The 144,179-nt window shown below is 41.5% G+C and overlaps 2 protein-coding genes, 1 long non-coding RNA gene and 1 other non-coding gene across 6 annotated transcripts; 2 read left to right on the top strand and 2 right to left on the bottom strand.

The window, feature by feature from the left end:
- Positions 1–21,987: 21,987 nt before the first annotated feature.
- trnag-gcc lies at positions 21,988–22,058 on the bottom strand. Its single transcript has one exon. It is a non-coding gene; the product is annotated as a tRNA-Gly (tRNA).
- A 15,731-nt stretch (positions 22,059–37,789) lies between these two features.
- On the top strand, positions 37,790–45,052 carry LOC105022726 (adhesion G protein-coupled receptor G3). 2 transcript variants are annotated; one of them, XM_020053115.2, is made up of 14 exons: positions 37,790–37,852; positions 38,037–38,114; positions 38,834–39,007; positions 39,270–39,445; positions 39,724–39,847; positions 39,944–40,072; positions 40,439–40,558; positions 40,831–40,873; positions 40,959–41,059; positions 41,420–41,559; positions 41,801–42,069; positions 43,134–43,224; positions 43,339–43,616; positions 44,594–45,052. In XM_020053115.2, the coding sequence occupies exons 5-14, from the start codon at positions 39,824–39,826 to the stop codon at positions 44,713–44,715; spliced, it is 1,317 nt and encodes a 438-aa protein (XP_019908674.2). In that variant the 5' UTR covers positions 37,790–37,852; positions 38,037–38,114; positions 38,834–39,007; positions 39,270–39,445; positions 39,724–39,823; the 3' UTR covers positions 44,716–45,052. The 2 variants fall into 2 exon arrangements, with proteins under 2 accessions (XP_019908674.2, XP_010889697.3); XM_010891395.3 differs by lacking the exon at positions 39,270–39,445.
- Positions 45,053–55,837: 10,785 nt separating this feature from the next.
- LOC109616491 lies at positions 55,838–71,312 on the top strand. The gene is made up of 3 exons (XR_002197627.2): positions 55,838–56,016; positions 57,819–57,902; positions 71,238–71,312. It is a non-coding gene; the product is annotated as an uncharacterized LOC109616491 (long non-coding RNA).
- A 2,732-nt stretch (positions 71,313–74,044) lies between these two features.
- On the bottom strand, positions 74,045–142,478 carry dok4 (docking protein 4). Of its 2 annotated transcripts, XM_020051933.2 has the most exons (10): positions 142,182–142,478; positions 109,453–109,538; positions 102,997–103,286; positions 88,651–88,758; positions 85,177–85,291; positions 84,951–85,070; positions 78,895–79,084; positions 77,788–77,926; positions 77,567–77,684; positions 74,045–77,363 (listed from the first exon to the last, which is right to left on the bottom strand). In XM_020051933.2, exons 3-10 carry the CDS (start codon positions 103,060–103,062, stop codon positions 77,221–77,223), a joined length of 999 nt encoding a protein of 332 aa, XP_019907492.1. In that variant the 5' UTR covers positions 103,063–103,286; positions 109,453–109,538; positions 142,182–142,478; the 3' UTR covers positions 74,045–77,220. The 2 variants fall into 2 exon arrangements, with proteins under 2 accessions (XP_019907492.1, XP_010889696.1); XM_010891394.3 differs by lacking the exon at positions 109,453–109,538.
- Positions 142,479–144,179: the final 1,701 nt, after the last annotated feature.

Genomic DNA, 144,179 nt, shown 5'->3' with positions numbered 1-144,179 from the left:
CATAAAATAATTTCAGGCAACAAATTTCGGTTGACAAAGAAAATATATGAATTGGTGCTAAGTAGTGGAGACGAAAACACAACATCGCCCTCTACTGTTCAAGTGCTGAGGCAGGTATCATCCACCTAAAAAAAGTCCAAAACGTACAATACGTCGCTATGGCCATCGGTTTGATAAAATGCTTATCATCCTACAATGTAGGCAATCTATAGACGACAGGACGACCGTCTGCAAATGTGCACAAGACCATGACCAACGTAGAATTGTAATCTCACCATGAAAAAACTTGGAAATTTACAAGCTGCGGAAGGCTACATGCATCAACTATGATGAAAATAAGGCAAAACGACTAAAATAGGCTACACAAGGACGTACACGAAGCATGGTGTTATTAGGACTACAGTCCTAAAGACGGCTATACATTATGAATATTATAATTTGACAAGGTGTAATTTACTGTACTATAAAGCTAGCATAAGCTAACGTGAATGGCTTTGCTAGCTAGCAAGTTATGTTAGCTTAGCTAGCTAATATAACGCACAAAAAGTATGATAATGACTCCTCTTAGCATCAAAACATGTGAAATATATCGACAGCCAAAGAAACAACTAACAAATATTATGTCGGACAGTACTTACAAATCAAATGCATATGACCCAAAGAAGAGTTAACTTCACACGAGAAAACAAAACTACATTTTAACTTCACACGAAAATCCGGATAGACATGCTCGCTTTACCTTGCGTTGCTCGCTCGTGGGGGTGCCAGCCTGCCAGGGTGATTATGCAGCTTTTCTTGAAGTCTTAAACGTAGCACGGTTAGGCTATTAATAAAAATGATAATTTTTGCTATAAAAATATATGTTCATCCAATTTATTCAATACATTCATACACACGTAGAGAATAACTGAAGCTTATATTTTATTATAAAGAAAAATCTTTGCACATTGGGGAATGGGGACATTTTTATAATATTAAAGTTTCAAAGGTGCATTTGATGACTTGAATTTGACTTTATACATTGGTTCTTGTGATATTTATGATTACTAATTCCAAGGCTCAGCACAGATATGCATGTTTTGTGCTAGCTGGACAAGTCCAAATTGTGAGTATAGTGCTTGTGTGCATCATGAATAAAATGGCTCACAACAGGTAGAACTAATACTAGGTATTCTGTGTGTTTTTTGTATTAGTGACATAGACAGTAATAAACCTGAAACTTACAGATGAATAAAGTCTTCACCTCACCAAATCTTTGGGTGTTTTCCATTTAATGGTCAAACTAAATCTAGATCGATGCAAATGCTATTGGGGTGTGATTCGTTTGAGTATTTGAACTCGGGCGGACACATGGGTACAAATTCTCTGACATTATATACACCTGGGTGTTAATTGATACATGGGCTATTTCCACCCCTCTGAGACTGGGTCCTCTCTAGGTTTCTTCCTAAAATTCGGCCTTCATAGGGAGTTTTTCCTAGCCACTGAAATTCAACACTACTGTTGTTTGCTCCTTGGGATTTAAGGCCGAGTGTCTCTGTAAAAGCACTTTGTAACAACTGAATGGTGACAAATTGATTGATGAGACACTCGTTTTAGTGCCGATTTGTTCCTGGTGATAAGGCAGAGATTTCGGCGACGGGTCTCTACGCCGACTCGTACCCAGCGAACAGGGTTTTCAATGTTGTGATGCTTCATCCATACACTGTGTAAAACAATGGCCAAAGCTAACAAAGCAGTCACCGCACTGCGATCAAGTTGCAAAGTCAACAAACACCTCAAACTATTTCTCGTTTGTAACGTTAGGTATAAACACTTTAGAAACAAGTATGCCACACATCTGGGAATATCATAAGTTAATTCATCCACCAGTTAAACTGGGCTGTGGACAAATATAAGTTAAATTAAGCAAATAAAGGAGTATGACAAGGAGTGTACTAAGTTACTGGCAGACATTGTATGATTTCAAGTTTCTATGAATATATGTACAGGTATTTTACTCCTTAGAATAAATTAACCTGTCAATTTGCTTTTGAACCATTGTATTTAAAATGATTGAGAGATCTGGTAAGTCTTGTCTAGTTGTCAAAAGGATTAGTTGGATTGACACAGAGCCTACTTTGAAAAGGGTTATGAGGCTTAACCTTATTATTTATGCAAGGTGCACTTTGGAGATAATTGTCTTTTTTTCTTTGTTCTTCTTAGCAGATTGACAGCGACGTCATCGTGCTCATGGATGATGCAACGCAAATTACATTCCCTCCCATGGAGACTGAATCACCCTCTTCAATTACTGTTAAAGCCTCCCCTCAATAGGATTTGATCAGTATGCAACAATGCCTGCTATGTCAGATTTGGATGAATATATCAAAATCTACTTCAGACCTTCTTTCAGTAACAAAGAAATACTTGCAATTTTAGCACACAACAGTCAAATAATAATAAGTGTCCGGACTTTAAAGAGAATTTGTAGAAGACTTGGTCTGTTCAGAAGGAAGAATCAGTCTGACTTGGACGAAGTGCTGGCTTTTGTTCAACATGAGATCATGACCAATGGACAGATGCAGGGTTACCGTTGGCTACATCTTCGTGCAGTTCAACAGGGATTTGTTGTATCACAAGATACCATCAGACACATCATCAAATTGGTTGATCCACAAGGTGTGGAATTAAGACGAGCCAGACGCTTGAGAAGATGTCAATACAGCTGCAGAGGGCCAAATGCGCTTTGGCATATGGATGGCTAGGATTAGTTAAAGCCCTATGGCATTGCCATCAATGACTGTATACTGTAGATGGCTTTAATCGCTATGTGTTATGGATGGAGGCCTATACTACGAACAGTGATCCTAAAGTAGTTGCAAGTTACTTAATCAGTTTCAAGCATAGGGGGATGTCCATAGAGGAATCATGCATACAGGGGAACAGAAAATGGTTGTGTAGAAGAAATGCATATATTTCTGCGACGCAACCACCCAGACAGTTTTGCAGGGGAGAGAAGTTTCCTTTATGGAAGAAGCACAGCAAACCAGCGCATTGAGGGATGGTGGGGTACCCTCCGCAAACAAAGTGCACAGTTCTGGATGGACTTATTACAAACTTTTCAGGATGACAGCCACTTCACAGGAGACTTTTTGGACAAAAGTCTCATCCAATTCTGTTTCCTTAATCTTGTTCAGGTAATAATCTTTCGTCACCTTCTGAAATGAGTCAGTAATAAATGAAGTATAGTAATAATGATAACAGTTACATCGGTTATAACACTGATTGCATGCTTTGCTCGGTTTCACTTTTTGAACTCTCGCTTAAGGGGCTAAGCGAGAGTTTGAAAAGTGAAGCCGAGCAAAGCCTGTAAGCAGGAATCCATGTAGGCCCAAAAATAATGCCACAACCCTGCGCAATATATTCTGTCATCAAGCGCAGCCATGCAGCTACCAGTGATTTGCAGTGTCTCGGTTCAAAAAATTTTAGGTTATTTTACATTAAAACATCTTGCTTATTTTGCATTTAATGAAATACTGTAACATTATAACTATGATACAAATGTTCAATTAGTGCGACTTATCACAATATGACAGATGATTGATCATTGATCAGTTACAGCTTCATACAGATTTGTTTGATTTAAACAGTGATACTGTAGTAATGTAGCCCACAGTAAATTTTTCACTGCAACTTTTGCCAACCTGAGAGTTGTCTTAATGTCCACAGAGTCAGTGTTACCCTAATGCACACCTAAGGACATTTTAGTATTTTGCTTGTGCCTTTGTATATGGCAGTCATCTTTGGCCATATTTATCTCAGGATTTTATGCTGCAATTATCTTGGCATGAATTTATTTTTTTATTAGATTCCATTTACTTTGTTTTGAAAAGGTGGAAGCTGAAATGTAAAACTGGAGCTGACAACTCAATTGCATTAGCAGAAGAAGTTGACAGCTGAAACATGTTGCGGACACAGCTGAATAGCAAATAATACAAGTGCTGCATATAAGCCCTGCTATGTCCTGTGACACCCTGCAGTGCCCTGCTATGCCATGAACTACTACAACTACTATTTCTAGTCACTGATCCATTATATTTATTGTGACTATTATTGCCACTGTTCATCACACCCCCAACCGGCACCGCCAGACACCGCTGAGATAACTCTTGTTATGATTTGATACTATAAATAAAATTGAATTTAAATTGAATTGAATAAGGAGAAATAAAATGCCATAAAAATGCGAAGGAAGACATTTTTTTCATATCTGATGTAAAACTCACTATCCCCCTGTTAAGATACACTTACTGTCTGGCACTTTTATTTTGAGAAACTAGATCCATCTCTAGTTTTCTGTTCATGTACTGTGAACATTCAAGTCTTTCATTCAGAGCCTCCTGTTAGTATACAGTTACTGTATTAGTAAAGTATTACGGTGTCAGTGCAGCATTGTTCTGTGTGCCCATGCTGTTTGCCATTATCTTGCTGCTTAGTATTACAGTAATTAGAGTGGCATGCTGTATCTGTTCACTGTTGACTTCAGCTGATGAAATGCAGAAAACCTAGGGTTCAGTTTAGGCAGCAGTTGCATAGTTTAAGACCAACTATATCACATGTTTGTAGTCTGTATTTACTGTGTTAGTTTCTCTGCATGATGAACTTGATGAAGTTGTCGACACATGGAATTCACACAAATACAGACAACGATCAAGTGATGATGTAGCGTCGGGTCGGCCATTTGTAATGTACTCATTTCCAGAGTTGCACAGTGCTGAGGATAGACTGAAACCAGTTGTCATGGAGGAAGTCACTTAGTGTATGGAAGAGTGTACTCCTAAAGGCCAGTTTCTGTGTAACAAAACTGTTTTTGAACTGTGTTGTCTCCTAATGGAGGAGAAAGGATGGGATGCTCCAGCAGATCCACTTGATGCAGCTGATGTGTACATCATGTTAAAAGAGGAAATACAGAAAATTATTTGATGTGTGGATGTTGGATGCAAACAAAATGCCAACTGTTAAGAGATGAAATTAGAAAACTACAATTCAAGACCCTTAATAAGAATAGCAAAATTGTAGTTACATTTCTATTTCAAAAAGTAATTAGTCAGTTTAAGATTTTTTCTGCAAAAAATGGGGACAAATGAGTGTTAGGTACTATACTATATGCAGTGAGGACATATGAGGAATAAACTGGGTTCTAGAGCTTGTAAGCAGTGAAAGAACTTAAGATGGTTTAAAACAACCCACCATAGTGTTATATGTATATTAAGTTGTTTTATTTTGCCAAATATGTATAAAGAATATAGGCCTTGCTATTCCATGTGTTCCTAAGAAATGTTTGACCCCCAGCAACACCATTTTCATGTTGTATTTATCTGATCATCGTGCATCTACTATTAAAAATTTCAGCATAACTGTTTTAGGTTTTGTGTAAGCTCATTCTAGGTAAATTGCTAGCTCTGTTTAATTTTGACTAGTTGACACCTTGCACTGGGTGACTTGTTTTTAATCCCAGTTGGATTATTATTTTTTTTAACACTTAAAATATGAATGACTAATAAACACTTTGTAATATTCTTGAACTGTATTTTAAACCTAATTTACCCCATCACTTTTACCCATATGGAAAGCTTTATCAACATTCAATTGAATACCTGAATACAAATGTGAAAAAGTAACATTTTATTAACATTAAAACTTATTTACATATTACTTATAAACTTATTTACATACATATTAAACATTTTATTGGTAATACAATAATAAGATGGTTAAATCTGATAACCACATAGCCTGGTCTGTAAAGTGCATATAACCAGAATTACGTGACTTTTTAAACTAACATTTGACTATTAAAAGTAACAATTAACATGTTTACAGGAAAGAGGCTTTGAAAGAAATCTCAACTAAAGAGATGGTCACAAGCTAAAAGTGCATGAACACCACATGACCAGATCATTAATACCCCAGGTCAACATTGGCTATTCAACCAGGGTCAGTTACCTTAAAAGTTATATCATAAAATCAAAATCATACATGTAGTGTATAATTAAGGCAAGTGTTAATGCTTATGACAACCTGCAAAGCTATATGCCAGACATGCTTTTAGTAACAAAGAAATACCTTCTCGTATTGAATTAAAATGAGAACCTGAGAATTTGGAACATGGATTCCTAAACTACAGCCATTTGGCATTGCTAGTATCAAATGTGTTGATCCACAAGGTAATGTAAGAACGCACAATTATCAGACTGCATTGTATAGTGCATGTGCAATATTAAACAGTAAATGTATCCAAATTAAAAGCCATCAGTTTTGCTGCTCACAACAATTCTTGCAATGCTGGATTTAGATGACTTAATCAAAACTTTCTTTCAGTAACAAAGTAATATTTGCAATTTTAGCACATAATAATCAGATAGTAATAAGTAAACTTTAAAGACAATTTGTATCATGAACACTCCGTATTTATTTCAAATGCTAGAAGGGGTGTGGTAAGTTGTTGCCCATCTGTCTTGTGTAACATTTACCCAAAGGGCGGGCTGTCCCCCCCACCTTATCCTTCTCAACTCCTGAGGAGACACAATGTCTGGATAATCAACAGAGACACTAAAGGGTTTTACAGATTTACGAGTACCCCTCTAATCAACCGGTGGCGGTCAAGGATGTCTCCTAGTCAAACACCAGATCCCTCTCAGCATCTTTAACTAGTAACTCATTCATACATGTATAGGACCAAGTATACATCAGTTCAAGAATTTCCACAACAACATGAATTCAATTGAAGCCAGCAAAGACATATAATGCAACATTTTGCAAACATGGGTAAAATTGTATAGACTGGGAAATTAACAATAGTGTTGAAAAACTGCCAGCCTTTCTTTTAGATTATGTATGGTTGTAATTAGTTCAGACTTAAAAAGATTGGTCAGGGGTGCCCAAACTTTTTCCTATGAAGGGCCAAAAATCTAACTTGATTGAGGGCCGTGGGCCAAAAGTAAATTTTGCATCATAAATCAAAGTGTATTACATTAAAGTTGCTATGGGTTTATTTATTTCATAATATTTAAAATAAAAATAAAACAACTTTAATCTGATTAACTAATGCAGTTTTATTTGTAAAGTTTTGCATATTAATGAACTTATTACAATAAAACCAACAATCCCAAGTGTTCAATGTACAATACAGTTCAATGCCAAATACACAAGCAATAATAAAACCTTTCTTGTGCTGATGAAGGACGTAGCAGCGCGCTCTGTTCAGATCGAAGTCCAGCAAGCAGCTCGTTAGCCTTCTGTTTTCGCGCCTCGCCACTGTACTTTGAGAAAGCTGCAGAATGTTTTGTTTCATAATGACGACGGATATTGTACTCTTTTAAAACAGCAACAGACTGTTTGCAAACTAGACATACTGCCTTTGATTTTACTTCTGTGAATAAAAACTTCTTGCCAAGCTTTTTTAAAATGTCTCTTGTCTGTGTGCCACTGCCTTGATTTCTCCATTATTGCGTTTAATTTGTTGACGTTTATTGACGTCAGGTGTCGCAAAGCACGCGGTGCTGCACCTTGAATTGCGCATTTACAGGAAAAAATCGAATTAATTTACATTTAATCTAAACATTTAATTTCAGTTTACTCTGTTGTAGTTCAACAATAAAACAAACAAAAATGTTATGTCAAATTAGAAATGACAATCTGTGTCGAAGCTTGGGAACACTTTTGGCGGAAATGAAATAGTTGTTTACACACAACTTTCACATGGGTCATTATTTTGCAACTTACAAAAAATCCTATAGCTGACTGCATAAAGCAAAACAACAAAATTAAACAAACAAAACCTGTTTCTGTCCAGCAAGAAGGTTTGTGTTGTACAGCTGGATAACTTGATCTTGTAGAGATTAATCTGGCTTTGGTAATGGTCAGATATCCTTGAAATCCTGCATTAGTTCAAATGTGAAAAGTCTTAACAGTGGCTTGTGGTCGGACAGGTTTTGTCAATCTAAACAATGTCCATTACCCAGACATTGCTTTCAAGAACTGCATTAAATTCTGAGTGAAAGTCTGGGAAGTTCTCATAGCAGTCAGCTATATGCAGAATCTTCCCACATGTGCCCAACTGGTCTTCTTGTGAACTCTGTCATTTTGTCAAATTCCACATAGATGCTGTCTGTAACTATGAGATCAGATCCAGTGCAGAACCGCAGGAATTTCTGAAGTCTAACTCTTTCATCTAGCTCTCTGATTAATCTTTTCAGATGATATATGACTTCCTTCTGTTTTGTAGTCAAATCAACATCAAATTTGAGCAGCCTGCAGACCTTTTTTGTGGTTGGTTGCAGGTCAGAGAACAACTTGGTCACTGCTTCTGGACTGACAGAGAGATGATGATGATGATGGGTGATCTCCCTCCAGCAGTCAATAACAAACATGGGTTTTTGGACAAGTTCTTTATGCGATATTTCATCAACTATCAACTATCCGCTGTAATTCTCCTTCTACAGTCATAGCTGTCTAGAACTTCCACAAGATCATCAGAGTCAACTGCAGACAAATTACTCATTGCTTGCATCAGAACCTCAGGTTCTTGGCTGCTCACAAACTGCAGAAAATGTGCTTTAAGAACACTATACACATTGTTGAAAAACACCTGTTCAAGGAAGGGGAGTGCAAGTTTGTTTGGCAAATATTGACTATCTTGGTAACCTTTCACAAGGATTCTGCCAATTGCCTTCCATCGTGGCGAATGAAGGGCACTTTAAGTGTACATCAATCATAGATTTCCTGCCAGAAGCAGCTGACAACACTTCTTAATACCCCAGTTCCACTGCCTGCTTCTTTGTTGTCTGGAAGTATGCGTCTCACATTCAGTGCTTTGTTCAAAATCTCTTCATCCGAGAAAGCTGTATTCATGTCATTTAAAGTGTTAGCATGATGTATGGTGATCATTATCACATCCTCTGGATGAGCTGGACTGGTGGGCATAGGAAAACCCTCATAGATCAATGTGTCCTCTTTGTCTTCTTCAGTGCCATAAATTGGACCAAAAGTAATTTCAGAGTCCACAGACACTTTAAAGAAGACTGGACTCCATCAAAACCAAGCATGACCTCTCCCACTTGTAGTTCTGCTGTATTGATTTCATTGCCACTGTGTGCAGAGACAAGAATGACTTCAGATGTCTCGCTGGCATCATCTTCAAGATCTTTTGGCTTTGTTGCAATGTAAAAGTGCAACATTGTAAGCCTTGCAGTCTCATACATAGTGCCAATGGACAGGCAAGTGTCAACATTAAGGTGGTTCTGTTTGAAGTCCCACACCTAAAACTAAAAATCTGATTCTGGTCCTTTAGGAGAAAAAAGGTGTATTTCCTTCTTGAAGGATGTCTTTTAATCCAGCATTAACTGCCAATTGAATTTTTCTGGTGCCACCTCCCTGCTTTGCCCTCACCTGTTTGGCTATGTGACCGTCACTTTGAATCCATCCTCTCTCTACATTTTGTGTTGTTTTTAGCTTCTTTGTCTGTGTTGTTCTTGTGTCAGCATGTGATATGTTTTCCTTGGTGCCTTCCTTTCTGACATTCATTTTCTCACAAAGTTTTTCTAAAAGCCCTTGTTTTTCGCTTTGAAATGGGCTTTTTACTTTTGCAGTAATTGAAGAAGGCGTTTCGGTCTCCATAGGAGAGGATGTAATTTGCCCAGTTTAATTGGTGGAGGAATTAACTTGTGATAATCCCAGATGTGTGGCATACTTGTTTCTAAAGTGTTTATACCTAATGTTACAAACGAGAAATAGTTTGAGGTGTTTGTTGAATTTGCAACTCGATCGCAGTGTGGTGACCACTTTGTTAGCTTTGGCCATTGTTGTACACAGTGTATGGATGAAGCATTATAACATCGAAAACACTGTTCCCTGAGAATAAACCCAGAGAATAAAGTCAGAATTCTGAGAATAAAGTCAGAACAAAACTATTTTTTTTCACCAGTGGCCCTAATCCTCTTCCGTAAATTTCTCATTACAAAAGATAAGCTCTGTTTTTTTAGGGTGCGGAGTAACCATATGGAGAAAACAAAAGAATACTGAACTGCAATCAAAGATACATGCCAATATGGAGACTGTTTATTTATCCTTTTTAATACTTTTGCCCTGATCTACATATCAATGTCTTTGTTGAACTAGGTATTTTGACAGTTTCAGAGGAAATAAATCTACATCCTCCTTCTCTTTGGGATGTAGTGCTGGTGAAGTCTTCTTTTCCTCAAGTTGGCAACACTTGTGTTAGTGGATGTTGATGTTTGGCTGTACAGGTGTGTAGGTCCAACACTGCTTATTTATAGGAGAGAGGCACAGGGAGGTCAGGGATAGGCTGAGGTTCGGTACACAATCAATGAGCTTGAGGGGACAGATGAGCAGCAGGCAGGAACGTGGTCAAGGACAAGCAGACGTTTGGTACACGATCGATGAGCTTGAGGGACAGACGGGTGGCAGGCAGGAACATGGTCAGGGACAGGCAGAGGTTTGGAACACAGGAACTCTGGAGATAACACTAGGAGAAAGAGAGGAGATACGCCAGGAAAAACACAAGACGAACTGGCACAGGAACAAGGGAAGGGCACTAATTAAATACATAGGGGATAATGGGATGACGAGAGACACCTGGCAGGGGCGGGCCACAAGGACAGCACAGGAGGAAGGAATCAGGGCGTGACAATTGGTGTCTGGTTTGTGGTTGCCTGGATACGGGCTGTCTGGCTGGATGGCCAACATTTCACTTTGTTCTGATGGGAGAATGACCAACAAGTAGCAGCTTTTGATGGGCAGAGCCAGACTGTTGTCTTGGTTGTACATTCTGATTGGCTTGGCCAGACTGTGTTCTTGCTAGTTAATGTTGATTGATTGTTGTCCACAACCTCAATATTCATAGGTTGCTCATCCTGATGACAGGGGTATTAATTCTACCATAGACCAATGTTATTATTCTTCTGGGGGCCCTCTGTCCAGTCCATGAAGTCATCCTGATCTCCTCCATAGCTGGAGTTTGACTGTGTTGGGCTGGTACTGACATGCACAGGGAGGCATATTCCAAAGTAAATGTTGCCATTGTCCCTGTAAATAAAGAAATAAATTATAATCCCTTTCTAAATCAAATGTGTCCTGTTGTGCACTCTATAGCATCTAGGTTGCATTTCAGACTACACATTAACAGTTAGGCTAAACAAACCTGGTTCTGGGAGGGATCCACTCCAGACATGGGAGGTCCTCCAGTCATATGACTGGTCAACAATTAACACACAACATCATTAGGAATGCTGCTCAACACATTACAGGTGAACTGGTCTAGATGAGGTGGAGGGGTCCAAACGGTCTCAGATAATGGAGATGGTTCATTATTTTATGAAATGTGGTGCAGCTAATGAAGAGAAGTTATTTAAAGTAGTGTGAGATGTAAATTTTTTAAGTGTCTTTAAATTATTTAAGTTATAAAATACTGCTTCCCTATTTATGTAAACTATCTTTGACCAGGGCTCTTTGATGACATGACATCAGCATCATAATTGAAGAATGTGACATCTTGTAGTCATGGAACATCATGTGTTCCATAACTGCAAAATATTTCTTTGATAAAGGAGACCCAAGCGAAAATATAATTCAAGTGTTTAACATAGCGTGTTTAACATAGGCAATAATCAAGCTACAATCAGTTTTTTTGTATCTAAAAGCATAAACAATGCATGTATTCATCTAGAAATACATGTTCAAATACATTGAATGTCCCTTATTCTATCACATCTCAAATAAATTATAAATTGTTGTGTAATGTGTTATATAATTTTTTTTTCATATTCATACTTACAGCTAGATTATGTACAGTGAAGTTCATTTCTGTCCACTCAGCATCTTGAAAATGTTCTCCAACCTCATATTTACCTGCTCCAACTGTTCCATTAACTACTTTTACAGTGAGGTATTATGTATAAATACAACTGGTCAGGAAAATATTTAGACACTGACAATTTTCATACTTTTGGCTTTGCACGCCACCACAATGGATTTGAAATGAAAAAAACAAAGATGCAACTGAAGTGCAGACTTCCAGCTTTAATTCAAGTGCTTGAACAAAAATATTGTATGAAACGTTTAGGAATTGCAACCATTTTCATACACAGTCCCCTTATTTCCGGGACTCAAATGTAATTGAACAAATGTACACAATCATAAATAAAATATTCATTTTTTATACTTTGTCGAGAATCCTTCTGCAGGCAATGACTGAATGCATGGACATCATCAAATGCTGGGTTTCTTCCTTTGTGATGCTTTGCCAGGCCTTTACTGCAGCTGTCTTGAGTTGTTTGTTTGTGGGTCTTTCTGCCTTAAGTTTTGTCTTCAGCAAGTGAAATGCATGCTTGATCAGGTTGAAATCAAGATCTCTTTTGTTGTTTTTGCAGTATGTTTTGGGTCCATCTGTAAAGTGAAGTGCCGTCCAATCAACGTAGCTGAATTTGGCTGAATCTGAGCAGACAATATATTCCTATGCACTTCAGAATGCATCCGGCTGCATCTGTCTTCTGTCACATAGTCAATAAACACTACTGTGCCATTGGAAGCCATGTATGCCCATGACATCACACAGCCTCTACCATGTTTTACAGATGATGTGGTATGCTTTGGATCATGAGCCGTTCCAAACCTTCTCTATACTTTTTTCTTCCCATCATTCTGATACAGGGTGATCTTGGTTTCATCTGTCCAAAGAATGCTGTTCTAGAACTGGGCTGGCTTTTTTAGAAGTCTAATCTGACCTTTCAATTCTTGAGGCTTATGAATGGTTTGCACTTTGTGGTCAACCCTCTGTATTTGCTCTTGTGCAGTCTTCTCTTCCTGGTAGACTTGGATAATGAAATGCCTACCTCCTGGAGAATGTTCTTCACTTGGCTGGAAGTTGTGAAGTGATTTTTTTTCTTTACCATGGTAAGGATCCTACAATCATCCACCCCTGTTGCAGAGCCTGTACTGTACTGTACTTTTTTTTATGGTACTTAATGGGTATATTTAACATTTTTTTCCTGTATTTATTAATAATGGTAGAATACTATAAAATTACAGGGATAAACATATTTTTAACATTCGTCATGTTGAATAACAGGAAATGTCAGTAAATTAAAAAACATTAATATTCGTTTTTTTACAGACATGCCTCCTATTTTTTACAACAATAAGCAGTAGAAATACAGTATTTTACATTCTAAAAACCAAATTACATTTACCATTATATTCTGGATATTTGCATTACTTGTATATATGAATTACATTCTAAATACAGATTATTATAGCTAAAATAAAGTTCAAAAACTTAATTTAAGTCCTTTTATCTTAAATCTTTTAAAAAAGTTTTGGTGTTCTCATGCTATTAGCATTGATGTCATGTGGCTATGTTTCATGTATTTTCTAATGCTATGCTAAAAACTCAGTCCAATTAGTTCCAGTCCTGTTACTCAAATTAAGGGTAACATTACTGAGTAGGACTAACATAAGTGAAGTTTGAATGACAGTCATTCTGAATGTGTATCAGGATATTCTCATGATTATGTTTTTATGTGTAAGCTGTTATCAACTTTCTGTATTATACATTTTCTATTCTAATATTATGAGATACTGGATTTTTGATTTCCATGAGGTGTAAGTCATAATCATCAAGATTGAAACAAAAAGTATTTATATGTATCACTTTATGTGTAATGAATCTATAATATATGAAGGTGTCACTTTTTGATTTGAAATACGGGAAAAAAAGTTTTCCACGATATTAATTTTTTTAGCTGCAGTTGTATATTAGGACAGTTCAACAAAAACTGGAAAAAGTAAATGATGAACCGATGTAATGCAAACATATGGATCTGTGTAACGCTTAACAGTTTATTAATCTTACTAATATCCGTACCATCAGCTAAGTTACTCATGTCAATAATGTTACAAAACAGTTCATGTAACGCTTATCAGTTTATTAATCTAACTAATATCCGTAAATAAAAAATATTCCGTAAACCAAATTGAAGTGTTATAAATATTTCAACCCATTATAAAATGTCTTTTTACAGGTATTAATGAGATTGATACATTGATAAGCCTTACATGGACCCTATGGCTACTAGTGTCTGTTTTCCTCCCAAAAGGTTTCTGAATGTGAATTTGTCTAAAGTACCTGTATGTCCCGAAGTTGGCTACCGCTGAACGTTTAAGTCCATTTCGGAAAACTGGTGCACAGTGTTGCCAATTTAACAACTTTGTCGCTGGATTAACAAATTTTCAGGCCCCCTTAGCGACTTAAAAAAAAAAAAGCGACTAGCGACAAATCTAGCAACTTTTTGTGGTGTTATTGGAGACTTGTTCTTACTCTTCTCAACGAGCAGCGGGTGCCGCCATGGGCCCCTCCCCCATCTGAAAGCACTCACAGGCCTCGCACAACAGTTCCTCCGAGCTGCAATCCGAGCAGGAGATGTTAATTCCTCCGCGTCAAGACTGAAAATGAATCACGCATGCAGGAAGCCCCCGCTGGCTTTTCCCGCCCATAATGTAAAATGTAAATGTTCTTTGTCTAAAATAAATCACTGCACAAAAATAAATATACATATTTAGGGTGTTTTTACTCACTTTTTGTCTCTCCTATGACGTTATTCCTCACCTACAGGCAGCGCCCATCACGTGCAGTTGGTGCAGTTCTCTTAATCCATGACCATGATGAGATCTCCCCTTGTGTTTCGCTCTAAATGTAAAAATTCTAGCCTTTTGATTTTGACTTAAATAGCGCCCCCTTTTATGATTTGTTCTTAGTTTTTTTGCTCAGGTGATTATTTCTTGTACATGGACAACATTTGAAAATATGCATGTTTGTATTTTAAAAAATAAAATAAAAATCCATTCATGATGCTGATGGGAAATTATGCAAATTAGGCAATGACATCATTTAGCGACTTCTAGCGACTTTTAGGACAGCCAATAGCGACTTTCCTTACTGAGGAGTTGGCAGCACTGCTGGTACACAGAAAAGCGCGTCATTTTCAAAACTACACTGGAACGTTACAGTACAGCAACGCATTGTTTAATGGACTCTTTTAAAAACCATTTAAAATGGAATATTAAAAAAATCCAACCAAGGTAAGGTTACACTTGACTGAACATTTCAAATAGACTTTTTCCCCCAACTGAAATGGTACAACAGCATTATGTTAACTGGACTAGCTAGCTAACTAATTAGTAGTGTAAGCTTGTAGTGCTAACTTTGTTAGCTAGCTAAAGGTAGTTAGTTTAGTAATATGGTTTCCAAATATGCAGATAATTTTGTTTATGTATTGACGCTGTTAACATGACCAAATGTTTGAATTAACAAATTATTTATTGAAACGTAACGTGATTTATGACAATGCTTCACGTTAGCTAACATTACGGTGACGTTGATTAGACTGTGTTTCACTTTACAGATGGACCCAATACATACTGCAAAAGCAACCAAAGAGATTTAAGGCAAAGAAGAGGATTATTATGCAATGTCCGAGTCAATCACATAATCTCAACCCGATCGTGCATGCATTTCACTTGCAGAAGACAAAGCTTAAGGCAGAAAGACCCACGAACAAACAACTGAAGACAGTTGCAGTAAAGGCCTGGTAAAGCACCACAAAGGAGGAAACCCAGCGTTTGATGATGTCCATGCATTCCAGATTTCAAGCAGTCATTGCCCGCAAAGGATTCTTGACAAAGTATTACATTTTGATGGCATAGAGAGACAGAATTCTGAAAATTGTGTCAGTGTCCAAATATGTCCGGACCTAACAGTAAATGTAAAGCTATCAATACATTTTGCATACCCTAAAGCTTCAGAATAAAACCACTAACAGTCATAATGCACACATCCGTCTTAAGCTTTACTATTGACATCTGTGTTTAGTTACCTTAGATACTTCCTCTGTGGTTCTTACAGTCAGAGATATCTGAAATTATGAGATTGCATATTAAGGATTTGGCGTTTGTAAAAATATGACTACAAAATTGCGTAAAAATGATCTTGCGCTGGTGCCCAGCTCCCAGCCATCGTAGACCTCCAGCACAAGTAGTGTCTGCACAGGGCACATCCATGCCAAAAACCATTTGCCCTCCTACCATCAAGGAGGCAGTACAGGTCTCTTCATTCCTGCACCAGCAGGCTCAGGAACAGTTTCTTCCCAGCAACTGTAACCCTGCTGAATTCTGTGACCCAACACTAACCATACCCAGCCGCCCACCGCTTAGTACTGCCTCTCAGGGGCCTTGTTGCACTACTCTCTATGTACTACTGGACTCTGACACTGCTTTGAAAAGTGTGATAAGGACGTTTTCAGTTTTTACATGTACATTTGTGCTCAAAAGTTTGCATAACCCTTGGATAATTGGTAATATGTACCATTTGTAAAGAGAACATGAGTGAGCAGGCCAAACATGTCTTTAATTTATGGGATTCATATTCAACTGTAGGTTATAACAGAATGGCACAATCACAAAACAAAACATGGCAACAAAGAAAACCAGAAAAGGAATCAGGCAAGCCTAGTTCAGCCATCCCACAATTAAAAGTCATAAATGTGGTTGCCCTCACTGGATTCAAACTCAGGTCTCCCACATGAGTGGCTGTGTCTTTAACCACTACCCCATGCATCAACATCACGCCAAGTTTGAAAACTTTGCTACACACCATTAAGTATTGTTAAACTGATTAACGTTTCTTATTATGTTTGCCTCCACCACAAATAGAATCTATGAAATGTATGTCTTTTTGCCACTGGCCGTTTTAACAGCTTATTAGCCAGTAATAGGCTTACTAGTATCTAACTCACTACTTGGAATAGTCATATGAATTGAGCAATTGCCAAAGCAATTTCATGGCACAAAATCGTTCATGTTTCTTTCATTCAGGAATTACATTGATACAGTAATCGGTAGGTGACGATAACTTCGACTTTTTTGTCAAGTCAAAAGACGAGAGAATCGTGGAAACCCCTACTCTTTTACTGCCCAAGGGGTTTTTATCTAGCCTATATTACACCAAAAATCATGCACAGATGCATACTTCAACAATCCACCAGAAATAGTCATAATATAAACAGATTACTATATGTAGCTACTGAAGATTATAGCAAGTTTTTATCTATCCAGAACAAAACCTAATGCATGATTTGCTTTGGATGTGACAAGATTCAAACGCAGGATCTATTGGTTGCAGGTCCGCATCTCTAACCACTAAGCAATTAAACAAGGGTTGGTCAGTCAGTCGGTCAGTCAGAAACATTCGCTCTTCTTGGCCGGCTCCCGCTTACACGGTCCAGCAAAAATTGACTGACCCATGTTCAAAAGTCTGCATACCCATAGTTCTTAATATCATTGAGCCGCCCTGGGGAGATCTCAAATGTGTGGTTCATTCAAGACGACCAGAGACTTTGCATGACCAGGATTTTCTGATAACATGCTGCATTCATCTTGCCATCAATTTTCACAAGATTCCCCAAGGCTATAGAGCTCACACACCCCCAAAACATCAGTGAGTCACCACCATGCTTCACAGTGGGGATGGTATTCTTGTCACTAAAGGCCTTGTTGACCCCTCTCCAAACATAGCGCTTACGGTTGTGACCATAAAAATCTATTTTGGTCTCGTCACTCTAAATTACAGTGTGCCAGAAGCTGTGAGACGTGTCAAGGTGTTGTTGGGCGTATTGTAACCAGGCTTTTTTGTGGCATTAGAGCAGTAAAGGGTTCTTTCTGGCAACACGACCATGCAGCTCATACTTGTTTAAGTATCGTCGTATTGTGCTCTTTGAAACAACCACACTGTCTTTTTCCAGGGTAGCCCGTATTTCTCCTGAGGATACCTGTGGGTTTTTCTTTGTATGCCGAACAATTCTTCTGGCTGTTTTGGCTGAAATCTTTCTTGGTGTACCTGACCTTGGCTTGGTATCAAGAGATCCCCGAATGTTCCACTTCTTAATAAGTGATTGAACAGAACGGACTGGCATTTGCAAGGCTTTTGTTATCTTTTTCTATCCTTTTCCATCTTTATAAAGTTCCATTACCTTGTCACACATGTCTTTTGACAGTTCTTTTCTGATCCCCATGGCTCAGTATCTAGCCTGCTCAGTACATCCACATCTTTTTCCGCTTCATCCGGGGCCAGGTCGCGGGGGCAGCAGTCTAAGCAGAGATGCCCAGACTTCCCTCTCCCCAGACACTTCCTCCAGCTCTTCCGGGGGGACACCGAGGCGTTCCCAAGCCAGCCGGGAGACATAGTCCCTCCAGCGTGTCCTAGGTCTTCCCCGAGGTCTCCTCCCGGTGGGACAGGACCGGAAAACCTTCCCAGGAAGGCATTCCGGAGGCATCCGAAACAGATGCCCAAGCCACCTCAGCTGACCCCTCTCGATGTGGAGGAGCAGCGGCTCTACTCTGATCGCCCAGCCACCCTGCGGAGAAAGCTCATTTCGGCCGCCTGTATCCGGGATCTTGTCCTTTCGGTCATGACCCAAAGCTCATGACCATAGGTGAGAATAGGAACGTAGCTCTTTCTTCACCACGACAGACCAATACATTGACCGCATTACTGCAGAAGCTGCACCGATCCGTCTGTCAATCTCCTGTTCCATCCTTCCCTCACTCGTGAACAAGACCCCTAGATACTTAAACTCCTCCACCTGAGGCAAGAACTCTCCACCAACCTGATGTGGGCAAGCCACCCTTTTCCGACTGAGGACCATGGCCTCGGATTTGGAGGCACTGATTTTCATTCCAACCGCTTCACACTCGGCTGCAAACCGTCCCAGTGCATGCTGAAAGTCCTGGTTTGAAGGGGCCAACACGACAACATCATCCTCAAAGAGCAGAGACGAAATTGTGTGGTCCCCAAACCTGACACCCTCCGAACCCTGGCTGCGCCTAGAAATTCTGTCCATAAAAATTACGAACAGAACCGGCGACAAAGGGCAGCCCTGCATGCACTGGGAACAAGTCTGACTTATTGCCGGCAATGCGGACCAAGCTCCTGCTTCGGTCATACAGGGACCTGACAGCCCTTAGCAAAGGACCCGGGACCCCATACTCCCGAAGCACCCTCCACAGGATGCCTCGAGGGACACAGTCGAATGCCTTCTCCAAATCCACAAAAAACATGTGGACTGGTTGGGCAAACTCCCATGAACCCTCCAGCACCCTGTAGAGGGTATAGAGCTGGTCCAGTGTTCCATGGCCCGGACGAAAACCACACTGTTCCTCATGAATCCGAGGTTCTACTATCGGCCGTATTCTCCTCTCCAGTACCCTGGCATAGACTTTCCCGGGAAGGCTGAGAAGTGTGATCCCCCTGAAGTTGAAACACACCCTCAGGTCCCCCTTCTTAAAAAGAGGGACCACCACCCCGGTCTGCCATCCCAGAGGCACTGTCCCCGACCACCACGCGATGTTGGACAGGCGTGTCAACCAAGACAGCCCCACAACATCCAGAGACCTGAGGTACTCAGGGCGGATCTCATCCACCCCCGGTGCCTTGCCACCGAGGAGTATCTTGACTACCTCTGAGCCCTCATCCTCTGCTTCCTAAATGGAAGACGTGAGGGCGGAATAGAGGAGATCCTCAAAGTACTCCTTCCACCGCCCGACGACATCCCCAGTTGAGGTCAACAGCTGCCCACCTCTACTGTAAACAGCGTTGGTAGGGCACTGTTTCCCTCTCCTGAGGCGCCGGACGGTTTGCTAGAATCTCTTCAAGGCCAGCCGATAGTCCTTCTCCATGGCCTCACCGAACTCCTCCCAGGCCCGAGTTTTTGCCTCCACAACCACCCGGGCTGCAGTCCGCTTGGCCTGCCTGTACCCGTCAGCTACCTCAAGAGTTCCACAAGCCAACCAGGCCTGATAGGACTTCAAGACGGACTTACTTCCGGTGTCCACCACCGGGTTCGGGGGTTGCTGCATCGACAGGCACTGGAGACCTTAGGGCCACAGCTCAGAGCGGCCGCTTCGACAATGGAGGTGGAGAACATGGTCCACTCGGACTCAATATCTCCAGCCTCCCTCGAGATTCAGTCGAAGCTCTGCCGGAGGTGGGAGTTAAAGATCTCTCTGACAGGAGACTCGGCCAGACGTTCCCAGCAGACCCTTACAGTACGCTTGGGTCTGCCGAGTCTGTCCAGCTTCCTCCCCCGCCATTGGATCCAACTCACCACCAGGTGGTGATCAGTTGACAGCTCCGCCCCTCTCTTCACCCGAGTGTCCAAGACATATGGCCGCAGGTCAGATGAAACGACAACAAAGTCGATCATCGACCTACGGCCTAGGGTGTCCTGGTGCCACGTGCACTGATGGACACCCTTATGCTTGAACATGGTGTTCGTTATGGACAAACTGTGACTAGCACAGAAGTCCAATAACTGAACACCGCTCGGGTTCAGATCAGGGGGGCCGTTCCTCCCAATCACAGCCCTCCAGGTGTCACTGTCATTGCCCACGTGGGCGTTGAAGTCCCCCAGTAGAACGATAGAGTCCCCAGTCGGAGCACTTTCCAGCACCCCTCCCAGAGACTCCAAGAAGGTCGGGTACTCTGCACTGCCGTTCGGCCTGTAGGCACAAACAACAGTGAGAGACCTCTCCCCGACCCGTAGGCGCAGGGAATCGACCATCTCAGGCTCCTTCCCCGCCAGCGAGGTGACGTTCCACGTCCCTAGAGCAAGTTTCCGTGTCCAGGGATCGGGTTGTCGAGGCCCCCGCCTTCGACTGCTGCCCGATCCTCTCCGCACCGACCTCTTATGGTCCCCCCTGTAGGTGGTGAGCCCACAGGAAGGTGGCCCCAAGTGGCTCGTTCGGGATGAGCCCGGCCGGGCCCCATGGGGAAAGCATATTGCCCCAGACAACATAGCTCCTAGGGTCACTCAGGTACTTAAACCCCTCCACCACGTTAAGGTGGCAGTTCAAGGAAGGGCAGTGCATCCACGTGAGAGCTAACAAACTCATTGACTATTTATACACAGACTAATTACAATTGCAATTTAATAAGCAACAGGTGTGGGAAATGCACCTTTAATTGCCATTTTCACCAGTGTGTGTGTCACCTTGTGTGTCTGTAACAAGGCCAAACATTCAAGGGTATGTACATTTTTGAACAGGGCCATTTGGGTGATTTCGGTTCTCAGTCATATTTTTAAAATCAATGCCAAAACTTCACATTTTCTGCCAGGGTATTCAAACTTAAGAGCATAACTGTACATGTCTATCTCAGGAACCTCATTGCTGCTATCCCAGTTTCACTTGCACCTTCAATTTGCCTTCATTGCACATTTAGAATTTCTATTTGTACTTGCATTTGCCTTCATTGCACATCTAAACATCCCACTATTAACATACTTGTAACATTTCTGGTTAGATGCTAACTGCATTTTGTAGTATTGTACTTGTTCTGTTCAATGACAAAGCTGAATCTAATCTAAAGGTGTGTGTTAAGGTACAAAATAGACATGCTAAGAGGCTGTCCTGGGGTTAGGGAGCAGCATCCTCTAGTGGTGAGATAAAGCAGATACATTGGAAGTATCGGCAACAACACCACAATTATTTTTATCAAAACAAGTTTATAGAATGGATACCCCTGTAGAAATATTTTTTGTGACAATTGATATCCTTGATAGTCTTGATAAATGTTGGTCTTCTGTGTGGACTTGTGTGATGAACAAATGTGTCTCTGTACTAGAGAACTGATTTCCTACTTAGCACATGGTTGTGTTGTTAGAAATTACATAAATGCCTCCACTTCATTATTTAAAATGCTTCTAGGAAATATCACTTCCCCCAAGATACCTGCATAGACCTACATAATCAATATACATTTAAAGCACTGTATTTTTGCTCATCTTCACCATATGTTTGAGGAAAAAGATGTGAACATTGTCAATCTAACACCTTGGTTTCATTATAGAAAATATTAATTCAAGAAAAAAGGATTCCTGCATTGGCCGGGAATCGAACCCGGGCCTCCCGCGTGGCAGGCGAGAATTCTACCACTGAACCACCAATGCTCAGATGAAAGCAGGCTTCTACCCACAGCTTATAAAAGGCATGCGTCACCAGATCCTGCTGCTCCATTCAACAAATTAGGGGGAGGGGCAAGAGCAGTACAGAGGAAAAGAATGCTGGTGTGAGCGAAAACAAGGAAATAGCTTTGAGTTCTTCCCCTTATGTGCAATGTGTGTGTTCCGGGTTTGTCGTGCTCTTGCTACAGAGAAGCTGGTCTGTTTGCTTTGTCGCAATGATTTTTAAATTAAAGAACAAATATTATGCATGACAAAAATGTATCTTTTACTACAGCACTGTGGTGCTTGTTTGAATACTTGATGTTCTCCCTGATCTAAAATGTATTTAGGTATGTGTCTATGTAAGTGCTAATCTGCCTCAGTACTACAGTAGAGGTCAAGACTGTTAGGACATTTTAGTATACAGCGCTCTGAAATCAAAAAGAGTATATTTACATTAGCCAGCTTTGCAAACACTTAATTGTGAAAATAGTTTGCCACTAACCAAATTATAATAATGACATGCAATGATCAAAATCAAATGTAATGCAATGTGTCATGTTGAGAAATAATTGGATGTAGAGTGCTGCTATTCTGCACTACATGTACTTACAGTACAAAAAAAGCAGGTATGAATGAAAATTCATACCTTCACAAACAACCTAAAATGGATTGCCTGAAAATATTGTGATCTTTCTCACTTCCCCTCTCTGAAATAAGGGATGGCTCTCCTGCATGGGTTTTGAGAGTAAGCGAGAAATATATTATTTAGAGAATAATTTCAGGCAAAACATTTTTGGTTGAAAAAGAAAATATATAGCCTAGGCCAATATTTCTATTACCTATGCAGAAAGGCAGTAAATCTGAGCGCTGTACAGTGGTTTGGAAGGAGGCCAAACAACTTTATATAATCTGAATTGCTGCTGAGCTTTGGAGACAAAAAAATAACAATATTGCCCTCTACTGCTCAGGAGCTGAGGCAGGTCTCATCCACCTATGAATACCCAAAACGTATAATACGTCGCTATGTATGGAGTTAGATATTTGCCAAAAGGTTAAGCGTATTGTTAGGATCATAAGAAAATACATTCGTAAATCGGTATGATTGTAAAAAAAGGTCAGACGTAAAACATGAAATGTAAGCGTGAAATTAAATCTGTGAACATACAAACACCCTTTTACGACTTTCCACACATTACATTCTTACTTTAGGTTGCCATTTATTTGTTTACAAATCATTTTTTTACGATACTTTTGTCAGTAATCTGGCATCTTCAAAAATCCCAATGTAGCTCTTCAAAACTGTAAAGCTATCAACAATAAGTTGGACCGCTAGCCCAGTGTTCAACCATAGTAGCCATTCCGGATATCATGTTCAAAATAAAGGTCCAAAGCCGTTTTGTTTAAGGCTGCTTAAAAACATTACACCAGTAGGCGTTAGGTAAAAATACTTGAAATACATGAAAATGACAAAGACACAGTATACCATTGCAAAGAATATTCTTCTGAGATTCAAAATATAATGAAGTGATTAAGGTCAAGATATTCTTTAAATATTAGTCTGGCATGTGCTATTTAATCGCTGTGATCTCTCCATACTATTTATGATGGCTGTATGTGGCCTGGAACGTCTGTAGTAATTGCTTAACATTTCATTTAGTTATACAGAATTTTAACAAATTCTCATTTTACAGCAACAACCCAACAAAAAACTAAAAAACTAAGAACCATAAAGCAACGCTGTTTGATTATTTGGGACCACATCAAGTGTGTGGGCCTACACAATAATAAAATGTCTAAGTTTGAGTGATTTTTATTACACATGAAACCTATGCACAAAGAGCAGTTACGCACATGAAAATCAGCATTCACTATGCATGCATGAAGAAAGAAGAGACTTTTAAATTGAACTCTTGCAAGATACCAATTTCCAGTTTCCCCAATATCCTGTTGGTCACACTGCCTCTGCTATTAGCACTCATCCCGGAAGGCTTCGGTTACGTTTTTTGGGAGGATGAGATGAAACTGCCAAAACTCCAGATTATGATGCTGTATTTCAGAATTGTAAAGCTAGATTGGTACAGGCAAAAAATATTTGTCTGTCATTGTAACAGGGTGTTTGTACGTTCACAGATCTAATTTCACGCGCACGTTTCATGTTTTGCGTATTACCTTTTTAATGATCATACCAATTTACATATGGATTTTCTTACAATCCCAACAATACGTACGCTTAACCTTTTGGCAAATATCTACAGTGGGGAGAACAAGCATTTAATTCACTGCCTATTTTGCAGGTTTTCCCACTTACAAAGCATGTAGAAGTCTGTCATTTCTATCACAGGTACTCTTCAACTTTGAGTGACGGAATCTAAAACAAAAATCACAGAACATTGTATGATTTTTAAGTAATTAATTTGCATTTTATTGCATGACATAAGTATTTGATACATCAGAAAAGCAGAACTCAATATTTTGTACAGAAACATTTGTTAGCAATTACAGAGCATACGTTTCCTGTAGTTCTTGACCAGATTTGCACACACTGCAGCAGGGATTTAGGCCCACTACCGACCTTCTCCAGATCCTTTAGGTTTCGGGGCTGTCGCTGGGCAATACGGACTTTCAGCTCCCACCAAAGATTTTCTATTCAGTTCAGGTCTGGAGACTGGCTAGACCACTCCAGGACCTTGAGATGCTTCTTACGGAGCCACTCCTTAGTTGCCCTGGCTGTGTGTTTCGGGTCGTTGTCATGCTGGAAGACCCAGCCACGACCCATCTTCAATGCTCCTACTGAGGGAAGGAGGTTGTTGGCCAAGATCTCACGATACATGGCCCCATCCATCCTCCCCTCAATGTGGTGCAGTCGTCCTGTCCCCTTTGCAGAAAAGCATCCCCAAAGAATGGGATGGTGTTATTGGGGTTGTACTCATCCTTCTCCTTCCTCCAAACACAGCGAGTGGAGTTTAGACCAAAAAGCTCTATTTTTGTCTCATCAGACCACATGACCTCCCATTCCTCCTCTGGATCATACAGATGGTAAATGGCAAACTTCAGACGAGCCCGGACATGCGCTGTCTTGAGCGGGGGGACCTTGCGTGCGCTGCAGGATTTTAATCCATGACGGCGTAGTGTGTTACTAATGGTTTTCTTTGAGACTGTGGTCCCAGCTCTCTTCAGGTCATTGACCAGGTCCTGCCGTGTAGTTCTGAGCTGATCCCTCAGCTTCCTCATGATCATTGATGCCCCACAAGGTGAGATCTTGCATGGAGCCCCAGACAGAAGGAGATTGACCGTCATCTTGAACTTCTTCCATTTTCTAATAATTGGGCCAACAGTTGTTGCCTTCTCACCAAGCTGCTTGCCTATTGTCCTGTAGCCCATCCCAGCCTTGTGCAGGTCTACAATTTTATCCCTGATGTACTTACACAGCTTTCTGGTCTTGGCCATCATGGAGAGGTTGGAGTCTGTTTGATTGAGTGTGTGGACAGGTGTGTTTTATACAGGTAACAAGTTCAAACATGTGCAGTTAATACAGGTAATGAGTGTAGAAAAGGAGGGCTTCTTAAATAAAAACTAACAGGTCTGTGAGAGCCGGAATTCTTACTGGTTGGTAGGTGATCAAATACATGTCATCCAATAAAATGCTAATTTATTACTTAAAAATCATACAATGTGATTTTCTGGATTTTGACAGTTGAAGAGTACCTATGATAAAAATGACAGACTTGTACATGCTTTGTAAGTGGGATGAAGTAAAAAGTCCTCAACATAAGTGTTCTTGCAGCATGCTCTTTACTGTCTGCAGCATTGGAATGTTCTCTGCGACCACTTCTTATAGTCACATGCAAGATTAAACTGATTGTCTACTGCATGCATTTTGTGATCAATCAATTAAATTGATTTTATAAAGCCCTTTTTATATCAGCAGTTGTAACCAAGTGCTTGTACTAAACACCAAGCCTGAAACCCCAAAGAGCAAGCAACAACAGGGTTGATGCACAGTGGCTATGAAAAACTCTCTAAAGGGATGAAATTTAAGAAGAAACCTAGAGAGGGACCAGGCTCTGAGGGGTGACCAGCTCTCTTCTGGCTGTGCCAGGGGAAGATTTTAAGAGAACAAATTGTAATAATTAATAAATGCATGTGGGCTTTGTCCAGAGTCTAAGACATTATCCAAGTCTTCTGCATGACCAGTTGGACAAAGACCGGGACAATCAGGAATGGTCGGTGGAGGAGTAGCTTAAATGATCAGATACAATGATATAGACGTGTAAAAATGTACTCACCTCAACCAGTTAGATTTGGAGAAAAAAATTGCAGGGTTGGTGACCACTCTGAGATGATGAAAACTAAGAGAGAAAGAAATATATAAAATGTGATTAGACCTAGGCACAAAACTAATAGAAAACGTGTCAAGGAATGTGCAGCTGTTACTTTACACACCAGTTATATGGTGTGTGGATGCTACTGTGCACATTTGACTAAGACACATTAGACTGTTACACTGGCTAATTACGTTCCCTTTGCTGATCCTTTAGCAGAAAAACTGACCAACCAGAATATTGGTAAACCAGTTAATGTTTAACATTAATTACTAGTACTGCTACTGTAACGAACATGATACTAAATTTCACAGAATACCAACAAGAGCTACTGTAGCTAATAAACATAGCTTGCTAAGTTACCAAGCTATTGATACTATCCATTAGCCCTATAATAGACATCATCCCGGCATAGAAAACTAGCCACAGTAGCAAATATTGTATTTACCACACGTTGGCTACTGGATTGTAGGTCGCTAGAAAGTATAGCTAACGTTCTATGTTTAAGTTGACATTGGCTACATATGTCTGTATAACTTATTGATGTGATTATAGTGAGGATTTATAAAAAATATATATATATTCCTAGACCAAACCAATTCAATTTAGTCTAATACAACTAACAAAATGGTTACCTAGAAGTGCTCAATATTGTCGAACTGGGCTTGCTACATTTAGCCATAGCACGATTATTAAACATGAATTAAAATCGAAAGATAACCTTGTTAACTACAGGTGGCTATTTGTAACATCATGTAACATTATTTACGCACATATATTGTTGGCATTCAGCAAATATTAAACGAGCAAACTTTTACTCACCAGAATGCTGAATAACTCCTTGTTTTTACGGTTGATATGACCAACGTCCCAAATGCTTCAAATGGCAGCACGAGCGCTGCACGCGACCGTAGGCGCATTGTATCCGAATCTGGGCCAATTACTTCGAACTAGCTATCGCTAAAAACGTGCGTTTTAGATCTGGTGGGGAGGTGGTAAGTGAGTGTGACTGATATGAGGACTTGCCACAACAACGCAGGATCCGCATCTGAGTCAGCTGTTGGATCACAGACTCACGAACTATGAAGCGTGTTCACGCTAAGACTGTTAGGACGAGGGCTCTCTCGTAGACATTTTAAGCCCTTTATGCGCCCTTTTTGTAAGTCCGCATTTCTGCTGACTTTCCGTGAGGGAATTGCCCAGTGTTGTGACGTGAAACACGGGGGATACCAGGGGAAGCCCGACATAGAGAGAAAAATCTAAGAAGACCCCCCTTAGAAAAGAAAGAACCGAAAATAGTACATTGATTATTGACAAGTAAAGAGTATTATTGACAATTTATCTCTTCCACTCTGTAAGGCAAAAGCAAGAGTTTAAGTGCCTTGGCCGCGAAGAAAGTAAAAAACTTAAAATGAAAAGTCCCAAACCCAGAATAGTGGGCAACAAGTATCAGTGTCGTGTGATGAAGTCGCAAAGTGCTGTCCCATGACTATAGGATTTTGAGCCCTAGCAGCCTCTTGCACTCAATCACTTACCAGATGACTTCAGTTAAGTCTTTGAGGTTTCAGGGCTTAGGGTTTAGGGGGGACATTGGGATTTAGCCAATTTATTGTGGCGACCCTGGACTATGAACAATTCTAGATTGTTCTTAGGGCTGGACTAACATGGGTGGGGGATCAATTATGCAGGCGGGACGTCCTGCTGCGTGGTAGCACTCTGGGTGGTCAGTTGGCTGCAGGGGGTGGTACCTTGGGGTTTCCCGGGTAAGAGCATTTATTAAGGGGAGTTTTGGTGGGAGGTGAGGATGTTTTTGTGGTCCTTCATGTTGTGTTGAAGTACCTGTGACATGCGAAGTAGAGATAACGCGTTAGCATTATTCTGCATTATGTTCTGAGTGCTCCTCCATGAACTGCCAGCTTAACGTGGTGGAGGGGTTTGAGTACCCGAGTGACCCTAGGAGCTATGTTGTCTGGGGCTATATGCCCCTGGTAGGATCCCACCCTGGAGCCAGGCCCGGGCTTGGGGCTCGTATGCGACCCACAGGGTCCGGCCGGGCTCAGCCCGAATGAGCGTCGTGGGGCCGCCTTCCCGTGGGCTCACCACCTGCAGGAGGGACCATAAGGGGTCAATGCGTAGAGGATCGGGCGGCAGTCGAAGGCGGGGGCCTCGACAACCCAATCCCTGGACACGGAAACTAGTTCTACGGACGTGGAACGTCACCTCGCTGGCGGGGAAGGAGTCAGAGATTGTGCGTGAGGTTGAGAGGTTCCGACTAGAGATAGTCGGGATCACCTCTACGCACGGTTTGGGCTCTGGAACCACACTCCTTGAGCAAGGATGGACTCTTCACCACTCTGGAGTTGCCCATGGTGAGAGGTGGCGGGCTGGTGTGGGTTTGCTTATAGCCCCCCAGCTCTGCCGCCATGTGTTGGAGTTTACCCGGTGAACAAGAGGGTCGTTTCCCTGCGCCTACGGGTCGGGGAGAGGTCTCTCACTGTTGTTTGTGCCTAAGGGCCGAACGGCAGTGCAGAGTGCCTGACCTTCTTGGAGTCTCTGGGAGGGGTGCTGGAAAGTGCTCCGACTGGGGACTCTATCGTTCTACTGGGGGACTTCAACGCCCACGTGGGCAATGACAGTGACACCTGGAGGGCTGTGATTGGGAGGAACGGCCCCCCTGATCTGAACCCGAGCGGTGTTCAGTTATTGGACTTCTGTGCTAGTCACAGTTTGTCCATAACGAACACCATGTTCAAGCATAAGGGTGTCCATCAGTGCACGTGGCACCAGGACACCCTAGGCCGTAGGTCGATGATCGACTTTGTTGTCGTTTCATCTGACCTGCGGCCATATGTCTTGGACACTCGGGTGAAGAGAGGGGCGGAGCTGTCAACTGATCACCACCTGGTGGTGAGTTGGAACCGATGGCAGTGGAGGAAAATGGACAGACTCGGCAGACCCAAGCGTACTGTAAGGGTCTGCTTGGAACGTCTGGCCGAGTCTCCTGTCAAAGAGATCTTTAACTCCCACCTCCGGCAGAGCTTCGACTGGATCCCGAGGGAGGCTGGAGATATTGAGTCCGAGTGGACCATGTTCTCCACCTCCATTGTCGAAGCGGCCGCTCTGAGCTGTGGCCGTAAGGTCTCCAGTGCCTGTCGATGCGGCAACCCCCGAACCCGGTGGTGGACACCGGAAGTAAGTCCGTCTTGAAGTCCTATCAGGCCTGGTTGGCTTGTGGAACTCTTGAGGTAGCTGACGGGTACCGGCAGGCCAAGCGGACTGCAGCCCGGGTGGTTGTGGAGGCAAAAACTCGGGCCTGGGAGGAGTTCGGTGAGGCCATGGAGAAGGACTATCGGCTGGCCTTGAAGAGATTCTGGCAAACCGTCCGGCGCCTCAGGAGAGGGAAACAGTGCCCTACCAACGCTGTTTACAGTAGAGGTGGGCAGCTGTTGACCTCAACTGGGGATGTCGTCGGGCGGTGGAAGGAGTACTTTGAGGATCTCCTCTATCCCGCCCTCACGTCTTCCATTTAGGAAGCAGAGGATGAGGGCTCAGAGGTAGTCAAGATACTCCTCGGTGGCAAGGCACCGGGGGTGGATGAGATCCGCCCTGAGTACCTCAGGTCTCTGGATGTTGTGGGGCTGTCTTGGTTGACACGCCTGTCCAACATCGCGTGGTGGTCGGGGACAGTGCCTCTGGGATGGCAGACCGGGGTGGTGGTCCCTCTTTTTAAGAAGGGGGACCTGAGGGTGTGTTTCAACTTCAGGGGGATCACACTTCTCAGCCTTCCCGGGAAAGTCTATGCCAGGGTACTGGAGAGGAGAATACGGCCGATAGTAGAACCTCGGATTCATGAGGAACAGTGTGGTTTTCGTCCGGGCCGTGGAACACTGGACCAGCTCTATCCCCTCTACAGGGTGCTGGAGGGTTCATGGGAGTTTGCCCAACCAGTCCACATGTTTTTTGTGGATTTGGAGAAGGCATTCGACTGTGTCCCTCGAGGCATCCTGTGGAGGGTGCTTCGGGAGTATGGGGTCCTGGGTCCTTTGCTAAGGGCTGTCAGGTCCCTGTACGACCGAAGCAGGAGCTTGGTCCGCATTGCCGGCAATAAGTCAGTGCATGCAGGGCTGCCCTTTGTCGCCGGTTCTGTTCGTAATTTTTATGGACAGAATTTCTAGGCGCAGCCAGGGTTCGGAGGGTGTCAGGTTTGGGGACCACACGATTCTGTCTCTGCTCTTTGCGGATGATGTTGTCGTGTTGGCCCCTTCAAACCAGGACCTTCAGCATGCACTGGGACGGTTTGCAGCCGAGTGTGAAGCGGTTGGAATGAAAATCAGTGCCTCCAAATCCGAGGCCATGGTCCTCAGTCGGAAAAGGGTGGCTTGCCCACATCAGGTTGGTGGAGAGTTCTTGCCTCAGGTGGAGGAGTTTAAGTATCTAGGGGTCTTGTTCACGAGTGAGGGAAGGATGGAACAGGAGATTGACAGACGGATCGGTGCAGCTTCTGCAGTAATGCGGTCAATGTATTGGTCTGTCGTGGTGAAGAAAGAGCTGAGCCGCAAGGCGAAGCTCTCGATTTACCGGTCAATCTACGTTCCTACTCTTACCTATGGTCATGAACTTTGGGTCATGACCGAAAGGACAAGATCCCGGATACAGGCGGCCGAAATTAGCTTTCTCCGCAGGGTGGCTGGGCAATCCCTTAGAGATAGGGTGAGAAGCTCGGTCACCCGGGAGGAGCTCAGAGTAGAGCCGCTGCTCCTCCACATCGAGAGGGGTCAGCTGAGGTGGCTTGGGCATCTGTTCCGGATGCCTCCTGGACGCCTTCCCGGGAAGGTGTTCCGGGCCTGTCCCACCGGGAGGAGACCCCGGGGAAGACCTAGGACACGCTGGAGGGACAATGTCTCCCGGCTGGCCTGGGAACGCCTCGGTGTCCCCCCGGAAGAGCTAGAGGAAGTGTCTAGGGAGAGGGAAGTCTGGGCATCTCTGCTTAGACTGCTGCCCCCGCGACCCGGCCCCGGATAAACAGGAGAAGATGAATGAATGAATGAATGTTCGGAGTGTGTAGGCATTATTTGATTTGTTTGACCTGGGCAATAGCCGATAGCTGCTTAGTGTTAATCGGTAATTAAATTGATTGTGAATCGTTCCCGTGCCTCTGGTTCATTCTGTCCAGCTAGGATGCCTTCTATTGGCGTCAGAAGTGCTCATACCAAGCCTTAGCTTTGGTCACCGGCTACCAACACAGGGATGGCTGAATGCGACAAAGGGACACTGGGCGCTCACCCTAAAGTTAAGGAAGAACAGACGTTAGAATTGAACGTGGTGAAGTCAACCCTCTGATTTTAATGTGGCTCCCCGCGAGGGAGATGTCACAACCTTGAGGGGAGAGCGTGCTAGCTTCCAACCGTGGCCAACACGCGGAGGTGGCGCCATCGGCTGGTAGGGGTCGAGCAGGCAGTGTTGACAACTTTTTTAACATACAAAACTCTTGTTGGGGAAAATAATATACATGCATATTTACAAATGTTGTCCATGTACCAGAAATAAACACCTAAGCAAAAAAACAAAAAACTATTTAAGTCAAAATCCAAAGGCTAGAAAAAAATAAACGTTTAGAGCGACACACAAGGGGAGATATCATCATGGTCATGGATTAAGAGAACTGCAGTGATTTATTTTAGACAAAGAACATTTACATTTTACATTATGGGCGGGAAAAGCCAGTGGGGGCTTTGCGCATGCACGATTAATTTTCCTTCTGGACGTGGAGGAGTTAACATCTCCTGCTCTGACTGCAGCTCGGAGGAACTGCTGTGCGAGGACTGGACCGCCTGTGAGTGCTTTCAGATGGGGGAGGGGCCCCCCAGGGACATTTTCTTCATCTCTGACAAAGGTGGAAATCCATGCCTGGAAGAGTATTACCAAAAAAGTTAGAAACATTTAAGCAACCAGTGATGTTTACAGTTTCATCCTTTCTAAAACAAAAACTTGAATATGTTTTTCCCAGTTATGTACTCGAAGGTAGGTAGGGGACACCCCTTGAAAGTTATTTGGATTGTTTACAGGGAAACAAACATGTGAAAGTTAGTAGGGCCATCACTTCTGGCAGATCTTCTTGCTAGAGGTGATGTTTAACATCATGCACTGCATCTTGAAGGATAAGCTTGAAGATGGCCTGTATGTCACTCGTCATGTCTAAAACAATGAAAGGGGTAAAAGTCAACATGTCTTCCTATCCTTTTCCTCTGTTATAGTGTTTTCAACTGGATAATCACGCCTGAATGATTGAAGGATGCACCAGTGAACTGGAACACCCTGGATTATGTATATAACCTCCCCTGAGGGAGGGAACGATGTGTCAGAAAGGGGAACAAACATGTCAAGCAAATATAATAAATATAAATGGTAAGGTCCTGTAGTTGTTTAGTAGCTGGAAGACCCTCCTCGGGTGCCATAACTTACCCAGAGAAACCTGTATTCACTGCTTTTAGAAACACTCATCACTTGAAAGTGTGGGGCCATGATGTGCGGCATCTCCTTCACTCCCACAGGGAACAAACATTATATACATAACCCGAGGTTACCTTTATTTGGGTAACTTTTTTGCCACAGAGGGGACAATACACAGTGCCTATAAGCTGGAGAGAAGTAACACTGATGTCAGGGGCCAAGGCAACAAGCCCAAAAAGAAGGGGCCCATAAAAACAACCAGCCCCCACAAAGGCAAGGTTAACAGGCCATCCATCTCCCTTAAGCCTGAAGCACCAGACTAGGGGTGGTGACATTGAGGTGGTAGAACCTCACAAAGAGCTCTGGAACATTGAGATGGGTAAACACAGAGGCAAGTAGAAAAATAAATCCCACAAATTAACTTTTAAGAAAGCACAACTATTAATTTAAATACATTCCAGGTTGTAAGAACTCTCTCCTGCTCACTTCCTCGCCACCTATCCCGTGATAGGTCCTGCTCACTTCCTCGCCACCTATTCCTTTCTGAGGTATTGTTTGTTTTCAATGCAACTCCATTGAGCCTTTTTGAGTTACTATTGATGTTGGAATATTAGTGTACCAACCTGTTACTTCCTGTTACCTTTGTCTCTGATTCCTAGCCTTTCCTGAGCCTGTACATTTGCCTGCCCATTTAATTCCCATTTTATGACCTTCTGCCTGTTCCATGACCAAGCTTCCAGTGTCCTCTTTGGATTGTATTTACAATAAACATCTACTGCGCTCTACGCTTGAAACCAACATTCTATCATATTCATTACCCAGGTGACTACCTCATGAAGCTGTTTAAGGGAATGCCAAGAGTGTGCCAGGCTGTCATCAAGTGGGTGCTTTGAAGTAGCTAATATGTAAATATATTTTGATTCCATATGTGTTGTTTCATAGTTTTGTTGACTTCACTATTATTCTGTAATGAGGAAACTAGTAAAAATACCCTTGAATGAGTGGTGTAGGTGGGTCCAAATGTTTTACTGATACTGTAGCAGCGCTTGACAAAATGTTTTTGTCTCACCAGCCACTGTGGCTAGTGGTTTTCCAAAGTTACAAGCCACTCTGCATTTTCACTAGCCACCATATATATATATATATATACACAGGTGCTGGTCATAAAATTAGAATATCATCAAAAAGTTGATTTATTTCAGTAATTCCATTCAAAAAGTGAAACTTGTATAATGTATACATTCATTCCACACAGACTGATATATTTCAAGTGTTTATTTCTTTTAATTTTGATGATTATAACAGACAACTAATGAAAACCCCAAATTCAGTATCTCAGAAAATTTGAATATTGTGAAAAGGTTCAATATTGAAGACACCTGGTGCCACACTCTAATCAGCTTATTAACTCAAAACACCTGCAAAGGCCTTTAAATGGTCTCCCAGTCTAGTTCTGTAGGCGACACAATCATGGGGAAGACTGCTGACTTGACAGCTGTCCAAAAGACGACCATTGACACCTTGCACAAGGAGGGCAAGACACAAAAGGTCATTGCTGAAGAGGCTGGCTGTTCACAGAGCTGTGTGTCCAAGCACATTAATAGAGAGGCAAAGGCAAGGAAAAGATGTGGTAGAAAGAAGTGTACAAGCAATAGGGATAACCGCACCCTGGAGAGGATTGTGAAACAAAGAGTGGATTGCAGCTGGAGTCAGTTCTTCAAGAACCACCACGCACAGACGTATGCAAGACATGGGTTTCAGCTGTCGCATTCCTTGTGTCAAGCCACTCCTGAACAGGACACAGCGTCAGAAGCGTCTCACCTGGGCTAAAGACAAAAAGGACTGGACTGCTGCTGAGTTATGTTCTCTGATGAAAGAACATTTTGCATTTCCTTTGGAAATCAAGGTCCGAGTGTGGAGGAAGAGAGGAGAGGGACAGAATCCACGTTGCTTGAAGTCCGGTGTAAAGATTCCACAGTCAGTGATGGTTTGGGGTGCCATGTCATCTGCTGGTGTTGGTCCACTGTGTTTTCTGAGGTCCAAGGTCAATGGAGCCGTCTACCAGGAAGTTTTATAGCACTTCATGCTTCCTGCTGCTGACCAACTTTATGGAGATGCAGATATCATTTTCCAACAGGACTTGGCACCTGCACACAGTGCCAAAGCTACCAGTACCTGGTTTAAGGACCATGGTATCCCTGTTCTTAATTGGCCAGCAAACTTGCCTGACCTTAACCCTATAGAAATTCTATGGGGTATTGTGAAGAGGTAGATGCGATGTGCCAGACCCAACAATGCAGAAGAGCTGAAGGCCACTATCAGAGCAACCTGGGCTCTCATAACACCTGAGCAGTGCCACAGACTGATCGACTCCATGACACGCCACATTACTGCAGTAATTCAGGCAAAAGGAGCCCCAACTAAGTATTGAGTGCTGTACATGCTCATACTTTTCATGTTCATACTTTTCAGTTGGCCAACATTTCTAAAAATCTTTTTTTTCTATTGGTCTTAAGTAATATTCAAATTTTCCGAGATACTGAATTTGGGATTTTCATTAGTTGTCAGTTATAATCATCACAATTAAAAGAAATAAACATTTGAAATGTATATGTCTGTGTGTAATAAATGAATATAATATACAAGTTTCACTTTTTGAATGGAATTACTGAAATAAATCAACTTTTTGATAATATTCTAATTTTATGACCAGCACCTGTATAGTGAAAATTAGGCAAAGGTGGTACTCCAACCCTTGCACTCTACCGTACTCCCCTCTGTGAAATACTTTATACAAAATGTGGCTACACACTTATATAAGACAACTATTAAATCTGCCTTTTGTTAAATTTGCCCTGTTGTCCATGTCCACTTGAGCAGCTAATGCACGCTGCAATGTCCTCCCTAATATCAACCAAAATATATATGCAATATATTTATTCTTAACATAGTTCTATTAGCATTTTATTTTAAATGAAATATGAACTCACTCATCAGCTATATAATTAATAGCAGTCAGTATTATTGTTGTCTATTTTCGTTGTTATGCTATATTCTTGTTAATATAGACTTGCATAAAAACGAAACAGAGCTGTATATATTACAGCATTGTCACGTAATTTTTACCTCAATCCTTGCCTTGACGCCAGATCGGTTATCTCAGCCTCTCTCGACTTCCTTCAATTAGGCTCTGCTGCTGTCGCTGATCCGAAGTCTTCTCATTTATATAGTTATATAGTGACTTAAATATGTTAATCGTATATTTTTTCAATTTATAAGGAATATATAGCCCAATGTTTCTGGTGACAGTACATACCCTAATCTGATTATATTTTTACTAGCCATCTTCATTTGTCTGGCGATCTCTATATTTTTACTAGCCATCTTCATTTGTCTGGCGATCTCTCTTGAAATAAATCTAATTGTAGGCCACTAAGTCACCAGAAAAGTTTTTAAAATGTATGCGAATTGGATGTAGTATGAGGTTATACGTTTTATAAAAATATTTTGACATGCTTGGGTGTAAAAGAAAACTAGGATCCACTTGTATTTCCGACGTTACTCATCTCCGCGATGTCAGGACCGGTGTGGTCCTCTATGCAAGGTTGCCAGATTGAATTGACACTACGGCTATTCTCCCGAACCAAATCATGTTTTACCATGACAACACCCAGAGGCTGTGAGAAATTTTGGGAAGGCTGTCGACTTTGAGTTTTGAAAAATGTAAAAACCCTGTGTATAGATATGGAATGCAACCCGCCAAAAGTGGCAAGTAAGAGTGACTGCGTTACTCGCCACAGCCGAATTCCACCCGCAGTGGAGCTTTCGCAGTATCAACATATTTGGACTGATTATGATATGACGCATTAATAGTAAGTTTAACAGCTTCTGCAATATGATGTGTATGACAATATGGTTCACGTGACTATTTCCAAGTAGTTCCCCTTAACCAGCTATTTATTATCCAAGTTGTCTTTTGAAATCACCTAATGTTGTTGTTTTCTAGTTGACTCTTTTCATGTAGCTACTATGTTTGCAATTTCGCAATTTGGTTATGGCGTTGTTGAGCTGGTAGCTTATATTTCTTTTTTGTCTAAAGCATCCAGTTTTCAACCTTGTCCTGGTGAGTTCATACATCTGTCCATAAACATAATTCAAAACTAAGTAACTAAATAGCTAATGCATTGCAATTTACTGGATATTTTTTAAATGTTTTTTAGGTTTAGGCTACTTAAAGCAGTAGGATACACTAACACAAATAATTATGTTTGTAGCTCAGGATTTCTAAAACAGATGTAATATTAATGCTTAGATTTTCTGTAAGTAGCCTAATGTTATGCTAAATTGACAGAACACTTCAATAATATCAACATCTTGTTCATGGTATTGCAGAATCTGTTTTTATAGGTAAAGCATCTTTTCAGTGAATTTCCCAGATGTTTAGAAAATGTGATTATGAATTAAACCAAACCTTTTGTGGCATAAAAATATAAGAAGTTAGAGTAAATTGATCAACTCTGACAGCCTGACTGCTTCCTTTATTTTAGTCATTCAGATTGGCAGCAGTGAGAATGAGACATGCAAGTATCCTTTCCCATTAATTGATCTGTAAAATATGTCCTGTCTGTTCATGAAATCATGCTGCTAAAGCTTATTTATTAAACAAAACATCTGCAGTTTGTACACAGATGATTGTTTTACTCTGTTGTTTTCCAGCTGCTTTGAGATTAATGTCCGAATTCTGTTCATTTTGTAATGATCATAACTAAACAACAAATCTAACCCACAACAGTAAAGTGTTAACAATTGATGATTGCTGGTATTCACTTTCTACTTCACAGCAATTTGTGCTTAATTTACAGAATCTTCTTGGATATTATTATTGATAAATATAAAATTTAAAATACCTATGCAGACTAAATTCAACCTGTTTTTGATAATGTCTGAATGCTTTATTTGTATCTCATTTCTCAGGCATCAACAACACCTTTTCTGATGGTGGACTGCGTATCTTTTGTCGTGCAGGTATGATGTTCATGCAAAATGGTAGTAGTTATTACAAAATGATTGAATAATTACATTTTAGTCTTTTCAACAGAGTAATATATTAATTATCAATACATTGTTTTTGTATTGTCAGTAATTAGTAGACAATACATTTTAATCTGCAAAAAGTGAAAAAGTTAAGCAATTTTATCATCTGTTTCAGGTTTTCAGAATGTTGATGAGAAATCTGGAAAAAAAACGAATTGTAATGAGCCTTGTGTGTGTAAACCTAATTCTAACAGTAGGTTTTGCTATACTTTCTAACTGTATTTGAAGAGTTTCTATCCAAAACACACCAATATGATACTGTATTTGTATGTATGTTTTACCTAAATATCTCATATTACTGTATTGATTCAGAATTTTATCAATACGGTAATATGCAGGTGTGGAAAGAATTAAGAGCCCACTGCACCTTTTTCTTTCCCTTCCAAAAAAGTTGAAAAGGAAAGTTTTGTGTGAGGAACAGAAGCATTCAATTTGCATTAGTCTCTTAATTCTAACCCTTGCTCCCTGTTCCTCACTCAAAATGTTCCTTTTTAACTTTTTTGGAAAGGAAAGAAAAATGTGCAGTGGTCTCTTAATTTTTGGGCGCTGTATATACATACATATATATATATATATGTATATATATATATATGTCTGTATGTACTGTATGTACATATACAGTATATGTATGTACTGTATATATGTACATATGTATGTATATATCTGTCACAAATCATTTGGCCAGTTCTTTGATATACATTTTATTGGTTCATTTCTTTCAGTTTCTAGCAATACAAAATATATAGGGTCTGTCATTGAACAACCCCCTGCCAAGATTTTATTATTAAAAACCTATGAAGATTAGATGGATTAAAAATACACTGTTGATGAAAATAGTTTTTACCCAGTTTCATTCAGAAGTGACAATACTACCACTTGCATGTGAATTGAAATATCTTGCTATGCTTTCAGGACATACATGCATCTGCATCTTCCCCATGTTGATTCGTACAAGGAAGTATGTATTGCAGATGGAAATAGAAGATATCAATCAGTGCAATTATGACCAAACAGAAGTAACATTATCATTCACATGGAGAACTGACTGCAAACTTCCTCAAATGCTAAACATTTCTCCATCATCAGGTAATTCAGCATCTTGTGCATTTTCTTAACTTCATGTCTAACTGATGCAAACAGTTGCACATTGTAGTAAAACATATTTATTCATATATTAACCTTATTCAGGTTGTACAAAATATTTTATAACAATCCCCAGTTTATCAAGATTATGTCTTAGATGTAATTATTAACCAGAAGTATGCTATACATCTTTTAACTTAATGTTGGATGCTATACATCATTTAACTTAAGTTGACTAACCCCTAGAAAACTGTTCTCTACTTAGATTGTGCCATCAACATCATGCAGCCAAATGATGAAAACTGCCAAATAAGGCCTCTACAGAATTGTGTGGATAAATGGACTTTTATAATGAACATTGAAGGGACAGATAATCAGATCAGCACTGTTATTACTAAAAATAATATCACAACTGACCCCCCTGGACCATTTAGTTTCACGGTACATAACTCTGAAGGTGTTGAACAGAAAAACAAAGAAAAGGTCCCGATCTCTGTGCCTGAATTTAACAGAACATGTACAGGACAGGCAGGAACAAACTGCCATTTTACTTCTATCAAAAAGTTAGTCCACATTGTTCAAATGGACATATTTTAATATCATCTCAGTTATGTCAATGTTTGACAACTCATTTGACAATTCATTCTCATGGCTTGTATTTTTTGCTTCTGTTATTCTTTCATGTTATTACTGCTTCTGTTATTCTTTCATTTCAACAGCATATTAAACCGTTTTATCAAAGAGGGACCTCAGAAAGTTAAGCTTAACAACATCAAAGGCTCAGTCACATTCCTTCAGAACATTTCACGCACCTTCAGAATGGCACTGCCCTCCACCAATAATGTAAGCAACAAATGTGAGGGATGGACAGAGAGAGGTCTTAAAAACAACATGTTAAGATGATAACAGCATTGATAATTTTCTCTCCATCCCAACCAGGTCATGCTTGAGGAGAAAGATGACATTTGGTTAGAAATTCCTATGGAGGCTTTGCGTGTTTTCCCGGTAGACACGGCAGATCAAGTTAACCTGGGAGTATTTTGGTTTGAGGATGACACCCTGTTCCCGGTAAAATAATTAGTAACCAATAAAACAACTTGGAGATTACTAATGAAACAGATGTTCAATCATCATGACATATTTCAGGAAATCTATACTCATCCAAAGCACAGAAAAACACCTGTGGTACTTCCTTATTTTAAATAAAAAATGTGAATCATGTAGTAACATTAATTTGTACAACCATAGTGATGTTTTTAGTGCACATTTTAAATAAGCCCTTAAACAAAGTGCTTCATGTTAGCCTGGTATGGAAATGTATATCATTTACACAAATATTGCTTTTGAAAGGAACTGGCCCTTGCTAAAGTTTGTCATCATCCTGTTTCTTTAGAGAGATGGTACAGTATGTCATCCCTTCTGATTTTTGAATAGACGATGGAGAACAACACCAGGCTCCTCAACAACCGAGTGGTCGCCATCGAAGTGGGCGAGGACATTTCAAGCCTCAGCAATTGTATAAAGATCATCTTCCTCTTCCAGAATGCTTCACTGGTTAGTGAGTGCATATTGACCTCATATTAACCTTAATTTGAATTTTAATCATTTAGTAGACCCTGTTATCCAGAGCGACTTACAGTTATCCAGAGTTACCTTCAGACTCTCCTTCTTGTTATATAGTGTTTCATTCTATACTTTTCCATGTCTACAGTCAAAACATTCCTTTACAGCTTAAATAACTAATGTTTATGATATGGTATATCATACATGTAAAATATGGATTGGAATATAAGTGGGTACTAACCAGGTTCTATTCTCTCTGATAGGTGAACAGAACACTAACATGTGTGTTCTGGGATGTTGGAAATGGTAGTATATATTTATTCAAATTGAAAAATGGCACATTATATAAACTGATGAATTCAATGTTTTACTGTATATCTTTGTTTTACAGATAATGTTGCACATTGGAATTCCTCTGGATGTGTCACTAAGACAAAGAAAAATGGAACATTATGCTCTTGTAATCACCTTTCATTCTATGCTGTACTTTTGGTGAGAAATAATTTCTTAATCTAACTTTTGAAAATGTTTGCCACCAGTTCTTTTTCCTATGGTTTAATTAAATTGGAGCAATTAAAGTGCGATCTTACTCATGATTATGAAGTACATATTAAGAATTGCAAAAATTTCTCAGAGCTCTTCCCAGGAGAGGTGATGTTTGATTAGTAGGCTGATAATTGACTAGAGGCGTGGTAAGCGATGAAGATTTAGGGGTAGTACTTCACCAAGGGATGGCTGAGAACTGAAATGAAGGGGTTGATGCTTCACCATAGTAAGGATGAGCTCTGATAATGTGGCATGATGCAAATCCCATTCTGTATTCCGTTCACCCGTGTGTATTGTAAACTGCAGGCTCCGGGCAATGTGTCTGCTGTCAGTTTCCCAGTTGCCAGCCTGACCTCCTTCTCCGTGTGGTTACTGACATTGTTGTCCAGGGTGGGCTGTGGAATATCCTTCTGTTTCCTGTGTCTGGCTGTCCTCATCCACCTGAGGTCAAATTCTACCAACATATATCACTTACATTAATTGCACATGAAAACACCTAGCTACCAAAATGCTACTCAGACAGAACATCGTGATTGAAAACACATTGTGTTTTAAATATCATTTTGTCAGAAACCTAACCCCAAAGAGTTAGCAGAAGTGGAAGAAAGCAAGAGAGGAACTTCCAAAACAATGACATGTACAGGGATCTGGATTTTGACATGAGATTTCATTCTCTCCTTTCTCCAGAAGGGGTAAATCCATTGACTCCATAAACATCCACATCAACTTGTGTGTATCACTGTTGTGCCTCAATCTGACCTTCCTAATTAACGACAGCCTGGCCTCGTTGAGCATCCATTGGTTGTGTGTTGTCACGGCAGCAGCCACACACTACTCCCTTCTATGCACCCTCACCTGGTTCTCCCTGGAAGGCTTCCACCTCTACCTGCTTATCATCAGGGTCTTCAACATCCATTTCCACAGATACCTTCTTAAACTGGGCCTGGTAGGATGGGGTGAGTTCTGAATGTCAATGGCAAGGACAAGTATGAAAAGGCATACCCTGATTGGCAAAAAGTGAAATATACTGAACAAAAATATAAATACATGTAAAGTTTTCCATTTGCAGCAAAGCTTATTTCTCTAATATGAAATCCGTAGATTTGGGCCTAATGTTAACATTTATTAAAAGGGCCATTTGGAAAATGTGTGCTGAACTACTAGCATATATTCAAGCATAAATGACCAGAAGACATCTGCACTAAATGATTTAAGTTAAAAGGGTATTTCAGCATAGTACAGCTACCTAATGTATCAATTACTAAAGTAAGCATTAATATGTTTGTTTCATACAAACACAAGATCTCCTCAACACAATCTTGAAAGAACACATTTCTTTATTTCTGTAATCTGTATTTGTCTTCCTAAAATACCACATGTTCCAGAATTCAAAGGTGGATACGACTCCTTAATAAAACGGCGATCAGAGACATAATTCTTAGAAAGAAAACTTTTGAACAGTTGCAATATTTCAAACAACATGTTGATCATGCCAATGTGGGGTTCTGTGCCTATTGAAAAATGATGAAAAAAAATGCTCTTTCGTGTTTTGTTTGCTTGGTGGCACTGCCCGTAATGTAACTACAACAGATCTCATTGTTAAACACCACATTCTCGTTTACCTCTTAAATAACATACCAACAAACAATAAGATTAACAAATATTTACCAGTAGAGATTACTGTTCCAAATCATAATTTACGTTTCACAAGCTAATTCTATGACAACAATAACACACGTTTTCCGGGTAGAAATAAGAATTCAACTTTCCACTCAGTATATTTTATCCAACTACACCAGGAAAAAACACATAATTAATCAGTAGAAATACCTAGGAGTTCATGCTTTCTGAACAGTCATCTGAATCTGGTCATTCACTACCGTCTGTTGTACTAAATGTTCAGACATTTGGAGTGATTGGACTGTTTTGTTACTCTCCAGCTTTAAGCATATTAATTATTTTTGCTTGGTGTTTAACTTATTTCAGGTACCGGAATGAAAATGTCCTCTATGTCTTTCAGGTATACCTGGTTTTATAGTTATCATAATTGCTGCTTGTGGTAAATATGGAGAATATGTCATAGATCTAAATGATGGTGGAGTTGTTCAAATGTGAGTACTGTAATATCATGATGATGATAACTGTATGTCTACGCCCTTGTCTAAGTATATATCTAAACATCTCTGTGTCTGCGACTCCCCCTTCCTGACTCTGTTTGCCTGTAGGTGCTGGCTGACAGACTTTGTTCTGACCACAGTGTCCTATTCATACTTCGTACTGACATGTGTGGTGAACGTTCTGTGCTTTGGCTCTGTGACGGTGAAAGTGGTGAGAGCCCACCGCCAGACTCCGGTCCAGAGTGGGAGGAGTATGAGGGGGGCAGTGCTCAGTCTGCTGGGTTTGGCCTGGCTCCTGGGGATCTCCTGGGGTGTCCTCTTCTTCCAGTTTGGCCCCTTGACAGAGACAGCCTTCTACATTTTCTGCACCGTCAACTCTCTCCACGGTGAGGAAAGACACAGCCAATACTCTCAGTCATACATCAGGTACACACACTGAAAATTATTCAAAACCCTGACCAACCAAGGTGAACTTGGTATTAAAAAAACTAAAACTAAAAAAAAAAAAAAAGTATTCAACCCCTGTGTTGTGGAAGCACCCAGGCTACACAGATGAAAGAAATGCCCTTTACAAGGACACAGTTACCTTCCCACTGGCCTCCACCTGTGAACCATTACATTTCCTCTCCCATTGATGGATAAAACCAAAATACACTTAGATATTACAAGATGTACATGTCATGTGAACTAATAGTCACAGGCAATGCTTACTCAAGACGCAAAAACAAGGACGGCTTCTGGTTGTCACAAAACATCTGAGCATGGAGCAAACTTTCTTCATAATGAAACTTTAGACATCTTTTGACCATATCAAAGCATGCTACTTGCTAATTATATTCAAATGACCAGTGGGTTGCACAGATAACAAATTATACTAGCATTATATTTATGTCAGAATAGCTACAAAATACTGTATGTATGTATGTAAGTTTTTGGATATCCCAGTGATCATTAATTAGTAAGAGGAAGATGCATCTTACCAAACAGGCACTGCCAAGACAAGGCTGTCCCTCTAAAACCCAGCACTAAAACAAGGAGACTTGTGAAAAAAGTCAAAGAGAAGCCAACAAATCACAGTAAAGGAGCTGCAGATTTCAGTACAGTAATGGACCACTAATCAATTATCAGATACACTGCATAACACTGGACTGTATATGAAAGTGGCTTAAAAGAAGCTGTAACTGAACAATCAACATCTAAAAGCATAATAGTGACTTAGCTGCAATATGGGAAAAGGTTTTGTGGTTAAATCATGTCCTGGCAAGGTTTCACCACTCTGTGTTGTTTCTGGATACAAGAAAGATTGACCTTAACATCTTACTAGAGTAGCTATTGTAACCAACATGCTTTTCACAACCTACAGGCCTCTTTCTATTTCTACGTTACTGGGCCTTAACTCAACCAGACAAAACACCTTTCTCCATGGAAACCACTGCAGCTTCTTCTTCAAGGATACATCCAGCAACAGCCCTCAAACACTGTTAGAGGCCGTTCTAACCCACTGACACGGCTTAAAGCTTGAAATGGTGGTACTACTGTTTCCTTTGTTTTTTTTACAGATTTCTTTTTTTGTTCATTCACACAACTGTTGGCAGTACTGAGCAAAATTGTAAGCAACATGTGACAAATAATATTTATTTATATTTTTAATGGGGCATTTAACAATTGCACAACTACTTAATGTACTAATTTCTAATGTTAGCAATGACACATTTTTGTCATAAAACCACAAGATCTCCTCAACACAATCTAGAACATGTGAATTAGAATTTCACCATAGAATCTACAACCCTGTTTCCAAAAAAGTTGGAAATGCAGAAAAGTTGCGTAAAATGCAAATGAAAACAGTACACAATGATGCGCAAATCATTCATCCGTATATTTTATTGAAAATAGTACAAAGACAACATGAAATGTTGAAACTGAGAAATTTTATTTCTTGGAAAAATACAATTTGATGCCAGAAACACATTTTTAAAAAATTGGGACAGAGGCATGTTCACCACTGTGTTGCGTCACCTCTTCTTTTAACAATACTCTGTAAGCTTTAAGGATGAGGAGACCAATTACTGTAGTTCTGAAGGTGAAATATTTTCCCATGATATAGGATTTCAGCTGCTCAACAGTTCAGGGTCTCCTTTGTCGTATTTTCTGTTTCATAATTCGCCAAATGTTTTCGGTGGATGACTCGTCGGGAAACTGCTCGCAAACCAGTTACCATGTCTACAGATCTGGACATGTTGTACTGGTGGAACAGCAGACCTGACAACCCTGTCCAACTTTTTAGAGTACCGGCAAATTGTGGTTCAGATCTGCCATTTACACTTGCATTTGCCTTCATTGCACATCTACACATCTAATACTTGTTTTTAAAGTACATTTTCTGCCCTCTTCTATTTTCACTTCTGGTTAGATGCTAACTGCATTTCGTTGTCCTGTAATTGTACGTTCAATGACAATATAGTGGATTCTAATCTAATCTGAAGTTTTTCTTAGGATATGTTTAGTTCCTGCAGTAGAGGAACTTGTCAACTCTCAAACAGGGCCAATCACAGGTATTGACTTTTTAGACATGCTTATTAATCAACACTAAAAGCAAAATCATTTTGAAAATGGAGGGGTAGATGTAATTTCAAGGATTAAAACATGAAAGTTTTGTGGCAAAAACACAAGTTATAATTCTAAATATTATATAAAAAAAGTGAATAATGTATGTTTTTATGTCATTCATAGTTTTTTTTCCTTATTAGCAGTTCAAGTGGTTTATTTGTACACTCCAAATCCTCTTATTTCACTCTATGGCATTTGTGCCCTGGCATGTGACGTTTGTGCCTTAAACATTTTTGTGACACCGAAGGCAAAATGGCCTTGCCCCTAAAATAATGAAATTCCAAGCGGAGGATGGTATTTGAACTGTACATTGATAACATTCCGTATGGCCCGGAGGACGCAACATTCATGATTTCGAAATTTCCTCAATCTTAAATGAGCTTGGGCCCAGAGAGAGCGGCAGCATTTCTGGATCTTGTTTATATATGTTTGGTTCTTTGCATGGTAGAGTTTTAACTTGCATTTGTAGATGCAGTGACATACTGTCTTCAAAAACAGGGATTTTCGGATTGTTTTACTGAGCCCATGCAGTGATTTTTACTACAGAATCGTGTCTATTTTTAATGCAATGCATTTAATGCAGTGCCGCTTGAGGGCTTGAAGATCATGGCCATCCAATATTGGTTTTCGGCCTTGTCCCTTCCATACAGAGATTTCTCTGGATTCTCTGAATCTCTTAATGATACCATAGATGAAGAGATCCTCAAACGCTGCAATTTTACGTTTCAAAAACTTTATATCTGCTTGCACAGTCTTTCACAGAGTGGTGAACCGATCTCAATCAATCAATCAAATGTATTTATAAAGCCCTTTTTACAACAGCAGTTGTCACAAAGTGCTTTACAGAGCCTTAAACCCCAAGGAGCAAACAACAGTAGTGTTGGATTTCAGTGGCTAGGAAAAACTAGCCACTTTTAGGAAGAAACCTAGGGAGGATCCAGGCTCAGAGGGGTGACCAGTCCTCTTCTGGCTATGCCGGGTGAGATATTAAGAGTCCAATTAGAATAATAAATACATTTCTCTGGGCTAAATCCAGAGTCTATTTGATTCTAGACTAGGTCAAAAGTATTACCAGGTGGACAAGGACAGGGACAGCAACGGGCCCCCCAAACCAGGTACTCCGTAGGTGTGGACCAGGACCTCATCTCCTCCTAAAATTTTAAACTGGAGGAGACTGAGAAAAGTTAGAAAGTGCATTCCTCATATCCCCCAGCACAATAATATAGCAGTGTAACACCTTGGAACTGAGACGGGGGGGTCCGGGGACACTGTGGCTCTACCCGGGGGAGGCCCGTGACATGGCCCGACAGGCAGGAAATCAATCCACCCACATTGCCAGGCATCAACCAAAGGGACACCCACCAACCGCAACCCCCCTGAAAGAGGGCAGAGTATTGCCAGCATTGTACAGCCCAATTGCACAAGTGTGCAACAGAGAGACAACAACAAGCCAGTGACTCTTCCCCCGAAAGGCATGGAAGGGAGGGCATCCCAGTGGCGACGAGAGCCCACCTGGCAAGACAGCAAGGGTGGACAGTATCAAGCCTACTGGTCACCTTCACGCCCCCGGGCCAGTCTACACCTAATTATAAACCGTGCTGTAGAGATGAGTTTTTAGTAGACACTTGAAAGTTTGCACTGAGTTTGCATTTCTAACCTTAATTGGCAGATCATTCCACAGTAGTGGAACTCTATGAGAAAAAGCCCTGCCGCCAGCTGTTTGTTTAGAAATTCTAGGTACAATTAAAAGGCCGGCATCTTGAGATCGTAGGTTACGTGTAGGTATGTATGGCTGGATCATTTCAGCAAGGTAATTAGGAGCAAGTCTATGTATTGATTTATAGGTTAAGAGTAAAACCTTAAAATCAGCCCTAACCCTAACAGGCAGCCATTGTAAGGACGCTAGTACAGGAGTGATGTTGTTCAAAATGTTTTGTTCTAGTTAGGATTCTAGCAGCCGCGTGCAGCACTAATTGAAGTTTATTTGTACGTTTGTCTGGATAACCAGAGAGAAGAGCATTGCAGTAATCTAGTCTAGAAGTAACAAAAGCATGGATTAATTTTTCTGCATCAGTTTTTGATAGAAAGTTTCTAATTTTTGCAATGTTTCGAAGATGAAAATAAGCAACTCTTGAGACATACTTTATATGTTCTTCAAAGGAGAGGTCAGGGTCAAGGGTAACGCAGAGGTTTCTTACAGTTTTTTGGGATACGACCATGCAGCCGTCGAGGTTCACAGTGAGATCTGCTAACAACATTCTTTGTTTCTTGGGTCCTAAAACGAGCATTTCTGCTTTCTTTGAGTTTAAGAGCAAGAAATTCTCTGTTATCCTAATATCTGAAACGCATGCTTCCAAAGTAGCTAATTTAGGGGCTTTTCCATGCTTCATTGAAATATATAACTGTGTGTCATCAGCATAACAGTGAAAGTTAATATTGTGATTTCGGATTACATCGCCCAGAGGGAGCATATATAGTGAGAACAATAATGGGCTCAGAAGGCTGTTATCATCCATTCTCATGGTAAATTTAGCATTTAGATCATTTAGTATTGACAAAATTATCACAGTTTAAAGGCTCTCATTTTAATGGTCTTATCTGTAGACTTCTGGTTAGCGGCGTCCTGGATTCGTCTGGGATTGGATCTGGAGTCTTCTCGTGTATTTATCCGTGATTAACCATGCAAATGGATGATAACAGCCTTCTGAGCCTACCAGTAGGCGTAGCAGGCCCCTTCTGACCCATATCTATGAGGCTGATAACCACTGATAACGCCCATTCAATCCAATGATAACATTCAAAGTGGGTGAACAAGTACATCGAAATGCAGTTAGCATCTAACAAGAAGGGCAGAAAATGTATTAAGTATTATGTATGTTACAGATGTGGCATACAGATGTGCAATGTATAGTTGAATGAATGGCCTATTATTGTGGCCAGCCTCAGGCACACCTGTGGAATAATCATGCTGTCTAATCAGCATCTTGATATGCCACACCTGTGAGGTGGATGAGGTTGGGTTGCAAACGATTATCTCGCAAAGGAGAAGTGCTCACTAACACAGATTTAGACAGATTTGTGAACAATATTTGAGAGAAATAGGCCTTTTGTGTGCATAGAGAAAGTCTTCGATCTGTAGTTCAGCTCATGATAAATGGGGGCAAAAACGAAAATTTTGCGTTTATAATTTTGTTCAGTGTAGTTTTAATTATTACATTATTATTGTAATGGCTGCACAAGAACAATATGTATGTAATGGAAGAATATCCAATCAGCCGTTTTGAGCTAGAAACCAGAGTTGTTATTGGCATTATTATTAATCGGTATAAAAGCGTAAATTGGGATAATTATGGCCAGAATAATCGTGGCATGAAATTCTCATGTCGTCCCACTCCTACTATGTACAATTTTCTATTGAATATAGGGGTTTAAATGAATTGCACATCATTGAATTCTGGTTTCTCTTTACTTTTTGCGCAGTTTCCCAACTTTTGGAAACAGGGTTGACTTCCTCTATATTAATCTGTTCACAATATACAGTTCCAGAATCATAGCAAATGTAGATACCGCCTCCCTAACAAAATGGCAGTTGGGGAATATGATTATCCTTTTTATAAGACGATAAAGACACTTTAACAATAGTTATTTTTGAAACACCAACGTTGATTGCAAGGCCCTCCAGAGGGTGGTGAAGTCTGCGGAGGGTGTCATCGGCTGGCATCTCCCCTTGGTGCGAGGCATCTACCATACATGATGCCTTAGGAATGCACAGAACATCATCATCCAAGACTACAGCCACCCAGACTATGGTCTGTTCACACTGCTGCCGCCTGGCAAACGCTTCCAGACTCAAATGTTTTTTCCATAAGTTTTCTCAGCCAGCAACACTGATCTATGATCATATTGATCACATGAAAATTCCAAATGCTCTGATGTCTTTCTATGTACATTCAATATACATTAGAACATGTACAGTATCTCACAAAAGTGAGTACACCCCTCACATTTTTGTAAATATTTGATTATACCTTTTAATGTGACAAAACTGAAGAAATAACACTTTGCTACAATGTAAAGTAGTGAGTGTACAGCTTGTATAACATTGTAAATTTGCTGTCCCCTCAAAATAACACAACACACAGCCATTAATGTCTAAACCGCTGGCAACAAATGTAAGTACACCTCTAAGTGAAAATGTCGAAATCTGGTCATAATATGAAGTATGTCACTTGATTTCATTTGTTGACAGAATAACAGGAAGTAACACTGTTTAAAAAGAGTAGCATTTTAGAATAGATTTCTGGTTAAATCTCAATAATTAATTCCCACAGGCAAAGTTTCTAATTAGTGAGACTCAAATCAGTTTACTTGCTACATCTAAAAAGTGTTTTAACTAGCTAAAAAGACTTGGCTATACCTTTGTGGTATGTCCTGTTACAGTTGGCCAAAAGTCATTAACATACATTAACCATTAGAATTTGCAAAGTATTCATACTTTTCCACTAAATATGGATGTTCTATGAAGGGCAGCAAAGGCACTACTTGAATAACTGAGCAGTAACTGTATACACGTTTGTTCGTAAATTACATAGTATATTGATCAAAACTTACAGATCTCACATGTTAATGCCCACAGGTATGGTTTTCAATAAGCAAGGTTCAAATCAATTGCTGTTATAATTCCAGTAACTAGCCGTAGGTAAAAGTAAGCTATACATTTTAGAGTATATACTGGCCATAAACCACAATAATTAATTCCAACAAGCATAGTTTAAATAAGCCATGCTCAAATCAGTTGCCATTTTAAAAATAGTATCTGGTTATCCATATCAAAATGGAGTAGGCTTTATATTTTACCGTAGAATACCAGCCAAAGTTCTCCAGCAACAATGTAAATTCCCACAACCTGTTTGTTAAGCAAGAAGCAAGGCACAAATCAATAGAATTAACTTACTTACTTGCCGCTTTTGTCCTATTAAATTGTTTTGGTCCAAATCTGATAAGGAAAATCCCAATGTACCCAGCTACCACTGTCTTTTAAATGTGTCGTACAGTAGCCTATTCCAGTTCAAACCCGTATGTTGTGGAATTTGTGTAATAATGTAGTATTCTAAATGTATTATGAAGGTATGTTTCATTGAGAGTTAAAGGCTGACCATCTGGCTTGGGGTTTGAGATGCAATCTGTGATAGGTAGACACACCCTTCAATGTACATAACCGCTAGCAACCATCTCATACAGTGAGATCGAGTCTGTAAGATCAAGTCTGTAACATCATGAACAATAGACTGTTGAAAGCTGCAATAAATAATTGAATTACTCTCTCACTTGACAACCGGGTGCACAATCATTATTTCAACGGTATACAAATGGCTGAATTTCTTACAATGGTGTAAAAATGGAGGGGAGGGAGAGGGACTATGGCAGTGCAGGAAGTTATGTCCATTAGAGCTGTAGTCTTATAGAAAGAGGAAACATTTTGACCCATACAATCATCAAAATATCTGCTGTTAGAGACTTGAGATGTCTTTCAGTGACATTCTTATCAATCAAGGATAATAACAACTACACAAAGTTGACTTGCAGTGCGATCACTATAACATGGAGGCTTTGTGAATTGAAACAAAACATGACTACATACATTTTTCTGATCATGCTTGCCCTTCAATACACATGGTGACATAATTCTGTGGGGGTTTAGGTGAGCAAAAAAAATTCAGATCTCCTTCTGGCCTATTATAGTTGAAACAACTCTCAATGCACTAGAAATCTCTCAGACAAGATATGCACCACCTAAGGTCCCCCCAGGTTGTATTGCCCCTTAAAATTAAGTTGTGTGGCCATAATCTCTGGAATTCTACTGGAAATAATGTCTGAGTATGGATGTTTTCTGGGATCTTTCATTTCAGAGCATGAAACATGGGACCAGGGCTTTAAACTTTCAGGTTAGCACAAACTACCTACATGTACATTCAGGCTCTAGTGACTGGTGGATCCTTTTGCTGAGGTAGATGGAGAGCTGCTACACCTCAAACAACTGGTCAAGCTGGCTAATCCAATGGTTTCCTGGTAGAAATGTGGAAAACAGGGAGATGGTTGCTGCACACTGGTTTTCTTGCTATAATGTATTTTTTGCAATTTTTCCATTGCAGTCTATAATTGCAATACCTTTCTGCCTGGGATTTTGGGAAAGCTGAATTAAGATACATTGCTCTAGGGCCTAGCGTGTAGGCTCTATGCCAAATGTGACAATGCCGGTAAGATAGATATCAACCGAATTCACGGCATGATGCATGGAAATAGTTTTAATTGGGAGAACTGAATAGGTAAAGCATTGTAATTTGTGAGGAAAAAATTAAGTATGATCATAGGTACATGTTTTTAGGGAACAGAATGTGGGCAAGTCTGAAATTGTGTTCAACGGAGTATGAACCCTTCTTCAGCATCTTAGTTCACTAAATAAAGTTTGCCAGCATGCTTAACATTGATTATGGTAAGACAACTATATTATCTGTATAGACATGATTGTGACTTTTCAAAAAAGGTATACCTTGTTAATGGTGAAACGTAACAAATTTTCTCTGACTTTTCCACTTGTTAATCCAACTCAGAGGGTTAATCACTGAATTTACATTCCCCACTGGGAACTTGGAGTTTATGATAGTTTCAAATACACCTAAAGCAGAATGACAGTCCCTATTTATTGCCTTGCTATTATATTTTGTGCTTTCTGTTATCTTTTTCAATTATTTTGTCATATTTTGTGACAGACCTTGTGACAGACCATCCATAATCCATCTTGATGATGTACTGTATATTTGTGTAAATAAATCGTTCCTTATTCATTTAAAGGGGATGTGCCTTACAAGCCATAATAGGTTTCTGCCTCTCCCCTAGAATGTTTCAGCAATACTCCAAATATACTATTTTCTATTAAGTTCCGTGGAAAGGCCCAGAGGACAAGTAAAAGAGAGATTTCCCGCTTCCCCCCGGAACAATCAGAACTGCCATTACAATTTCCAGTGCTACGTTAGGGCAAATTATTTCTGGCCCACTGATTGCAATCACCAGATGTAGAAGGACTCATGTGTGGCACGTCCTGTCAGGAACCTCTCGTACTGTCACCCGCACACTGCCTCTGTATCAGTTTTTGGAATCGTATCAGGAAGACGCGCGTCCTCTCCTCCCCTATGGAGCGCGACCTATTCCCCGCGTCCGTCCTTAAATGTGCATATGTTCAGATGCCCGCTTATATGGTGCATCTGCAGATGATGAGGCAGTTTTGTTACGCAGGCATAGCCCACCAAAAAACAAAGCTGTCAAAATGCTTACTGCCTGGGTATGGTCAGGGTCTTTGTGTCCAACTGAGTGAAGGATGAAGTTATCTACATAAAGCATCTCACGTAACTAATCCCAAAGTTGGAGTAACGTATGCATAGCTCATATTACGGACAAAACGTGACTACAACCTGCATGAACATGATATAGTGAAGGTGAAACACCCCCATTCAATTACACTTTGTGACCTACTAGATGATTCCGGAGATGAAACTGTTTCATTAATACTCCTTGAAAAAGATGCCAGAATAGTGGGATTAAAAACATGGTATGTAGAGCATAGAGATCTCTCCGTTGACCAGAAACAAAGGAACATATTCTTGTGACCCTGTGTGACCGGATGTATCCGTAGCCTTGTGAACCTGTCCCAGCGCCCTGCTAAACCCACCACAAGGAATCTGCATCACATTCAACCAACACATCTCTCCATACTACCGATTTGTTGATACAAAGGAGAGATTTAACGTTGAAAGGGAACATACAAATAAAAAAAGGTTAAATGGTTTCAAAACAGATGTAGCCCATGAAAGTCCATGTATGAAAGCCTCTGGAGAGTTCAGACCTTTTCTTTTGGATGGGGTGAGTCCTGAATGTCTGTTGTGAGGATGGTGAAGTGATCTATGAACCTCATTTCTCATTTTATTTTTATTTATGAGTGTTTATGCGCAGTTAATGTTTATGAGCAGTGTTTATGGGCAACAAGAGATTGTTTTACCTAACTGAGAAACTTCCTGCAGCCCCCAGACACCAAGAATTAAAGGCCAATCTGTGACTAACATTTGTAAAGCTTTTTAATGATGTTACTACTTTTTTTCCCAGACCAGAATTGTAAAACTAATTTCTGTGTAGTTTTGTTTTCACCTAAACCACAATAGGCTGTATACAAAAACAAGCCTAAACACAACAACTTCAGATATGACTTTATGCCTTCAGGATGGCTTCACATATCTGTTGATAATAGAATGTGGTAATTTGGAAGCGGTAAATCCAATATTTAGACTTAATAAGGCTGAAGTATTCCTAAAAAATATTTTAGGGACCTGTATATACAGTGGGGTGAACAAGTATTTGATACACTGCCGATTTTGCAGATTTTCCCACTTACAAAGCATGTAGAAGTCTGTAATTTTTATCACAGGTACTCTTCAACTGTGAGTGACAGAATCTAAAACAAAAATCACAGAACATAGTATGATTTTTAAGTAATTAATTTGCATTTTATTGCATGACATAAGTATTTGATACATCAGAAAAGCAGAACTCAATATTTTGTACAGAAACATTTGTTAGCAATTACAGAGCATACGTTTCCTGTAGTTCTTCACCAGATTTGCACACACTGCAGCAGGGATTTAGGCCCACTACAGACCTTCTCCAGATCCTTTAGGTTTCGGGGCTGTCGCTGGGCAATACGGACTTTCAGCTCCCACCAAAGATTTTCTATTCAGTTCAGGTCTGGAGACTGGCTAGACCACTCCAGGACCTTGAGATGCTTCTTACGGAGCCACTCCTTAGTTGCCCTGGCTGTGTGTTTCGGGTCGTTGTCATGCTGGAAGACCCAGCCACGACCCATCTTCAATGCTCTTACTGAGGGAAGGTTGTTGGCCAAGATCTCACGATACATGGCCCCATCCATCCTCCCCTCAATACGGTGCAGTCGTCCTGTCCCCTTTGCAGAAAAACATCCCCATAGAAGGATGTTTCCACCTCCGTGCATCCCAGTTGGGATGGTGTTCTTGGGGTTGTACTCATCCATCTTCTTCCTCCAAACATGGCGAGTTAATGAAAAACTAACAGGTCTGTGAGAGCCGGAAATCTTACTGGTTGGTAGGTGATCAAATACTTATGTCATGCAATAAAATGTAAATTAATTATTTAAAAATCATTCAATGTGATTTTCTGGATTTTTGTTTTAGATTCCGTCCCTCACAGTTGAAGAGTACCTATGATAAATATTACAGACATCTACATGCTTTGTAAGTAGGATAACCTGCAAAATTGTTCTCCCCACTGTATATTTCATGTTGTGAAAACCTAAATCTGCCATCTTGCTTGATATTGACTGTGATTTTTTAGAATAGCTAAGTTATCTATATTGATTGTGTTGCAATTAATGCCATCTGGTTAAGTTAGTGTTGGAATGTAAGAATTTGTAACACAGGTTAATATTTCCTCATTTGTAATTCAGACCTGGAGAGTAACTCCTGACTTTTCTGACTGGGAAATCAGTTTCTGATATACGCAAATATTTCACGGAGAGTTGGAGGCAAATGCAGGATCAAAGAAGGAGCTTTAATAGAGACAAAAGGAAAACAGAACCGAGTGCTGTGCACTATTAATACACAAGACTGTACACTGAAACACAGGACGGGAGTACAGAAACAGGTGAGGGCCAAACACAGGTGAAAGGAATAACAGATTAACTGAACTAGTAACAGGAATGACCAAACAAGGACATGACAAACCAAGAACACACAGAAAATACGGACCAGAACAGTCCTGCCTGGCCGGGACCGTTACAGTACCCCACCCTGAGGCGTAGCTCTAGCCGCAAGACAAAAGGAAAAAAGGGCGGGTGGGCAGGGCACAAAAGAGGAGGCTCCGCCTCAGGACAGGGACCCGGGACAGGCACGGGCGGAAGCCCCGCCTCAGTGTGAGGGTCAGGCGATGGCGGAGGGTCCAGACCAGGGAGAGCCGGAGCTGGCGGAGGAGCAAGTGCTGGCGGAGGAGCAGGAGTGGGAGCCGGAGTAAGCGGAGAGTCAGGAGCCAGAACAAGGAGAGGACCAGGATCCGGAACAGGGAGAGGAGGCGGTTGCCCCACCTCAGGAGCAGGAAGAGGTAGCAGCCCCACTGGAGGAACACGCGTTTGACTCTTTTTCTATAGGGTATTTTAAACTTGCACTGGGGGTCAGAAAATTAAACTGAGGGGGCTAAGCCCCCTTGTGGCGCGAAGCCTGGGAAGGTGCCTAGCAAGCTTCTCCAGGTTTTAATTCCTCTCCTGCATATTCTCTTTTCATTTTCATTTAAAATATATCATATTGTTATGCATTCTCTTGTGTAATGTAGAAACCAGTTAGGTAATGTATTATGTTCACTAACTAAATTGGACCATTTTGCCATCTTCCTCCAAGCTGGAAAAGTAGCCCTCACACACATGATGAGGTGTGAAGGAGTGAAGGCTAAAAAAAATACTAAATATTTGTCACCACCTTCTACATGTGTACATAAAAAGGTACAAAACATAGATATTGTCTGTTGTTCCATTGACACTGAGGAGATTTGAACCAGATAACTTTTCAATCATTTGAAAAAAATGTATGATTGTTTGGATGCATACTGCCACCTTGTGTGAAGAGATAAGCATTGCTACAAAATCTCAAAAGGCTACAACTACACCCTATCATTACAATTTCACAAGAAAATAATGGTGGGACAGTTATTTTAAAAAGCATAGGTTGTTTCTGAAGGTACCAAAACATGTTACTGCATCGATTCTACCTCTCTCAAAGTGAAGAAATTAGAAGACATCTGTGGAAAGAGTCAATCAAAACATGCATGAATATTCATTAACAGTATGTCCTGCAACTGCACATAGGAAAACTCAATTGAAGTAATGTCTTGAATTCTCAAGAAAATTTGTTTTACCACAGATCATTTAGGAATGTCAAAGTAAAGGTGCAATCAATTTATTTTTTGTTTTCAAATAATTTTAAACTATTTCTAGATTATATTTTTCCCTTTGACATTATGATGTTGATCAGTGTTTTAAACTGGTAATTAAGTACATTTTGATTTCATTTCAAATACAGAAATATCCAAGGGGGATTATTTTTTTTTTACTTCTTTCAAGTGCAATGCAGATGGAAATGTACTGCATGTTTAGAAATGTGCCCATGTTGATAACATTCTCCACAGCACTGATGGCTCTGTAGGGAAATTGTAGTGGGTAGTGGGATTATACAGATTCACAACACCAAACAAATGGGACAGATTCACCATAACAAGCAAAACATTCAACACGGCAGTAGATAACTTAGACCTCAGTTTATCGCAGCGTCTGTAGAAGAGTTAACAAACACGGTATGTTGAAAGGTGCTTATACATCGGTTTTTCTTCACCAAAAATGCATAGCCTATATGTAGAGAACCTGATTCACCTATTTAAAGGCTTGATGATTAGTTGTCAACTTGAGTCACGTGTGCTAACCTTTATACAGATCAATTACATGGAACATTTAGAAGTTCCAGAGAAGAGTTTTGAAAATCACTAGGCACTGAACTCTTGACCTATGGAAGCGGAAAGCTACTGGTTTTCTGTTCTAACCTGATCATTATATGCATACTCCGGGTGTTCCTGTTATAACTCACTGCCACTTTAGAGGGGAACAAGGAAAAAAAGCATGTAGGACTTTCTTTGAACTGAGTTTTAAGAGTCTATGAAATGTAGCCTTGTGAAATATTAAGACTGTAATTTATAGGCGTGCTGCCACTTATCATTCCATAAAATGTTTTCAACTGCTATCTTTTGCAGGGTATCTTTTCCAAAAGACCACCTGTTTTTTTGTGTTTTTCTTCTTCTAGCTCCACTATGTCAATGTATGGCTATAAATATTTGGGGTTTATTTCTCTCGCAACCCCCAGGTTAAGAACCCCTGGCTTAAAGGATTGGCATGTTATGTGCTCGGAGATGCCCTTCTGCACAACACTGTTATAAAGAGCGGTTATGTGAGTATATATATTCTCCTCTGACCTCTCTCATTAAGAAGGTATTTTTGTCCACAGAACTGCCACTCACTGGATGTTTTTTGTTTATAGCAATATTCTTTGAACAATTGTGAAAGGTGTTTGTAAATCCCAGGAGGTCATTTGTTTCTGAGATGCTGGAACCACCATGTCTGGCACCAACTATCATACCACAATCAAAGTAGCTTAGATCAGTGGTTTTGAAACCTCTCCTGACTACCAGCCATTAAATGTATTAGATCCCAGAGCTAGTACACCTGAATCAACTTGTCGACAAATAATCAAGCCCTTAACTGATGGACTCACATGAAGTAGTTCAGGGCTAATATTAAATTGTTAGACGGCTGAGGTTTCCCATGAAAGGTTTGAGGAGCACTGGCTTAGATAATGTGTCTTATTCTAATAATTGGTCAGACAATAAACATCTTGATAATGTTTGTGTTGAAACTCAACAAATTCCTCTCTGTAATACAATTTACAGTCTTCAAAACGTAGAAAGCAGTTGGTTATGTCATTTTATTCAGTTGCACGGGAGCAAGTCAACAGCACGTCAGAATCAGAAGATACACTAACTCCAGGATGGGTTGCTCTAAGTCTTATTATTACAGGGGGCTTTATATAGTCTTGACCAAAAGGTAGAGTCTTTGTTACGAAAGGTGTGAAAACTCAGGAGAACTGGTGCCAAATTCTAATGCCATCTTCCTTTGTTTTCTCCAACAATGAAACAAAGAAACTGGCACATTTATTCAGTAAGTTTCACCCAAGACTAAACTCTTGGTCTACTTCTCAACTATCTCTTCATATACAGGAGAACATTTACTGGTAACAGAATATCAATTACAGTATACTCAAGATTACACCCTTGATCATTTCATTCATTGTAGCACAATTCAATTATTTCAGTTGATTATGATAATTCATTACCAGGATAGGAAATAACTTTGATCAGGATACAGAAATTGGGCAATACATGATGATAACAATACAATGTGAAATGACATACCCCTTGATTTTGTAAGAATGAGGCGTTATGAGCCACCCCAAAATCATGTTCTCAACATTTGTATACATTTTATATTAAATTGAAGCCACATGATTTGCTCTCTGCTATTTGTGTTAACGAGAAGGTTTAGGTAATAAAGTGGCCAGTGAGGGTACTTGCAAATGGCCCCAATTAATAAGTACTGATTTATCTAGTTCATCCCTAATTTGTGTTTCTAAATAGCAAACTGGCCCTTTATGTTTATGTTATATTTCTTAATTGTAAAATGTTTGAAAGGGCATTTCCACCACATTTGAGCGTAAACATCAAAGGAAAATATATTTACAAGCTTAGTTGTGATTCAGTGTTGGATCAAATTCCTGCACTTCCTACTGCTCTACATATAGGAGGGGCTGATAAGTGTTTTATACAGTAGACTAATGTAGCAGTTACTGTAATTGGTGCTTTGATCGAGAGCACAAAGGTTGGAGATGATAAAACTATAGGAACAGAGACCAGCAGCATGGGTTGCAAACGCTGCCATTTATTGTGGTATGTTGGGGGCTGTGACACCCTGGGGTAATTGACTTAAAGACAGCTCCTGCACTTATTTAATGAAAGTTAAGCACTGTCCATAGTTTACAATAAAACATAGTGTGTATTTATACAATAAAGTGTGTATTTAGGGCCCTCCAGTTTTGTGGATCAAGAATCCAGAGACGCTAGATTTTGGAATGTAACGGTACCTAAGAAAATACGGTTTAGATCAAAAGAAAGGCAATCTAGTAAAAGAGAGGCAGATATACACCGTTCGAAATGAACATTGGTGCAGCTGCCTATCCACGATGGATGGAACTCATGCATTAAATTTCGACACTGATGTGGCAATTCTGTTAAATAATAAAGTTAACTAAGATGCTAGCTACGTAGCTAACCTTATACTGTTATTAGTAATTGCCCTATTGCTGTTAATGTGGCTAGCTATACAGACAGAGCAGACATGGCTATAGTTACTGACTGTACATCTATCCAGCAGTTTTGCTACTACTACCAGCTTCTAATAACATCAGCTTGCCAGCAAGTACAATCTTAACTGCCTAGAATAACCTCATACTGTTGTTAGTAATTGTCTATAACTAATTACCTGGCTAAAATGATTAACCAATTTGGTTAACTAGCTAACTTTCTGTGGATAAAGAGGTGAGCTGCTGTCTCTTGCTTTGTTTACTAACCCAGCTATTAGTACTGTAATACGAAAATGGGAATGTGTATTTTTGACATAGGACAGCTGGGAAGTAACTTACCACACCTCTTTTAACTTAATAAATACAGGCTGTTCATGTATTATCCTCAGAGATTCCTCAGGGGGTTATTCTGTAAGTTTCTGACACGTCTCTCTATTTGCAAATATAAAATAAACTGTTAATTGTGCCAAGAGAATTTTGTCTCTGTAGTTACTTCCATTAAGAGTTCCTATCGATGGAATTACCATAACACTAGCCCAGCTATTTGTACTGTAATCGGAAAACATTATCAGGGTGAATTTAGACTAGCAAGCAAGCAAGAAAGCGAGTTTATTTATATAGCACATACATAGAAGCAATTCAATGTGCTTTACAAAGAAAAATAAAAAATGCATAAAAACATACACTCAAATGAAAACATCAAAACAACATCATAATAATAAAACATAGAATAATAAAATAGAAATAGTATAAAAACGGTATAAAAATATAGATAGCTATAAAAGCTGTAAGGCAAAACAATGTGATTAAGTGTTAAGTGCGTGAAAAGAGAAGTGTTTTTATCCTGGATTTAAAAATGTATACGTTTGGGGCACGTCTAAGATGTTCTGGTAGTTTATTCCAGGTGTGTGCAGCATAAATGCTAAACGCAGCTTCACCATATATAGTTTGGATTCTGGGCTGTACTAGCTGACCTGTGTTCATAGATCTAAGAGCCCTGCTCAGTTTATATTCTTCAAACATATCAGAAATCTATTCAGGGCCTAAACCATTCAGTGATTTATAAACTAAAAGCATCATTTTAAAATATATTCAGTAACTGACTGGAAGCCAGTGCAAAGATTTAAGAACCGGAGTGATGAGCTCTGTTCTCTTGGTCCTGGTTAACATTCTAGCAGCTGCATTTTGAATGAGATGCAGCTGTTTTACAGTCTTTTTGGGGAGTCCAGTTAAGAGGCCATTACAGTAGTCAACCCTACTAGAGATAAAAGCATGGATGAGCTTCTCTTGGTCTTTTTGGGACACCAAGCCCTTGATTCTGGCTATATTTTTAAGATGATAGAATGCTGTTTTGACCGGTTTGATATGACTGTTAAATGTGAGGTCTGAGTGTATCAGAACACCAAAATTCCGCACTTGGTCCCTGGTTTTTAGGGCCAGAGAATCCAGCTCTTCACTAATATTAGATATTTTGTTGCCAAACACAATAATCTCTATACAGTGACACAGTGAGTCTATTGAGCTGTTGTCATACAGTTCGAGAGCCATATATTCATATACAGTGGGGAGAAAAAGTATTTGATTCACTGCCGATTTTTTGCAGGTTTTCCTACTTACAAAGCATGTAGAGGTCTGTAATTATTAATTATGATTAATTTCTCATAGGTATACGTATTTATAAGTATTTGATCACCTACCAACCAGTAAGAATTCCGGCTCTCACAGACCTGTTAGTTTTTCTTTAAGAAGCCCTCCTGTTCTCCACTCATTACCTGTATTTACTGCACCTGTTCAAACTTGTTACCCGTATAAAAGATACCTATACACAAACTCAATCAAACAGACTCCAACCTCTCCACAATGGCCAAGACCAGAGAGCTGTGTAAGGACATTAGGGATAAAATTGTAGACCTGCACAAGGCTGGGATGGGCTACAGGACAATAGGCAAGCAGCTTGGTGAGAAGGCAACAACTGTTGGCGCAATTATTAGAAAATGGAAGAAGTTCAAGATGACGGTCAGTCTCCCTTTGTCTGGGGCTCCATGCAAGATCTCACCTCATGGGGCTTCAATGATCATGAGGAAGGTAAGGGATCAGCCCAGAACTACACGGCAGGACCTGGTCAATGACCTGAGGAGAACTGGGACTACAGTCTCAAAGAAAACCATTAGTAACACACTACACCGTCATGGATTAAAACCCTGCAGCATACGCAAGGTCCCCCTGCTCAAGCCAGCTCATGTCCAGGCCCGTCTGAAGTTTGCCAATGACCATCTGGATGATCCAGAGGAGGAAGGGGAGAGGGTCATGTGGTCTGATGAGACAAAAATAGAGCTTTTTGGTCTAAACTCCACTCGCCATGTTTGGAGGAAGAAGAAGGATGAGTATAACCCCAAGAACACCATCCCAACCGTAATGCATGGAGGTGGAAACATCATTCTTTGGGGATGCTTTTCTGCAAAGGGGACAGGAAGACTGCACCGTATTAAGGGGAGGATGGATGGGGCCATGTATCGCGAGATATTGGCCAACAACCTTCCCTCAGTAAGAGCATTGAAGATGGGTCGTGGCTGGGTCTTCCAGCATGACAACGACCCGAAACACACAGCCAGGGCAACTAAGGAGTGGCTCCGTAAGAAGCATCTCAAGGTCCTGGAGTGGCCTAGCCAGTCTCCAGACCTGAACTGAATAGAAAATCTTTGGTGGGAGCTGAAAGTCTGTATTGCCCAGCGACAGCCCCGAAACCTGAAGGATCTGGAGAAGGTCTGTAGTGGGCCAAAATCCCTGCTGCAGTGTGTGCAAACCTGGTCAAGAACTACAGGAAACATATGCTCTGTAATTGCAAACAAATGTTTCTGTACCAAATATTGAGTTCTGCTTTTCTGATGTATCAAATACTTATGTCATGCAATAAAATGTAAATTAATTACTTAAAAATACAATGTGATTTTCTGTGATTTTTGTTTTAGATTGCGTCACTCACAGTTGAAAAATTACAGTCTTCTACATGCTTTGTAAGTGGGAAAACCTGCAAAATCGGCAGTGTATCAAATACTTGTTCTCCCCACTATTTGTAAGTCAAAGAGACCAGACTTGCCATCCCTGAGTCTTGGATTGCGACACAATTAATTTACTTTTGTCATTGAATGAGAAGCAGTCTTTGAGGGATTGTTGTAGGCCCCAGGGACACATGGTCATTATATTGTACATAATGACATAAAAGCTAGCTAGCTTTGAAAGTTTGAACTGTCATCTTATTTTCGCTTATGATAAAATATGTATTTACCAACAATATGGAGTCACATTAGAGATTATAAATTATCACAAAGGTTAGATTCTCCTGCACTCAATTTCCTACCTGTCTGTTTAGTAACATTGTATGTAAAGTGGTAAAATTATACCTCTTTAACTACATTGTGCCTGGCTGTACTAATTACAAGCCTGCACAAAAAAATTGCCTTCTGGATTACATATAGGCAAATGTATACTGCATGCACAATAATTAGGCAAGTGAGTATTCTGATCTTATCACTATTTCTATGCACATTTTCCAACTCCAAACCATAGTAATTTGAATTACATTGGATTTAATCATTTTCAGGTGATATGTGTTTGTGTAATGAGGCAGGGTGTGGCAACAGTGAATAACTCCTTGTATCAAGGTGTGCATAATAAGTAGACAGCTTTATGACCTCAGGTACAAAAAAGAGATTTAACTGACATTGAAAAATTGTTAAATGCTTTTTAGACGGATGCAACACTCTTGAAATAGCTAAACTATTGAGGCATGACCACCAAACAATCAAAGATTTTGTTGGAAAAGGTCAACTGGGGTGCCAGAAACGCATGGAGAATAAAAGACGCAAATTAACTGCAATTAACTTGAGAATAATTAAACGCGAAGCTACCAGGAACACATTATCCTCCAGTGCCATCATATTCCAGAACTGAAACCTACCTGGAGTGTCCAGAAGTACAAGGTGTCAAGTGCTCAGAGACATGGCCAAGGTCAAGAAGGCTGAAACATGACCACCACTGAATTAGATTTGAAATGTACTGTATAGATTGGGCAACGACATACTTGAAGACAGATTTTTCAAAGGTTTTATGGACAGATGAAATGAGAGTGACTCTTGATGGACCAGATGAATGGGCCCATGGCTGGATCTCTAATGGACACGGCACCACTTCAGTCAGGCGCCAGCTAGGTGGAAGTGGGGTACTGGTGTGGGATGCTATCATTAAGGATGAGGTAGTTGGACCTTTTCGGGTTGAAGATGGACTGAAACTCAACTCCCAAACCTACTGCCAGTTTCTGGAAGATACTTTCTTCAAACAGTGGTGCAGGAAGAAGTCCTCAGCATTCAAGTTGGCCATGATCTTAATGGAGGGCAACTCTCCATCACATGCATCTAAGTACTCCACTGCTTGGCTAGCCAGCAAGGGCCACAAAGATGCCTGAATAATGACCTGTCCCTCTTCCTCTCCTGACTTAAATCCTATTGAGAATTTGTTGGCCCTTCTCAAATGTGAGATTTACAGTCAGGGAAGACAATACACCGCTTTGAACAGCATTTGGGAGGCTGTGGTTGCTGCTTCAGTTGAACGTGAACAGATCAAGTAACTGACAGACTCCATGGATAGAAGGCTCGTGGCAGTTATTGAAAAGAAGGGTGGTTATATTGTTCACTGAATATTTTAGAAAGGACAATTTTAATTAATTGTCATTTGTTGTTACTTATTTGTTACACTTACTTTAAAAATGTAAAATAAACACGTGGGTTGGAAGATTTTTTTATTTTTTATTAGTCACCTATTAATTCTGCACACCAATTGTTGCCTAATAATTCCGCACTCTTGTTTTCCAATTATGAACTTCTGCTGATGTACAATATTGTCATGGTGCGGTGAGCAGCAGCGCCACCGTGCCATATTTCCACAAGTTCCCATATTCTCACGAACACATCCCGGACTGTCACATGTTTCCCATCTTCCACACCAGGTCCCAATCTAGCTCGTTTGTATGTGTATATATGTTTCCCCTCTGCTCCCCACATTGTGGATCATTGTTGCTGTTGCTTGTCATTGTTGCTGTCTGTTAGTATACCGGTGAGTGTTGTTAAATTACTGTTGAATGTTGATTGTTAAGACGCGTTGTCGCGCACTTTATTTTCATCAGTAGTTAGTTTCGTTTTCCGTTCGTGTTTGGTTTGTTTGTTGTTTTAATAAAAACCCACGAACGAGAGTACTGCCTGCGCCTGGTTCCTCCAACACTACACCGCGACGAGTTGTTACAGAATGATCCACCAAACCTGGAACCAGCAGGCAGTCCCTCCAGAGAGGGTATATACCTGGAGGGGCGATTGGGGGTCTGACTCCCTCTCAGATGACGACGAAGCGGTCTATGAGAGAGTGGAGGAGGATCCCCTTGGGGAGCAGTGCTGGGGGTTGCCCCAAGATGGGTTCGGGGTGCCGCTGTGGGGTATGGACCAGTATGGAGTGGTCAAGCCCCTCACCAAAGAGCAAGGGGAGCTGGTGAAGGGTCTCCTGCAGGACATGCAGGAGGCAGGAAGGACAGGACGTAGGCGAGGCCGGAGGAAGAAGAGGGCGAGGTGCCCAACGCTCGGTCCGAGGTCCCCCCAGGAAAATTTTAGGGGGGGGCTGAGAGGGTGCCCGGGGGAAGTCCCGATGACGCCCCCTCTATGTCCGGTGCCTCCTCGACCCCGTGCAGGCTGGCCAGGCTGTAGGCTGGCAATTAGGCGCACACCGCTTCCTGCTCCGCGGCCTTCCGCCGCCCCTGTCCCTGCGCCACGGCGCCGATTGCCCACTGCTGCTTTGGAGCAGCAGCCAGCACCTCCTACCTGCCAGCAGCGGCAGTCAGCGCCCCCTGCTGCTTTGGAGCAGCAGCCAGTGCCTCCTACCTGCCAGCAGCGGCAGTCAGCGCCCCCTGCTGCATTGGAACAGCAGCCAGCGCCTCCTTCCTGCCAGTGGCAGCAGCCTGCACCGCCTGAGGCCGAGGAGGAGTGGCCTGCACCGCCTGAGGCCGAGGAGGAGTGGCCTGCACCGCCTGAGGCCGAGGAGGAGTGGCCTGCACCGCCTGAGGCCGAGGAGGAGTGGCCTGCACCGCCTGAGGCCGAGGAGGAGTGGCCTGCACCGCCTGAGGCCGAGGAGGAGTGGCCTGCACCGCCTGAGGCCGAGGAGGAGTGGCCTGCACCGCCTGAGGCCGAGGAGGAGTGGCCTGCACCTCTTCCGGCTACCGACCCTCCTTCGGCTCTTCCGGCTACCGACCCTCCTTCGGCTCTTCCGGCTACCGACCCTCCTTCGGCTCTTCCGGCTACCGACCCTCCTTCGGCTCTTCCGGCTACCGACCCTCCTTCGGCTCTTCCGGCTACCGACCCTCCTTCGGCTCTTCCGGCTACCGACCCTCCGTCGGCTCTTCCGGCTACCGACCCTCCGTCGGCTCTTCCGGCTACCGACCCTCCGTCGGCTCTTCCGGCTACCGACCCTCCGTCGGCTCTTCCGGCTACCGACCCTCCGTCGGCTCTTCCGGCTACCGACCCTCCGTCGGCTCTTCCGGCTACCGACCCTCCGTCGGCTCTCCCGGCTACCGACCCTCCGTCGGCTCTCCCGGCTACCGACCCTCCGTCGGCTCTCCCGGCTACCGACCCTCCGTCGGCTCTCCCGGCCTCTGACCCTCCGCCGGCTACCGACCCTCCGTCGGCTCTCCCGGCCTCTGACCCTCCGCCGGCTACCGACCCTCCGTCGGCTCTCCCGGCCTCTGACCCTCCGCCGGCTACCGACCCTCCGTCGGCTCTCCCGGCCCCTGACCCTCCGCCGGCTCCTGTTCTTCAGCCGGTTCTGCCTCCCCGGCCTGTCCCGACGGCTCCGCCACCCTGGTTAGTCGCGGCTGTTCCGCCCCCTCGGCGGGTTTGTGCCGATGGGGGTACTGTGCTGCCCCTTGGGCTGGGGTTCGTCTTGGCCCGTCCGGTGGCCGGGCCTTTGGGGGGGGGTACTGTCATGGTGCGGTGAGCAGCAGCGCCACCGTGCCATATTTCCACAAGTTCCCATATTCTCACGAACACATCCCGGACTGTCACATGTTTCCCATCTTCCACACCAGGTCCCAATCTAGCTCGTTTGTATGTGTATATATGTTTCCCCTCTGCTCCCCACATTGTGGATCATTGTTGCTGTTGCTTGTCATTGTTGCTGTCTGTTAGTATACCGGTGAGTGTTGTTAAATTACTGTTGAATGTTGATTGTTAAGACGCATTGTCGCGCACTTTATTTTCATCAGTAGTTAGTTTCGTTTTCCGTTCGTGTTTGGTTTGTTTGTTGTTTTAATAAAAACCCACGAACGAGAGTACTGCCTGCGCCTGGTTCCTCCAACACTACACCGCGACGAGTTGTTACAAATATACAGTACAAAGACATTCCCATAGACATAGTTTTCAATTAGAAAGACTCAAATCAATTGCAGTATCCATATCTAAAAATAAAAGTAGATTTTTTAGTAGATTGCCAGTCAGAGATCACAATAGTTAATTCACACAGGCACATTTTTCAATATGCTTAGTTGTTTTAATAACAGTAGCCATACCTAATGGGTAGGCTATACATTTTACAATGCCACATATCTTAGTTTTATAACCTAAAATAACCAAAATAGGCAATAAGTTAACTGTTTGTTTTGCAAGAAGCAAGGCAAATAAATAGAATGAACATACTTATTTACAATCTTGGTCCTGATAAAACTATTGTGGTCCAACTATGATTAATAAATACATTCTTCAATTCATATTGGAAAGCATTTCACCAGGATATATGCAGTTAGAATATCCCAATACCCAGCTGGTACAGTCTCTCAAATCCTTTACAATACTTGTCTATTCCGGTAAAAAAAAATAATGTAAGATCAGTTCTGAAAAGTTATCATTCCAATCATTGGGACGAGGCATTGTGGTATGTAATATAAAGTTAGTTAGCTAGCTAAAAATACACATGTGCAAATCAGTTCCCTGAGCACTGGAGAGAATTATATCTAAACATAAGTGTGGCTTGCCTACATTGTACAGCATTGCACCTGTGCTTTGTAGACCTAGCTATAAAACCTATAACAACCTGATCAGAGTTCCTAACCAAAGCTATGGGAATAATACAATGTATATTTCTTGACCATTGTAGCAGACTTGAGACCGGAGCTTGAAGACCTTTTTGTGTGAACCCCCCCAACCCAGAAATATCACATTTACCTAAGTATTTTGCTATGATACTTGAAATTTGAAGGGCCTTGGTCAGGGAGGTGACCAACAACTCAATGGCCATTCTGACAGAGCTCCAGAGTTCCTATGTGGAGATGGAAGAAACTTCCAGAAGGACAACCATCTCTCCAACACTCCACCACCTAGGGCTTGTTGGTAGAGTGGCCAGACGGAAGCCACTCCTCAGTAAAATATACATGAAAGTTTGCCAAAAGGCAACTAAAGGACTCTCAGCCCATGAGAAGCAAGATTGTCTGGTCTGCTGAAACCAAGATTGAGCTATTTGGCCTGAATGCGAAGTGTAATATCTGGAGGAAATCAGGCACCTCTTATCACTTGGCCAATACCATCCCTACGGTGAAGCATGAAATATTGTTTTGGGGAAGTTTTTTCTATGGCAGGGTCTGGGAGACAAGTCAGCATTAAAGGAAATATGACTAGAGCAAAGTACAGACATTAAAAATGCAGGCATTAAATTATAGAAACAAACAATTATCCTGTGCACTTTCTGTTTCATAACCCATAAGAAAATGGCTAGATTGTAAATCACCTTAATAGTGCTACCACTGTTCTCTCATAAACACTTTAATGGGGCCAATACAATAATTCCATTGTCAATGGTGTGAAATGATTTGATTATAACCTACAGGCGTAGGTTTCTATTTCTACACTATTGGACCTTAACTTGGCCAGAGCAGGCATCTATCCTCATTGAAGCCACTAGTTTATTCAACTGAGCCAAGTCCAGTTGCAGAGACTGACACCGAAAGGTCAGTCTTTGGTTAAACCTTTCAACAACTATAACTCCGTTTTCACCTTATAAAAACAAAGCAACACCAATGTGCTTTACTGAGAGGTTCAGTGTAGGGGGATGTATTCCCAGTGAAGTGATTCAATGTAGGGGGATGTATTCCCAGTGAAGGTTTTTCAGTGTAGGGGGATGTATTCCCAGTGAAGGTTTTTCAGTGTAGGAGGATGTATTCCCAGTGAAGGTGTTTCAGTGTAGGGGGATGTGTTCCCAGTGAAGTGGTTCAGTGTAGGGGGATGTATTCCCAGTGAAGGTGGTTCAGTGTAGGGGGATGTATTCCCAGTGAAGGTGTTTCAGTGTAGGAGGATGTATTCCCAGTGAAGGTGGTTCAGTGTAGGGGGATGTATTCCCAGTGAAGGTGTTTCAGTGTAGGAGGATGTATTCCCAGTGAAGGTGTTTCAGTGTAGGGGGATGTGTTCCCAGTGAAGTGGTTCAGTGTAGGGGGATGTATTCCCAGTAAAGGTGGTTCAGTGAAGGGGGATGTGTTCCCAGTGAAGTGGTTCAGTGAAGGGGGATGTGTTCCCAGTGAAGGTGGTTCAGTGTAGGGGGATGTGTTCCCAGTGAAGTGGTTCAGTGTAGGGGGATGTATTCCCAGTGAAGGTGGTTCAGTGTAGGGGAATGTGTTCCCAGTGAAGGTGGTTCAGTGTAAGGGGATGTGTTCCCAGTGAAGGTGGTTCAGTGTAGGGGATGTGTTCCCAGTGAAGGTGGTTCAGTGTAGGGGATGTGTGCCCAGTGAAGGTGGTTCAGTATAAGGGGATGCGTTCCCACTGTTATAACAAGTACAGCTTGTAATAACAATTTTTATCCTTTCAGATGTACATTGAATGCTAAAGTTTAGCTATTTATTTTTACATTTTGTGTAGGTTTTCTATTATTTTATTATTGAAATGCATTATTATTTGGAAACATTTAAATATTCTACCATGCTTGGGTGACATTGAAATGAAGTGTGGTGAGGCAGTACAATAATAAACCACAAATATTCCTTAGTTAGTGTTAAAACATTTTAAATGAGTTTTTATTTTTAAAAAAACTACAAAATGTTGTACCACAAACATTACAGGACACATTATGGCATTTATTAAAGGAATTCATGCAACAGGTGTTTCCATGGCAACATAGCAGAACTCCATTAGGTTCCTAGGCACTGAAACCCAAAACCATTGGGCTAAGCCCACATATAGAACTGTAGTTCTCATACATTTTGTCCTGTTTAATGTGACCTCCCCAAATCCCACCACACGCCTCACCTAAAGGAAATGCAACAAGAGACAGAGCAAAGAATTTTATGAGTACAGAGATAAGGAATTTGTTTGTTTCATTTAAAGACTGGTTCATTAGTTTAGAGAACTGCTCCAAAATGTTCTTTGTGGGGCTGTAGCTTTCAAATTGATGAGCATGTTAAAGGATTGTTCAGTCTGTGCTCTCACAGCTTTCAGTAGCATGGCCCTAGCTGGAAGAAACTCTGACAGTGTGGAGACTAGGAGGGGTTTAGAGTTCTTCATTAGGTGCAAACACAAATACCAGAAATGATATAACAAAATTCAATTCAAGAACCCATTATTTGACATTAACAGTTTTCAGTGATGGTAATGTAATGGATTGTGTAGAGGAGAGTCTTTTCTTTCTGGGTTTTCCTATAGGCTGCTGTCTAATATTGAGTGAGGTTGTCTGTTGTTGTCTAAGTGTTCCCATACTGTCATAACAGTTTTACTGAGGTGTCAAATTGTGGTGAATGTTTCCTATGAATCATTGTTTGGTGGAAGACAATTGCCTTTGTCTCTGTACAGTTTTGTTGTTGAAGAATTCAACTCTCATAAAACCTTCTTAATATATAGTGTTGAGTTATTAACATTGAAATAAGTGTACCTCAACTAGCTATTCGTCACCAGCTAAACCTAACACCACTACGCCATACTATTGGCAAGCAAAGATAGCTAAATAAGTTTTTTACAAAAAAATCCTGATGGATTTTTTTGTTGACAGATGGCTTGAGTATGCCTTCATTTCAGGCTCATCAGCGGTCATCCTTTATTTGTGTTCTTAAATATACAGTACAAATATGCAAGTGAATTATACTATGAAAAGTTACATTTGCATGTCTGCCTACTATGCAAAGTAGCAGTTTTCATGTTGAATAGCATGCATATTGAGATCTCTGTGAAAACAACCCAGCATCAACCACAAAGCTGAGTGAGACATAGGAACAAACAATGTGATAAAACAATATTTAAATCACCAGAAAAACAGATGTTCAGTTCATTGTGAAATAACCAGTCTTTTGTTGCAATTCTTTTTCAGCAGGGATTTGCTGCTGATTGGCCCATTGAATTGTTAACAAAAAGACAAGCACTTTCCAGAAGAAGAACAACCAAGAAACAGAGCAGCCACAGACAGAGCGAGTGTGTAAGGCAACTACTTGAGTTGTAAGGAAAGAAGATAATAGGGGATTAAGGCTGGGATTCATTCAGACCAACCATAGCAATCTTTACGCCGTGCCCTATTATTACAAAAGTAATACAACATCATTAATGCTTTTTTACATTTATTTTAGGATACCTGACATTTAGAACATTTTCCAAATATTTTTTAAGGAGTTATAAATGTATTTTAATGTATTTCGTATATTTGTTCAGAAATGAATAACTTGACAATTTTTTTATTTATTCTATATTTTTCACATCTTTTGTTTTCTACCTTAGTTCACAACATTAGTCTTGTGAACACAAACTTCTAATTTAGAAAATGAAGGAGGCGGGTTACCCTGGTAATATTTGTTGGTTTTGTACAGTAATAAGATCAGGGTGTCAGTTAATTTGACCATTGGAGAAAAGCTTCTGCGTAAATACTGCAATGTGGGTTTGACTGAATAGAGCCATGAGTTGGAATTAAACATGTTAACGTAGGGTCTACTACAAGAAAACATGGAGGAGTTATCAAGAATCCTTCCATCCCAGAATACTTGGATCAATTATTCCTCTCCAGACATCCTTATCAAGGTAACATCTGACTCATCCCATCAATAAATCACTTAGATGACCACTGACGAGGTGTATCCTTTATTCCCGTGCCTGTTTCAATCCGCATATCTGGACGAACATGTCCAAAACATTCCAGCCTTATCATCATTACAAAGCATAAACATTTGTTAAGTGCATGCATTTCAAAAGAACGCCCCCAAACAATGCCTGTCATCACCTACAGAACACACACACACACGCACGTGCTCATACGAGACCACATGATGTCAAATAAATAGCAGTATATACAAGAGCCGTACAAGAGTGCAGCAACACACACATACAAAAATACATAGGGTAGAGATGTGTTCAAAAAAAAGCTTAGCCCTTTATGTCAACATGGGATAAATAATATAGAAACTGTGAATGTGGTTTCTATTGGAATACAGCACTGAATGACATGCCTCGGACACAAGAATTCCTCTCTCTGGCCAAATTGAATAAAATGATGAGGATAAGAAAATGACCTCTTACAGCTTCACATACATTTGCAGTGGTGAGATATACAGTATCTCACAAAAGGGAGTACACCCCTCACATTTTTGTAAATATTTGATTATATCTTTTCATGTGACAACACTGAAGAAATGACACTTTGCTACACTGTAAAGTAGTGGGTGTGCAGCTAAATTTGCTGTCCCCTCAAAATAACACAACACACAGCCATTAATGTCTAAATCGCTGGCAACAAAAGTGAGTACACCCCTAAGTGAAAATGTCCAAATTGGGCTCAAAGTGTAAATAATGGTGGGGCCACCATTATTATCCAGCACTGCCTTAACCCTCTTGGGCATTTCGTTCACCAGAGCTTCACAGGTTGTCACTGGAGTCCTCTTCTACTCCTCCATGACAATATCACGGAGCTGGTGGATGTTAGAGACCTTGCTCTCCTCCACCTTCTGTTTGAGGATACCCCACAGATGCTCAATAGGGTTTATGCCTGGAGACATGCTTGGCCAGTCCATCAACTTTACCCTCAGCTTCTTTAGCAAGGCAGTGGTCATCCTGGAGGTGTGTTTGGCGTCGTTATCACGTTGGAATACTGCCCTGCGGCCCAGTCTCCAAAGGGTGGGGATCATGCTCTGCTTCAGTATGTCACAGTGTATGTTGGCATTCATGGTTCCCTCAAGGAACTGTAGCTCCCCTCTGTCGGCAGCACTCCTGCAGCCACAGACCATGACACTCCCACCTCCATGCTTGACTGTAGGCAAGACACACTTGTCTTTGTACTCCTAACCTGGTTGCCGCCACACACGCTTGACACCATCTGAACCAAATAAGTTCATTTTGGTCTCATCAGACCACAGGACATGGTTCCAGTAATCCATGTCCTTAGTCTGCTTGTCTTCAGCAAACAATTTGCGGGCTTTCTTGTGCATCATCTTTAGAAGAGGCTTCCTTCTGGGACAACAGCCATGCAGACCAATTTGATGCAGTGTGCAGCGTTTGGTCTGAGCACTGACAGGCTGACCCCCCACCCCTTCAACCTCTGCAGCAATGCTAGCAGTACTCATACGTCTATTTCCCAAAGACAACCTCTGGATATGACACTGAGCAGGTGCACTCAACTTCTTTGGTCGACCATGGCGAGACCTGTTCTGAGTGGAACCTGTTCTATTAAACCGCTGTATGGGCTTGGCCACCGTGCTGCAGCTCAGTTTCAGTGTCTTGGCAATCTTCTTATAGCCTAGGCCATCTTTATCTACAGCAACAATTATTTTGTTCAGATCCTCAGAGAGTTCTTTGCCATGAGTTGCCATTTGAACTTCTAGTGACCAGCATGTCTAGTGACCAGTGTGAGAGTAATAACACTAAATTCAACACACCTGCTCCCCATTCACACCTGAGACCTTGTAATACTAATGAAAAATGGCTAATTGGGCCCTATTTGGACATTTTCACTTAGGGGTGTACACACTTTTTTTGCCAGTGGTTATACATTAATGGCTGTGTGTTGAGTTATTTTGAAGGGACAGCAAATTGACACTTTTATACAAGCTGTACACTCCCTACCTAAAATTGTAGCAAAGTGTCATTTCTTCAGTGTTGTCACATGAAAAGATATAATCAAATATTTGCAAAAATGTGAGGGGTGTACTCACTTTTGTGAGATACTGATATATATTTATTATGAGCCCAATCTCTAAATAGTGTGCATTAACTGGATGAAATCAAATGTCACAAATGAATAAACACCTAGAGACAGTCAAATTTCCTAATATTGAGATGGGTTTAAATAAGGAGCTTTATTAAATATAATCTTACTCTTATGTCAGAGGGCAGGTTCTAGACTTTCTGCTATAGAAACATGTTCTCTCTCCATGCAACAGGCGTCTAGGAAGGACCTAGCTAACCCACCAGCAGTATCTTCTAGTTCAGATCCTTATGGAGAGGCTGTGGAGCGGACTTCCCTTTCCCAAAGATTAAAGATCCTGAAGCTTCTGTGGATGTGCAGATCATGTTCTGCACATATTTACATTTAAGTCCCTTAGCAGACGCTATTATCCACAGCAAGTTAGATTAGTGAGTCTATGCATTTTCACAACTTTTCATACGAGCCTCCCTGGGGAATCAAGCCTACAACTCGCCATGCTCTACCAATTGAGCTAAATGGGAGACAAATGATTATTCTCTACTCTGCTCATCTTGTAGAGAACATAGTACTCTAGCAAATGCTGCATGTTTAATGAAGTTGGATCAAAGTTGAATCAATGTTTGCAAGATCACAATGATAATAGAGAAAACAACATAGTAGCATTGTTAATGTTACTGTACTGATTTATCTCCTGTGGCCAAAACACAACAACTTTTCAGATTACACAGGTAGACAACGCTACAATTTGTTAACTGTATTTTCTAAAATTCTTAATCCATACATAATTTAAAACAACACATATAGGCCACTTCAAGAAGGCCTAAATATATATCCCCATAAAAAGGATTGGTATGACAGACCATGTAAGAAATGTAAAGCGACCACTACAAATGAGTGTGTATATCAGAGGGGAAGAAACTCAGAACATTATCTGTGCATTTTTGCAGAAGCTTCTGGAACTTTATTCCAGGGGGAAAGAGTCCTGGAAAACTGGAAGTAACTCACCCTCCATTTGGGCTCATCCCCCTGGGAACCAAATAAAGAGCATTTGATACATCAAAACATAATTTAAAAGTAAGAAATAACATCTTCAAGTGCAAACATCATGTCAAAAATACATTTTGGCCAGGCGTTAACCAACCTCACACCAGAACCTTGAAAAACTAAAACCACACAACATTAATAATGATTATCACAACATCACTAGTTCATTATACTTTTGTGCCTGACAGCAATCTAAACGAGGACCCACACTGTGACAGTTTGTCTCGATAAAGGACCTACACAATTGTAACAATATAAGGAGGTATGAGGGGAATGGCTTTATCTTTGTGACGTGAATTCTTTTACATTTTAAATCTTGCTTTTTTGACCATGTCTAACACCCTGACTAGACCGTTCATGTTGCGTGCGCAAGCAATGTCTGTGTTATTCAATCATTTATTTCAAACTGCTTGCACGTGTCAATGCGTCTGGATTGCCAGGCACTAAAATAGAACTTGGTTATATTTGAGAGACTCAACTAGCTGAAAGTTCCACCTCTCCCTTCTACCCATTTATTTTCACCGTACACTAACCCACATTGGACATTGAAAGATAAACAACAAGAGATTATTCAAATTTTCAAAAGAATTACTAGGTTTCCCCTTTTATAATTAGATTAATCCTAAATAGTGGAACATTATTTTCACAGGGTCGACATTTGGATCAAGCCAAGAAAAGGACTATTTTAATATATAATTCCAAGTAAAAGGAAACAACAAGCCAATGTTTTTGAGTTCAAATTAGCCAATAAAAGAAACCTATCTAAATGTCCATGAATATTTCATGCATCTTCCATTCTGTCACCAAATAATGTAGTTGGTTAACACTTTGCCTGCATGTCATGATCGCGTCTGGTGAGGACAGACTAAATCAACTGGGGTATGATGGCACACGCAGACGCACGCTCGTGGCCGGTTTGGTCAAGGTGTAAATTCTGTCAACATAGGTGTTAGAACGGCCAAATGTCAGCAACCATGTATCCCGTTTACACAGTACACACAGAGGGCAGAGTTTCCATTACCATAGGAACAGCCTTCAGAACCCAATGGCAGGAAACCAAACAAAAGAACAAACGCCAACACCAAGGTCTCAGTCACAACTTCATAGGCATATGGTTCAACAGCTTTCTCTCTCATTCTCTCTCTCATCACCACCTCCTTTATCCTCCCAGAGAAGTCTATTTTCTCTATCAGACAGATTCAGAATACAAGGCAAGGTCAGGGTGTTGGTTGTTATGTCTGCTACAAAAATAACAAAGACAAATAGATGAAAGACAATTATTCCTTTGTTTCTCTGTGGAAGTACACCAGGTTAGATTGGATGATAGTCCAGTGACAGCCTCTCCTCAAAACACGCCCACAGAGTTAAAGGACGATACCAAGGCCAGTTCTTGGATAGGAGGAAGCTGTTGTCTTACATACGTGTCTGTCAGATTGAGGTTATGGGTTGGAGCGAGCGCCACAATCATTATCATGCTGGAGAGCAGGGATGCTAGGTAGGGGTCCTTAATGTCCTCCCCCCAAAATCAGAGCTATACTGGGCATGTCCTGAGCCCCTAACAGTGAACAATGCTAGGAGCTGACATGAGGTACATGTAGAGGTTGGAAAGTGGGTTGAGGTGCCAGAGAGCTGACTGACTCCTGTCAGATAAAACAGAAGGAGGCCCACACAAATCCAGGCCTCACAGCTTGCATCACTTCTCATCTTGCTCCTCCACACCCACAGCAGAGTTCCTCCTCTTCTTCCTCCAGGGGGCTATGCATAGAGACAGCGAAAGATGCACAGTGCCACAATGTCTGCTTATAACACCACAATGCACTTAGCCCCCCAGAGTGAGGGATTCTGGGAGTACAAGTTCCTTCAAGTAACCAGCCCTTTGGTTCATCTACTGGAGAGAAGACCGGAGACGCTGTCAGGCCCTGCTTCACAGAGTTCCCAACGTTATGCAAGGTCGTCCCTATGACCCCACGGGAGAGCCCTCTCCCCACCCTATTTGGCACGAGGGTAGATGAGGGGTGGCGTGGGGTTCGAGGTGACTCCTGCAGAGAAAGGCGAATGGGAGAGGTGCCGGGCGCAGTGTGGGTTGTGGTGGTGAAGACGGGGGTCTGCAAAGCACCCCAACGATTTACTGGCTGGGGTAGGTGGGGTAGCGGGCGGGGGAATGTCGGCTGTGAGCCAGGGGCACGGTAGCGTGTCGTGGCTCAGAGGGAAGCCGGGTGGAGAGCAGCTCGGCATCGGCGTCAGTCTGAGAACCGCCGTACATGTCACCTACAGAACAGGACAGGACAGAACACAAGAGACAGACGACAAAGAGTCATGTCTACAGGTGTAGCCTACCCCATTAGCTTCCGAATGATTCGTTATACGCCAGGAGTCGCGTTCAAGCGTTACTACGTTCCAAATTCAGACCAGTGTTCCTGCTCTAGGCCCAGTGCAGTGTGGTTGAGGCGTTAGTCTAGGTTGAGGTTTACCGTGGCCTGGCTCCATGCCCCCCTGGGTGCCAGTGATGTGATGCCAGAAGGCGCTGCGTGGGAGGATTGCCGTGGGGGTGCATGGGTAGGAGCCCGCCTCAGAACCTTTAGACATTAACTGACAGAGAGAAGACACATTAGAAATAAAGTATCATGTCAGCTCCATGGAGAATGGTGTGTGCGCGAGAGACAGAGGGTGTGTGTGTTAAAGCGTGTCTTACTCTACTGTTTTTCTCCATTTCCATAAGAACTCTCTTGTGCTGCTCTGCGATGGCCAGGGTGGAGGAGTGGACTCTCTGGTAGATCTGCTCTCCCTCCCGCGTCTGGAATGTGTATAGGCCTTCTCCACTGTCACACATCCTGGAACAAAGCCACATACAGCTCAGGACACTGATTGTGTGTGGTTGAGACAGTAGAGCAGGGAGCCGCGGCCCTTAAAAGTGGCTGCTACATGGCTACAGTGTAATAGTATACAGTACTGTCAACAGGAATTTGACAATCTCTAATTAGTTAGATATTCAAAGTCATTTGTGACTTTTCAAGACCTTGATTCACCCTTGTGTATTCTGGCCCAACCCATCGATTTCCAACACCAATAAGATTGGTCCCAGATTGTAATGGGCTCTATCAGATTGTTCTGCAGTTTTTGTGACCGGGTGGGAAGGGGGGGGGGGGGTGTCCTAACGGAGATGTTCAGATCTAGACTCCTTATGGAGAAGAAATGTGTTTGGCTGGAACAAGGAATTACATTAGCCAGGCAAGCAATGTTTAATAATACATAACAACCACCAGTAGGGGGCAGTGTTCTTCCTTGCAACAGTACATTAGTCCTATCTTTGTCCTTTGAGGGGCACCCTGTAAGCGGACCGAATGCTGTCTTTATACGTTTATCAAAGCGCATGAGATAAGAACGCCTCGCTCACCATTGATTATTCTCGAATCTATTCAATCAATCTCTTTATGAGACTAGGCGGGCCAATGCTCCTGTCTGCTGCATTTGTGTGTGTGTGTATGTGTGTGTGTGTGTTTTTCATTGAGTGAGTGAGTTAGTGTGTGTGTCAGGGTTGGTCAATTCCATTTAAATTCAAAACATAAACTGAATTTCATTGCACTTCCTGAATTGTCTGGAATGAAATGGACCCCAACCCTGCTGTGTGTATGTGCTTAAGGTCCTTCTGTGTTCTATTAAGAGACCAGCCAAGCACAAAAACCTGGTTAGGCACCTGCTTTTCCATAGCTATTGCATTCTTCTACATAACTCACTTTCAATACCTCACTCAATTCTCTTTACCCCTCCCTCAATGGGTTTATCCCTCTGTCTGCCTCACCTTCCAGCCTCAAAGGTGAAGCGTGTGGCATCCCGTCCGTAGCGTCTCAAGGAGCAAAGCGGCCAGGTGACCAGTTTGGTGCGTGGGTTGTGAATGTCCCACAGGTAGATATTCTCATGGGTGATCTGCATCATACACTCTCCATAGATGTCCAGATTAGGACAGGGCAGTAGGAACACATTAAAACGTTCTGACAAGAACACAAAAAGGAATAGGATTAGTACCAGGATTCCAAAGCCACTGACAATAGTTACTAATCCCGTCAGTCACATTGGTAATTGACAGGCTTTGGCCATCTATGGCCACTTTGCACATTTATACAAGAATAACATTTCATAAATCTACTTGTGGAATTAGTATAATTTTTATACAGTGCTCTCTGAAAGTATTCAGACCCCCTCATTTTTCATTGATTGATTTATAATTTATGAAGTATATATTACTTGAGATAAATGTACACACAATCCTACAATGTACATCACATAATTATTTAGACCCTTTGCCATGAAACACTTTATTGTTGAGTACAAATGTGGCAAATTATTTATTGGATGAAGTAGAAGGGCAAACACCTGTCTATATACACTACCGTTCAAAGGTTTGGGGTCACTTACAAATGTCCTTGTTTACCATGAAGCATACATGAAATGAGTACGACTAGAAAATATAGCAAAATGAATTGAATATACATTAATTGACAAGAAAGAAATAATGAAATAATTTTTTTATTTAAAAAATGAATTAAATAAACCGGAGACATTTGCAGCAATTACAACCTTGCAGACATTTGGCATTCTAGTTGTTAATTTGTTAAGGTAATCTTAAGAGATTTCATCTCATACTTCCTGAAGCACCTCCCACAAGTTGGATTAGCTTTATGGGCACTTGTTACGTAGCCTACAGCCGATCAAGCTACTTCCACAAGAGCTCAATAGGGTTGAGATCCGGTGACTGTGCAGGCCACTCTATTATAAAGATAACACCATCTGAATGCTTCTTCCCTAAATATTTCTTGCATAGGTTGGAGCTGTGCTTTGTGTCATTGTCCTGTTGTAGGAGGAAATTGGCTCCAATCAAGCACCGCCCACATGGGGTTGGAAAATGGAATGATATCCTTCCTTCATCAAGATTCCATTTACCTTTATCACCACCAAAGCACCCCCAGACCATAACTTTGCTTCCACTACACACCTGAAACTTAGGTGTCTGTCCATAACACTTTTTTCCAATTTACCGCTGTTCAGTGACAGTGTTTTCTTTCCCATTGTAATCTTTACTTTTTATTGGCTTTTTCTTTGCAACTCTGCCTAGAAGGCCACAATCTCAGAGTTGCATCTTCACTGTTGACGTTGAGACTGGTGTTTGCGGGTACTATTTAAATGAAGCGGTCAGCTTAGGACCTGTGAGGCATCGGTTTCTCAAAATAGACACTAATGTATTTGTCCTCTTGCCCATTTGTGCGGCGGGGCCTCCAACTCCTCTTTCTATTCTGGTTAGAGACAATTTGCACTGTTCTGTGAAGTGAGAACTAGACAGTGTTGTACGAGATCTTCAGTTTCTTGGCAATTTCTCACATGCAACAACCTTTCTCAGAAAAAGAATAGACTGACAAGTTTCAGAAGAAAGTAATTTGATTCTGGTCATTTTGAGACTGGAATTGAAACAACAATTGCTGATGTTCCAGATAGTTAACAAGTACAAAGGTCAGTTTTATTGCTTCAATCAGCACAAAAGCTTTAGCTGTGCTAACACACAACCCCAGTTCCAAAAAAGTTGGGATGCTGCGTAGAATGCAAATAAAAACAGAATGCAAAAAACAGAATGTGCAATATTTTAACACCTATATTTAATTGAAAATAGTACAAAGACAACATATCAGATGTTGAAACTGAGAAATATTATTGTTTTTGGAAAAATACATGCCTATTTTGAATATAATGCCAGTAACACGTTTAAAAAAGTTGGTAAAGGAGCTTGTTTACCACTGTGTTGCATTACCTCTTCTTTTAACAACACTCTGTAAGCGTTCGGGAACTGAGGAGACTGACTGCCGTTGTTTTGAAAATTAAAAAGTATTCCCATTCTTGCTTGATATAGGATTTCAGCTGCTCAACAGTTTGGGGTGTACTTTGTCGTATGTTCGTTTCATAATGCTCCAAATTTTTCCAATGGGTGACAGGTCTGGACTGCAGGCAGGCCAGTTTAGCACCCATACTCCATTACGGTGGAACCATGCTGTTGTAATATGTGCAGAATGAAGTTTGGCATTATCTTGCTGAAATAAGCAAAGCCTTTTCTGAAAAATGTCATCTGGATTGCAGTGACAAACTGTGTTCACAGACAATGGTTTTTGGAAGTGATCCTGAGCCCACGGAATGATTTCCACTGCAGAATCTTGTCTGTTTTTAATGTAGTGCCACCTGAGGGCCCGACGATCACGGCCATCCAATATAGTTTTTTGGGCTTGTCTTGCGTACAGAGATTTCTCCGGGTTATCCGAATCTTATAATGATATCATGTACCATAGATGATGGTCCAAAATCTTTGCAGTTTCATTGAGAAACGTTATTCTTAAATTATTACACTATATTCCTGCCTAGTCGTTCACAGAGTGGTGAACCCCTCCCCATCTTCTGAAATTCTCATCCTCTCTAGGATGGTCTTTTTATACCCAATCATGTTACTAAACTGTGGTCAGTTAACCTAAGTAGTTGTGAAATTTTCCACCAGGTTTTTTTTTTTTGCATTACACAACGTTTCCACTCTTTTCTTAACCGCGTCCCAGCTTTTTTTAAATGTGCTGTTGCCATCAAATTCAAAGTAGGCATATACAGTGGGGAGAACAAGTATTTGATACACTGCCGATTCTGCAGCTTTTCCTACTTACAAAGCATGTAGAAGTCTGTAATTTGTATCATAGGTACACTTCAACTGTGAGAGATCCAGAAAACACATTGTATGATTTTTAAATGATTAATCTGCATTTTATTGCATGACGTAAGTATTTGATCGCCTACCAACCAGTAAGAATTCCGGCTCTCACAGACATGTTAGTTTTTCTTTAAGAAGCCCACCTGTTCTCCACTCACTACCTGTATTAAATGCACCTGTTTGAACTCGTTACCTGTATAAAAGACACCTGTCCACACACTCAATCAAACAGACTCCAACCTTTCCACAATGGCCAAGACCAGAGAGCTGTGTAAGGACATCAGGGATAAAAATTGTAGACCTGCACAAAGCTGGGATGGGCTACAGGACAATATACACCAGCTTGGTGAGAAGGCAACAACTGTTGGCGCAATTATTAGAAAATGGAAGAAGTTCAAGATGACGGTCAATCTCCCTCAGTCTGGGGCTCCATGCAAGATCTCACCTTGCGGGGCATCAATGATCGTGAGGAAGGTGAGGGCCACAGTCTCAAAAAAAACCATTAGTAACACACTACGCGGCATGGATTAAAATCCTGCAGCGGAAGCAAGGTCCCCCTGCTCAAGCCAGCGCATGTCCAGGCCCATCTGAAGTTTGCCTATGACCATCTGGATGATCCAGAGGAGGAATGGGAGAAGGTCATGTGGTCTGATGAGAGCTTTTTTTTTTGGAGCTTTTTGGTCTAAACTCCACTCGCTGTGTTTGGAAGAAGAAGAAGGATGAGTACAACCCCAAGAACACCATCCCAATCGTGAAGCATGGAGGTGGAAACATCATTATTTGGGGATGCTTTTCTGTAAAGGGGACAGGACGACTGCACCGTATTGAAGGGAGGATGGATGGGGCCATGTATTGCGAGATCTTGGCCAACAACCTCCTTCCCTCAGCCAGGGCAACTAAGGAGTGGCTCCGTAAGAAGCATCTCAAGATCCTGGAGTGGCCTAGCCAGTTAATGTTCCATTGAACACAAGACTGATGGTTCCTAATAATGGGCCTCTGTACACCCATGAAGATATTCCATTAGATCAATTTGCTGTTATTTTAATGGACAAAGTGTGTTTTCTTTTGGAAGCAAGGAAATGTATAAGTGACCCCAAACTTTTGAACAGTGTTTTAAGTTCCTACACTTCACAGTGCATGTCAGAGCAAAAACTGCAAGTCAAAGGAACTCTCTGTAGACATCTGAGATATAATTGTGACATGGCATAGATCTGGGGAAGGTTATGAAAAAAATAATAAAGCACTGAAAGCTCCTTTGGGCACAGTTTGCTAAATCATTGTGAAGAGGTAAAAATCGAAAATCACCAAAACTCCTCCATGAGCTGATTGTCGGGCCAAACTAAGTAACATGGAGGTGAACAAAAACCCAGTTGCTACTCTAACAGAGCTTGAGCATTTAATCACTTATGCTGTAATGATATTGTAACGTGGCTGAACAGAAGCCACCCTGGAGTAAAAATATATGAATGGAGCATAAGAAAAATACTAAAATACCAAAATAAAACTGTAACGCAATGCGCTACATCTGGCAAATAAAGCAAGGTATCGATCATCACCTGGCTAATACCATCCCTACAGTGAAGCATGGGGCTTGGAGCATCATGCTATGGGGATGCTTCTCAATGGTGAGACTGGAAGACTTGAGGTAAGGATGAACAAAGCAAAATACAGAAAGTTCCTTGAAGAAAACCTGATCCAGAGTTCACAGGACTTCAAACTGCGATGAAGATTAATCTTTCAGCACTACGATCAAAGAAGCCTACATCCAAGACAAACCTGAGTAGCCCAGCCAAAGCCCAGACTTGAAACGCATTAAATGGGAGAAACTGCTCAAATCCAGGGCTGCAAAGCTGGTAGATGCATACCCACTGCCAAAAACGCTTATAGAAAGTACTTTGACGGCATAAAATATACATTAATTATTTATGAAATCTTAAAACTTTTGCCCATGTAGTAACATAAAACATAGTGTATAATTCATACTGAATCCCCTACTATATGACCTACAATGTATTCACTATGTTTAGTTTATATGTATAATCATTATTATTATTATTATGTTATTGTATATATTTTACACGTGATAAGGACACAGGTCCATTAAACTTAGCCTTCATTAGCCACTTAATAAGTTACAACAATTCTGAGCAGTAGGCATTGGCTTAATCAGTGTGGTCCATCAACCAGTCATCTCCCAAAACACCATCCTTAAGGGTTTTGTGAACTAACACACCATCCTTAAGGGTTTTGTGAACTAAAACACCATCCCTACGGGTTTTGTGAACTAACACACCATCCTTAAGGGTTTTGTGAACTAAAACACCATCCCTACGGGTTTTGTGAACTAACACACCATCCTTAAGGGTTTTGTGTACTAAAACACCATCCCTACGGGTTTTGTGAACTAACACACCATCCTTAAGGGTTTTGTGCACTAAAACACCATCCTTACGGGTTTTGTGCACTAAAACACCATCCTTAAGGGTTTTGTGCACTAAAACACCATCCTTAAGGGTTTTGTGTACTAAAACACCATCCTTAAGGGTTTTGTGTACTAAAACACCATCCTTACGGGTTTTGTGTACTAAAACACCATCCTTACGGGTTTTGTGTACTAAAACACCATCCTTAAGGGTTTTGTGAACTAAAACACCATCCTTAAGGGTTTTGTGCACTAAAACACCAACTGCTAAATTGTAAGGCTGCTGTGGGACATCAGCGGGCTCTCAAGGAGTACTTCAGTGACCCAGGGCAGAACAAGGCAGTTCGTACCTAATTAAATTAATTGTGATAAAATGATCTTACTGGATAAACCACAACTGTTGGATTACATGGATTACAATACTTCTTCAGTTGCTGTCACTCCTTGCAGTAGTTTGACCACAAAAATAAAAAGATGAGGTCACTCCCATAGAATGACAGTGTCACTCCCTAAAGGCCAACTTCAAATGCTGGTTGTGCCTGGTTAAGTTCACATAATAAAGAGACCTGTACTTTAGGAAACAGGATTGGTATCCAGAAGGTGTCTTATTCAGAGTGCTTATCCAGGACCAGTTTGGACTTCAAGGTCATAATTAGGGGAAGACTGTTTATTACTACTCCTACACAACCAGGCAGACACTCACCTGTATGTTCACACTGAACCCCTGCCGCCAGCAGGTCTGGCTCGCCTAGACTGATGTCATTCAGACGGGTCCCTAGGCATTCAATTGACAGGGTTTTGAACCACTCCTCTGCTTCCAGCTCTGGGTTTAGACCAATGGGATACAAAAATAAATAAATAAACCACAATGTCCTTCAAGCGTGAAAACATTGCAACCAAGCATTTGATGGAAAACAGGTGTAGAGTACCTGATTCACAGGTGAACGTGCGGGAGGTGTCATCGGTAAAGACGATGGCTACTGCCTGGCGCTTTGTGTCCCTCGGAAGCCGTGTGATGTTCTTCACGTTGCTGATCTCTGTCACCTAGGCAACGGGGGAGGTTGAGAGGTCAGACAAACACAGAGTGTCTGAAAGGTCAGACAAGCTGTCTAGATCCTCTATGATCGGCTGCCGGTTGGTTGGATTCAGTTTCCAGCGAGAAAAGAGAGGCGAGGAAGTTTTGTAGAAAGGTGTGGTTGGGGGAGGGGGTTTAGAGGTCACCTTGCACTCACAAACATCAGAGGCCTAGATTTTGATTTCCACTGAGGGAGATTGGCTGAGAGTGGGAGGCAGGCTTTGATGCGAGCAATGTCTATGCAACCTTGCACTATACAGCTGTACAGAGGGGATCAGAGAACAACACACACACACACACACACACACACACACACATCGTCTAATTACACTTAGGGTAAGCATACCTATTCAGCCCAACAAAATGTAAGGGTATACTGCACGCATTTCTCTTTTTTATTAATTTATTTGCACCAATTTTTTATATCATGCCTAAAAGTCTGGACTGGGCTTAATGGGGACCAAGTCTACCCTTTTAGTCCTAGGGTGTTCCAAATAAGTCCATGCTCAGATTTTTTTGTTAAAATGTAAAGTTATTTATAAGCTAACATTTGAAATGCCTGAATCATTGCAAATGATGAAAAAAATACTTCCTGGAAAATTAGAAATACACAGAAATACATTTGAAGTTGTGGACACATTCTAAACTTGCATTTAAAGCAACTGGTCATTGACATTTGCTGATATTATATTTTAATGGTCATCAATACATGTCAAAAAATATTAAATGTAAATAGAACACTTTTTCACACATGGAGTGATTGCTTAGCTAACAGTTGCTCCTCTGTGGTAAACAAACTCCACGTGCACAAGTAGCCCGCCAGAGTGGTGGTGCTAACATTCATTAATACAACGATGCATTTGAGATAACGATACTCAAACAACTCATGCCATGGCAAATTTCTTTTGATGTGTAATCAAATAAGAACACTTGTGGTTTACGGTAAAAAGTATAGAACAATTCCATCTTTGACTATTCCATTTTAAAATAAAATGTATTGGCCATAAAAATACACTGAAAAAACACTAAGAAATTCACTGAAAACATTTTGCTAATTTTATGATAAAAAAGGATTTGTGTAAATTTTGCTCATGAGGGGTGATTATGCAAATGTACTTTAAGCCTACCTGAAATAAAAATGCTATTTACAAATAAATTATAAATGTAAATTTAACATACAGTTTGGTCTGGAAATAATTGGTTACTGACAGAAGTTCTGTTATTTTGTCTGTTTACATATGTTTATGTATTCAAGTTACGGTTACATAATGAATATGGACTTAAAGTGCAGTCCCTCAGCTTTAGTTTGAGGTTATTCACATCCAAATTGGAGGAAGGGTTTAGGAATTACAGCTCTTTCATATGTGGCCCCCTCTTTTTCAAGGGACCAAAAGTAATTTGACAATTGGATGGATTGTGTGGGATATTCCTTCATTATTTCTTCATCAATTAAGCAGGTAAAAGGTCTAGTTGATTCCAGGTGTGCCATTCGCATTTGGAAGCTGTTGCTGTGAACCCACAACATGCGGTCAAAGGAGATTTCAATGCAAGTGAAACAGGACATCCTTCAGAGAGATAGTAGGAACATTAGGAGTGGCCAAATCAAGAGTATGGTACTTTCTGAGAAAATAAATAATATACTGGCGAGCTCTGCAACACAAAAAGGCCTGTGCAACCACGGAGGACAGCATTGGTAGATGATCGTAGGATCCTTTCCATGGTAAAGAAAAACCCATTCACAACATCCAGCCAAGTTAAGAACACTGTCCAGGTGAAGTAGGCATATCATTATCCGAATTCTACCATATAAAGAAGACTTCATGAGAGCAAATACACAGGGTTCACCACAATGTTTAAACAATTCATAAGCCTCAAGAACAGAAAAGTCAGATTAGACTAAAAACATCTTAAAAAGCCAGCCCAGTTCTGGAACACCATTCTTTGGACAGAGGAAACTAAGATCAACCTGTACCAGAATTATGGGAAGAAAAACGTATGGAGAAGGCTTGGAACGGCTCATGATCTGAAGCATACCACATCATCTGTAAAACATGGTGGAGGCAGTGGGATGGTATGGGCATTGTGAGGCACTGGGTCACTAGTGTTTATTGATGATGTGACAGAAGACAGAAGCAGGCAGATTAATTCTGAAGTGAATAGAGATATATTGTCTGCTCAGATTCAGCCAAATTCAGCTAAGTTGATTAGAAGGCGCTTCACTTTACAGATGGACAATGGAGTAGCAACCCAGGAGTATTTTAAGGCAAAGGAGTGGAATATTCTGCAATGGCCGAGTCAGTCACCTGATCTCAATCTGATCAAGCATGCATTTCACTTGCTGAAGTCAAAACATAAGACAGAAAGACCCACAAGCAAACAACAAATGAAGACAGCTGCAGTAAAGGCATGGCAAAGCACCACAAAGGAGGAAACCCTGTTTGGTGATTTCCATGCATTTCAGACTTCAAGTAGTAATTACCTGCAAATGATTCTTGCAAAGGATTCTTGAGTATTAAAAATGAACATTTTATTTATGATTGTGTTAATTTATCCAATTACATTTGAGCCCCTGAAATAAGGAGACTGTGTATTGTTGCAATTCCTAAAAGTTTCATACGATATGTTTGTTCTACCACTTGAATTAAAGCTAAAAGTATGCACTTCAATTGACTCTTGGTTGTTTCATTTCAAATTCATTGTGGTGGCATACAGAGACAGAATTATGAAAATTGTGTCAGTGTCCAGATATTTCTGGACCTAACTGTATATTGCTAAATTTTATCTAACAATTTAAGTTAAATTTAACAGTAAAATAGGATCAAATATAGAGGAAAATGTGAGTCTAAAATCTAATGTTTTTGCATAACACTAAGCTATGTAGCTACTGTATTGGTGCAATGTTGTGTGAGCGATAGCTTTTCAGTTGGTGAAAAAAATATAGCAAACATTCAAGTAAAATTGTATTATACGCATCAATAAAACATTATCCTTTTATTTAAACTTTAAATATGAGTACTTGAAATTATATTTAAAAAAAGTAGTACCACTTGGACATACATAACTTAATTTAGGCAAATCTGGTTGGCTTAACATTAAAAAAAAATTGTATTGCTAGAGTAATTAAATATCACAAACATATTTGACAATTATTTGGATTTGATTTATATTCAAAGATGATAGTGAGATTACAGGGTATGTGGGCTTAATAGGTAAGCTTACCCTTTACAATGCCAACCACATACAGACCACTTTAATGCTGACATTCCTTCACACAAACATATTCTAAATGAAATGCTACTTATGCAATGCTCTAGAGATTGAGGGTTACCTTGGGACAGGCTCTGATGTACGCCGACTTCTCGTCAGGGTATTTTTCCAATCTGCGCGGCCCTTTACTGGATGACTTCTTAAACACCAGCCAGCAGCGACGGTAAATCTGCACCAGAAAAACAACAGTTGTTTAATATACTGCAACCCAACACCAAAAAGCAAAGTTAACATATCAACCCCATTCAAGCATAATGGTTTACAACATAATGGCCTTCTGCTATTGAAAGCAGGTGCCCAGTGATTGTCTTGGGCTCACCTGGTCAATGAACCAGGAACGATAATCAGAAAATACAGTAAAAGTCAGTAATAATCAGCATTGTTTAGCAATGACTGAAAGAGAGACAGCAAGAACTAGAGAGGAAGAGACGGGTAGAAAATGTGTGCCAGGTACAACGTCATCAGTCAAACACTGTATACGCAAGAGAATTCTATAATGCATTTGATATTGAGTTAAAAGGCAGTCACAAAGACAAACTCTCCTGGCTGAATAATGAAAAATCCATTGGAGAAATGCAAACAGGCCCACAGAAAAACACGCACAAACGCATGCAAGTGCGCACACAAAAACAAACACGCACCAATAAGATACATATTGCTTTAGCAGTACTTATCCCCCACGTCTCTGTGATAAAAAGAAAGGCATTCATTTTATTGATGTTCCAATGTCCTTCTGAAGGAAACCTCCTGTTGCCAGGGCAACCTCAGGAATGGTACAGAACAGGATGGAGCAGCCAGGACCAGCCATACCTAAACCATTCCCCACATTCACCCTTTAACCCATTGGTTCGCCTCTCCGAGGTCTCCATGAGCCAGGAACTTGAGCGTGGGACACTGAAATGGTTGAAGTGCACATTTGATACAGTGACTCCAGTTCAAATGACTAAAGCCCTAAAGAAGCCAAATGAAGTGACAGCGTCTCACTGAGCTTCAAAGACAGACAATTTTCACTGTTACAGAGATATCAAGACCAATTAAAGATGCAATTGTATTTTTCAAGAGATTAAACAAAAGCGCCATCAACAAAAGGCTGCCCGTGATGCTCAGATGGAGACACAGTGAACTGATGTGTTGCTCAGATGTGTTTTTAATTAAGAGAAAGGTACCCTTCAAAGAGACGGCCTTGGCAGCTCTACGGCTGTTTTCTGGATGAAACTAGCGGTTTTAGCGCTTAGCTACTGTCGACGGGATGAAAACACTCCCTTCAGTGGGATAGCTGACAGCGTGGTGAGAACTGGTGTATTTATGCCTTCACTCCGCTTGCCAGTCTATCATGTCTCAATGATATTAAGCTATTCAATAGAGATTTATCTCTGTATATCTGCAATCTAGCTCCTGATTCTCCAGATGCTTTTCTAAATCAATTTCCAGGTCCAATTGTGCCCAAGAGGGAGCCGGCAAAACTGACTAACTGAACTCATCAGGCAAGTGAGCGCACCCTTACATTGAGCTATGTTACTTTCTGGTTGGAAGATCAGTGTAGAATAAGCATAATGACTTTGTACACACTTCATATGGATTTTTTTTTACTGTTATTTAATCAGGTGAGTCAACTTGGCATGTTATGCCTCATGATAAAATCTTCATAAGTTCCCTTTTAGCTGGGAGTGAGATGAGACAGGGCCACAGATATGGGTCAAGGGTTCAGGTTTAGGATTAAGATTCAAGTTTGGTTAATTAAAAATAATATTTTGAAATGGTAGTGAAACAAGGGTCTGGGGTGTGTGATCCAGGTGTGTGTAATTTCGGGGACCAGATGTCCCTGCAAAAATAGAATCAGTCCCAATAAGGTTTTTGTCTAGTCTCCACTAAGAAAAATGCTATTTCCGGCTCTGGGTTTAAGAAAAAATATTGTTAGAATTGTTACCAGTTAGGGTTAAGCGTTATAGCTTGGTCATGTTTATGCATAAAAGTTAGGTTATTGAGATAAGGGTTATGGTAAGGATTAGGTTTAGGGCATGGAAATAGGGAACATGGATTTCTGAGTTATCTCCCCACAAAGATAGAAAAACAAATGTGTGAATGTGCATGCATGGGCATGGAAAACTCAAACTAGTGAGGACAACTTGTCACCCTCATGAGGGTAAAAGCCATATTGAGGTCAGAATTAATGTTAGTAGTTAGGATTAGGTATTAAAATTTAAAACTGGAGGAAACTGAGAAAAGTTAGTAGTACATCCCTCATGTCCCCCAGCACAATAATATAGCAGCGTAACACCTCAGTTTCCAAGGTGTTACGCTGCTAAATTATTGTGCTGGGGGACATGAGGGATGTACTACTAACTTTTCTCAGTTTCCTCCAGTTTTAAATTTTAGAAGGAGATGAGGTCCTGGTCCACACCTGCGGATTACCTGGTTTGGGGGGCCCGTTGCTGTCCCTGTCCTTGTCCATCTGGTCATACTTCTGACCTAGTCTAAAATCAAATAGACTCTGGATTTAGCCCAGAGAAATTTATTTATTATTCCAATTGGACTCTTAATATCTCACCCGGCACAGCCAGAAGAGGACTGGTCACCCCTCTGAGCCTGGGTCCTCTCTAGGTTTCTTCCTAAAATTCGACCTCCTTAGGGAGTTTTTCCTAGCCACTGAAATTCAACACTACTGTTGTTTGCTCCTTGGGGTTTAAGGCCGGGTGTCTCTGTAAAGCACTTTGTGACAACTGCTGTTGTAAAAAGCGCTTTATAAATAAATTTTGATTGATTGATTGATTAGAGTATATGTTAGAGGTTTGGCATTAAGATTCAGGGTTAGCTTCAAACTGGATTTTGAATGGGAATAATGTGTTGGGTCCCCACAAGGATAGTAAATCCTGAAGTGCGTGTCCGTGTTGGCTAGCTTGCGGTCTACTATCACATCCCTCTCCCTACTCCCCACCCTCCCTTCATCCTGGTCCAGCTCCAGTGTTCAAAGTAATCAGGCCTCACCAGACAAACTCACTGTGAAGCCTGGCAATTAAGCTAGTGGGTGTAGGAACAGCAACACAGCGGGCGAGTGAGGGAGAAAGTCGGTGGCATCTAGGGAGACAGAGAGGGCAGTGGGATCAGTACATTCTGCTCAGAGATCCTGGTAAGAGGACCATTGGTTCACTTAATGAGGAAGTGACGGATGTCGAACCGTTCAGAACTGAAATGAACAGTCAAACGCTGTATTAGTCCTTCTCTATAAATGTGGAAGCAATCAAAAACAACAGAGAATCAAACATCATGCCCCCTCCACTCATTTGACTTTGGGTTTGGCAAAATGGACAGTGTTGACACGCACGCACGCACGCACATCACACCCATAACCACGTAATTAGAGGGTTAGACAGGCCTATGTCACCTAGGTTATCATGTCATTGTTATCATGTCATACTACCATCATCATCATCAAGAGCTCAAACTTAATCAAGTCATGTGCACGGTGGAAGGCTTTAATAGCTGCGGCACAGGAGACAAATCATACAGGGCCACCCAACGACTCCGCCGCTGCCTTCTCCTGAACACCGCCAACCCGAGGGCACAGGCTAGCTGCCTAATCCACCTCTGCTGTCACCAATTTCAAGGGTCTTTGTCCCTCAGAAAAGCAGAGCGATGCTCCCTGCCCTGTCGACCCAGGCCTAATGCATTTTAAACAGGCTGACCCAGCCAGCCATCCAGCCGGTCCAGAAAGCAAAGGCCCTGTCAGTTCCCCTGTAGCTGTGAATTACTCGGACCACAACTGACAGACAGACAAAGAGGGAGAGACTGACTGAAAGAGAGAGACCTATTGTCCTATTGCTAATGCAGAGTCCCCCTCTATCACCTTCATCTGTTGATAGCGGAGGGACCTGTACAAATGCAATTCGCAGAGATGGCCTCCCATTGTGTACACAATGTCAGCGGTGCCCATTCTGATAGACGGGCTGCAGGCACGTCTCTGGTTTTGTGGATAGATGAGCCGCGAGAAGGGAACACGTCCAACTGAATGGAGTAGGACTGATTCATGGACCCAGCTCACCGGTCTCCCCCTCCCCACATCACTGCTCAAAATCCTTCCTCTCCATCTCAAGTTTGATCTCTGTTAGTTACAGTCATATTGAAAAATACTCTCATTTCATCTACTCTCTTTGCTCAATACTCCTAAGGAAGAAAAAAAGCTTCATCCTAGGACTTTTGTATTTTGCAGATTGATATTCCGGGTAGGTAGACATGGTTCCCTTGTTTGCATGGCTCTCTCCCCTGAGGTGGAGCTAATCCCCCTGTAAACAAACTGGGAGGTGTGGGCTGAGAGGGGAGAGAGAATGTGGGGTGAGAGAGGGAGGCAGAAGACATTGGGGGGGACAAGGAAAGAAAGAGTAACTGTAAAGAATCAATAATAAAAGAGCCAATTGGAATGCTACCTTGCCTTAGAGAGCAGAATACATGATTAATTGGACTGCCCCCCCCAAACAAAAAAGTCTGACCATATGCAATATCAGTGAGAATGGCCTCGCGATACAGAGGGGCTGCAACGGGCTCTCAGCAGAAGACGGGATATGTACCCACAATCCCAGAAAATGAGGTGGAGAACGGAACAATACTTCAAAACCTTCGGCCAAATGTATGACCAGATATTTCTCTCAAGTCATACAGATCCACAAACTATTTTAAAACAAATGAAAGACTGATAATCTTCTGGTTCTGTTGAGTGAAATCACAGCAGCAAGATTAGTGAACTGTTGCAATGAGAATCAGCAGATCACAAACAGCCCTGCACACAAAACCAACACTTATCTCTTCATTTATTTCCTCTTGTCGATACATACAGTATCTGAACAAGACTGTGCATTGCTAACAATCCTTTTGAAATGTCTGCGTAATGGTTACTTTTTTCTTTTTTTTACCGCCATATTTATGGATTTATTAATTATTATTTATTAATGAATCTTTCTTATTTTCCACTTGCTAGGCAATGTAAAGTAATGTTTCCCATGTCAATAGAACCCTTAAAACTGAGAGAGGGAGAATGAGCGAGAGAGAGAGTGATTGTGTATGAGCGACTCAGAGGCGGGACATTAATTAGTAGGGCATGAGTAAGGAACTATTGATCTCCTATCTCCCCTGTGTGGCCGATAAGAGAATGTGAAAAGGCAAGTCACACACTTAAGGATAGTGGGATCCGGCTCAGCATTCCTTCAAGGGTTATCAGTGATCAATATGGCAGCCATTACACCCCTTTAAGAATCCTTTCACGGAAAGATATCGGAGTTCTTGTTTGAAATGATCAGAAACACAACAAATCCATACACTTCATGCATTAGACCCACAGATGTACAAGTAGAACATCAAACTCTGTCAATACATTTAACTGAACTACAACGCCAGTTCTAATGGTTCCATTTCTATGCCCACACACACACATCTTGCACCACTAGTGTATCTGCCTGTACAGCGGCCCTGCTTCTGTACTTAGACTAATTGGCCCCACCCTTGTTCTCCTTCCCGTTCCTGGCTTGCTGCTCCCCCCTTAAGGGGCCAGCGCTAGAGGCAGTTAGCCTACATTAATCCCCCTAGCTCCCAGGAGGCACAGGCTGTCAAAGCGGCCCAGCTCGGCCCACACTAGTTTGACTTAAATCTATAAGAATTGTCTGAACTTGAGAAACCAATGTTTTGAGCTCCCCCACAAGGCTGGCAGTTTGAAGTGGTGAACAAACAGAACCACAAATCAGTCTTGTGTCAGCCTAATATCCAGCTAGGGGCAATCTACGCATTGTGCCGTCTGCTCTGTTTATACAATGGAGAGGATATGATTATAGAAACATCCAGAGGTTATTTGTGAGCTCCCATTCTGTTCTGCAACTGCGGTGGTAATCAGTCTAGCAATTACATGGTCATACTGACATTCCCCTGTAAACAGACGATGGAAGGTCAGAACAAGGAGAGATTAGGACATAGATACTAAGATAGTCTTCCAGAAGATGCTGCATAGCCTGAGTCTGCTGTGAATCCGTTGAACCCGACTCCTTCAGGTTGGAATTTGACATTGAACCCATCCTGGCAGACATGTTTGTATACACCCAATCTCCTTGGCTGCTCCCCTTCCTCCCTAGTCAACGAATCAGCTGATTCCCCCCCCCCTTGATTGGGTGTCTTAAGATGTCCCTCATGGTCTGCTTATGAATCAGGGCACAGTCAAGTGGGGTGGCAGGGACGCAATTAAGAGCGCTCCTCCGCAGAGGCTGGAAGAGGTGAGGAGAGGGCCTGCTTGCGCAGCGCAACCGCTCTGGACCGAGTGCCAACAGGAGCAGAATGCTAAACAGACTCAGATTAGCCAGATTCGTCGGCTGCAATTGAACTAAAACACAACAGGAGTGGGAGGCGGAGAGGGAGAAAGTGAAAGGGAGACAGAGTGAGGGGAGCTGAGACGAGGAAGAGAGAGAGCTAATTAGCCTCCACAGAGGAGTGCGAGGGTGGGTGGGTGGTTGTGGGGGTGCCTGACGGGTCTTCGCAGACGAAAGAGAAAAGCAAGAACTGGGGGGGGGGGGGGGGGGGGGGGCTAGAGGGGGGCTAGAGGGGGGCTAGAGGGGGGTGGGTGGTCGAAGAGAGGAAGGGCAGTGACAGAGGAGAGCAGTGGTCCGGAACGTCTCTGCTAGGCTGCTGAGGAGAGAGATGGAGAGGCCAGCTGTTTAGCCCCAGGAGCCCAGAGTGGCAGTACACTCACAGGGTTTTGGCAGGAGAGGCAGGTGACTGTCTAGGTACATGTTTGACAGGGACAGGAGCCAGAGTGTGTTTGTGTGCTCGTTCCAGGCAGTGTGAACAGAGTAGGCTGGTGGCGAGAGAGCTGGACGGGTTGCACAACAACCTGTTGTGTTTACACAGTGTTTAGGGAATGTGTGCACATAATTAGTTCACATGTCTGTTTAACTGGGGTGAGCATACATATTTTCAGAGCTGGAATCTGTGTAGGCATGTGTTATTCCTACATCACTGCTGGTATGCATGTGTTATAGTAGTGGAGAAATGTTCCCCCTAAAACCCACAAGGCTTTAAAAAGCATAAAACTTCATAATCAGGAAATTGTGAAATGTTTCACAGCAAGAAAACATTAACCAGGCCAGGTTTAGTTTCTAAGACACCAGGCAAGTTGGACCACTGTCCCTCAAGCTAGCACAACAACAGCTAACAATACAGAGCTATTTTTTCTTTGACGCTAATGTGGACTCACACATGGCATAGCAGAGCTTTAGAAGAAGCAGGAATACCTCTGCAAATATCATTGGAGCAACATAAGCAGCAGGTTATGACAGTGACGGTATTAAGTGTCATAATACAAAGCAGCTGGGGAAAATCGACTAACAATTAGGAAGAACATATGTGAAATAAAGAGAGAGCGATAGAAAGAGGGAACAAGAGAAGATGCTTTCTGTAAGTACAGGCAGAGAGAAGGCGAAGACAACAGAAGGAGCTGATGAATTGTAGAAAACAAACAAGAGTGAGATAATGAGACAGAACCCAAGGAATGAAGGCATAAAAGAAGCCGTCACAAGGTGGGGGGCAGAGAGAAAGCGGAAAAAGAGATAGAGAGCAAAGGACAGACGGGGTGAGTGAGAGTGTAAACTACACTCAGGTAATCCACTGCTCGCGTTCCCCAGGGAGCTATGTGTCACAACCCCCACGCTGCCACGGTAACCACAATCTTGCTGAGTGCACACTTCCTAGCGACTCCATGAAAGACCCATGAAGGAGAGAGACGAAGAAGGCAAGGAAAAGAAAGAGACAAGCTTTACTACCGTGGAGTGGGGGGGGGGGTCCTGCTTGGGTCAGAAACCCAAGACCCTGCATCCCGTAAAAATTCCAGTCAGAGACAAGAACACACTTAATGCCATACGAGACACAAGGAAACAGATAAATGGTGCCGGAGGGATGAGTGAGGTTCAGAGCTGGGACTGGGGATGCTGCAGGACGAACTGGACGGACTGAAGAGATGATAGGAGAGTCATTGTGGTTCGGGGCTACAAGAGAAGGGTTCAACCGGAGGCTCTCTTAGGGATTATTTGACAACGCCCCAGAGCATCATGAACATGCATGCACACCACCATAAAAGATAGTGTAGCATACCCCAGCTGGGTGAGAATGCAGTGAGTGTGTGTGTCTGATGTAAGCGTGTGTAGGCAGGTAGGCGTAGCGTATCAAATCATGCCTAGAGGCGGATCCCAGCTGTAATTCCAGTCTCCTAGGGGTAGGTACTGAGAGTTAAAGACTCCAGGATCTTAAGCACAACCAATTCGTAACACTCTACAAAATGGATTCAGAACATACATCCTTTTTTTCTACTTCTTTTTCTCTCAGAAACAAGGAGCCATTTTGGCTTGTGAGAACTATAAAACTACTGGCTAAAATGATATAAAATTCTGGGGCCATATTGATAACACAACCGTAAATATATATGTCTTTATTTGACGTTTACTTAGAAAATATTTGATTTAGGTAGCGGTAGTTTCGATGCAAAAAAAATCACAAATCGCACTAGACTTACTAGTGCTTACTAATACTTGAATAGGGCCTAATGTTTTATATTCATTTTTCGTTGGTGTATATGCTTTACTGCACACACATTCTGGAACATTGTCTACTTACCGTGCTAACCAAACACTTCAGTGCAAAAGATCAACTGTCTGTTCACAAGTCAAAATCGACAGTACGTTATTAACCCCACTTCTTTTCTAATGCATAGTGTAAAATACTTGAAATAATAGCCTCTCTAACAGGCCCAATTTAATGAGGGTTGTGCTTGGTAATTTGTCGTAGGCCATCTATCGCTACAAATATCAACCATCATGCCCAGAAAAGGTCAGGAATTTACTCTGCAATGGTTACAGAAAAATTTATTATGTTCATAAATGAAATAGTGTCTGCTTGAGAAATCCCAGAAGGCCTATTCATACCACAACCATCTGTGCAACCATTAATAAACAACATTATGGATTGGATGGTAAAGAGCAGAATTCTTGAAATATCATACATTTACTACAGTGACGTGGTTCTAATTGAACGAATAAATGAAATACTGATAAACAGTCGCTGCCTTGTGAGTATGATACCAACACATGCATCCTGTGTCCTTTGATCATCCATGAGATGTTTCTAGAACTTGATTGGAGTCCACCTGTGGCAAATTCTATTGATTGGACACGATTTAGACAGGCGCACTCCTAGTTCAGGTTCCACATATCACAGTGCATTTCAGAGCAAAAACCAAGAAATTAAGTCCAAGGAAATTTCTGTAGACCTCGGAGATCAGATGTATTGCCTGTCAAAATTGCTCCTGGGAAATTGTAATGGTTTAGCACAGAAGGCTCCAATATTTTGAAATGGAAGAAGTTTGGAACTTCAAGACTTCTAAGACTCTTTCTAGAGTCTTGCCAAACTAAATTATCGGGCAAGAATGGCCTTGGTCATGGAGGTGAATAAGAACTAAATGGCCACTCAAACAGAGCGGAGATCAGTTTCTCTGATTCTTGGTCACCCCACAAACTTTTAGGCCTGAATGCCAAGGTAAGTCTGGCATAAATAAGGTGCCGATCATACCCTAAGTAGTCCCATCCCTATGGTGAAGCATAGTGGTTAGGAGCATCATGCTATGGATAGTCTTCTCAGCTGCAGGAACTGGTTGATGGGTTAGGAGGCAAGATGAACAGAGGAAATTACAGAGAGGTTAAAGGAAAATAAACTCAATAAACAGCAAACAAGATCTCAGACTGGGCCGAAGATTTGTCTATCGGCACAACAATGAGACAAAGCATGCAACCAAGACGACGCTGGAGTGGATGTCCTTGAGTGGCCCAGCCAAAGCCTGCACCTAATTTGAACAACTTTGTGGAGACCTGAAGATCACAGTTCAACGATGCTCCCCTTCGATTTAACAGAGCTTCAGAATCTCTGCAAGAAAGAATGAGAGAATCTGCCCAAATCTAGATGTGCAATGCTAATAGAGGTATAATACTTAAAGCTGTGATCTCTGCCAAAGGTGTTTCTACAACGTAATGAAAAAAGTATCTGTATTACAGCTGAGCGATGCGACTGTAATACAGAAACAGAAAATTAGGCTTAAGCCTCCAAAATAACACAGGTGTGCATTATTTTACATTATCACATATCAAAACAATGAATGATTAGGAAAAATTTGTTTCTTATTAGGTTAATGCATGGCTGCATAGAATTTTAGGGGAAGATTATTATTATGGAAACAAAAGTGCAGTCAAATAGTTGTGAATCCCAATCATGCAACACATTGTGGCAATTTCCATGCACACACAAATTTACTTTACAAGCTTCTTGCTAGGAATACTACCCCATCCACAGTATGAGGCTTTAAAGGGTCACTTCACCCTGAGGGGACCTTAGGTAGGGTGCATCATGTATGAGAGATTTCTAAGGCAGTGAGATCAGTATCACACATAATTGGCTAGAAGGAGCGAGTAATGTTTTATGTGAATAAAACCCCCCACAGTATTACGTCACTGCATGGATTATAGGGTTACGTGAACTGAAAAATGAATGTAGTCACATTTTGATTAATTTCACTAAGCCTTTATGTTATACCCTTTTTGAAGTTGAATGTGTCATAGTTGTCCTTGATTGATAGAGCTATTGAATATACCTGTCAGCTCATATATTTAGATATGTACAAGGTGTCAACATTCTTCCTCTTTCTTATTGTTGGGGAGCCCATCGTCAAATCCATTACCAACCATTACCAACCATTATCCATTACCTATATTTTTTTTGGACAAGCAGTCCAAGAGCTTACTGAAAGGATGCAATGTAGGCCATTGATGGGTAGGTGCACAAACGTTAATGTTTTGTATTTGTCAACTTGTCTAACATTTCTCTGCTTCCACAGCTTTATAGTATAAACTTGCACACAAGATATTAGATTTTCTTTTTTTTTATAAATTGTAAAAACGTGTTTTTGCTTTGTCATTATGGGGTAATCTGTATAGACTGACGGAAAATCATTCAAATGTATAAATTAAGTCTAACACAACAAAATATGGAGAAAGTCAAAGGGGATATGATTCCATTCCGAGGGCACTGTATATCGAAGTATCAAAGTAGAGAAAACTCTTGAGTAAATGGGACACAAAGTGATAGCATAAAATATTTATTTTCACATGTGTAGTTAACCTCCCATCATACTTAGGCTCATGCATAAAACGTTGGCTGTGTAGTCCCAGTTGCACATTATTTTGGCTACCATAGTTGAAAGAAGATATTCATTTTTTTAAAAGGCACATTTGGCAGGAGAATCAGTAATGATTAAAACTGTATTCTAGACACTAGTCAAATATAAGGCTAACATATTTTAAAGCTCTGCTGACAGCTCATTTTGGCCCAATGCACATTAAAGAACAAGATTGGTGGGGCAACTGATACAGGTATATACAGTGGGGAGAACAAGTATTTGATACACTGCCGATTTTGCAGGTTTTCCTACTTACAAAGCATGTAGAGGTCTGTAATTTTTATCAGAGGCACACTTCAACTGTGAGAGACGGAATCTAAAACCAAAATTTTTTAAATAATTAATCTGCATTTTATTGCATGACATAAGTATTTGAATACATACCAACCAGTAAGAATTCCGGCTCTCACAGACCTGTTAGTTTTTCTTTAAGAAGCCCTCCTGTTCTCCACTCATTACCTGTATTAACTGCACCTGTTTGAACTCGTTACCTGTATAAAAGACACCTGTCCACACACTCAATCAAACAGACTTCAACCTCTCCACAATGGCCAAGACCAGAGAGCTGTGTAAGGACATCAGAGATAGAATTGTAGACCTGCACAAGGCTGGGATGGGCTACAGGACAATAGGCAAGCAGCTTGGTGAGAAGGCAACAACTGTTGGCGCAATTATTAGAAAATGGAAGAGGTTCAAGATGACGGTCAATCTCCCTCGGTCTGGGGCTCCATGCAAGATCTCACCTCGTGGGGCATCAATGATCGTGAGGAAGGTGAGGGAGCAGCCCAGAACTACACGGCAGGACCTGGTCAATGACCTGAAGAGAGCTGGGACCACAGTCCCAAAAAAAACCATTAGTAACACACTACGCCATCATGGATTAAAATCCTGCAGCGCCCGCAAGGTCCCCCTGCTCAAGCCAGCACATGCCCAGGCCCATCTGAAATGGGAGAAGGTCATGTGGTCTGATGAGACAAAAATAGATATTTTTGGTCTAAACTCCACTCGCTGTGTTTGGAGGCAGAAGATGGATGAGTAAAACCCCAAGAACACCATCCCAACAGTGAAGCATGGAGGTGGAAACATCATTCTTTGGGGATGCTTTTCTGCAAAGGGGACAGGACGACTGCACCGTATTGAGGGGAGGATGGATCGCGAGATATTGGCCAACAACCTCCTTCCCTCAGTACGAGCATTGAAGATCTTCCAGCATGACAACGACCCGAAACACACAGCCAGGGCAACTAAGGAGTGGCTCCGTAAGAAGCATCTCAAGGTCCTGGAGTGGCCTAGGCAGTCTCCTGACCTGAACCCAATAGAAAATCTTTGGAGGGAGCTAAAAGTCCGTATTGCCCGGCGATAGCCCCAAAACCTGAAGGATCTGGAGAAGGTCTGAATGGAGGAGTGGGCCAAAATCCCTGCTGCAGTGTGTGCAAACCAGGAAACAGGAAACGTATGATCTCTAATTGCAAACAAAGGTTTCTCTACCAAATATTAAGTTCTGCTTTTCTGATGTATCAAATACTTATGTCATGCAATAAAATGCAAATTAATTACTTAAAAATCATACAATGTGATTTTCTGCATTTATGTTTTAGATTCCGTCACTCACAGTTGAAGAGTACCATGATAAAAATTACAGACCTCTACATGCTTTGGAAGTGGGAAAACTTGCAAAATCATCAGTGTATCAAATACTTGTTCTCCCCACCGTATGATGCCATGGGGCTGTTTTGCTTCCAAAAGCCCTGGGAACCTTGGTAGAATACATATCATCATAGACCCTCTGTCAAGTACCAGAAGATTTTAGAACTCTACCAGGAGGCCAACACTAGGTCATCTTTGGATCTTCTACAAAGACAGTGATTCCTAAACATTCCTCAAGACCCACACAAAAACGTTTAACTTACCCCAGAATCAAGTTGTTGCGATGGCCATCCCATTCCCCTGAACTAAATCCCATTAAAAAGCTTAGAGGTGAGCTGAAGAGAGTCTACAACGAGAGGTTCCGCATTAATGAATGATCTTTGCAAACTAGTGTTTTGAGGGTTGGCATGTTAGCTACCTGGTTTAGCCAGCTTACGCCAGGCTAATTGAGAACACAAAACTTTTAACAATACTTTCTAATCCCATCTATGGACTGATAATTTCCAAAATTCTGATTCATAGCTAAATAGCAAATGTACATGTTTAGTGCCATTACCTTTTACCTTTTAGTTCCATCTTCAATTGATTAAAGATAGCCCTGATCTAAGGGAATCAATACTGACCGCTGAATATTCCTCAGAATACATAAATTACATCACCCCTATGCCTGTGTAGTGGTCATACTCATAACCTTTTAAATGGTTTCATACACTAATATATGTTGAGTTATGAAGTTAAGAACAACAAACTAGTTGGAGAAGGCTGTTCCCTGAAAATATACAATTACATTTTGTATCCTTAATCTTGTTACCACAACTTGGAGCATAAATGTCATAACTTACAATGCAGTTACAACCATATTTAACTACCTGCGATACATGGGTATCATACCAAAATATAAACCACAGACAGTTATTGAATATAAGAACTGGGGACCCAAAGTGGCGAAATATGTGAAACGTGAGTGACGGTAGGCAGTTTTGGTGGATGCATTAAAGCAAATGATATAATGATATTAAACATTCTACATCCACCTGTACATGTTATAAACTTTGATTAAGGAAATTATAATAAATAAAAAAGCAATTGCTCTCCTCCACCAAAACAAATAGCACAACACTGGAGAGGAAAAACACAAATGTAATCAGGCAGCCTCGGCAAATCTGACTCATTCTCATAAGTGTATTAGTATGTGATTTAATTTGTCTTCATTGACATATGATTAATCTGACTCATTTCCAAAAGTCTAATTTCAAAATTCCTCACGTCATCCAGTCCTGACTCATACACATTAGCATAGTGTATAGTCTAGTGATATGCATACTTCATGTTCATATCCATAGCGGTGAAGAGAAAAATCAATGAATACATCTACCAACTCAATTTCACTACAGAAAAACGTCTGCCTGTTATTCCCCATCACATCCTATCGGCAGACACGCAAATACACAATTGTACGTCCTGGACCCCGCCCCCCCCATAAAAAAAGAAAAAATAACTTGGCATTTGACTTACCCCCAGTTTCCGACTGCGCATGCGTACGTATCCCTGCTTGACGATGTCGTTGAAGTTGGAGGCCATCTCTGTGGGAGCTGGGACCTGCTGGGGCCCAGTGGGGCTAGCATCCAGTCCTTCAATCCAGCCTGCACCTAGTCTTCCTCTTTCCCCAGCCCCACCCCTCCGCCTCCCCCTCCCCTCGTCCAAATCAGCCACGTGTTTTGGGGGTTCAGGTCCTGCTGCGGTTCACAATGTTCCCCGCCTCACTCCTTCTCTGTCGCAGCTCGTCATTCCTTGGGTGGCGGTCCCTGGAGACAGGGAGAAGGGGAGACAGGGAGAAGGAACGGGGGGATCCATTATTCATTAAAGTGACATGAGAGAATGGCGACGGCGGCTTGCAGACACACGCAACACTGAGCTTCATTATTCATTGCTTTTGGCAGAGACCATTATTGAGGGCAAGTACGTAGCGTGGCTTCTGTGACATATCATTCTGCATGCTGTACTGTACACGGTCTGTGTTGGAGCCACAGAAACTACTGTTAGAATAGGCGACAGGTAGCCTAGTAGCTGGAGAGCAGGGCCATAAAAGCAGCTGGTTCAAATCCATGTGCAGCCATGTTGTAAAAGGGACCCTAACAGCTCCTGTGAGCTGGTCTGGATAGGAGCGTCTGCTAAATGACTAAAATTTCAAATATAACAGATTTGAAAGCAGAGGTTGTTCCAGAGATCTTCCCTCCTATTCAAGCAAAATGAAACCATCAGTGTAATGAGGAGCCCTTTAAACCAAAACAGATCGTCTTACTTTATTGAATGCTTTCTGAAAAACCCAAAAAGATACTTTAAGAGTGACTGAAATCAAAAGAACGTTGGTTGGTTAGGCGATCCATCATGGATATTTCCTAAAATGAGCCAGATGTATTTGACCCAGTATTGAGAGCAGCCATGCATTAAGCTGAGCTCTACATTGAGGGGATGTGGGTAGAGGGACTCAATAGTAATTTAATTTCAGTTGCATCATTGCCCCTATGCAGACATTCAAACACACACATCTATTTTACATATTAATATACTACTTGATAAGGACTCCAAACATAATTCCCATACAAAATATAATTTTTGCCATAAAACACCACCATAAACCAAAAAACCTAACCGTAATGCTAATTCTAACCACAAATCCTAACCCAAACTTACATGAACCCGAATTCTAACCCTACGCCCAATTGTAACTGCCTAAACATCTGCAGGGAATTTTGGGTCCTCACAAGGATAGTACAACATGAAAACACACAAACACACACACAGAAGCAGCATGTACACACAAAGACACGCACAAATAAAAACAGAGACACGCAGATAAACACAGATGGACATAAACACCGCTAGGGGCATTACAGGCAGGCGGAGTATCTCCTATGACCACATGACGCCAATGTCAGTGTTCTGCTCGCTGGGGCACAAATCAGTGTGGTGCATCTTCCCCTGAGGAGCCAGCGCTAAATCTCCCTGACTACGGCGGAACAGAGACATTAAAGTTTAACAAGGACCTCATTAGCCAGGACAGAGCCAGGCTAATCAGTCACAGCACTGTTGGTTTAGCAAAGTGTCTCGCACACAATGGGGAGGGAGCTGAAACGCACAAACACCTTACAGACCAAATAGATACTCATTAAAACATTTCGAAAGGCCAGCACATCCAGCATACTGCACTGAAACACTGCCGACGGCTTCTATTCCAGTCCCCCTTGTGCTGGTTGTGAATCCACAGTCACTAACCTGGCTTGCAAAGCTCATCACTCTAAGAAAGTAGTACTTGGCACAGACATGCGGCTGGAAACAAGATTAATATAGGTTGGCTGTATGAGTGGAGGATTCGTACGCGGGTGAGACTGTCTCAATGTTAGCATTCTGGAAGCCGTTTGAGACACACTTGATGTGCCATTATGTCTTGGTGGAAGGCCATCCAATCCCGTGAAAGCTTTTCAAATGAGACAAACGTGAACCCTGTCAAGATAAAAATAGCTCCCAGGGCCAAGCTCGGACGAGCAAAGCAGCAGTGTTCAAGTGGAGGGTGACTGGATGGTGGCAAGCCCCCTGCCCAATGAACACGCATCACAGCTACATTTACCCATTACAAACACGGGTGATGATCCGCGTAGCCTGGGGGTTGTGCCCCGGGGGGAACATCAATAGCGCGCACAATGAGGATGAGCTTATCAAAACCTGATGCAAATAACAAAAAGGACAAGCCATTGATTGTGATCTGGGCCGATTAATTCCATGCTAACCCCTACAGCTAAACACCAGGGGCCCCGTTCCAGAGCCTCCGACCCCCCGCCCTGGTCCCATAATCATGGAGATGTGCTGAGTTACCCTTTTCGCGATCGATACACATCAGCAGCTTTACTCCCCGAGACGGACAGGACAGCGAAACGCTCTGGGGTGATGTATCGGTGAGCAACACATTTGCATTAACGTCTACTTCGCATTGTCCACATGGGGAGACATACTCCCGCCCACACGTCATCTTTTCAGCACTGAAATCCCTGCTCCATTGTGCTCTGTACTCGGTGTATTATGTGATGGAGCTTAGCCACCAGGCTTGCGCGGAGCTTGGCGGCAGGATTCTAGGGACAAAACAACCAGCCAGACAGAACGACAGCCAGACAGTCACTTCTTTGCAATGCACGGTTAGGACAGTGGGGGAGTATCATCTGGGACCCAGGTGCCTGGGATGGTAATAGGCAGATAATGAATTCAGAGATGAGTAAATCCCACTTCGCCCCTCTCCCAAAGAACGCGATACAACAAACATCTTGTTGAGGGGGGGGGGGCTGGGGGAGGCCAGGGAGGGTGTTTTAATGAAGGCGAGGCAATAACACCTGTTCTGGTTGTAAGTGTAGCTTGAGACAAAAGGCTTGCAGACAGGCCTGTCTCTAGGAACAGAGTGGCTTGATAACAGGCTGCTTTGATGAGAGCCTGCCGGGTGTCGTCTGTTCTCCTCTTCTCTTAGAGGACGAGTTATTTCACACAGCTGGCCTCCAAAAAGCTCTTCCTAAAGAAGATCCGCTTCTCTCAGCCGCAGGAATTCAGAAGTTGCACAGCATACAAAGTGACTCCACAATGTTTCACCTGTTTCAACCAACCAGGGGAATGCCACGCAAAAAAAGCTCAATTCAAATGGTTCAAAACGCCATTCAGTAAATCCACTGTAGCCATGGGAACCTTAACGTGTCTTCCCTAAACGCCCTGTCTATGCTATCGGTGGAAAGAGAATACAATAAAAAGCACACTGTCGGAAAGCGGGGAGATATGCCGTGCTTTGAATAACAATATGGACCCTGGCATGCCTGTGGAGCCAGATCTTATAGCATGCTGCGCCAGCCAGGGAAGCCAATGCAGAGAGGAAGACAAGGAGCTTTGTCATGTCTGACGTCTGTTCCCAGACGACTACTTGTACCCATCAGCAGTGCGAAACCTACTGTGCCCCGATCTGTGAATGTTTCAACACTAGATTGTCTTTTCCTGATATTGTCATCTTTGAAAAGGCAAGGTGAGGCAAACTCTACTGTAAAAGGATGTTGTGAAATGCACTTCCCCCTTCTCAATTAATGACCGACCATCCTGGCTATTTCTCCTCTGTGTCGTTTCGTTGATGCCAGAGTTCAAAACTGATTCCAATGCCCAGTCGGAGGAAAGCAGCCTCCACAACACAGAAAGCCAGAAGCCAGAGGGTCGAGTCTGACTCGAGTCACAATTTTCAGGACTTGTGACTTTGCTTGATTAAAGTAGGAAAATGACTTGACTTGACTTTGACTTGAGAACAAGTTACTTGAGACTTGACTTGAAGTGGAAGACTCGACAATGACTTGAACTTATAATAAACAAACAGAAATAAAATTATTTTACATGTTGTGACATCAGCACCACTAATCAGCGTATGTGCCTTTAACGCTCCACAATTCAAACCGCGCCAAACATGGCAGACAGTAACGTTAGTCGAGCTCCACAATTAGTATCGTTTGGATACAAGGACTTTGAACTGGACCGTGTGAATAAAAAAAGATTTGCCAGATGCAAAATATGCAACAACGTCAAATTTCATTCGTTATTTTAAGAACCACAAGGAAAGGTAAGAAAGTAATCTCTTTATATTCAGTTTCACTAAGATCTATAACGATTAAGTTACTAATGTAATGAATTAATCTTTTGTTTGTCATAATTTGGCCTTGGTTGCATATTATGTTTGTTTTTTTCTTGTTAGAAATGTGATCATTATCATTACTGAATACGTCTGGTAAATAGATGTAAGGGAATTTGACTATAACAGTGGCATAGCCTGAATTTTGATGTTGATGGGCATCTTAAAATGAGCGGGCATGTATATAACACGTAGGCTATAATGTCTGTATTAAATGTGGGCATTTTCAAGTGTTTGTGGACTGCGTGTGGAAACTAAAAAGCATTGTGCTTACACCATAACAGTTAACTTTACTGCATGAAAGGCTAACATGGAGGCACCGATGTGATTACTAGCACCTAAACATTTCGAAGAGTTTTTTTTTTTTACTCATACAGACAAGAATAATTACAGTGTAATTACATATTAGGCAGTTTTTTGGTCACAATAATTAGTTTATAAGGTTGTTATTATTAGCCCTTATTACATGGATTGGCTGAATTCCAGTGCAGAATGCGTGTTATTTCTTGATAACAGACCGTTGCCATGAAAAACAGCGCGATGCCATGAACGCAGCAGGATTCTAACCAGAGACGGAACGGACTATTTTCTTTAGAGGAAGCAATACAATCGTTTTTAAATCAATAAATTCCTTTTGAAATCAATATTTTGTGTCAAATTATTGATTTATTTGGTAGGTAGCCATGTAATAAGCGAATTAAGGTATTGCGAGGCGGTTGTTATAGCGAATACAACCCTTCAGGCTGATTCAAGATCCCTCCGCTTCGTCCCCCCCAAAAATTGTTCCGCGGAGGAGAAAAATATTTGATTTTGAAATCGAGCTTCGCACCGAGCGCACGTCAGAAACAGAGGACAGTGTGTGTGTGTGTTCATCTCTTTATTACTGTGACTTGACTTGAAACTTATAAGGACTCGACTTGACTTGCTTAGGGTGAACCCTTGACTTGACTTGCTTGATTTATCTGAACTTTGACCTGAGACTTGACTCGAGACTTGATGGTTAAGACTCGAGACTTGCTTGGACTTGACCATGTGTGACTTGTCCCCATCTCTGCCAGAAGCTATGTTTGACCCCTTGACCGGTTCAACTGAGAGAGGGGTTGGTTAGGGTAAGGCATGTATGTTAAACATATCAGTGAGAGTTTATGACCATTCAATTAGCTTTTCACCCTACAGCATGGAATCATTCTGAGCCAGCAACACACAGGGCACGGCATAAATAAGGTCACTTCACACTGGTTGAAAATCAGAGGAGCAACTCAACTGGATTTTACTGTGCAGGGAAAGAAAGAGATTCAACACCTACATTCAGTCAGTGGGAGTCTAAGATTGCTGATTCGCTGGCAGGAGGAGAGAACGTAGGAAGTTAAGCGCATGCTTGGGGCAAAATGTGTGTAGGCACAAAGGCCTGTGTCAAGTTTGGGTGTTATAAGCAAGGGCATGTTTATTGTGGTACTCTCTGAGTTACCTTGAGGCTAAGAAGCAAACTGTGTTAAAGAACTTTGTTTAAAATGGAGTCGAGGGGTTTAGGGCTAGTAATTATCTGGGGGTACAGCGTTTAAACTGACGTGCAAAGGGGAGTGGCTACAACATCGTAACTACATCAGTTCCTGTTATAGACGGACACCTTGGCATCTGTACTCCAAAAGGTGAACGGTCTCTCTCTGTATGTCAATAAGCTGACAGCTGAGCTCAGTGGCGCAGAGCTGCAGCCGGTACTGCTTGAAACTGCTGTCTCTTGTGAATCCAATTCCCCCATGTCCCCATCTCTCTTTCAGCTGTGTCCATCCCAGCTTCATCAAATCCCCATAGCACCAGGTGTGCCCAGGGCAGATTCATCTAATGCCAGGTGTGCCTATCTCAGCAGAATTAGGTCATGCAACATTAGGCTCAAGACAAAGCCAGATATGACAATTTTCTCTCTGCGAGCGACACAGTGTGAGAGGGATGGGACAGAAAGGTGGGGGAGGAGGGCGTGAGCAACAGAAAAAAAGGTTGACTGTCACCGTTCTGTCAATTCCACAAGCGACTTCACTCCCATTCCCTGAGAAAGAGTTTGCGGGGTGAGAAGAATGGAGCATTCCAGACATCGATTAGGCGTACAGGCTGAGTGGCGACAGCCTGGCCTGATGCTCCGGTGCTTTCTTGGGGTTGTGTGTGCTTGTGCATTGTTACAGGAGCACAAAGCGTGGTAGTGTGTAAGCTTTGGGCATTTTACTAAAGAAAACAGGGAAACAGGATGAAGGAAACAAAAAACAAAATGGTATTACATAAATTAGGAGAACATGGACGAGGTGGCGTTCAGCTGTTGGTGCAGGTTTGACTTGGCAGATGGTGAGGTCCCAGGGTCAGCAGTCTGTGCGGTAAAGAGCAGAAAAAACAGGGCATGATATTTGTTGGTCTTTTTTCCTTCTCCTTTTAAAACTGACCACACCATCCTAATGAGAGTGGGGTGGGTGTGGCCCTCCTAGCTTCCCCTCCAAGATTACAGGTAGCACCTCTCGTGCACTCTCCCAGCACATGCTCTCCAAGGCCCTGGACCTCTGGAGTTGGCGCGCCCTTGCTGGGTGGTGGCGAGATGTGCACAGGACCGTGGCGACTCAGTGTGTTTGTTTGTGTATGTATTTGCGCATGTTAGCGTGTGCGTGTGCATGCGTGTGACCGTGCCGGTGCGCACGTGTGCGTGGGTGTCTCCGCAGAGTTAATAACTTCGCCTCTGTGAGTTTTATGGGTCAGTGACATTTGACAGATTTTCTTTGTGATGTGCCACGGTGTCAACCCGAAGAAGCCAGCATCCATTCAGAGGTGAAGAAAAGACACTTCGCATTCTCTCCTTATCTGACTCAGCCACGAGTCAAAGTCGCCCGTCTCTCTCGTCACCGCTGATTAGTCCATGAGTCTATCTCAGTTTTCTCGTGTCTCGCTCCTTCAGTCGGTTCTATAAATGGGACCCTTATCATTATGAGTCACCCTGCTAACCGTCCACACCTCCAGGGACTCATGTGACAGCCATTCCCAGGGACAAGGGCCGTCATGTTGGGGTGGCATCTTCCCCATGGACCCCTCCCCCTCTCCAGAGCAGCCAGCTGTCAGCGACGCAGGGGGGCAAGTCACAAGCAGCTGGTACACAAGATGGCGGGGGCGCCAGCCAAGTGCCAGGTGGATGGCCCACTAAACATACCCATGAATGTTCCATGAAACGAAAGGAGGGAGAAAAGGCAGAGGAGAGGAGGTGAAAAGGGGCAGACAGAAAGCGAGAGAACTCAGGAACAGGGCAAACGGTGAGCTTCCACTTGTGAAGGTCAGTGAGTCACTGTTGTCGTTGTTCTAATAAGACCCAGTTAGAGGCTCGGCAGGCTGCGTATTCCGTCTTGATGTCATTAATGGAGGCAAACCAACACCCCCGACTATGTCACAGCAGTCTCAGAAGAGGAACTCTTCCAACCTGCCGAAATGTCAGCTCTCTTCCGACACTGTGCAGTTACTTCAGACTAGCAGCATTAGCGCGAGAGACTGTAAACACACACACACACACACACACACACAGCCCCGACCCTACTCCACCAAGAGACACAAACACACAAACGCATGCATGCACTCACGCACGCCACACCAATATTCATTTCACTTCACAAACGTTGTTCCCCCTAGGAAGAAAGCTTTAAAAGCCCTGGGAAAAAACAGTCCCCTCAACTGCCTTCACCCCTCCTTAACTCGCTCTCTTTCTTCACCTCCCTCCCCCTCTACATCTCCATCTCTCCCTCCATCGCTCTCTCGCTACCTCCATCACTCTCTCCTTCATGCGGTCTCTGCTCGTTTAATGAGAATGGAAGGACTGCTGTGGATGAAGGCAGGGGGGTCAGGGAGGATGTGACAAGGAAGAAGAAACAAGGAGAACAAAGAGCTTAGAAAGACAAGGCGCATCTAGAGGTGAGAGTAAGGTAGCTGTCACAGTTATGGCTATTAAAACCCCAAACCAACTTTAGCTTGTAAATTCGTAGCCCCGCAAACACATGAACTGGGTCTGAAACACACACATTAACTCTGTCTTTTAACATGGGGAAGGACATTCACGTTGTCTGTCAGTCTGGATCATGGATCGCTGTGCTGGTATGTCGGCTAAAAAAGACACATGGGACATGACAGAGACTTGACATCTAATGGCTGGTACAGACATTGTCCTGGGGGGTCGTTAGCGCTGCTCTTCTAAGAGAAACAGGAACCAAAATATGGTCGATCTGAATCACCAAGGGGTCACATAACAACCCCTGCCTAAAGCAGAGCGTGGAACAGGACCTGCACTAATTAAGTCCAGCCAATCACGAGTCATTAATATGATCGATCCCCGCCTAAACAAGATTAGAATAATTGATCTTGAATCAATTGCCCCACTCTATCTCGAATTGAACTCTGCTGATTTTGGAACATGTGAATGAGAACTGCAAAGGAGTATGGAGGTAATTTTGGTATTCTGTCCAATTCAATCCGACAGTCTGCCAGTCCTTCTGGGACCCAGAAAGCCAATGAAATGTGGATGTAAAAGTGAGAATCGATGAATGCACAACAGTTTATTAAACTAGCCTTTTGGGTTCTGGTATAGATATTGACATACAAGCAGCAGTGCAGCATTAGGTTAGGCTGGCTGCTCATTGGGCCCGAGGAAGGAATGGCAATGCAAAGCATTTTCCCCAGAGATTAAGAAAATATTGCAAACAATAGTATAACAAAAAAATCCTATACAATAGAATCCAAGGGCACAAACAATTGACAAGTGACGAAATGCAGTAATATAAAAATTTTGGGTTTGAAGGAATTCAGGACAATAATTGGAACGCAGGACTTCATCTTTAATGGCAGTGGGATTGGATTTGAAAGAGACAAAAGGAACAAGGTCAAGGTGCATTTCAACTGCTTTGTTATGTATTTCATTCACTGTGCCATTTGTGTGGTCAAGGACATTTAATGGCGTCTTTGTAGACATTGGCTTTCTGTCGGCCTGGAGCTCTGTCTCCACTGTCAGCAAAGAGAGAATTACCTAAAGGTCCACCGCTGACCTGGGCACGTTGATAAAACAAGCTGAGAGGAAAAAATGGCAGAATACATTAAAAAAAAGAAAAGTGAAAGAGGATTCAGCTGGCCGAATGATTGGTCGAGTGAATTTCCCTTCTGGCAGGCTGGAGAAGGGAAAATACATTGCTCCGACCACCGCTTCTGTAACTGTCAATTGATAGTGTGGACTTCATTGCCCCTATATGTTTTGTTTGCAGCAATGCTATCTAGTTAATACAGTATATCAATGTGTAAAAATTTACTATATATAATAAGTAATTGAAAATAATTAGTTTACAGCTCCCTCAACAGTAAAATTATAAAACACTAAAATCAAAAAATTGTGTATACATTTATAGATTGAAGTTGTCACCACAGGTATCAAAGCCACACACTTTATTCAAATCTATAAATCTCATCAAAGCACCCGTATAAAAGGATTTGGGGTATATCAACCTTCACCACATATCCCTTTAGACCCCGCCCGCCCATCTTGCCCCCATCCCATTCCATCTCATCCTCCTAATCCCCCTAGCATAACCCACTGGCTCATAATCCTTATTAACTATCATATCCCAATAAAAAACCTTATCTGCCCAAGCTCTCACAAAATCACAAACATCTGCTTATCCTCCACAAAGAGAACATGAGGGAAGAGGTGGTGTGAAGTGGTTGTTCTGGTTTCATCCTCTGCTCTAGCTGTAGTTTAATACGTCTTTATCCCCCAGTAGGAAGCTGGAAGAATCAATGCTGAGGGCAAAGGGAACCCAGCTGACTTCAGAACAAGTTAGAGGTTGCTCTTAATTAATACAGCTCGGCTACTGCTGGTGGGGTTTGACCCATGATGCCTGGCTCGCTGGGAAAAACACAGGGATAGAAAAATCAGAGAGAAATGATGAGGGAGGGGAGATGATTCACAATAAGAAGACTGAAAAAGTATTAATGTTTTCCATCCAGACAGTCCACAGGAAGTGTAGTTCACTGAGTGTCATCTTTTCATCCCCCGCCCTCTTTATTTTTGTAAAGAAACACATTTTCTCCTCAGCTCCACTCATTCGATTTCTCTGTAGCTGCTGCAGTGAGGGGTCTCATTCACTACAACATCTTTGTTGTTTGTTTGAGCAATGACCAGCAAATGTACTTTGTTGTTAAAGGGACTACGGAGTTGCAGCCATTTGACAATCCTGAAACCTGGGCTGTATAAAAGCAGGTCATGTGACTGCTTGCTCAGGACTCCAGAGAAGTTACAAAAAATAAAATAATAATAACGTTTCGATTTTTTTACGAGTAACACAGCAAACTAAATTTCTCCCAATTGAATTATTGTAGTGCATACAGAACATACATTTTCATACGGTCCCCAATGGGAATTGAACTCACAATCCTGCTGTTGCAAGCCCCATGCTCTACCAACAATACTTATTCTGTTATCTTTGCTATCTCTTGTTATCGTGATTTCTGGCTTCTACTCTAATAATTTGTGTATCTAATTATTTCGTCCAATAGTTCAGTTATTTTATACCTAGGGTGTGCTTACATTCTGTAAATCCACATTACAACATTTAACCCAATAAAATGTCTCAAATAAAAAGATACCCTTGTTTCGGGGCAGCCCTAATTTAAAAAGGGACTTTGTGGCTAAATTAGGTAGGACTAATCTTGTCACAAATGTCCAATTTTAAACAGCCATTTTAACATTGGTTTTCCATTAAAATATTAAGATAAAACATAATAAAATGTCATGTGAATCGGCATGTATAGCATGTTTTCATCCAATCACAAGAACATCAAATTTCACTAAACTAAATTTCACATTAACCTCCATGTGGTACTCATTGGCTAAGAAAATTGAAGATTGAATTAAAATGAACACAAAAAAAAATGTAAAATAAGAAGAACATGCTACTGCACCAAACCAGAAGGCTATCTATATAGCTAATAACCAATGTTAGCAAGCTTAATCTTCTCTCAGTATGGATGGGCTTAGTACCGCTACTAAGTAATCCAAATAAATTATAAATAACAAGCAATGCGTTAGTTTATAAGGCCAGCAGACTTTGCTGCTTTCTCGTTCCTTTCATTAACTCACACTGTACGTGCCCCTTCCCCATACTATATGTATTATCATAATATAATAATGTTTTACAATGTTTTAATTTGCGTTTTGTTTTTTTCAATTTAAACCTTGGAAAAAGCAAGAGGTTAACAAAAAAGTTAAGACGCAGGGTCTCTTTAAGAATCTGTTACCTCAGAAATGGATTCAACAACAGTAATACCTGACTGTCCAATCAGTAGACAACAGTTTGTTCAGCAAAAAACAACAGTTATTTTCCTTTCATGACAGTTATCATCCATAACGGTTGGTCACAGATCTAGTCTGTAATTGTGGCAGCTTAGGGCATGACAAACAGGGAGTACTGAGGCCGCTCAGCAGTAAATAAAAATACAGACTAGTCTTTCTTCCTGCTCCATCACTTTGGCCTCAGTCAACATCAAATTCCTTTCTCTTAAGTCCACCACGCAACCCAGAATGCTCTGTACTCTCAGTCATCATCAAAAGAGGATGAACAGAGGAGGGAGAAGGGTGAAAAGGGGGGAAACGCTCTGCCAAAGTGCCAAACGAGCAATAAAGATGACAGCGGAGAGAACACATTTATCGTATCACCCAAAGAAGATAGTCCGGAGATAAAGAGGCTGGCTAGCTTCACATTTCCCACTATCTATCAGAGGATAACACGCACAGTCAATCACCACACCTATGTGGACAACAATATGACTGATTCAGATAGAAAGAAGAGATACAAAGAGAGAAAAGAAAACAGACTTGAAAAAAACTGAAATGGAAAATGGGGGGGATGAAGGATAGATACAAAAGATGAGACAACAAAAAATTGGAATAAATGGTTGACTGAGAACCACAACCAAAAATATGAAAACGATGAGGCAGTGAAGTGAGCTGACTGCTAATATTGCCCCTTCAGCTTGGCAGCAGAAACATTGGGAAAGAGAGAGAACTTTTGGCACATTGTTACAACAATGCACATAGCTAATAATATCACTTTTGAAACTTGGTACAATGCCAGAAACTTAAAACATTCTCAGTTTGAAAGAAAATAGAGTGTAATGTAAACACATTTCAGATTTGTTTGTGCTAGTTCATTATTATTTATTTAAATAATACAAATGTTTCCTATACAAAGAAAGACAGAGAGAGACAAGTTAGGGTTTCTCTGCCATTGTTTAACCTGCTGTGGGAAGATTCGTGTCACTGGCAAGAGGGATCGGAGCCAAGGTAGAATCAGATGTCCCCCAGGTCTCCCCTCACCTGTCTGTGACCCCACATTTGACAGACTGACACACCCAACCCCACCTGGGCTTCAGCACGGCCTTGTGAGGTGTAGCCCAAACAGCAGTATACTGTACATGGAAAGCCATGTCTAAGGATGGATGCTGGCACACACACATGAATGCACAGACACACATACACACACTCTCACAGGCACTAGCATTCGCTTTCAAACCCAAAGACACGCAATCACACTGGCAACCATACACGCAGAGTAACACACATGCCCTCAAAGACGTTTCCCCTGAAGCCAGCACTTGGGAACGATGACAGACGCGACGCACTGTCTGCTCATGTCTACTATCTGTCACAGATAACACATACACAAGCACACACACACACACACATCCCTCAACACCCTACCCACAGACAGTCGACACACTCTGTCTCAAAGCGGGTCCTATCAGATAAAGCCCTGTAGCCAGCGAAGGCCTACACACAAACACATTCATACACAGACAGAACCGCCCCCCACCCACACACACACACACCCACACACAAACCCACACACACACACACACACACACGTAAACAGGGAGAAAATGGAGCCTTTATCTAGGCGGAAGGCTAAGAAGACATTTGACTGGGGAGATTGCCTGCAGGCTGGCAACCTAGCCTATCAATAGACATATATTGAAAACACACACACACACACACACACACACACACACACACACTCACCAAAAAATAACATGCATTAACTTAATAATACCAGGCAAACCCATTTATCCCCCAATAAAGGAGCATCCGCTTTTCATCCTTCATTCAGAGTTTTTTCTGAGATGGATTCAGGGCTATATTGAGATGATAACCGTCATCAGATGGACTCAGGGCTGTATTGAGATGATAACCGTCATCAGATGGACTCAGGGCAGCATTGAGATGATAACCGTCATCAGATGGACTCAGGGCTGCATTGAGATGATAACCGTCATCAGATGGACTCAGGGCTGCATTGAGATGATAACCGTCATCAGATGGACTCAGGGCTGCATTGAGATGATAACCGTCATCAGATGGACTCAGGGCTGCATTGAGATGATAACCGTCATCAGATGGACTCAGGGCAGCATTGAGATGATAACCGTCATCAGATGGACTCAGGGCAGCATTGAGATGATAACCGTCATCAGATGGACTCAGGGCAGCATTGAGACGATAACCGTCATCAGATGGACCCAGGGCAGCATTGAGACGATAACCGTCATCAGATGGACCCAGGGCAGCATTGAGATGATAAGCGTCATCAGATGGACCCAGGGCAGCATTGAGACGATAACCATCATCAGATGGACTCAGGGCTGCATTGAGACGATAACCATCATCAGATGGACTCAGGGCAGCATTGAGACGATAACCATCATCAGATGGACTCAGGGCAGCATTGAGACGATAACCATCATCAGATGGACTCAGGGCAGCATTGAGATGATAACCATCATCAGATGGACTCAGGGCAGCATTGAGATGATAACCATCATCAGATGGACTCAGGGCAGCATTGAGATGATAACCATTATCAGATGGACTCAGGGCTGCATTGAGATGATAACCATCATCAATCCTTGCAGCAAAAGCACAAACAAAGATAGCCATCTGAACTTTTAGGTCCCATGAAAACAGCCTTGGGTCACTGCCAATGGGAGCATGGGAGAAAGACACAGGTATGTTGCATACACCTAGAACAGAAAATCACTAAAGGCAATTCCAGCATTACAGGTGTTCTATTTGCATCCAAAGCCACAACTGGGAAGAATGGACAAAACAAACTTGATTTTAAATACCCCGTAGACCACAAAAGTGGACTTACAACTATTGTCTATGGAAATCTTTTTTGTGGAGAGAGAACATATTCACAGAAGTTTGTTAGAATCTCCAAACATGAAATGTCCCTTTTAAGAGAATGCTTGGTTTAACAGAAAATAAATACAGTATATATTTTAAAAATATAGTAATTATCCTTATTTGTGGACCTATTCTGAGAAAGACTATCAGATATTAAGTGATCATAATAGACAGTATCATTGTACATGAGTTATACAGTTACCAGTTGAATACAGACACAAATCATTTTGGTATAACAAATATCAGGAAATACTGTAACACATTCTGCAAATCTATTTTGGGATTGTAGTGGACAGAAAATGCCACCAAAGTTGCTTATTTCAAAACTCCTCAAATCTTCGTGGGTGTTATTGCCTCCGTTAATACAAACCAATACATTTTGTTAATAGGATCAGGTGTTTGAATATCTTTGTAAAGATTCAAGCCTAATTTCAGCTAGCCCTGCCAAATATAAAATGATTAGATTTATGAATAGATTGAAGATGTCACCATAGGTTCCAAAGCCACATCACGCCACAATAAAAATAAATGTCTGACAGTCTGTTAAGGGTTACATATCCATTTATAAGGCACTGGGTTCCACCAAACAACAGTCAGAGCCATAGGTATAAAAGGGAGACATTTTATGTCAGTAGCTTTTCTGCCAAAATCTCTAAGAGCAAAGAGTAAAATCATCCAGGATGTCGTAAAGAACAACATCCAGATATCTGCAGGCATCCCTCACTTAGCTGAGGTCAGTGTTTATAACTCAATCATCAGAAAGATACTAGGCAATAATGTGAATCATGGCAAAACCCTCTACTCACAAAGAAGAACACGCATGCTTTACTTTAGTTTGCCAGTGATGATTCGCACAATGTTCAATGGACAGATTAGTTAAAAGTAAATGTTTTCGGCCAAGCACCAAAAACATCCTAACAATGGTCAAACATGGTGGTGGCAGTGTCATGGTTTAAGTACGCTTTGCTGCTTAAGGACTAAAAAGCCTTATTAGAGACATGGCCATCTATTCTGCATTGGACAAGATTCATGCAGTTTCCTACCCATACACAAAAAAATATAGAACCTATTAGGTAACATAGTTTCATGTACTCATGTTAACCTCAGAGTGAATTTGACCCTACTCGTGTCCTATATTGAACTCTGTATAGAAAACAAGTTTGACTAGGGATATCCATTTGCATATGAAAATGCCATTAAAACATAGCTGTGGAACTCGTTGTCGTTTGTACTCATCCATGAATAAAAAAAACTGTCTCCGCATAATTTTGCAGCACAGAATCTTATCTTACTTTCATAATACATTTAGGAATTTCTTTTACAACCGGCCTCATGCAAATAGCACAAGAGAAGCGAGTTTCAATTACGACTCCATAAAATGCTCCCCAGCTCACTAGTACAATTAAAATCGAACTATGCTCTTCATCTAGTCCGAGTGATATTTGCACTCTGGTGCTGCGGGTGTACCCCCCCCCCCCAACTTTTCCTGTGAAGCCTGAACCCCCCCCCCACCCCATAGCTCCTAACCCCAGAACTGGCATTTTAATTGCCTAGAGAGAATTTTAAAGTGAATAGAGTTCATCCAAAGTTTGTTTAGCCCTCAGCAAGCTGTATTACTTTCTAGAAGAAAACACAAGTCACTCAGCAGTCAGAGCCCTGAACACACACACTGTCTCTTTCAATACACTCATTCTGTCTGAAGTGTTTCTGTTCTCGTTGCTAAAGCTCAATATGCTCAGCAAAGACTTCCATTTGGTTAACGGTTTAATCCCGGAATCCGTCCTGTCATTTTGCATGACAGTCCAATAGGGTATCTATTTAAGTAGCTAATGGGACAGATCTTATAGAGTTTCAGTTGCACAGCATTGGGATATGTGAGTATACAAAGGATTGGGATGATAAGCTGGCCCCAATAGTTATGGATGCATGGTTATGGTTTAGTAAAGCCTCCTGAATCTGCCGCAGACCCTTTTGAGTTCTGGTTCAGGCTGTTGCTGTAAAGTGACGTGTTTGGTCGGTCCAAGACAAGAGAGAAGGTGGAGGGGCAAAACTGAGAGAAGGTGGAGGGGCAAAACTGAGAGAAAGTGGAGGGGCAAAACTGAGAGAAGGTGGAGGGGCAAAACTGAGAGAAGGTGGAGGGGAAAAACTGAGAGAAGGTGGAGGGGCAAAACAGTTGGAAACATGACAGCAACTGAAACAACGCGAGCGCGACTTGGTGAAAAGAGAAAGTCAGACAGACAGAGCATGGGGAGGGAGAGTGTTTTAACATGGGGAGGGAGAGTGTGTTCACATGGGGAGGGACAGAGTGTGTGTTCAAATGGGGAGGGACAGAGAGTGTTTTGAAATGGGGAGGGACAAAGAGTGTTTTGAAATGGGGAGGGACAGAGTGTGTGTTCACATGGGGAGGGACAGAGTGTGTGTTCACATGGGGAGGGACAGAGAGTGTTCACATGGGGAGGGACAGAGTGTGTTCACATGGGGAGGGACAGAGTGTGTGTTCACATGGGGAGGGACAGAGAGTGTTCACATGGGGAGGGACAGAGAGTGTTCACATGGGGAGGGACAGAGTGTGTGTTCACATGGGGAGGGACAGAGAGTGTCCACATGGGGAGGGACAGAGAGTGTTCACATGGGGAGGGACAGAGTGTGTGTTCACATGGGGAGGGACAGAGAGTGTTCACATGGGGAGGGACAGAGTGTGTGTTCACATGGGGAGGGACAGAGTGTGTGTTCACATGGGGAGGGACAGAGAGTGTTCACATGGGGAGGGACAGAGAGTGTTCACATGGGGAGGGACAGAGAGTGTTCACATGGGGAGGGACAGAGAGTGTCCACATGGGGAGGGACAGAGAGTGTTCACATGGGGAGGGACAGAGTGTGTTTTCACATGGGGAGGGACAGAGAGTGTTCACATTGGGAGGGACAGAGAATAAAAAGCTTTGTTACATGATCTTTTTCACCCGTGCTGAGACGCCCTAGGTCTGACTCACCGAAACACCCCAGTACACAGCGCCCGGTGCCCACCCGTGGCCGGCCACACACACACACACACACAGCCCAGCAGAGTATCTATGCAGATGTTTAGGGAACACAGCACCTCAGTGCTGCCATCTCAGTCAGCCTATCAGGCCTCTTTGCATTCAAGTAAATGAATACCATCTGCCAAGCCAGGGACAGAGAACAGAACAGCCCCCAGACCTGACAGAGAGACTGGCGCCTTGAGGGTGAGGGTGAGTGTGTGCGTGTGGGTGTGTGCGCGGGGAGGGGGCCGTTCAGAATTTAGACTTTTGCACACAGGGCTTAAATCTCTGAAGCAGTGTCTAATTTCGAACACAATCCAGAGCCTTACGGTCAAGTTGCCGTCCAAACTGGAGCCGGTCCAGAACCTGGGAGAGTCAAAGACCCAGCGTCCTCATCCCTCCTCATCCCACCGCACAGCTCAGTGACCAGCCCAATTGTCAGAGTGATGGCTCCGCAAACGTAATCGAATCGAATCTTTAATAAACATATTTTGTCATCTACAGTCCTTCACGGAAGGGGAGAAAAACTGAAATATTTTATTAATCAAAGCACTTCAGGCAAATCGTCGGGGAAAAAAAGAGCAGTTGCTGACTTCATTTAAGAGACATTTGTTTTTAGCTTAATACACCATAACCTTGCATTTTGCCTGCAACACTTTCCGGGGTGTGTGTGTGTGTGTGTGTGTGTGTGTGTAATTGCCTTAGCAAAGTGAGGAATTCTAACAAAATGGTAGGCAGGCCCCAACTCCCAGGATCTCCATAACAACACTCCTGTGAATAAACATCAAAGACAAACAGCTGCCAGCGAGAGGAGAGAATCAGAGGGGAAAAGAGAAAGAAAGAGCAAGACAGTAAGAGAGAAAGAAAGAGGCAAGACAGGATTATATTGTATCTGTACGCACGTACGTACGTGTGTGTGTGTGTGTATGTAAAATATGGACACGGTGTGTGTTTGGGTGTTTGCCCAAAAACATAAAAATGGCACAACTACTCTTAGATGGACACATTCTGTTATGATTAAACTAGGTAGCTAGAGTAACAATGCTTGCACTAGAAGAGGGACAGATGGGAAAAGAAATAGAAGAAAAAATTAAATATACAGAACTTGATTAAGAAAGAAATAGGGAAATAGATAGTAATATCTTTAAATATGTGGCTTGTCCAGTGGTCTAAGCTTCTTTCCTCTATCTATCGCCAGTTTCCTGTCAAATGAAACAGAAAAATACCATGGGAAAAGTAGATATAAAATTGGAATATTGGCCAAGAAGTGCCCAGGGAGTGATCGTCAGTACGGATTGTCTTGTCTCTCCACTCTCTAGCAACTCCCTCAGACGGGGTCAGGCGCCTGCAAAAGTTGAAGTCATCAGACTTGATGACCATGTCCTTACATGCACTGACATGACTTCCTGGTTGGACATGCAGTCTGGAAAACAGCCGGATGGCCTAGGAGGAAGACTTGATCTTCAAATCTACACAGCCTTTTGTGACTGGATGGGATGAGGCAGAATCAATTGGTTATTATAAAATGTCTAGTGCAAGGGAAAAATTATTTGAAGAATTCTTTGATTTAAAAAAAGACAAAAACAGAGGAATAAAGAACATTTCATAAAATTAGAAATGAGAGAGCATTAAAGAAAGTTAGGAAGAAAAAAAACAAATCTGGACTGGAAAGAGAGCGGGTCTGGTCTTGAGCTCTGGATCTTTCAGTGACAACCTCCTTAGTCTACAGACAAGGCCAGCCAGGCCACTGACTAATGGGAAAGAGCAGTGAGGGCATACCTTCAGATATGGTGTCTAGACAATAGAGATTAAGACAGTGTTTTTCCAACGTCTCAATCTCCATGGGCTGATATAACACGGGTATCTGGCCATCCCAAGGACAAGGCCAATCATGCAACCAGTACCGCAAATGGAAAACACTAAAGAACACACACACGCACTTGTGGACAGATAGACATGCACACCCACATCCTGGGAGGCCGAGGAAGAGGCGAAGCCTGAGAGCAGCAGAGGAAATGTGATGAGGCCAGATTCGTATCTGATCAGTAGATGTTAATCAGAGACCATGCACCTCAGCAGCACGCATGCGTGCGTGCACGCACACACACACACACACACACACCAGGATGGCTGTGCAGTCACCCTCGCCCAAGTTAACAGACAAAAATGCGTATGCGCGAGCAAACATGAAAACGCCGGGAGGAAAGACGTCAGCTGTTCTAGACAGCCTATCGGTACATCGCTGTGTTCTTTATTACTTGGCCTCTCTCCCCCTCGCTCTCGACTCATCAGTGCCAATCAGCTCGTCGCTTGTATAGCTGACAGAAGGTGTGCTAGTCAGCATGGTGGGAGACTGCGGCACTGCTAATGAGCTGTGAACATGCCTGACGCAAGAGCTAAAACAGAGAATAATCTCCAAAATGTCATGTCGCTTCTGAAAATATGTACGTTCAGAAAATAGGAAATGCAGCTAAAGGTTAAAGATCCAGAAAACGGTACTGCGGTTTAACGGAGACATTGGCTGAAGGACAGACAGAGAGGGGAATAAAAGACAATGCCACATCTAACCAGTGGGCAACTATCTCTGAATCCTAGTAATGTTGCCAGATGAAGGCTCTGGGCCACGGAGTCGTGACCTCCTAAATGGGATGCACATACACCACGCTCTCGTTGCTTAACAGACTGAAAGTCAATATACAATGTGTTTCTGCTGATGAGGACTCACAAGCAACCACCGATTTACTCTCTCGCAGGCTCTTATAATCTCTGCACTTTCTGGCTGCATGGCATGTGTCACAACACAGGATACATGTGCCTAAAAATGGAGACTCTTAGAGATTTTGAAGAGAGGTGTTATGTCAGAGACTGTTCAGTGCAGAGCTTTGAAGATTCTCTCTCATCACTGACATGCATGACAATGTCACATCAGTCCCACCCTGCGCCAGCACCACATGTACTAACAACAAAAAAGCTGGTGAAATACACAGACTGGGCTGAGGTAAGTGGACGAAGAAAAACAGATGAGGAGAGATAGCCAGAGGTAGAGAGAAAATAGGAGTGGGGATGAATTAAGGCTGAGAAATATGGCCAAAAGATTATATCACTATAATCCCCCAAAAATGTCAATGTCAGAAAATGTGTCTTCGGTAAAAATAAAAATATTATTCCTGTTTAACTTTCAAAATCACACCTTTTTAACAGAAAAAACACCACAATGCTTGAACCACATTATGAGACACATTTTAAGGGACACACCTTCAATAGTGTCACTAAGAAATGTATTTGTTTTTCGAAGGAAAACCACATTTGTCTATTTAAATAAAATAGAATTGATCAGAAATACATTGTAGACATTGTTAATGTTGGAAATGACTGTTGTAGCTGGACAGCTGAATTCTAATGTAATATCTACATAAGTGTACAGAGGCCTATTATCAGCAACAATAAGTGCTGTGTTCCAATGGCACGTTGTGTTTGCCAATCTAAGTTTATTATTTTAAAGTGCCCATATTATGAAAAAAATTACTTTTCTGGGTTTTGGGGTATTCTTTTGTGTCTCTGGTGCTTCCACATGCATACAAACTTTGGAAAAAAAACATCCATGCGGTTTTGAGTGAGATATGGGTTTCTGAATGTCCTCTGTCTTCAGTCTCTGGGTGAGCTGTTAGAAAACTATTCGGACTGTGACGTCAAAAATTTGAATATTCCCACCCTCCACCCCCTCCCAACAGAGCATACCTAATGTCTCCACCGTCTATAGGCTCCACCCACCAGGTACAGCAGTAACTTCTTCTCTGATATCCTCCATGTTGTTACTGATTCAGAAGCACCATGTCGAAGCACCACTTAAACTGTGCTGTTGTTGGCTGTAAAGAGTGCGCAATTCCAACTTTGCGTGGAATACCTGCAGACGAGGGACATGTAAGTAGATCTATACAATTAGCTGTCTTTATTTTGCAATTCTACACAAACTAACCAAGAACTAACCCCACCACCATGGTAACAGTTACAGTGGGTGTGGGCAAAGGAGCAGCAGCTAATGAATATGCAATGAGCAGCATAAAACAGAAAACTTTGAAAGGGACTGAAACAGAGGGTAATAGAGGGAGGTAAGAATCTTTTCCTACAAGCTATTTCGAGCAAACAACTTCAGAAACATGTTTTATGGAACTTATAGACCTATTTTAACTTGTTGAAAAGCAGTCATAATATGGGCACTTTAAAAGGCTATAAGATCATTAGAAAACGATTTAGTAATTGTTAGCACAGCTGAAAACTGTTGTTCTGATTAAAGAAGCAATATCTGTCCTTTAGGCTCATTGTGTATCTGAAGCATCAGCAATTGTGGGTTCGCAAAATGGCCAGAAACAAATAACTTTCTTCTGAATCTGATTAGTCTATTCTTGTTCTGTGAAATGAAGGCAATCCTATGCGAGAAACTGTCAAGAAACAGACCTGAAACACACAGCCAGAGCAACTAAAGAGTGGCTCCGTAAGAAGCATCTCAAGGTCCTGGAGTGGCCTAGCCAGTCTCCAGACCTGAACCCAATAGAAAATCTTTGGAGGGAGCTGAAAGTCTGTATTGCCCAGCGACAGCCCCAAAACCTGAAGGATCTGGAGATGGTCTGTATGGAGGAGTGGGCCAAAATCCCTGCTGCAGTGTGTGCAAACCTGGTCAAGAACTACAGGAAATGTATGATCTCTGTAATTGCAAACAAATGTTTCTGTACCAAATATTAAGTTCTGTTTTTCTGATGTATCAGATACTTATGTAATGCAATAAAATGCAAATTAATTACTTTAAAATCATACAATGGGATTTTCTGGATTTTGTTTTAGATTCCGTCACTCACAGTTGAAGAGTACCTATGATAAAAATTACAGACTTCTACATGCTTTGTAAGTGGGAAAACCTGCAAAATCGGCAGTGTATCAAATACTTGTTCTCCCCACTATATTCTTATATAATTTATAAATAATTATTAATTAAATTGTGCTCCAGCAAGAGTGTGATTAAAGTGTTTGCAAGTAATTTTAATTAATAATCAAGACATCATTAAGCCAAGTTGGAAAAAGGGCACTTTGTAGTTAACATTTAATTGAGAAAAATTTTGGGAAAGCCTTTTTATCTATCAGAATAATCGCTTACAGAAAATCAAAAAATCTCTGCTGACACAGTTCCATTAAATCTTTTATAGTGGGGATGCTAGATGTAAAACTCTCTGTATCACTATACAGGCTCGTTACTAAATCCCTCAATAATTTAATAATTATTTTTATAGTTTTGACACCCAGCCTTGGGCTGTAAACATGTTCTCCACAGGCAGTAGTTTGTCTGAACAGGGCAATGCATCTGAAAACAGGTTAGCATTCAACATCAACAGATAACGAGGAAACTAGTCCACAGATGGTGTGAACGAGGACACACCACCAGCATCAACCTCTACAGAACCAAGGCTACTCAACCTTCATGAATCCTTCAAATCCAATCGAGATTTTAAGGACTTGGAAAGACAGTTCTGTTGAAAACACCTCTGAATATTTCAATTAGCTGAATAGCACATCAAATCCCCTCAGCCCACCAACACTAGATATCAGTTACCTCACAAGGCATTATTGTTCATTTGTATTATGTTTTTTCATTTTTATTTTTATTTATTCTAATTATATATAGTCTTTGCAAGCAATCAAACACAGTTTAACCTTTCTGCTGACACCACTCAAATTAAAATAAGCCTTCAAATAACCTCCTCTAAAACTGAGGGCACGTCTTCAACATAACCCCTAATGTCAAAACCCGAAAAAGAGTGACCCAAATTCTAACACTAACACCACTATTGACATAAACCAAAGCCTTAAGTCAGAAATAGTCTTTTAATGCTGACCAGCTAAATGAACAAGAGGACAGATTGATCAACTGACATGTACAGCAAGACCTGGGCCAAACACAGAAGGAAAATGAGAACAGGAAAACATATTTGAAGACCCAAAATGATAGAGAAAGAAAATTGCCAAACATGCATACACACAATTACCTGAAACTATGGGTTAAACCTGCCTCCTCTTGACAGGCATCCTATAGTTAGAGACATGTAGAGAGGCGCTAGGAGAAAATGACAGCCTGACACACAGACAGCCAGGTAGCCATAAACAGTGTAGAGAAGACTTGGACAAGACCAAGGTGAAAAGATTGGGGAAAAAGATATTACTTTGAGTTTGCAGAAGTGAATTCATATCTGAAACAAACACACACTCACCCACCCATGTGCACAGATGAATCTCAGTGTCAACAGGATCAATTATTAAAGTTTAGCCTGACCCTCTGTAAATGCTCAGAGCACTCCCAAGCTCAACTCTTCAGTGCATAAAGGAAGTAAAATAAGATGGCAGAATGAACCAGAGTAAAACTGCTGTCCATCCCTCTGAGCTCAAATGTGCTAGAAGTACCGGCTCGGATTCAAGAACAGTTTGTAATTACTAGCATCCCATAGATGCTAGTAGGGAAGATGTTCTATCTATTACCCCTTTAATTAATCTAGTTTGATTGTTGTTGCATTCAATTGCCCAATTGACAATCATTAATTAAAGAACCTTACATTGAGTATCAGGACTACTGTACTTATACTAAGCAAGTGCTTCTTTTGTTGCAGTACCATGAGGTTAAAGTAGGTATTTAGCCTACAGCTTTTACCTGAGGATGTGTGTGTACATGTTGTCTTCACTATTTAAAAATGCCAAAACCTTTTATAAATAGTCACCCTATTAAATGGCACCAAATGTCTTGGGAAAACTGTCTTGACAGTAGTTTTTGGTTAGGCAGATGTGTTCCAACATATCATTTTTTGCAAGCATGAGAGATTCTAGTGTCGATTGTAGGCTTTCCTTCTGCTGGGTGTCTGTCAACATGAGGACCAGGGAGGTCTCAACAAAAGTTATTTCAAAGGAGGCCATTTTAAACCTGAACCATCAGATTGGTGAAGTTGCCCTATCAGACAGCCAAAACCTACTAAATTAAGGCTTACCAAAAACCACAGTTTGTAACATAATTAACAAGATGGAAAGCCCTGGTTAACACAAACAGCCTGGTACACAAAGGAAGACATACAGTGAACATACCTATCTGAAAAATGCTCACCATAAACAGATAGATGAGGAATAATATCCAGGAAGTAGGCATGGATGTTTGTCACTATCATCCATAGAATGTTGTAGTTAGTGGAGACACTGCAAGATGTAAATTACTAGTTACCCTAAAAAGAAAGTAAGTGACTCCCCATTGTTAAATAGCGTAGTGGTTAGAGACGCGGACTGCCACATAGTTGACCACATAGTCGTCCTCACGACGGACCAAACAAAGTAGGCAACAGGATTTGTTCAGGATAGGGTAAAACTTTGCTAGCTACAAGCTTCAGTAGCTACATTATAGTAAGCCTAAAGTAAAACTGTTTACAGTTATACTGTGATGGATGAACTACACTGACAAGGAACATTTTGATTTACATAGTGTAGTTCACATAGTGTAGTGGTTGGCTATTCAACTGTCACTGTTTTCTAAAAAAACTAACCAGCCATTGAGGGATTGGAGTCATTGTTTTCATTATAGATACTGTATAGCTATTAGTTAGCCATCTACAGTAATCTCTATTTTCACGTGTTAAATGTAGTGTAGCAATCCAGTTCTACTGGTTGTTGGTTTGGATGTAATAGGTAATGTAGGGTACTAGTTTCAAGAACCATGGAGTTTCAACTAATTGGTTTGACAGACCAATTAGTTGAAAAAGGCTATGAGATCATTAGAAAATGCAGGAAGTAGACAGACACCACATCTCTACACACGTATAATGTGCAACAACACCCAGTGTTTAAATAACGTAGTGGTTAAAGACACAGTCTGTCACATAGGAAACCGCAGATTGAATCCCGCCAGGGTAACAACATTCATTCCTTCTAATCGACGGCTAGTTGAATAGGCTTGGTTAATTCATTCCCAATATTAAGGGGGGTACTTCACTAACCTTCACTAGTATACGCAACTTATCGTACATAATGTCAACAAAATGCCTGCGATAAGTGGTTATGGGCCGGTTTCTCAGACACCGATCAAACCTAGTCTAGGACTAATACAACAAGCTCAATGGAGTTTTCTATTAAACTGGATTTATTAGTCCTAGACTAGGCTTAATCCATGTCTGCGAAAATAGCCCAACATTTTTTGGAGTTGGATCATTTTCGGTTCCTTGTCCTAGCTCAACCTTCTGTCCATTCAGATGAAGGCATAGGTAGACAGGAGCAGAATGGACCATGCCCCTTCAGCGAACATAACAAAAAGGAGCCAGTATGTCTACACAGTTCACACACGACTCTGCACACTATGTCCCAACCGTGAGTTGTCCCTGGTGGAAAATCCCATAAAGTCCCTGAATCTCCGGAAAAATTCAACTGGACTCACTGTCCACCACTTCCATTTTCCAACAGACTGGACAGGGAGGCTGTTGAACGGTTGGCGAGTGACGAACGGTGGGCAATGGGTACAGTTTTGACATCCATCTTCATTAAGTCATACTAGTGCAGGCCAGGGACAAAGACAAAGACTATCAGAGAGAGAGAGACCGTGAGGGAGTGAGAGGAATAGGAGAGAGAGACAGAGACAGGGAGAAAAAGAGAGAAAGAGAGATCGAGTGGTCCCTGTGTGCTCACTCTCGGTGGCACCCAATCAGAGAAGGTGCTCCATCAGGCGGGCGGGGAGTGCAGACTCCTCAGACAGACCTCTGACAGCCCCCTGTGACACGGTCACCATCTCAGCCTGGCCCATCCATCTTCCCAGACAGCTATCCCATTAGCGTCGCCTCAGACATGGACATGAAGAGAGGGCGCACAGGGACACACTCCAGCATGACGACGAAGCACACATGTAGGAGCGAGCGTAGCGCACTACGCAAGAGCACAACGCTTGCGACCCTGGGGTTGTGGCTTCGCTTGCCATAGCAGGCCAGCACAAAAACATTGGAAAATGTACGCACTCACTGCAGTGAGTCGCTCTGGATAAGATACTTCAATTTAAGAGTGGAACTAGGCTCTCAATTGTATTCAGATTCACGAAACCAACACACCTGCAAACACTTTTGTCTTTTCAGACTTTTTTTGACATTATTTTACCAAGTAATTTCACAGAGAACACATTCTCATTTACAGCAAACAACCAGGGAGACAATTAGGGTCAACTTTCTTGCTTTGGCACAGAACGAAAGATTTTCCTAGCCAGCAACCTTGTGTGTACTGGTAGATTACCTGCCGTCCAAAACTGCCCATCCACAGACTCACAAACATGCATTCTCCTTCCACATTCTTAAAAACACTTAGCTGTCCTTCTCCCAGCCTAAAAAACATGCAAAACTGTTTAATCCTGTTTAATCTACACAAAATATTCTACTTCTGCTTGCCTCTTTCAACAAGCACTTGCGTGCATTCGCACTTAACTGAGCAGTGGGATGTTGTAACAGCTTGGAAAATATTCCTATTTCACAGCAGCGATGACCTTCTCCCTTCACAATATGTGCAAGTCTCTGCCCCAACATACATAGTCGGGTCTTTACATGAGAAAGCCAGCAAGTCATACAGGCTAAACATGGAGACAGAGAGGGAGAGTTCCGCTGCATGGCTGCTCCCTGTCTGGCCTGGCTCGGCGCGGGCCGGCTCCAGGCTTTCACTCTGGAGAACTGGAGTTGCTGAAATCAAAACAAATCAATGAAGCCCAGGCCCGGGGGAACCGAGCGGAGGAGGGGAGCCTTTCGCTCCAAATTACAGCACGAAAAACGCTGTGGCTGTGATGTGGAAAAAAACAGCGGCAACGCAGCTCTGGCTGCCAGTTGAGTTGACCACAAATGCAGACATGAGAAGGAGGGTGGGACTCGAAGACAGGTTGGAGAAAGAATGAGTGAGTGGATGGAAATCCTGGAAGCAGTGGGAGAAATGACAGAGGGAAGAATAAAAGAGAAAGAGAGAGAAAAGGCCTGGTACAGCAGGCTATGATGGGACAGAGAGTAGCCAGCACATTGTGTAAGGTGTGAGTAGCAGCAGCTTAATGCAGGTGAGCTATTTAACCTTTGTTTTTAAGCCATTTCCATTGGACTTTCAGTTCAGAGTACTAACCTGCACTCGACTGTGTGATACAGGAATTACACACATTTCAAATGATAAACCTTCCTGTTTTACTATTGTTTTGGCCAGTACCATTTAAACTGTTCTGTTAAATATATTTGCTTGTTATAGTGTAAATCTGTTGATACTAACAACACATATATTGGCCACTAATACATGAGATGGCTGTAGATATGTAGAGTTTTTTGTGGTTAGAAGTTTTAAAGCACACTGCAATGGGTTTTTGGGCCCTCCACTAAAACTAGTGGCTTGCCCAGGTGACTAAGCCAAACAAAGATGCTCAGGGAACAGAACTGTCTGGTTAATGCTACAACACCCAAATGTGGTTTAAACATGCAAAACCAAAAGCATATCTCATGGACATATACGTTTCCCTTGCCAGTAAAAGTCTCTTTGGCTTCTACTGAAAGAGAGAGAGATGGAAAGAGTATAGAAGAGGAAGAGAGGAAGGGTCTGGATAGGCTCAGCCAGTTAACAAAAGGGACTCTGGGCAGAGGGCTGGATGCTCTAATGGCTCTGCAGACAGGCAGACAGACAGACAGGCACTATGTAATTTACAGATGTGGAATGCGGCAGACGGCCCCTGGTGCTAATTACAGACTTTCTTTTCCTCTACTCTAGCTCACTCGCTCTCCTTCCCTTTACTCTAGCTCACTCGCTCTCCTTCCCTTTACTCTAGCTCACTCGCTCTCTCCCTCCCTGTCAGAGCGTGGATGGGCCCTGGCTGAGTCCTGGAGACAGAGCCAACCAACCGGAACCAGACTACTCCCACCATGGCCTTCTCCCTCCAAGCTCCAGTCCCCAGATGCAGCAGCAGAAACAGAGAACATCAAGTCAGCGTTCTTCCACTGGAACCATGCAGCACAAACACTGTCCGTCCTCCCCACCAACCATATAATCTATAGGCTTTATCGCTTGTGTGTCTTTACATTTCGATCATATCTGTGCCTGTCTGTGTAAGACACAGTATCTTGCACGTAATGTGGTTCGAGGTGGCGTTGAATTCAAACAGGTGACTTCCATATTGGGAGCAGGTCTCAACGGGGTGCTTTACGGGAGATACATTTTTCAGTATCCATCCATCATCTTCCTCCGTCTCTCCCTGTCGCTCTCCACCTGCATCCATCTCCCTCAGTTTGTCTGCTGGTTACGGTTCAAAGGTCAAACTTGCTCTGTGACCTAATAGCGTTAGTTTCTCTCTCGTGAGTGAACACACACAGAACGCTAATGCGGTGGCTACTGTGTGGACGGTAATACGTCTACTTACACTCTAACCCAGAGTAAAGCACAGCTCTTAGCTCCAGTACCGGCCTCATCACACAGCACACTATGTTCCAGGTGATTTATGTGGTCCTTCACAGTATTCTCGCTCTGTTTATTTCCCTCTGTCTCGCTCTCAGTCTCTCAATTCAATTCCATTCAAATGGCATGGAATATTTAACTACATACATTGCCAAAACAAACATAAAAATATATTAAAATGAAAACAAACAGCACAGTGAGCACCAATTACAGTTACTACTAATTAGTGGAAATAATCCAGGTACAGATATTCATTTCCTCATCCTGATTCATTTTTCAGCTGGTTGTCCCTTTGGATGTGGAAGGAAGTTACATATTTTGACACTAATGTGGCACAACTGGGTTTTTCTCCTAGAATAGGTTGCATTTGCTCCATTTCCGTTGCTCTTTCAAAGTACTTAATTTTGTTATTTTTATTTTGGGAAAAGTATTTCCCGTATATATGCATAGTTTTTGCAGTGTAATAGAACACGTTGCTCTGTCTCTACTTCTCTCCCTGGGCAGAGGTAGCAAAACCTGCCCTGTCTGTGATGACCTGTTTCTATGGTCAGGTGGTGCTCACAGAGTCAGTCACAGTGGTCAGATGGGCTGCTATTGTATATGGTCTGATTAGGGCGAAGTAGCATTGAAGTTTGCGTTGATTGTTTTGTGGCTTTTTTCCAATAGGTGATATAATTTTCTTATTGTTTTGTATGTTTGATTAGGCCAGACTGAAATTGGTCCTGATGTTTTACTGTTTTGGTATTGGTTTGATGACTTAGTGTCACAATCAGCTGGCTAAGGGGTCTCTTCTCTATGGTTTCCTCCTTGCATTGGAGGGCCTTGTGGTGGTAGGAGTGCGGCTGGTTTGTTTTTAAAGGAGTATAACATTTGGTGGCTCTTCTTTGTATATTAATGAGAAGGGGGAATTGGCCTAGTTCTGCTCTGCATGAGTTGTTTGGAGTTTTTCACTGGACTCTCAGGATGCTCTTACAGAGTTCTGCATGTAGGCATTCAATTGGGTGTTTGTCCCATTTGTCATATTCTAGTTTTGTAAGTGGGCTCCACACTTCACTGTCATATAGTGCAACTGGTGCAATTATAGATATGAATATTTTGAGCCAGATCATAACTGCTATGTCTAATTTGATACATTTTTAATGGCATGAAAAGCCCTCTTTGCTTTATCTCTCAGTTCGTTCACAGTCAGGTTGAAGTTCCCTGTGAAACTCTTTTTCAGTCCCAAATATGTGTAAGTGTGTGGGTTCTGTGAGTGAAGCCTAATAAGATAGTCAATCTGTTTTCTTGACATCTGGATCTTTTCTCTGTGTGTGTCTCTCTGTGTGTGTGGCTGTGTGTGTGTTTGTCTCTCGGTCTCTCCTCATAAATATGCACACATATACAGTACCAATCAAAGGTTTGGCGACACCTACTTATTCAAGGGTAATTTTTCATTTTAAAATGTTCCACATTGTAGAATAATGAAGATATCAAAACTATAAAATAACACATGGAATCATGTAGAAACAAAAGAAAGTGTTAAATAAATCCAAACATTTATATTTTTGATTATTCAAAGTAGCCACCCTTGGCCTTCATGACAGCTTTGCCCACTCTTGGCATTCTCTCAACCAGTTTCATGAGGTAGTCACCTGGAATGCATTTATGCCTTGTTAAAAGTTAATTTGAGGGATTTCTTAACATGTTAGGGTACACACAAGACCATCAATATGTAGTGTTGCAGTCCATATAATGGGAGGAACAGCTCAAATAAGCAAAGAGATCAGTCCATCATTACTTTATGACATGATGGTCAGTCAATCTGGAAAATAACTTTGAACATTTCTTCAAGTGCAGTTACAAAAAACATCAAGCACTATGATGAAATCGTCTCTCATGAGGACCGCTGCAGGATAGGAAGACCCAGAGTACCACGCCTGGAGAGGATAAGTTCATTACAGTTACCTGCCTCAGAAATCGGCAATTAACTGCACCTCAGATTGCAGCCCAAATAAATACTTCACAGAGTTCACGTAACATTTGTCAACATCAACTGATCAGAGGTGACTGCGTGAATTAGGTATTTACGGTGGAAATGATGCAAAGAAAAACACCACTGAAGGACATCAATAAAAAGAAGAGACTTGCTGTGTCTTTGTGAGATGCAGAGTGTGAGAACGTACGACCTCCACATGTGTTGTTCCCACCGTGAAGCATGGGGGAGGTGGTGTGATGGCGCTTTGCTGGTGGCACTTTGATTTATTTACAATTCAGGGCACACTCAACAAACATGGCTACCACAGCATTCTGCAGTGATACGCCATCCCATCTGCTTTGCGCTTAGTGGGACTATAATTAGTTTTTCAACAGGACAATGACCTGAAACACAACTTGTGTTAGGGCTATTTGACCAAGTAGAGTGACAATGCTGCCTCAGATGACCTGGCTAGCACAATCACAGGTGACTAGATCATGAAGCTGGTTGAACGTACATGTATTTGTATTTTGATATGTTAAACACTTTTTGGGTTACAACATGATTCCATGTGTTATTTCAAAGTGTTGAGGTTTTCACTATTATTCTCAAATGTGGAAAATAGTAAAAATAACTAAATATCCTTGAATGAGGAGGTGCGCCCAAACCTTTGACAGGTACTGTGCATAAACATACCGAGACTTTCCCAAAGAAGCAAGACAAGGAACTCCCTCTCATACCTATATGTGTGGATGCCTGCAAAAACATATTAGACAGACAAGGCACGCGAAGTGTCCACAAGCCATGACAGGAGTCCAACGCCTCTACGCAGTGACATGGATGGAAAAAACATTGTTTCACACTGATGGCAACAGTGTGACCCCCCCGCCGACATAGCAACAGCAGCAGTCTGGCTCCACATTGCCCTTTCTGACTCATTTCACAGTGAGACAGGAGCATATCGATCATAGAAAATGCTATTAAACCCACTGCAGCAGACCAACCACACACACCCGCACACACACTCCTCTCTGAAGGGGAGAGGCACCATGCAGGTCATCTCTGCCAGCTCACACACACACTCGCGCACACACACCACCATTTCTGCCAACAGACCATGGGTATAAACATGGATGGTTGCCGTGGAGTAGGAGGACAGCACAGATGTGCTTTCCCATTACTCCTGTAATCTCCCAGAACCCGAATTTAAGTGTGTTTGTGTGTTTGTTGGTGTGTGAGTGTGTGCATGTGCAGACCTTCAGTGGGAGTGACCAGGCTGTACCCTAAACACACACTGTAGTGTCTCAATTGAATTGCATGATTCACTTTGGATTCATATTAAAATCTATTTTCTGTATTTCTTTATCAAATAAAAAAAGTATTTATTATTATAACATTGTAGGGCTGCAATTAACAATTTTGATGATTAATTAATTCAATTAATTGATTAATCAGATTTTAAAAAATCCAGCACTGTAGTTGTTTAATAAAAAAAGAATCTTGTGCAATGCTCTATTTAAAATAACTTGAAATATTGTTATATTTATTATTTTAGAATGTATCCGTAATTCCACAGTGTGCTTAATGAACCAGTCAAACATAGAGACTAACAACTAGAAATAGGGAGCAATAAAACATCACTAAGAATCTCACAGCAGGCAGCTTTAACTAAAGTGCACAGACAACATCACTATTAGAATAAATGTATTGGATGGGGATGCATTTTCCTCAAAGTTTTCATTACGGAGAAATAGAAAATCTGCCAACTCTGTCACTCTTATGCTCAACATGTAAAGCCTTGTGCAAACATACTGCATTGATGCGTTGCCCTACGGTAACTTTACGCAATCATTGCAATTCATGTGCCACTTCACAGCAGACCCAGATCCTAATGCCAAACAGGCTGCACAGAAATCGGTTTCAGCAAAAGTAGTCAGATGCCAGATGTTTTAACATCCCAAACTGTCTCTTTGTAGATTAATGATAAACGTTCAGTGGTATACAGTACTGTGCAAAAGTCTTAGGCACCTGAGGGTCGAAATAAAGTCATTTTTTTATAGTGTTTCTTTTTATAAATATACAATATCTCACAAAACTGAGTACACCCCTCACATTTCTGTCAATATTTGAGAGTATATCTTTTCATGTGACAACACTAAAGAAATTACACTTTGCTACAATGTAAAGTAGTGAGTGTATAGCTTGTATAACAGTGTAAATGTGCTGTCCCCTCAAAATAACACAACACACAGCCATTAATTTCTAAATCCCTGGCAACAAAACTGAGTACACCCCTAAGTGAAAATGCCCAAGTTCTTGTGATGTAAAAGAATGAGACAAAGATAAATCATGTCAGAACTTTTTCCAACTTTAATGTGACCTATAACATGAACAATTAAATTGAAAAACAAACTGAAATCTTTGGAAAAAAAACTCACATATAACCTGTTGAATAAGTGTGCACACCCTTAAACTAATACTTTGTTGAAGCACCTTTTGATTTTATTATAGCACTCAGCAGTCTTTTTGGGTAGAATTATATTAGAATGGCACATCCTGACGTGGCAATATTTGCCCACTCTTCTTTGCAAAAGTGCTCCAAATCCATCAGATTGTGAGGACATCTCCTGTGGACAGCCCTCTTCAGATCACCCCACAGATGTTCAATTGGATTCAGGTCTGGGTTCTGTCTGGGCAATTCAAAAACGTTAATCTTCTTCTGGTGAAGCTAGGCTTTTGTGGATTTGGATGTGTGCTTTGGGTCATTGTCGTGCTGAAAGGTGAACTTCCTCTTCAGCTTTCTAACGGACGCCTGAAGGTTTTGTGCCGAAATTGCCTGGTATTTGGAACTATTCATATTTCCCTCCACCCTGACTAAGGCCCCGGTTCCAGCTGAGGAAAAACAGCCCCAAAGCATGATGCTGCCACCACCATGCTTCACTGTTGGTATGGTGTTCTTTTGGTGATGTGCAGTGTTGTTTTTGCGCCAAACATACCTTTTGGAATTATGGCCAAAAAGTTCAACCTTGGTTTCATCAGACCAAAATTCATACATTTTGGAGGGACATCCAGTTCTTGGTAATGTCTCTGTTGTGCCATATTTTCTCCACTTGATAATGACTGTCTTCACTGTGTTCCAATGTATATCTAATGTTTTTGGAAGCTCTCTGCGGACCATGGCTTTTGCTCTGAGATGCAACTAAGAAAATGTCAGGAAAATGCTACTAGAACAGCTGAACATTATTTGTGATTAATCAGAGTCACTTTAAATGATGGCAGGTGTGTACTGACTTCTATTTAAAATTAGTTTGAATGTGATTGGTTAATTCTGAACACAGCCACATCCCCAGTTATAAGAGGGTGTGCACACTTATGCAACCAAGTATTGTAAGGTTTTTATTTTTTCCCCTTGAAGATTTCAGTTTGTTTTTCAATTGAATTGTTCACATTATAGGTCACATTAAAAGTGGAAAAGGTTCTGACATGATTTATCTTTGTCTCATTCTTTTACATCACAAATCCTGGCATTTTAACAGGTGTGTGTAGACTTTATATATCCACTGTAAATTAACTAGCTGCCTCATTTTTAGCATTGGCCATTAGCTTAAAACAGTTATTGGAAATAATTACCAACTGCTGAGATGACATAGTAACTGTTGCTAACTAGCTAGCTAACAAGCAAGGCAAACTCGGCAATGTTTACAAGGGATTGTTAGATTATTCTATTAGTAACCTTCATATGTTTATGGTTAGTTCTGGATAGGGGAGACATCTCTCGCTCTTATTTCTCCAATTGTGAATTAGAATCCCTAGTTAGCTAGTAATTGTTCTAGCTATCAACTTAGTTATATTTTCTGTCAACCTGTCAAATTATAGTTTTTTCAGTATAGAATACAGCTTTAATTGCAATCGATATTCCATTGTTCATTTCTGTCATACTTCATAGTTTAAACTCATGCTTGCCACTGCCAGTATTATTCATAAGTGAATGCTAACTAGCTATACATATTATTTATTTGAGCAATAATTGATTGCTTGAAAAGAGTAATATACATGCATACACTTGTCTGTTCAGTGTTTTCCCTAACCCCGCCCCGCCCCCCAACAGTGGGGGAGGGGTGTTGCGCGCAGGCATCAACAACACTAAAGGCACGATGAATGAATTTTTTAAACGCCCTCCCTGTTCACCAGTCGCTCTTGATGGTCAACTTTATTTTCTTAGCATTATTTGACAATACTGTTTGAACATCTTTCTCTAATAATAACCTAAGTACTCACTCTCAATTAAACATTCTCTAAAACTGATGATTATCCGCCTCCCAGACTCGTAATAAAAGCCACTAGCTACTAATTAATGAGGCAATATAAATTCCATGTACAGTATAGTGTGTTGCATTGGGGGTTAAAGAGGTGGTAGAAAATATAGTTTTGCTGGATGCAGCACACAGTGGCCCATGATTTCACATTTGTAACTTTATAAAATCTCCTGAGTATTCCGTACAATACATTCACTGCGGCACCGAATAGTTTTTCTGCAAAAAGTATCCCTTTTACATTACAGTGGGGGGATGGAAAATATAGTGTGGTTGGATTTATAACACAATCCCTGTCCAAAGCTAATGAGCATAAGACAATTAACAACAATAATATGAAAATAAGATTTTTTTTAAATATTAGTTGTTCTCTATATTTACTTAATCGCTAACCATTTCTCAGGGTGCTCCACATTATAATATTCTTTAACTCTGTAAAGTATTACATAAAAAAAAAATAATTGTGACACAGCCAGTTACAGTTCTCGGACCTGACTCCAAGGCTTGATATTCTAACCGTCGGGTGCAGGATGTTGTTGCTCTGCTCTGATGCTCATACAATAGTAAACTGTGCACGATGGTATACTGTGCTCAGGATGGGACAAAAATAATATTTCATAAAAATATTACCTTCAAAACCAAGAGTGCCAGGTAACTGTTTGATAGAGTTCTGGAAAAGGTTCTTGGAGACCAAAAATCAAAGATCTAGAGCATACCACATTATCTATCATGAAAGAATATATCGGAGGGGGTGTTATGTTATAAGCATGTATAACCGCCACTAGAATTGGCTCACTTCTTTTAGTTGATGATGTAACTGCTGACAGCAGCAGTGAATGGAGTCCATATCTGTCTTCTATGGTACAAGCAAATTCTCATTGGATAGCACTTCAATGAAGCAAGATAATGACCTAACACGTAATACCATATCAACTAGGGAGTTTTCAGTGCCAAAAAAAGAAGAGCAAAGCTCTTAACAGGCCAAGTTAATCTCCAGATTCAAATCCAATTAAACATGTCTTTCATTTGCAGAAGACTAAAACCTAAAAGACATCAAAACAAACGAGAACTAAAGAAAGCTGCATTATAGCCCAGGCAAACACTACCATAGATATAGCCAGTATCTGGTTCGGCCAATGAGTTTCGGACTTCAGGCAGTTACTCAATGTAAAATAATTGACTAAACATACATACCAACCTTAGGTGTTTAATCCGGACAATTCTATACATCTGTCCCAAAACTGTAGGTGCCCTAAAATAAGGGGGCTGTGTATGATGTTTTGTCATTTCTAAATGGTGGAATCAATACATGCACAAGTAATCTCAAAGAAAATTTGAGTCTCTATATTTTAACCTCAGGGTAATTGTTAGATTTTCCTTCCAATAATTACAAAGCCACTAGATACAGACATACTGAAAGTATATATATACACACACAGTATGCATACATCAGAGATCATCATTGGCAATAAGGGCCATTTCAGAAGAGCCATTTATATCCCTCTTCATCAGTCATCCAGAAAAGTGCAGGGATCTGCTGTTGAATTCGATCAAATATAGCAAGTGTGGCTGTCTATAGAGAAGACAGTTGGAAATGTATGAAATGTCACTGTCAAATACAATGAACATCTCTGTCAAAATGGCCCTCTCATCCACTGACCCTCGACCTGTCAAACTCTAACACAACCAGCACTGATAAACCACTCAATTTAGGCTGTTACAAAAAAAGGAATTCAGCAAACCTGTTCACAGGTGTTGAGAAACCTGAGTGACAGTGAATATAGGCTGAGCCACAGTCCTCCCAAAAACAGAGAGAGGTGATTCATGAGGGCCATGCCATGCTAATAATGTCCTGGGGTAATGGGGTGTGGGTGAAGCTAGCATTACTGTACCTCCACTGTCCTTTCCAACTTAATTTTTCTCACTTTTTTAGACCGATGCTCACTTGAAGACATCACAGGTTGGCATGCAATTTGTGCCGGGCAACTGATGCTTCGAATTGTCCAGAAGGATTCAGTGTGTGGCAGCCAGTGAGAAAGTGGTCTTTGTCTCTGTGCTGTTCATTGATGACAAGGGCACACAGACACTCATTGGCAGTACAGTAAACAGACAGAGTATAATAATACTAATAATAATGTCTCTGCATCGCTCAAGTCATACCAATAATCACTCTCAGCAAGCATTCAGCTATGATAACAAATCCACCCCCTCAGTGGTGGTGGTGGGGGGGGGGGGGTTCCAACAAACAGCTGTGTGCAGAGAGACAACAGACCCTGGAACCTCACATAGCATGCATGGCAACTCTGACAATTGACAAGTCCAGTGTGTTACATGTTGTCTTTTGTCTCCATGGCTCATATTCTCTCAGAGAGCTACTGCATGGTTTAAATTTCCAATCAAATACATGGTCATTGTCATGGTAACCACATCTGACAGTTTATTTAGGCTACCTACCCCCTCCATCAAAGGCACCACAAGCGCACACACAGTCGCACAGTACAATGCTGAAATAATCGACAGAGAGAAAAAAATTACCAGCTATGCTAAAGGTTAAGAATAAGCTCATACAGTAATCTTTACATCAAAGCTAGTTTCGACGAAATTGGCTTACTATTCATCAGAGATTCACTTTCTAACAAAAACAAAATACCCAAATAGTTGCACTCAAATGCAGTGAAATAATTACATTTCTTTCCCAGCCATGGTGGCAAAACTGAGCCCACAACTTTGAGTCATTTAAGTGGCATTACCTGGGGGAAATAATTTTGAACAAGTTTGTTGACAGCGTTGGACACATTCCATGCATTATAAGTAGAGTCAATAGCAGTTAAAACCATTCCTTTATTGACGAGATTTTTTTCTTTTTTGCCTAGCATGCATGAGTTTTGTTCTATTTATCTTTCATCTGACTCTATGGAACGATGCGCAAGCTTATAAACAAACTACGCAGAAGAAACATCCAAGTGGACATCACTCCTTTCCAAGATGTTGCATTCTGTTGAACAGACATATCCAACAAATGTATTATCCGCTCTGTAGGAGCTGTTTATGACTACCAAGATAAGAGCAGACACGGTTTCATTAGCTGGGAGAAACATGCTCGTTAATCCGCGACAGAAAAATAGACTACAACCAAAGGTTTTTGCTTACTACTTCACTTACATTGTCTTGGGAGGAGCGGTGGGAGTCTTACAATTCGCAATACAATTCCACGTTATTGTCATGACTCATGTACAGATATGTACACAAAAAAAAAACATTATTACATTAAGTATAGTATGATTTTTACCTCAAACAATTTAGCAACAATCATCCAAATGATGTTTATTTTATATGCACAAGAATAACAAATTTGACTTATTTAGGCCTAGCCTAATACAAGTCTATTAAGATTAAACCCCTTATTGATAAAACCCTTTATTGATATGTATATCCATCTGGGCATATATTTATCTTTTTATAGTACATAGTATGGGATTAGATTTTTTTTATTATTAAATTCGATGCAGAGACAGAAAACTATCATCACAAGGGCATACCTGTAAAGTATTAATTTCATAGGCTAGGCTAACTAATGATTAATAGCAATATAATCACTATTATCAAGTCTATGCTAATTGAGGAACATTAATGTAAGTTGTGTCACATGTAACATCACGTAGGTTGTTGTAGCTTTATGCCGTTTACCTATATGAGATTTCTGATGAAAATGTAGGGAATGATTACTACAAATAAAATTACAAATACATTAACCAACATAGCCTACTTTTTCTAAATATACTTATTCAATACGCATATAATGATTAAAACAGGCTGACAATGTTTACTAATTGCATTGATGTTCAGTCTGATATTTTAGACAAAAGCTTTATGGACAATATAGCCTTCCATAAAAAAAATCACAATAACGTTGCAATAAGCTATGCAACTTAGTAAAAGCATCGCCTTCAACAATTGCTCAATCGAATCAATGTACACAATTTTTATCGATGAAAAGCTCCAAAACATTTACCTGGAGGAGGTCCTGAAGGGGCGCGGCGGACGCGGAGGTTGCTGAGCTGCGAGTCCGTTGTCTTTCCAGCCTAAATTCAACGCTCCGCTTGTGACCTTCAGGCTGGATGGGTACCAGCCACAACTACCGAAATGAATAGGTGATAAATGCAGTCTACGCAACCTGACAATAATCCATTTGAATCGCTGGGGAATACCCTCGGGCTGTGCGGTTATATTTGCAATGAATGCGCAGAGGTGATTCCAAAGAGAACTGGCGGCGGTGTATTCTGCCCAGTCCGGCTGGCAATGCTCAGGGCTGTACAGAGCGGAGCGAGCTGCAAACAAAATTGACATAAATTCAGCTAGCCACGTTTCAGTAGCCCCCCCTTCTACCGTAAATATCCACGAGATGACGCACAACGAATTTATTCATCCTTTCCAACGCGTTAGACTACTCATTCAGTTAGCGCTGCGATTTAGCATGGGAAGATCTCAATTACTGACTTCACGAATCTTCTCCTTGATTCCATCTCAAAATCTTGAAAACACGCTGGATAAAAAAGCAGGAGGTCATTGCCCTCTGGACCCTTTGCGCTAATGTATTTCAAGAAGGTGATAGTAAATAGGAGTAGAAATATCATCTGTCACTAAGTGGGGAAACAAATACATACAGCCTATGCAGTAAATTAATATATATAGAATAAAGTTAATGGTTAGGGTTAGTAGATAGTCTGATAGTCAGTTGATCATCTGTAGAGCATCTACAGATTCACTTTTGGGACTCTTAAAATAAAGTGTTATTTAAAATGTCTTTAAGTTACCAAAACATCAAATCAATGAGTGATGGGTATTATACTCTAAAGAAGTTCTACCCAACTATGAATAGACTTGTGTTATCTCCAGGACTAGCGGATCTTGAGAGAAAGATTGAAAACTATTGATTTTCCAACTATTTTAGGTAAGATTGGCTTAAATATAAATATCAACCATTGTCTATCTGTTGTAGAGGTCAATAAGTCCCAGCCGGCTGTAGTATATAAAAGAAAATGACAAAACACAGGGCTGCATGGTAAACTGCATCCAGAGGTTTCAGTACTGACCCGGAGGCATACGTGTATTGCACATTAACATAGTCTAGCAGTGACATAAAAGTGGGTACTATGTTAAGATGTGAATAGAAAGCATGGAAATGGAGCATAGAAATTAAAATGTCAATATATCCCATTGTTACAGATAGCAATAATGTACAGGTTAAACAATACATTTCCCATAGTCAAACTTTTTTTGCGGACTACAAATAATTCTGATAAAATCCCCAGTTGCAATGGCTTAGGTTCTATCACTGGGGTAATTTTGACAGGGCCCAATCCAGTAACACTGAATGATCAACTGCATCGAAAGCCTTCAACAGATGAGAAAACAGGGCAGCACATATTCATTACCAACCCAAGGCCTTGATAAAATCATTCACCACCCCAGTCCAAAACCAGATTGATATTGGTTTAAAATGCAATTTTTCTGCTAAAAAGGAACACAACTGTATATTTACCAATGACTCTAGATCTGTAGCAAGCTATGACCTTGTAGAAACAGGCTGATAGTTATCAAAGTCACAAAGATCCCCACCCTTATGCAGTGAGAGCACAATGACGGTTTTCCAAACTTAACGGATGATCTGAGGACTTAATGTTAAAATGTTTGTTAAAACTCCAGAGATAAGAGGTGCTACACCAAGTATTTTTTTATACAGGTTTCTTAGGGCAGTGGATAGGGCCAGACATTAAAACTCGTCTTTGACTAAAAAAGCAAGCTCAAGGCAGTTCCATTTTTTTTGCCCAAGACTATGCTTAATCTGTGTCCACAAAAACTGTTCCTCAATCATTAGAACTGACAAAGAATCAATTACATATTTTTCAGTGAACAGCCTCATGTTAAACCTTTTCCACTTATCATGGCAGTTTTTATGCCTGATTTCTTGATTGCTATGTTTTTCACTATTCTGTATTTGTCTTTCAAA

This window comes from Esox lucius, chromosome 2, assembly GCF_011004845.1.
Source record: "Esox lucius isolate fEsoLuc1 chromosome 2, fEsoLuc1.pri, whole genome shotgun sequence".
Taxonomy (NCBI): Eukaryota; Metazoa; Chordata; class Actinopteri; order Esociformes; family Esocidae; genus Esox; species Esox lucius.
Note: the sequence above shows the minus strand (reverse complement) of the source record. Positions and strands in the feature narration are given on the sequence as shown.

Coding starts and splice junctions, on each gene's coding strand:
- LOC105022726 (XM_010891395.3), top strand. CDS start 39,824: ATGGCACTGCCCTCCACCAATAAT. Junction 42,070..43,133: donor ACTGGGCCTGGTAGGATGGG/GTGAGTTCTGAA, acceptor TATGTCTTTCAG/GTATACCTGGTTTTATAGTT. Junction 43,617..44,593: donor CACCGTCAACTCTCTCCACG/GTGAGGAAAGAC, acceptor CACAACCTACAG/GCCTCTTTCTATTTCTACGT.
- dok4 (XM_020051933.2), bottom strand. CDS start 103,062: ATGGCCTCCAACTTCAACGACATCGTCAAGCAGGGATACGTACGCATG. Junction 88,759..102,996: donor TGCGCAGTCGGAAACTGGGG/GTAAGTCAAATG, acceptor TTTCTGGTGCAG/ATTTACCGTCGCTGCTGGCT. Junction 77,927..78,894: donor TTCACCTTTGAGGCTGGAAG/GTGAGGCAGACA, acceptor GCTTTGTTCCAG/GATGTGTGACAGTGGAGAAG.